Raw genomic sequence first — 144179 nt, forward strand, 5'->3', positions numbered from 1 at the left:
GACACCTTCACAAATGGAAATTTTCTTTCCTTATGTCAGTTTCTCTTACAGATGGGCAATTTTTGGTACTACTGTGTCTGCAGTCTCTCAGGAAAACCACTTCAAAATAATTAATGTACTACGGAGGCCGGGTAAGGGTGGCATGTTCTGGTATATTGCAGGGTGGCCAGCACCCTGCCAAGGTAGATTTCTGCTCAGAGGGTATGAGCTGCCAGAGAAATTGAAAGTCTGAAATTATTAATGAAGAATAAGAGTCAGAGCCAGAAATTAGACCAGGGAACTGAACAACCCAAAATGGCTCTGGTTCTTTATTTAAGGGGGAGTACATCAAAGACAAGGAAAAGGCTTCAGAGGAAGAGTTTAGGTGCCTGCTTCTCCTTGTGGCAGGGGTCTTGCAGCAAAGAGGTTGATTGGCATCTCAGCAAGCCACATCCATCTCCAAAAGGCTGTATGACTGTGGTTCCAGCGGGTCACCCATCTCGAGTGCAGTGCTGAACTTAGAGGGAACTGAGTAGGAAGTCACATGTATTAGGCATTCTCAAACCTGCAGGGCTGCCGCTGGGAGTTCCTGACATCAGACAGTCCTACCTAATGGCTTCCCGGATGATTTTAGTTCACACAGAGTTCATGGATGATTCCCGGCACTGTTGTGTCCTGTAGTCATACTTTGGGGTGATATGTTGAGTCCTATCATAGCATCCAATTCTTTATTCATTATGGAACTCATCATATTAGGTCACAAATGTTTTGAATTTGCTACTAGATTTTGAGGATCTCAAGAACAGATACAATGGCTTATTCAACTTTTTGTTTCTCAGGAATGTTAACCTAAGTGTTAAGGTGCTAAGTATTCAAACATCAGCAACATTATCTTTCACCGCTAATGTTTGCTTATTTCATTTTTTTTCTTCTGAACTTAAAGTGGCAATATACTGGAATAATGAAGCTGATGTAGGCTATAATCTAAGTTTTGTTAATGGTCCTGCTGCTCAGAAAACCATACTTCAAAGGCTATTGCTTTGGCATTCCAAGATCTTTGAGCTAAACCAGAACTAAGGTCTTCTTGACCGGCCCCTACCCTCAGTTCTCTCACCCCTCTTTCCCCCAAAGTACAGGGAGTTTTCTTTAAATGTTCCTCGTCTGACTAAATACCACTCATCTCTTCTCTTCACCCTCCCATAACCAGTCACCACCTGCTTCTTCCAGAAACCTCAAACCCTTATTCTTTTCTATAGCTTATGATACTGAATGAACCTAACCATCTGGATTTTCTTTGAATCTTCTATTTTGTCAGACTCCCACATATATGCATATAATAAACTTGTATGTCTTTTCTCCAATTAATCTGTCTACTGTTTGTTCCAGAGATTAAAATGATCCAAATTTCAGAGAATAGTTTTAACTGCTCTACAGCTCCTTTTCCAATGCTGCTGATATGGAACTGAAAAATCCTATAGGAGACCAGAAAGTATATCTTCATTTTTGAAATAAATTATCTTTTGATATCATTTTCACATTTTTCCACCCCAAAATATGAGATTAAGAGACCAGAGTAGGTCACCCCAAAATAGGCCCCTTTGGCATAAAGATTATTTTGAGAAATTGCAAATAGGGAGAAACTCTGAAAATAGAGGAGAACCTGTCATTTTGTACAGAAGATTTACCTCTATAGGGGACATCTCCAGTTGTAAGAGTATTTCTCTCTTTGTGCCAGGACAGAAGGAGGAGTGTGAATCATGTGAAGACACTGATTGAAATCTGCAAAACCAACCTTACTCTTGTTTACTGTGATTTCTCTGTTCACCTCTCTATTACTGGTCCCTCAAACCCTTCTTGTTTTGTTTCAATGAGGTGGCTCAGAATGTCCCTGGGCATCTCCCAGGTCTACTTGAGCAATCCCTGCCAATGAACTTCTTGCTTTCCTCTGACTAACTTATCTTTTGTTATATCTTGACAAAGAACTCAGAAAAAGTAGAGAGAAAAAAATGTATTTTCCTCCTATGTAACAAGCAGAAATTATTTAGCAGATTGGTTTTTATTTGAAGTACAATTTCTTAAATGTCAACAAGAAAAGACTGTGTGTCCTCGTGTGTGTCTTCAGAAGCGTGGAGTCCTCATAGAGGCAAGCTCACAGGACCCTTTAAGGATCTAAGTTTCTTTTTTAATCTACAAAATAAATAAGTGCCAGAGCAAAGCCTCCTAGAACACACTGAAGATTTTGTGTCAAGATCACTAGTACGTGAAAGCTATTTAGAAATAATAGCTTTGGAGTAAATCAATGGAAAATTGGAGGAAATAAGTACTCCTGCCCTTCAAAAATCCAACAACGGTCAGCATTACTTCTGTGTTTTCTTTTTAACATTTCATGCATACAAAGTTTAGGATAATGTTCAATAAGGGAAAAAAATGTAAGACTTCAGTTTTCTAGAACATCGGCCACTTACTCTCTTGCTGCTGTTTCTCAAGTGTTTCTGGTTTTGAGGGAAAACACAGTCACTCCTCAGCTAGTCTTTAAAGCAAAGGCTGATCTATACCTGGCCAGCAGAGTGACTAGGAAGGGGTGGAATTCCACATTTTGTGTTCATCTGGAATTTTCTCTTTGGTTCAATCTTGACAAGAAGCCAAGATGGCTTCTGGCTTTGGTTTTGAGATCTCTGAGGGCATGCAATTGCATAGGAGCATAAGAGCAATTTGCCATGACTCACCTCCTTTTTTTGTTGTCACTGATGATTGCACAAAAAGTAAACAGTTTTCCTACAGTGCTCAATAGCCTCAAATGTGCCAGGGCAAGGACCGCTTTTCAAGAAAATGAAATAAAACATATGGAAGAAAACTAAGAACTCTTGTCAGAATTATTCCACTGTGAAATTAGTTACATTCCACAAGAAAATATAACCATGCCAGGGGTTCCTTTCTTCAGTGATTCTCACATAAACTGCAGTAGGGAAAAAAACCTGGTGTTCAGCATCATAAGCTGTCAGTGCCATTGGCTACCTAAACCCATTCATATTTGATTATTTTCAGTCCACTGCAATTTCTATACAGCCCTGGTGTATATTTCCTTGGTTCATTGAATAAAACATTCGCATCCGTCTGTGATCGTATTGCCGTTGTCCCTGTTATAATTAACACAGCAACAGATTAAAAAAATACAACTTAAAATAAGTGGTGTAAAATTCACTTCCAAACAGAATACACATAAAAAAAGATTATCCAACAGAGAGCTGCCAAATGTACTGTAAACTGGAAGAGTTTCAACATCCTTTAAACACTCGGCTAGAAGCTAACTGAACCACATCTCTGCTGTCAACAGAGCATGAAACTCCAAGACTTCTGCAGTTTCCATCTAGTCTCTGCCAGATAAAACTAAAGACTTCCATGGGGTGAATACATATTTTTAATTTTAATGGCATTGTCCATTTCTTTTTGGTAATGAGTGTGTGTCCTTCTTGAGAATGTCCACATCGTTTAGGAATGTGACATTCTGAAAACTGCTATAGTCTGCCCCAACTTGAGTCATCATTCTCTTCTCCACAAAGCCCTTCTTGGATGCATAAAGTTGTGACTCTTATGCTATAAAGGACACTTAGTAGGTCTCATCATTTTTCCTAGAATGTGTGATAGAAAACACAAACACATGCATATGTGTGTGTGCGCGCGCGCGCACATACACACACACACACACACACACACACACACAGTAGCTAAAGAGGAAGCTGAATGTCACAGTAAATCCTGCTCAAAATTCTCCATTGAAATCTATTCCTTATCAACTCAAATTTTCAGGATCTGGTGGTAAAAGGCCTGTACAGTGTAAGCCTAGATTATCTTTCCAGTCTGTTTTTACCAATCTCCTAAATGTGTCTCATATTCCTAGCAAACCAGACTATATGGTCCTTGTGTCACCTGGGCTTTCCTACTGTCTGATCCTGCCCTCTGGATAGTAGAGCATCAGGGCTCTGGACACCACTAGTCTGGAGTATGGGGTGTTAGATGCCTGGCTCAGGGGGAAGGCAGGCAGGGAGGTGGAGGACAGGTGCCCCTTGAAGTCAGTGGACAGCAGGTTGGGGCTGAGGGGGGTGATCTGTATCAGAGCATCTTTCAGATTGCTGATGAGAAAAGTGGTGCACCCCATAGGAAGAATCTGACCATTTGAATACTGAAGAAACAAAATTTCTGTGACAAAACCAGGAAAACAGGTAGGACAGGAGACATGTTTCACAAGGTAAGGTCTGAGGTGTGGTCTGAGGTTGTGTGAATGAGATAAATGACTTTTCCTAGAGGGACTGCTTCTCTGGTGACTGAAAACAAGTTCTCAAGGATGTGAAAGGAAATGAATGCCATCCGGGTGCTTATAATCATGACCTTCTTCATGCATTGACTACCTTCCTCTTCCCTGCCAAATTCTTCCATGTCAAATGTCAACTCTTCCATGAAGCCTTTTTCTATCCCTTCAAAAAAGGCCATCCTAATCTTCTGCATACCATCACTGTTGGAACTTCTGGAGGCCTTCCTTACTGTATGTATTACAGTCTGGTTTATTTGTCTCATGATCTTGCTACATTATATGCACTGTAAATTATAGATTTGCTCTGAATCATTGTAGCAACTATGAGCCATGTCACATAACTGTTACTCAACAAATATTGTTAACATCATTGAAACTAATGTCTGCAGGGAAATCAAATATTTACATGATCTATGGAATAATAAAATGGTATCAAGGTCCAAATATATCCATGGACCCTCTCACAGTTGGCCAATATTGTTGGCATTCCTTCAATACGGTTTATAGAGATAAGAAGATTTGTTCAGCTTATATTGAATATTGACTTACAATTTTCCATGGACCTAAATTTTTTCAGTTGTTTGGCATAACTAGGAGACCATCTCATTCCACCTAAAAGTCTGATACCAAAAATAATTTGGCTTATGCAAGGATTAAAATGTAGTTTGTTTCTATATTTAATTTAGCTATTTTTTCATTTTGTTAAGTACATCATTTTGGAAGCATACACTGGAAATACGTATTTCTTATAAGATTACTATTGGATACACAGAAAATACTTCATTCAGTATCAGGAATAAAATTCTTGAATGTTCTCCATGTTAGCTGCTAGGAAAATTGAGGTTAAATTTTCAGCCAAGACTATTGGACATTATGAAATACATTGTATGATTAAATATTGCCCCTTAATTTTTTTTTCATTTTTTCTACTTATTTTCTCTTTCTCCAATTTCTTACTTTAAATATGTTCAACAATATCCAGTATAAGTAACACAGAAAATTAAAATGGTCCATATTGACTTATCCTCCATTATCTTAAAGTCAAATATGTTATATGTGTGTGATATTATTAAAGGACAAAGAAATGACCATTTGTGAGACATTTTCTTGAAAGCAAAATGATTTTGAAACTAGCCTCAGAAAAGATTTATCAACCCCGTATTTTTTCTTAGCACTCAGACAAGACATTTATTCACTTTTGGCCCTTACTTTCTCCTCTGAAAGGTAAGATAAATAAAACTCTCACCTGCCCATCTGCCTCATTTTTATAATTCCACATAAAACATAAAGATAAGAAAGCTTGGCTTTCAAAATATCTTTTATTATTTACAGAGCTGGAAGATTATTAAAAATGCAGAGTGCTCATATTCATTAAGGATGTCGCTCTCCAAGGCTGCAGAAATGCATCAAGAAAATAAACCATAAATGGGACCCAGTGTTGACCATTTATCTCTCCAAAGAACCTCCTTGAGCACTGTACTTTAAAATATATATAGTATTTTTCACTCACATAAAATAAAAGTTTAGAATTTGAAGCTGAATAACACCAAAATCATCGTAAAGGGGATGCCTATCTGTCCTCATGTTCCTTTATGTTTCCATATCTTTCATATTCTTGGTGTGTTATGAGGTACATGCACACACCCCTGTATATATACACACAGATGTATATATTTGTTTTTTAATTTGCATATTTTTATTTCTAATGAGAACATACCAAAAATTAATATTCTAATTAAATAGAAGCATTAAAAGGCTTATGTGAAATGAGAAATCTGACAAACACAAGGTCTCTCTCCTTTCTAGCATCTATAGGCCTGACCATGCGGCTTTTTAAGAGCTGGTTATTTAAGGGTGGATGTGAGCCAATGTTCTGCTGACTCGGAAGAAGGCGCTTGCTGTGTGGGCAGAGTACATGGAAGCTATTTGTGGAGGGAAGAGTATGTCACCTAAATTAATGTTGGAGACTCGCCTCGTAAGTCATCCCCACCATTCTGCTCCGCCACCCCGCTGCAAAGTGTAGGGGTCAATATTCTACTCATTTAGAACATTCAGGGCCTATTCATCTACGATGGGGTCGGTCTCCCTTCATGGGGCCAGGATACAATATGACTCAGGATAAAAACTTATTTAAGAAACCAGTATTCAAGACAGCCATTAAACTTGCACACATATTTCAAAGTCCTGTGTATCATCCTCTGCTGTTGAATGCCATGAACTGGCCTAGTACACAGACCAGGGAGTCAGCCACAGACTCGGATTTGACACTGTTAAAAAGGCCTCTTATCCCAACACAATATGTGTGCATTGAAGTTCTGATTTTTTTTTCCCCAAAACTCCTTCCAAAAGATGATATATGTCTTCTCAATTAGATTTAAGAAGAAAGTGAGGGCACCGGCAGAGAATGTAAGGGAGATAAGGAGATACTGGACATGGCAAAGTGGTCAACATTTCATTTCTGATTCTCTTTAATAACATTGCATGTACCTCGAGTAAGGAGTAAAGAACTATTTCAGAATATTTTCATCGGTAACTAATTCATAGGAATTATGACTGGTCATAAAAAGAAAATGAATGAACAAATGAACTTTTCCTGTCCCTGTAGGTTAATTTCCAACTGTAAAAGTAAGCATATTCTGGATATTACTGTTTCTATAGTAACACAGTGTTGTACTTCAGTTTTCTTGCCCAAGAAATCAGCTCATCCAGTGGTTCCATCTGGTGCTCTGGATCCCACTGAAAAGCCAGTGAGCCATGTGAGGAACAGTGGACCACTCTTGATACCTTCTTTTTTTTTTTTTTTTTTCACTCTCTGGGTTTTCAATTTTCTTACTTGAGTTCATTTGGATCTTGCTAAATATTAAATTTAAATATCAACTAAATAGTTACTGCATAACAAACAACCTTTCAGTCAAGGCTGGACTGCATCCATAACAGTGGTCCCATAAGATTATAAGGGAGCTGAAAAATTCCCATTACCTGGTGACATATCCATTGTAATGTTGAAACCCATGACTCGTGTTTGCGGAGATGCCAGCATAAACAAACCCAGGATGCTACCAGTCATAAAAACAATAGCATTTACAATTACGCACAGCACATAATACTTGATACTGGTTTGCGTGTTTACTATACTATTTATTGTTATTATACAGTGAACTCCTTCTACTTATTAATAAAGAAATAAGCAATGAAATGGTGACAAGTCCTTCAGGAGGGATTCCAAAAGAGGTGGCAACCTTATGCACCTACTGCCCTTAAGACCTTCCAGCAGGCAAGGCATGCATGGAGGTACAAGATGGTGACACTAATGATCCTGACCCTGTGTAGGCATGGGCTACCATGTGTTTGTGTCTTAGTTTTTAACAACAACAACAACAAAAATGTCTGAAAAGTAAAACATTTTGGAAAATTAAAGATTCACAAAATAGAAAAACTAAAGAATAAAGATATAAAGAAAATATCTTGTATCACTGTACAATTTGTTTTAAGTTAAATTTTATAAGAGTCAGAGAATTAAAAAGAAAGTCTAAAAGTTTTATAAACTAAAAGTTACCATAATCTAAGTTTCATTTATCATTGAAAAAAAATGGCTTTTGGTCAATTTAGTGTCACCTAAGTGTTTATAAGTTCCATAGTAGTTTACAGTCATGTCCTCGGACTTCACATTCACATACCACTCACTCAACTTCCACTCTTGCAACCTACATTCATGGTAAGTGTCCTACACAGGAGTACCATTTTTTACCTTTTATGTAGTACTTTTGGTGTACCCATTCTGTTTAGATATGTTCAGATGCACACATTCTAAGCACTGTGTTACAATTGCTTACATTATTCAGCATGGCAACCTGCTATACAGGTTTGCAGCCTAGATGCAATGGGCTTTCTGTACAGAAGAGGTGTGGAGGAGGCTGCAGCATGGAGCTTGGGATAAGTACACTCTATGATGCTTACACAGCCATGTACTCACCTAATGATACATCACATAGAACATGTCTCCATCCTTAAGCAACGTGACTATCTTTTGTTGGTTAAAATTGTTGATAAAATCTGGGAAGATGGCAGAAAAAGACAAGAAGCTGGAGTAATATTCCCAACTGGAGCAATAAAGCTATATCAACTGGGTTTCCTCATGCTCCACAGAGGTCCATGCACATTCAACCTCTTCTGCTAAAGGCTTTGTTTCAAAGAGAGAGAGAGAGAGAGAGAGAGAGAGAGAGAGAGAAACTATGTACTTCTCTAATAACCTTCTTTCAGTTTATTTTTAAATACTTATTGAACTCTAATTATGCATGAAGCACTGTGACAGATTTTTTATTACCAAATTATTAAAAGAACCTAAGTCATGTTTTTAAGGAGGTTAGATCTGCTATGAAATTAACTCACCATGAAAGCAATACAGTTGAATGAAAACTGCTATAACTGATAGCAGATTATAAGTGCAACAGAAGAGACACATGTGTCTAGAAAGGTGTGAGATGGAAGGGTTAAGTAGCGGGAGAAATAGGGAAGCCTGCACGAAGGAGGTGGCACTGGAGAGAAATCTTAAAAATTATGATGGGACCCACTTCTGAGTATATCACCAAAGGAGCTGAAACGGATACGTCAAAGAGTCATCTGTATTTCCATGTTTATTGTTCACAATAGCCACGGTATGTAAGCAACCTAAGTTTCCATCAATAGATGGATAGATAAAGAAAATGTGGTGTATATACTCAACAGAATTCTGTTCAGTCTTCCAACTCAGTTGTCAGTTGGAGATTCAGTCACTTGCAACAATAGAGATGGACATGGAGAACGCTATGCAATGTGAAATAAGACAGGCACAAAAAGATAAATGTTATGTGATCTCATTTTACATATATGGTGTCTAAAGACGTCAGTCTTGTAGAAACAGAGGGTAGAAAGGAGGCTCCCAGAGACTGGGGTGTGGAGAGCAATGGGAAAGGAGAGATTTGACCAAGTTAGATGATAAAATACATTTAAGTGATCTCTTCTACTGCATGTTGACCACAGTTAGTAAATAATGTGTAGTATATTTTGAAACTGCGAAAAGAATAGACTTCTAATGTTCTCACTATAAAAAGTAAATGATAGGTTGGTGAGATGATGGGTATGGTATTTGATCTTTATGTTATTTAATCTTTCTATGGTATATACATGGATCAAAATATATGCATGTTGTAATCCATAAACATACGGAATAATTCTTTATCAATTTAAAAATAAACAGAATTTTTTAAATTATGATTGTGAAACACAATGTGAATTTGACATGTGAGATCAACGAATCGCTGTCTTTGCCTCACAACTAAGGGGATAATGATAAAATTGGGGGTTCATATTTCCATCCCATGCTCTTTTAGCTGACTTGTGTTTTCATTCCACGCACTGGGAGCTGGTTGGCTAGAATCTCTGTCACCGGACATTCATCATGCCCGCTCTTCTTTCATTTCTTTATGACAAATGACTCAATTTCCGTGAACATTTTTTCTCACAAGTTCATATGTCCCCATCATTTCATCACCTTTTACTCTCTTCCATGACCATTACTAAGTTCTCTAAGTTCAGTGAAATGGGTGCTCAGACCTGAGGGAAATCAGAGTTGTTCTCTCTTCTCCTCTACGACATCTAGCTGAAAGGAACATTAAGAAAATTTATGAGACAAGTAAGCACAGTGACCTCACAAGGCCACCTGAAAAGACCAAGAGTAACCCTGTTTCTTCATCTTGTTGAGAAAATGCTGCCATTGATGAAGGAGTTGGGACTCTGGCCACAAGGATCTCTCCTACATTCTGTCCCTGGTGGCTGGTACAAATGATCCAGTTTCTCCCAGAAATTCTGAGAATGTATCATATGCTGTGTAAGATATTAGGCAATTTGAAGAAGGGAAGTCACCTGGATTCAGGTTTTACTCACGAGCTTGTCAATCTTCTCCTTTCAGATAGAACAGAGGGACTGATGTAATTGCCGAGTGGAAACAAGGATGTGTAGAAGTGGAGGTGCACAGTAAAGAGAAGAGGTGTGTGGAGGTTTTCAGCAACAGGAGAGAGAAGAAATCAAGCAGAGCACAAAGGTGGCCATCTGAAGCAGAAATGCCTCTATGTGTTCAACATACACTCATTACCCCCTCCCTCTCAGCTCACTCCTTCTTCACTAACCACCCTCTAGGAATTGACAGGGTTGCACTTATTCCCGTTTTATTTAAATTTGCCCAAATGCACTTTTGCTCTCACCCTTGCTTGACCTGATATACAAGATGGTAGAATGGCTACTACCCTCCTGGAGAGTGGACTGCATCTTCAGAAGCTCATGGAAAGCAAGTCACTTCCACCAATCTCTTCCAGAAAGTCAGGGAAGGCACAGCCCACCGTTCAGAAGAAGGAAAGGCAATTTTCCTGGGATTTCAAGAGTATGAAAGGAAAAACTCCTTATTGCAGCACTGGCAGTAACTGTACAAACAACAAGTTGTTCTGAAGATTGATTACACTCCCAACTGTTGCTATGACCATGAGTCAATGACATCAGCAACTTAATATTTTGCATGTCATAACAAAGTACTAGTAAAAAATGAACAGGACTAACCAATTGGACAAAATTCGGTTGTAATGAGTTCAGGTGATCTTAGAAATCCCACGGAAATGGAAGGCAGAGCAGGTATTGGGTGGTGTAAAAACCTCAGCATTCGGATTTTTATTATGACTGCACCAGCAGAGTTTGATTTTAAATTGTAAAATTTTACAATAGACTTTGGTTTGTAATGTATTGCAGTTTAGAGTTTTGTTATATGGAAAGCTTAGTCTGCAATTGCTATAATTTTTTCCCCTATCTGTATGTAGTTTTGAGGAAAAAAAAAATTTATTCCATCCCTTTCACACTCTTTATTTTTCTGCCTACTGGAATAAATTTGAGCTGAATGTTTAATCTGTCCTTTAGTAAGCATTTTCAATCATTACAAAGCTGATGTGAAGATAGCTGAATGTGACATGAGAAAACAGACTGGATCAGTAAAATTACCTAAGTCTTACATCATGCTAAAACAGAGAGGTGCCTTTCTTCATACATGATGCCCAATGTCATATATGGCATATAATACATTCTTGGGGTTTCTGGGGAAAATTGGGTAAAGATGAACATTCTTATATTGGAAGGATGTGGTAAATCATATTTGTCACCTTCCTCTTACAGCATGTTCTCTAGGGGAGCAAGAAGCCATCCAGTCACTCGGGACTAAGCTTTGGAAAGTAAATGTCAATAAGGCCAGTTGCAGGATCAAAGCATTTTAAAGGGAGACTCGTGCAGAGGTTTAAGTCAAAAATGTTTCTTCAAGGAGGAATAAAGTAGAACAGGAAAACACTGAGAGTGAGACGGAATAGAATGTTCTTATGTCACATTGTGTCACATAATTGTGTGTACACTGGATGAAACTTGCAAACTTTCTAGGTCTCAATTTACTCATCCATAGAATGAAATGGGTTGAACCCAAAAACTTTCTGTGTGTGTCAGCCTGAATTTCATTGACTAGTCCATTGCCTTTAATCTAGTAAACCCATAAATGTGAGAAACCTTTAAAAATAACCTTTAATAATTATTTAATGATAATAATTGAAATAAAATTATGATGAAAATGGTGCATCTTCTTTGTCCCCTTGACCAGGGTCTTGTCATCATATGTTCCCTATGCTTTTTTTTAACATTTTTTTTTTAGTTTTAGGTGGGCACAATATCTTTATATTTATCTTTATATTTAATATCTTTTATATTTATATGGTACTGAGGATCAAACCCAGTGCCTCATGCATGCTAGGCGAGCACTCAACCAGTGAGCCACAATCCCAGCCCCTGTTCCCAATGCCTTTTTTGTGCTGTTAGAGCACGTGTACAACTGTGGTACAGGTGCATGTGAGTACATGCCCTGCTTCAGCTGCCAGGCATCTTACCAAGGTATTTATAGTGACTCTGTTCTCTTAACTTGAAACTGGTGGATACGTGGCATTAGGTAACATATTGACCATCAACTACAGACTCTAACTTTTCTGCATTATGCATAGTCTCTACCTCCAATCTCTTTGTCCTCACTTTAATTGAACCTCCCTGAAACAATAAATAAATGCAGAATTACTGCAGACCTACATATCTATTCTTTACCAGGAAGAACTTAGGGTTTTGTATACTGCTTCCTACTAAAAAGAGTTCTTTGTTTTATGAAATAAGAAAATGGAATTGAGGGAAAAGGAGTTCTCATTCTAAGGCCACTTCTGAAACTGCCCAAGGAAAAGAAGATGATTATCAGTTGGAACTCCAGGAATTGTCTTTGAGATCTCTATACACTTTAAAATCCATTCTTTTTCTCTTCTAGGAAAAATTAGCATGAAATGCAGAAAATAATAGGAAACTGAACAAATAGATATGAAGGAAGCACCTTGCTAATGAACATCAGTGTAAGTATACAAGCAATATGTTGAAAAAAACAAAGCTAAAGCTACATTTTGATTGTCAGGTTTCAAATCATCACATAACACAGGCACATGATCACTATTGGAAGTGAGGGAAGAGATGACCATTAAGTACTTTGAAAGACACTCTGTGACCCCTGGTCCTCTTTTTTTCCTAGCCCATTTTGAAGTGGTAATGTCTTATCAGATGTTGAAATTCAAACACTTGAGTTCATATAATTGTCAGCACTCATCTGGATTCATTTTCATTCTCTCTTATGTTTTAAAATCACACTTATTTCATAATGTTAAACTCAAGCCAGATGAAATCCCTTGACAAAAGAATCGAACAAGTCCAAATTGATCTCTTAAGTGGATCAATAGAAACTTAACTGAAATGGATTGGGGATTTTATCAAACTTGATGTAGTAGAACACTAATAAGATCACTTCCAATTCACACATATACAACTAAATTTTCAGCACAAATTGATCTGATTACTAAGGATGAATGGTCACCTTTAATAATGGATTAAGGCAGTAAAGAATTCTTTTCTATACATAAATTCTTTTAAAAAAACTCTTGTAGATTGCTTTCATTTTTCTTCTTAAACTAAATTTTATTTGCTTTTTATATGTTCAGGTTTGACTTTAGAATTGTTTTAATTTGTATAAGTTGACTTCACTTCTATTTTTTAAATCAGAATACCTTCTTAAGGGTTTTTCAAAACTAAATTTTTTGACAGTCAGGGAATCCACAATGATAAAAATATATTGCTCCAGTAAACCATATCTCTAAAATCCATTTGTAAAATAATGCAAATCATAATAAAGCTGTTGATATGGAAAGGATTGCTTTTGAAGTGTTCACTTTGTCCATTTTATGAATATTAATTTAATAATTCACATACATGTTTCTTACAAATTCTGTGATATTAGAATTTAACATTATTAATAATATTTATGGATGAAAATTTGACACTGGGTAGGGGTAAAGACTTAACACAGTGATGGCAAAAGACCAAGAATTGAATCTCTCCAAGAAGCAAAATGCCTAATCTGCCTTGAATCGATTTGAAATATTGCTCTACTCTCATTCATGCCAATGTCCATTTCTTCATTTCAACATGGCATGACTAGCCTTAGCAATTGAATCAAGTGTTGGCTACAGAGTATTCTGAACAAGTTTAACTTCTCCGATGAAGAGAAAGAGTGTTAAAATGAGATGAAAGGTTCTGGGTTATATTATCAACCTTTTGCTTGTGAATACATGTAAGTACACAACTATTCAAGACCTTTCTTCTTAAGATCATGATCATGCTGGTTCATATTCATTCATTCTCTCTCTCTCTCTCTCTCTCTCTCTCTCTCTCTCTCTCTCTCTCCCCATTCTCTCCCCCATCCCATGTCTCTGACTCTAATGATTCTATGTCTCACCATCTAATTTTTTTTTTACATAAATAGGCCACTATTGGAAGTGAGGAAAGAGATGACCATTAACTACTTTGAAAGGCATTCTGTGACCCCTGGTCAGAAAGCTCTGTGCCTCAGAGAATACTCAAAACAAACAACCAAGGCTTGGAGAAAATATGTCTGATTCCGACACTCTTTTGTGCTTATTGATGAGTGTGCTCTGAATTAGAAATCTTTAATCCTAGTTGTGTTTCAGTAAGGGAATAACAAGATAGGACATACAGACACCTTTGATTCTGGTTTCTTAGATGTACTTAGTCCGGAAATATGTGTTGTAAGATGTTCTTTATCCTATTAGCTCAGATAACTCACAGGAGTTCTAAGTGGAGCATGGGTCCAAGGTTCTAGAAACTTCTGTAGTGTCTTTCCTTTGTGTTACCTTCTCTGTTCATCTTTACCCAGATTTGCAGAAAGGGATGATTTTCCTAGGACAGATTTGGGAAATTTGTGAATCATTCGAACTAACACCATCAGAAAGTCACATTAACATCCTTTATCATGAGAGTTAGGACAAGTAGAAATGTAGACAAGTCACATATCTCAAGTGCCTTGGAATTGTACCCAAATTTCCTAAAGACAGTCTCCCCGACTCAGATTCCTTATGCTTTATGTTTTCTTATGTTGGTTTTTGAAAATAATTTGTATGACTGCAGAAGTAATAACACTTTCAGTGTGAAGTGAATATTTCAGAAATCCGGGAAAACATAGAAGTAAAAGAAATTGGAACTCACATATGATGCCACAGATCATATACAAACCCACACAAACCACCATTTATGATTTAGAAAGGAACTACTTATGTTTAAGGCCAGAAGTTTGGGAATTGAAGGATTAAAAAGAAAATCTTTTTTAACTTGTAACTCAAAGACCAAATAATGGTCAAATGTTTGGCCTATTCAATTCAAGAAAAGCCATTGCAGAAAAAAAGCAGAAGGGGGAATATTTCAGAGATTTAAAGGATGGTTACCTCAATTTTTATAAAGCAATTACTGGTCTTATTCTCACTTCACTCACCCATCTGACCTGGTTCTGTGGGAAAGGATCCAAAAGGGAGAGAGGATGTAAATACCTATGGCCTTGTACTTATGACAAGGAGAATGTTTCAGACCACCAAAGGTAGCAGACCACTCTAGCTCAGACACAGGAAAGCCAGTTACAAGTGGAAGATAATGCACCTTTGACATTGAGCAATACTTCTCCTGGAGTCTCATTCAAGTAAAGTGCTTCTGACAAGAAATTTTAAAGATAGGCAGAAAGGAGACAAAAGAAGGAGAAGTAAACTACAACTTCAATTTTAAAAACTTGCACCAAAAGAGTCCCACACCTCTCCTTCCCAAGCCAGTTCTCTCTCTCAGGCCTGTTACTCCCCAAATATTTTTTCTCACAGGCCTATCACTTCCAAATTTCTGGAAAATCTGTAAATTTCAGAGTTGCCATGTAATTTAAAAAATTACCTTGTGTGATATTAACCTACACAATAAAAAAATTGTACAGAGATATGATTTTTAAGAAGTTTATAATCTAGTTTATAAAGTTTATTTCCAACTTTATCTACTAATTAAATAATGAAGACCACATCAGCATAGACCACCATAAACCACCAGACTGATATCATCCCCATACATCTTCCAACACCCATCCCTTACCCAAGTTTCCTTTAAAAGAAGAGCCTGATGGGAAAACTGGAAATCCATATGCAGCAAATTGAAATTAAACCACTATCTGTCATCTTGCACAAAACTCAACTCAAGGTGGATCAAGGACCTAGGAATTAGACCAGAGACCCTGTTTCTAAAAGAAGAAAAAGTAGGCCCAAATCGTCATCATGTCAGATTAGGTCTTGACTTCCTTAACAAGACTCCTATAGTGCAAGAAATAAAATCATTCCCTTGTCCTTTCAACCTTTATAAACACTACAAAATCAACCAAACTGTTTTTCTAATATAAAACTGAAATTTAAATCTTAATGATAAATATTTAAAATTTGTTGGCACATCATACCTTTAAAGTATTTGTATTATTTCAAAATTTAATTTCCAAATATACCATATGAGTTTATATTATATGTAATATCTTAATTGTAATGCTCTAATATAAACTACCAACATTAAAAAATAGAAAAACAGAAATAAAATCAAGAATTAATAAATGGGATACATTCAAACTAAAAAGTTTCTTTGCAGCAAAGAAAACAATCAACAAAGTGAAGAGCGAGCCCACAGAATGGGAGAACATCTTTACTACATGCACAGATAGAGCACTAATTTCCAAGAAATATAAAGAACTCAAAAAACTCACCACCAAAAGAATAAATAACCAAATCAATAAACGGGCTAAGGAAATGAACAGACACTTCACAGAAGAAGATATACAATTGATCAACAAATATATGATAAAATGTTCAACTTCACTAGTAATTAGAGAAATGCAAATCAAAACTACTCTAAGATTCCATCTCACTCCAGTCAGGAGGGCAATTATCAGGAATACAAGCAACAATACATGATAGCGAGGATGTGGGGGAAAAGGTACACTCATACATCGCTGGTGGCACCGTAAATTGGTGCAACCACTTTGCAAAGCAGTATGGCGATTCCTTGGAAAACTTGGAATGGAACCACCATTTGACCCAGCTATCCCACTCCTAGGGCTATACCCAAAGGACTTAAAATCAGTATACTATAGTGACACAGACACATCAGTGTTTATATCAGCTCAATTCACAATAGCTAAACTGTGGAACCAACCTAGATGCCCTTTAATATTTGAATGGATAAAGAAACTGTGGTATATATGCACAATAGAGTATTACTCATCCTTAAAAGAGAATAAAATTATGGCATTTGCAGGTAAATGAATGGAGTTTGAGAGTGTCATGCTAAGTGAAGTAAGCCAATCCCCCCCAAAACAAAGGCCAAATGTTATCCCTGATAATTGGAAGCTGATCCATAAGGCAGGGGAGCATGGGAAGAATGGAGGAACTTTGATTGGGCAAAGAAGAGGAAGGGGAGGGCAGGAGACATGGAGGTAGTATGGATGGTGGAATGAGACGGATATCATTACCCTAGGTACATGTATGACTGCACATATGCTGCAACTCTACATTGTATACAACCAGATAAATGAATAGCTGTGCTCCATTTGTGTACAATGAACTAATATGCACTCTGCTGTCATGTGTAATTAACTAGAACAAATAAAAAAGAAGAAGAAAAGAACACCTATCACTCTCAAGAGGACCTGCATTCTCTCTTGAATGGGTATTTCTTGCTTTCCTGAGTAAATCTCTATGCCTCTTACACATCCATTTCTGTGACATTTGTCAAGAACCCCACTTGTCCTGAGTTGAGGTCCCCTTCTCCAGGAGCTCCTTGGGCCTCCTCCAGTGACAATTCTATATCTTCCCAATTAAGGAGTCAAAAGGTTTTGCAGGAACCTCTTTAAGAAGTTAAAATCCTAGTATAGGTTATGTCATGGGTACGGATGGGTATGCATGGTTAAAGTGGAGCAGTTGTAGAAAATGTGAGGTGGTGGATGAATTAAGAGATGATGGTGGTTTCGTGCAAAGTCACATATTACTATTTCACTTTCTTCAGTGTCCCTCTTGGAAGGATGTTTCCTCATGTCCATTGGAAGCTGATGTGTGACTTGGCTTTGACCAATGAAATGTGCATGGAATAATGTGAGCTGATGAGTGGCAGAAGATTTAAGAGTCTCTGTGTGCTCTGCCATGTTTCTTTTCTCCCTGCAGTGACAAAGTTCCAAAGACAGATGCTACATCACCCTGAGCACTACAGGGAATACAACAAAGGGTAGAGTCAGAGCTAACAACTGAGGACATTAGCATGAGGAAGAGATACACATTTATCATTATAAGTCAATACGATGTTTGAGTCATTCATTATTGCATTGTGATATATCCTGTTCTGACAGATACAAGCCAGGTACCAATGCTTTCATAAACTGATGGAAGGTATAGTAGATGACACCAACATGGAGCGTTAAGACATAACAGAACTGTGAGACCTTAGCTGCAAGAGATCTGGTGTTTTACATAAGGCTGGAAAATAAATATCTGGAAGCTGCATTGCTTTGATTTTTTTCACCATGTATATGATGTTGACTCTTACATTATTTATTTTTATTAATTGTAATTCTATGAGCACATTCATAGTTTAAATATTGTGGAAAGTATTCTAATGGCTATATTCTGTCCCACTTATATTCACTTATTTTTCCATTGATGTTGTTTGTCTCCTATTAGCATTGTCAATGAAACTGTAAAGATCATTTCATCCTGATATTCAAAGTTTGAGTACATTTTACAAGCTTACCTTTTTTTATGAATTCTACTTTTTACAAATATCCTTTGTATTGTCCCTGACATTGGCTTGTAGCTTCTTATATGTACATATCATGTTTATTATATTCTTGTAATAGGCTTTGATATTTATTCTAGAAAATTACACAAAGCTAGTAAATGGTGATTATAACTTGCCAACTAACCAAAGTGTGTTATGGACATACTCTGACCCTGACAGAGAGAGCTGACAGGATGGTGGAATGATTTCTGAACAGCTGTTCTATGGGTGACCTAATTGCATAAACATTTACATTGTGTTTATGGGAAGGCTAATTCTAGCACCTAAACTGAGTTCTATCCAACATTTTAAATAAATTGAATAAATTGCCAGGCTTTTTTCAGAGTTCTGTAGAAGACAATTTAAGGAAAATGGCAAGAGATGATTTTAATATATCCATATCTCTTTCCTTTTTATTGAAGAACTCAAAGCTATTAAACACAACAAAATTTTAGCAAGTCAAGATTATGACTGACCCAAATGTGAAATATAAAAATACTTGGAATGAAAGAAAAACTAAAGCATATATAATTAGTTATCTGTGGATAATGCACATTAACCCAATATAGGTAATTTTATAAGGTGGAGGGGGAGAGATTAACTTCCCTCAAATTATCTTGTATGCTATAATTAGATTCTAAAGTCACCAAATGTAATGTTTGCATGAGGCAGAGATTTTTAAGAACAATAGCCAAATTTCTTGCTCAAGCAAAAAGATAAATATTAATACAATTTTCTAAGATAGAGAAAACCATGCAGAGGGACTGAATGGAAGAAGGTGAATCTCTGACAGACGTAGACATGTAAAAAAAAATGTCAGGCCAGAGTATTTGAGATATATATTTATATATATTTCCATTTGTTTAGTGTAATTTCCTACACCTATCAACCTGGTTGTTGCAGTATCTAATCTTGTTTATTAGCTAGTTACAGCCTGTGATTTAAACCTACAAGAGAACAGGAAGGCAGTGGAGAAGTGGGAAAATGTTTTACCAAGGCAGTAAAGTAGTGGAAATAAATGCTTACACAATAATATGCTTTAACTCATTTAGAGTAACTGCTGGCCATTAAATATAGTCAAAACAGATACCATGCTGTGAATTACAGGGTCTTAAACAGCGCTTTAACTGATATTTGACTTGTTAGAGTGTAATGGTGGGTGGAGAGAGGAATATCACAATAAATAATAGAAGACAAATTCTGGGCCTGTCAGCAATGATTTCTTATGTGTTATTTTCACTTAAACATCAAAGGAAATGACAAAGGTATAAATAGAAGGAAAGCCAACTTAATGAAGTCTCTTTTTATACAGTTCAGCCACACAGAATCTAAACCAGTTCCTGGACGAGACAATTTGGTACTTAAATCAGACCTCAGGACTGCTTTTCTGGAATCAAAACTGAGATGTACTTCTAGAATTATCTTGGCTAGGTGAATTAAAAGGGTCAATGTCTTCATCTCATCTATTTTTTTGCATTTTCTTCAATTTAATCATATCTGAAAAATCTTTTTGAACTTTTACGGTTTATTCTACAGTTGGAGAAGAAATGCTGTAGAATTATGCCTTCTTAGCCATTTTGGAGTTTTTGAGTATAGCAATAAATCTAAAATAAAGAAATACTATGAACTTCCAAAGGTTAAAAGATATCCATACAAGCTAATCTAACTTTTAGCTCCATAGGGTACCTCTATCTGGACTGTGATTGATCTAGATTCACACTGTCATTACAAAATCAAACTCATCAAAGATTATGTTACATTAAACCCCTACACACAAATGATTGTTTATGAACAGAAATTGCTTCAAGAAAGTTAACTTGTATAGAATTAATTCATTCATTTGACCATTTTATTGAGGATCTATTTTATGTCAGACACTATATTATATACTAATATAATGAAAATATCTTATATATCTTCCCTTTTTTTTTTTTTTTTTTTGGTGTTCAGGGATACCAGGGAATTCAGGGCCACATTGAGCCACATCTCCAGCCCTATTTTGTATTTTATTTAGAGACAGGATCTCACTGAGTTGTTTAGCACTTTGCTTTTGCTGAGGTTGGCTTTGAACTCACAAACCTCCTGCTTCAGCCTCCCAAGCCACTGGGATTACAGGAGTGTGCCACTGAGCTTCCTGGTCTTTCTTAAAGACCTACCTGTATGGCTTAAACCACAAATTCTAAAGTAATTAGAAAAGACGAAGCCATTTCCACAATTGCTGTGATTCCAGAACCTCACTTTGTCTTAGTGCCATCTCTATACAGAGTCATACATAAAGAAAACTTACCTCCCTTAACAGTAGACACATGTAAACACAAACACACACATACACCACTTACCTATTCACAAGCTCAGTAATGCTATTTAAAATGTTGCAGTCACAAGTATGTAGTTATACTGCAGAAGGTACAGCCTTCCATTCCTCTATTTCCCTGCGTCTCTCTCCATTAAACCTTTCTTCATTTTTCCACTCTCCCTCATCTCTCAAGACCAAAACAAATTGTTTTCTACTTTCATACCTGACATCTGTGCAATATTTCATTGGAATGTTTTAACTGAAAATAAAGTCCTCTTTCTAGTTCATGGCACCCAATAATATCTCCATTCTCTAGCAAAGTATTATGTCAGAGAACTTTCTGTAATAATGGAAAGGTTCATATTTATCTTATCCAAAGTGTACCCACTAACCACATGTGCTTATGAAACCTCTGAAATGTGGGCCAGTTTGATTGAGGAACTGCATTTTTAACTTTAAAAAATTTAAGCAACCTTGGGCTGGGAGTGTGGCTCAATGGTAGAGCACTTGCCTTGCATGCATGAGGCACTGGGTTCCATCTTTAGCACCACATAAAAATAAATGAGTAAAATAAAGATATTGTGTCCATCTACAACTAAAAAAAATTTTTTTTAAGAAAAAAATTTTAAGCAACCTAAATAGCTGCATGTGGTGACTAGTGACCCTTTTAGGACAGCACCACTGTCAATGAAGTCACCTAATTAGGTACCAAGTACTTGTTTAATAGTCATGGCTTATTTCAATCAAGTAACCAAGCATATCTCATAGACTTCATTTTCCTCATACTAAATATTCCAATCTCTTAATGGAAAAAAATGAATTATCAAACCAAACTCACATGAATCAGATTTACCCCATATCAAGCTTTCCTAATAATTTTGAGTTTTAAAATAATCCATAACACAGGCAAAGCAAGATATCCAGGACCCCTAGTGTATATCTTTGGAGTCTTTTTGCCACGTCACATAGCTCCTGGCCCAATTAACTTAAAGGATCTCTGATTACATATGCAGCAATGCTACTTACACAGGGGGAGGAACTCTTCATCATGAAATTTCCCCCATTTATACCAAAATAGCTTTCATAAATCCATGAATTCCATTTCCAACAATCCACAGTTTGCATAAGCAATCATGGACTGGGTGTATGTGTTCCAAGTATCCCATAGATTAAAAACTCTCCCGCTTCTAAATACTATTACTGAGGTTCTCAATAGGTCTGTAATTTGAATATTTATGTAAGAGGACTTGACTGGGTCACCCTTGCTGTTTTGGGGGGAGGGCTTTTCTAGATAAAAAGAGTTAATACCTAATGTTTAACTATTCTCTCTCTCTCTCTCTCTCTCTCTCTCTCTCTCTCTCTCTCTCTCTCTCTCTTCCGTGTGTGTGTGTGTGTGTGTGTGTGTGTGTGTGTTGCTGGGGAACCAAACCAGGATCTCGTGCACTCTACGCACCAAGCTACATTCCCAGCTCATAACTAAGTTCCTCCTAGTCAAGAAGCTGCCTTTGCTGATGCAAAGTTGACATATCCAGAGGTAGCTATGGTAAGAATGTGTTACTGGCCTAGTATCATTCAAGATGAAGCTTCTTATTTGATCCTAGTTAATGAATTCCAGAGAAGCACTTAAAAATGAAATCTTAAAATTGAACAGAAGTTACCTATACTATGAAAATCTAAACTTCTGATGTTGTAGGACAGGTCCCTAAATGGCTTTGGCAAACCCAGTTTGTTCTCTCCCCACTTCTTGCTTGTAGTTCTCAGAAGAATGGTGGAATGTGCTGGAAATACTGTATCCGAAGATAAGGAGGGACTGACTGGAACAGACCAGTTCTGTTCCAACCTGCCTAGAACAGGTCATCTGCAAGACTTTTGCTCACTGATTTTAGTAACCCCCAGATATAAAGCCTAAGAGTGCCTTTCAGCATCCCTCAACTGTGGTGTGACATGCGGTATACACAGATGAGATTCCCTCCACCCTGGGCACTTTCCTGAATCCTGGGAGACTGACTGATTCCTGGGCTTCTAATGTCCCTTGGTGCCTATCTGTGAGTAACACAGTTCCTTTGCTTAACTAGTTGTGTCAGTGTGCTGTCTCACTGGACTCCTGCAGATAGACTGATATCGGTTCATGTCTTGGCGAGGTGTGGAACAGATCAATACCAGTCCAAAGTGAACCCACTAAACAGGTGTTCCAAATGGTAGCCACTGGCCATCTGTGGCTATTAAACGCCTGTAATGTAATTAGTCCAAATTAAGATGTGCTGCAAGTATAAAGTGCACACAGAATCAAAGAACTTAATACCAAAAAAAAGAAAGAATGCAAAACATTTTCATTAACAATTTCTGAACTGTGTACAAAAATAATAATATTTGGACATATTGTATTAAATTCAGAAGGTTATTAAAATAAATTTCACCATTTACTTTTACTTTTGTAACATGACTACTAAGAACATTGGAAATCACACATGTGTTTTGTGGCTCACATTACATTTTTACTGGATAGCCCTGGTCTAGAATGTCCTATTTGAAATATTTTTTGTCTAGGAGAGTTGAAAGCCTCTGGTGAGCTCTTCAGATTCCCAGATATTACATTTTCATGGCACTTTCTTCAAACACCTGCTCTGTAAATACTGTCTCCGTTTTGTTTAGCGCAGGTGACAAATGTAGAGCCAGTCTGGTTATTACTTCAAAGGAAAGAATCTCTGTGTGTGGAAACGTCAGTGAAAATCCAAGGATCGTGGAACCTCATCTGAGTCCTGCCTTCTCTTCTGCCACCTTTCTTTCACCCTTGACTCCTAGTCCACTCTTCCTTTTCCTCTCTGGGGAGCAAAACGGCTCACCCCCTTTCCCCCTGCGTGGTACTTTGGTGAACATCTTCTTGTACTTGAGCCCGCTACTGAGGTCTGGCGCTCTCTTCTGAAGTCAGGCCATTTTCTCCTTCAGAGGAGAAATGCTGTAGCAAAACACAAACGAAAGTCACTGTGTGTGTGTGTGCTCCCAGTCTGGAGAGGAATACGGTAAGGCCAAAACAGCAAATGAAAATGAGCCGAGTCTGAGCAGCACCCGGAAGAGCAACCTAGAGATGCTGAGGATACCCCAGAGCAGCTGCCCAGGTGCTCACCATTGGCTTCAGAGATTGATTGACACAATCAGCGCTGCCTCCCTCCCAGGGCAACCTGTGTCAGAACGAATGTGCTGCTCCCTTGGCTCCCAGGATGTTCTTCTCTCCCAATTTATTAAAAAAAATATATATATATATATAATGTATTCAAATAATATTTAATATAACAGGAAAGACTCATCACCAATCTCCAACTGATGGAAAATATGTAGATGGACACATGCCTTTATTTATATTTATTTGTATGTGGTGCTGCCTGTGGAACCCAGGCCCTGGCACATGCTAGGCAAGCCCTCTACCACTGAGCCCCAGCCCCAGTCCCAGCCCCAGCCCAATGCCTTGGTCAATGCTCAGGGCATCTCACCTTTCAAACCCCTAAATGCTGACTTCCTGTTGCTGTTCTCACTTTCAGTCTTCTCTGTGTGATTTCACCCTACGTTGCTTTAAACTCTGGTCCAAATTCAAACCTCCAACAGCATTCTCATGCAGACTTCAGGTTCAGATATACTAAAATCTCCTTTGACTTGAAGTTCCACAGGCACCTCCATATCTACATGGCCCCATGTTCCAGTCCTCATCCCTGAATGGTTCTATGTCCTGTAGGCTGCATTTCAGCTGATGGTATCTCTGTTCTTAAAATCAACTAAATTAAACACCTGAGGGTTTTTTTTTTTCCTCACTTTTCTCTCACTCATTCCACACTATGCTCATAAGTTGCCAAATCCTCCTAAATACTTTTTCAATTTATGTTCTGTAATAGAAATAATAATGGCCCACCAAAGATGTTCACATCTTGATCTCCCAAACCAGTGAATGTGTCACCTTATGTAACAAAAGGGACTCTGCAGATGGGATCAAGTGAAAGCTCTCAAGATAAGGAGATTATCCTGGATCATCTGAGTGAGATGAGCCCAAGGCAATCACAAAGGTCTTTGTGAGAGAGAGGCAGAAAGATCACAGAGATGAGGTGTGACAATGTAAACAGAGGCCCAAATGATCCAGAGCAGAGGCCAGGACCACGAACCAAGGAACAGGAGAGCTGGAGACATTCTTCCTGAGGCACTGAAAAGAAACATAACTTGCTGACACTTTGATCTTCCATCCACAGACCATTTCAGACTTCTGAACTCCAGAGCTGACAAATAATGATCTTGCATTGTTTAAATAATGATCTTGCATTGTTTGGGCCCATTAAATATGTGAGAACTCATTGTAGTAGCATCAGGAAATAAATGCATCCTTTATCTGAGTCTCTATGTCCACGGCCCAGGGAGCGTTCTTATTACGTCTTGCCTAGAACTGCTTCAATCTCTTTATTGTATTCTGTTCTCTGCTCCATAGAGGGTCTTCTGAGTACTTTCCCTTGCTTACCACCCAAAGCAATCATCTAGAGATTCCTCCCCCAGGCCTATGTGGTCCCTTAGGATCTGGCCTTTGCCTACATCATCAAGTTACATTTTTCTTTCCTACCTCAGACACTGCTTGCAGTCTGGGACTTCTTTCACTGTATAGACATTTTATCCTCTAGCTAGAATGCGTTCCACAGTCCCAACTCTTCCCCTAGCAGATGAGTGTTTAATACCTTGTTGATAAATCATCTCTCCAGAATCTCATCTCTGCTTTCCGTAGATGAGATGAGATGGTACTATCAACTGCTTCCATAATGCCCCATTCAAGATCTCTTATATCTGTGTATGTGTCTCTTTTTCATCAGACTGTTAGTTACTCAAGAAAAAACTTATCTTTGAATGCACAACACTCAACTTGGCACGTAGTAGTCTGTTGAATGCCTTAAATTTTTGGAATTATACTAAAAAATATTGTACATCTATGAAAATATGAAGTTTCTAGCAAAGGGAAGGAAATTATTTAACAGTGAATTAAAATAAAATATTGATAAACTGACAGACACATATGTCTCCAGTGAAAGAAATGCTAGCACATGTTATAAAACATCACAACTCATTTGGTTATTTATAACCTGGGAAATTTATCTATAATTGGAAATGTTGAATAAAGCAAATTGAGGTTGCAATGGTAGACTTTCAGTTTAAAAGTATAAATTACCATTGCATTCATGTGATGCAGATAAAATTCATATTTGGTAAATGAAGGGAAGAGATTCTATAGGATAATGCAGCGATTTAAAATCGATATTCATACTGGAATCCAGCAAAAAGCCTCTGTAATGATCTTCCATGGCCACATCCGTTTTACTCCATGGCTGAAAGGTTAATAGGCCCATCTCAAGGCTTCTTTTGTTGCTTCATTTACTGTTGAGTTAAAGGTAAATTGTGGAGAATATCTTACTTGAAAATTATACTACCTGGACACTGCAGATTATTAGGTCATAGATTCTACCAGAGAAACTGAGAAGTGTGAATGTCTGCTCTATTCTTGCTTTTTCTCTGAAACCCAGAAAACAGCAGTAAATTCCCCAGTGAAGCAGGGGATTGCAGCAGGTACCCGGGAGGTGGACTTTTCTTGCTAAAATAGCAAACTAACCAACCTACTTCTTTTGCCTTATTTTTTTCCTCTCTCTCTCTCTCTCTCTTTTTTTAGACCTTTGATGCATAAATAAATGAAAAGGTTGAGGCATTTTACAACATCCATGGACAATTCTTTTCATTAGTATAGGCATTTCTAACACCCTCCGTATCATTCTCATTTGCTTTTAAATAATAACACCCTTTCATTTCTAAAGACTGACTTTAATGGAATACATTATAATTGCACTTAATTCATTCAAAGCTATTTTCTCTTTAAAATGTTGCTGAGCAGTTCCTCATTTCAGTCTCTGCTGGCTTGCCCTTGTGGATTTCCCCGTAGCCCCATCTCTATTCCCTCTGCCCAGCAAGTTTCCCTCCATGGACTGCTTTAGCTGTTACCCGAGTAGACTGTCTTCTTCAATATCATCTACTTCTAAGCATGTTATAATTATTTTACCATGAGTTTCTTCACACTTGTTTATAAGATCACAGATGGACAGAATTTTAAACTATCCTTTTGCATTTGACTTCTGATTTTGCTATGCTGTTGCCAGAACCTCTGTGATATTAAAACCTTAGAATTTAATTTGTTTTCATTGAATCCTTAGAAATTTGGGGGAATGGTCCATAGATGCTCATAAACTATATTTGTTTATTAGATACTAATTATATGTACTATGTATTGATAACTTTAATTTTATGTATATAAATACACACATATATATAATATGGTTTTAGTATATATATATATACTAAAACCATTATGAATCTTCATATTTGGTCAGTTTGATCTAAACAATTTCTGAAGTGTTAAAATTGCCACAGAAAGTTGGTGATCCATATAAATTTCTCTATCGCTCTGCCCACTTCTTACCTATTCCTACCAACGCAGAAACTTCTGAAACCAAGAAACCATGCAGGAGATGGGACAGCTAATTAAAAGTAAAATCATTTTCCTCATTCTCCTGGCAGGATTATAGAAACTAAGCCTGTAATTTGACTTGAATTGCTTTACTATCTGTTGGATTGTTCAGTGGTGAGAAAACTTTCCAAGTCACAGTTCCCTCTTTCTCATCGCCCATAGCTAGGAGAGGCATTGTCTTAGTAAACACCGCTCTAACAGGAAAATCTCATCACCAATCTCCAATTGATGGAAAGTTTTTCTGTTTTTGTCTAGTCAGCTAAAATTCCAATATTTATAAATAGACTAAAAATAAAACATTTGGCAGTCAGAAAACAGAAATAATTTGAGATGCTTTTATTTAAAGTCATCTAAAATGTTCCAGACACTTCCTATGTGCTTTTGGATAAACTACTGAACTGCATCCTGCTCTGGTTTCTGTATTATTTATTTATTTATTTATCTGTTTATTTTTTACACAAATGGAGCACCACTTTTCTTTGCTCTGGTTGTACATGATGTAGACTCACACCATTTATACCATCATACTCTGGTTTCTGTATAAAAGGGCGAACCTTACACACTGACGTAGGATTGAATGAGTTTTTAATATTTAATTTATATATTAGATGAGCATATAGTTAGTGCTTAGAATAGTGCTAAAAGCACAATATGTGTTTCATAAATATTAACCATCTATGTATTATTGCTGCTGGCATTCCATTTCTCATATTGTTTCCAATTTCCTGATTTCTTCACATTTTATGTACATGGGTAACTGTACGTAGTGTGTTTGTGTGTAGAGAAAACCTTTTATAGGTATTACATTCTGTGAGAATTTCATCTCTTCCAAACCATTCACCAATGGCAGCCTGCGCTTCACCCTCCACAGAATCCTATTGTTTTTCTCTCCAAAAATTTTTATTTATCTGACCTTTCATTTTCAATCCCAGTTTAAACTTCTTCATGCCTATATTTGTGCAAAAGCTCATCAGCAAGGTTTTGCTGACCCTACGATTTCCTTGTAAGTTCTCCAGCAGTATGACAATATGACCTTGCTCAGTGGCCACTACGACCACATTATTATCTTCAGAAGTGTCCATCTTCAGATCAAGTTCTTTTTCCTGATATAAAGTGGACATGACACAACCAACTTCTCTGTATGTGTTCACCTCTCTTCTATTCAGATGGAAGTCTTTCATGAACCAAAATCACAGTGCACGTTAACTGTGTGGTTTTATTCAAATTGTAAACACACACGGCCTCATAATTCAAAATCAACTTTTATCCTCCTGTCCTTAAGGTGTTTACAGCTAAAACACATGGTTTCAAGATTAAATTGTATGTTGTACTGGTTTATCATGGATTCATTTTTACCCATGCTTAATTACTCTTGTATTCCTATAGCTGAAGACTGGTAGCACATTTCCCACATTATAAAGATCCACTGCTAATCACAGAGTAGATATAAAAAAAATTAACCATGGATTGACTCATAAATAAAACCAAGTAATTGTCTTCACATAAGAGATGCTTTGATTCCACAGTCTGAAATTTAAGAGTGATTTGATAATTAGAATTTCTGCTCTGACCTCTTTGACTTTCTGTGTTGCTCTAGGCAAGCCATTTTAGTTATTTTGGACTCATTTTCTTAATCCAAAAAAGGAAGTTGGGCTTGTCATCTGTCTTATTCATGGAGAGTGGTGAGGAGTATCCTAGTCAACGCAAAGCACGTGGCTAATACAAAGTTTCATAAAAGTGATAAATAACATCCATTAAAGAATTGAACCGTCGCTCAATTTCTTCTGCCCTTTTAGTCTTTTGATTCAATATTCTCTCACTGAAATTTGAGAACTCTAATTTGAGAAAGTATTTTACTAATAATCATAGACTTTCTAGATTAACCTTTTCTTATCATAGGCACACCTGGATGATATCAAATTATTCCTTTAAGGAAATCAATAACTGTATAGGAAAAAAGCAACCAATAACAGGACTTCAGTAAGGGAAATTTGAGTGAGAAAGACTGATTCAGAGGGTCACCTGCTTTCTGTGGAATAGCTCTTTAATCTCAGACAATATTTTCTTTTTTTCCTCTAATTCCTTACACAAAATTGTTGTTTTCTTGCTAGAATCATTAATTTTCTTTCATTGAGAATTACGGAGTGGAAAAACTAAAATCATCCTCTGTATATCTAAGGAACCAGAGAAAATACTTAAAACAATTATATTTTCACAGTAAACCATCAGAGAAGTGATATCTTTACTTGCAATAACATGTCCTGTGAGGCAGATTTTGCTTAGTGGTATCATGTGAGCAAAAAAAATAAATAAATAAATCTTGGAAGTTAAGATTAGGTTAAACAGTTAAAGTACCAATAGAACATTTCTGATAAATTTATTAAATGTTCCTAAGAATATTTCTAAAGGAAGAAAATAAAAGAAATCAGAAACTATTCAGAGATAACAGCTGGGAAGGGTTCAACAACGTAGATCAAATATCATCCAACAGTATAGAAGGTGGGGGGGGGCTGCTAAGGAGACACAACTGTAACTTTGCTGGTAACACAATCTGTGGCTGTGTAATTCTTCCAATGCTTTCTCTTTCAAAATGTACATCGTAAAGCCTATCACAGTTTACAAACACTTGGGGCCATGTGAATTAAATAGGTGAAATACAGGAATTAAATAGGATAAATATAGGAATAGTAAAAAAGAAGTGTAACTCAAGTCATTTTTTTTCCTACCATTTGAAAGAATGCTATCTGGAGGTGCGAGGAAAGGGAAAGATTTGGAATTTTGTTGAAGTTCAGTGTTTATAGTGTGTGTGCATTGTGTTCATCCACACTGTTGTACTGAGTTTAGACAAAATCTAGAACACTGCCTGGTGAGTCCTCTGGGATTCTGCTCTCTAGAGGTGGAAAGGACACTTTGTCCTGGTGCTGCCACTGCACTGGGCTCTTCTTTATTTAGACAAGCTTTGCTTCTGGTTTGGGGCCTTTGTCACTATTTACTTTGCTTCTAATGTTCCTCATCCCTCCTCCTCTTCGTCTTCAACATCCACCCATACTACATCCTCAGGAAAGCCATCCCAAATTCCCAGACCCGATCACGTTCACCTGGTTGTACTGTTGCTTAGCACCTGAGATTGACCCTAATTTGCAACCATACATTTGAATGATTAAGAAAAAAATATATCCCCAACTAGTTCCTCAGTTCTCAAAGCAGAGGCAACATCCAAGCTATCAACCATGTATTCCCAGCACCCACTATTGTATTGATTGGCATAGGGAGGTGCTTAGTGATTTTTGTTGAATCAATAAATGAATAACTCTAAACTTTGACTCTAGCTCATTGAATAACACATTATGAAATATGGGAATATGAAGTGGAGATAAATAAGTTTAGGCAGAATTCAGAACATGAAAGAAATCTTTATATTGCCTTTAGATTTTAGGACATGAAATACCTGATAACAATGGCATGATATAATAATTAAAATGTTAATTACTATGACAAAAGTAAGATTAGTATCTTTTATTTTTAAGAAAAATTTAAGAAGAAAAACAACTGGTTTTCTAGACATTTCTTTGGGTTATAGCCATTTATGCTTAAGTGATTTGATTGTAGCTGGAGGGTATTTCTATTTTTGTAGTGTTTAGGCTGCATTAATGAATCCTGTTTCATGTCTTTCAGAGATTAATAAATCTTAGAAGCTAAAAAATCTTAAAGGACATTGAATCCTAATTATTTTTTATTTCTGAATACTTTCAAACATCAAACATTTCTTAGATCATGGTTTCAGCCATTGCTCACTGGTGACCAGGTGTTCTTGAGCTTTTAAGATCATAAAAACAATAAGAGGGCTATGAAGCCCTGACCTTCAAACACAGACCTCTAGGAAGTCTGCAAACATAATTTTTAGGGCATGTAGAGGCAAAAGAGAAAGTACCCCTATGTCTTGCCCACCCCCTTCCAGATGTCTAATCATCTCAATATGAATTAGACATGGCCCAAAAATTCAAATAGAAAATCATTAGATATATCCCAGTCAGAAAAGTCTTTGTGAACCCCAACCAGCATGTTTAAAAACTTAATGACAGTTCCAAAACAAATGACTAGACCTTATATATTTTATAAAATGCATGTCAGCCATGTTCATTAATTTTAAAATAAGCATAGCTGCATATCACATGTTTTCTATTTCCTTTCAAATTGTATAAATTTTACTAGTGCCTAAGTTATTAGGTTCCTTTTTCATTATTCTCCCAAGACATGCACAGGAAAAAGTGCTGCCTAATCTCCCATGTCTATTTCAAAGTGAAGTTGGGTCATGAAAAATTTAGCTTTTCTTCTGCTCTACATTTCAGATCATAACTTTTTTTCCAAGATATTATTATTAAAAATATTTCTTGTCAGGAATGCAGGAGCCTAACTGTCTTTTCACTGAAAGTCTTTGCAATAGGTTGTTGGACTAAGGGTTTCCTTTAAAAATAAATAAATACATAAATGTGAAACCATTGAGAATTTTGACCTCATTTGTGTTTCAGGAAGATCACTGTAGGGAAACATGTGAAAGCTAGAGAGAGAGGAGAGAGCAAATTCTTGCTACAGACAAGAAATGAAAAGATTCTGAACCAGCCCAGGTACAGCCCAAGGACAGATTCATGTGGCCATGAGGAAGAAGAGTGCTTACAGGAGACTGCATCTGCCACCACTTTCAGTTTTCAGTATAGAAATATGGTGTTAAGAAAGATGCTTCACCAGGCCTGGGGATGTAGATCAGTGGGTAGAGTGCTTGCCTTGCATGCACAAGGCCCTGGGTTCAATCCCAACTACCACAAAAAAAAGCTTCAACAAATTCACAGAATCAGTGATAGATAAATAATCCTAATCGTTAAAGGCCAAGGCCTTCAATTTAAAGGAATATGCACCATTAAATAAGAAAGAAAGCAAGCTTGGCTGGGGATGTGGCTCAGTGGAACAGAACTTGCCTATCATGCACAAGGCCCTGGGTTCAATCCCTAATATTGAAGAAAAAGAAAAAAAGAAAGGAAGTGAAGCACAACAATTATTATTAAACTATCAAATTTTATTAAATGTTCACTTAAAATATTTTCAAGTAAAAATATGTACAAAAACAGATATAAAAGTTTGGAGCAGCTAGAAATGTAATAGCTATACATACACATAAATACAAATTAAATTCGATGCAAATTGAGTGACATCATATTGCACTAAAATTTATTCCATATGAAAGTACATGCATCAAGAGTTTCCATCAGATGAAAGCACACTTACTTCATAGCGTCTTACCACTTACACAAATAGCCCATAAACACCATCTGGCAGCGTGATTGCTGTACCAGAACCTTCCCCAGAGGGAAGTCATTTAGCAGTAGAAAAATCTATTTTATTTCACATATCACATGTTGGAACAGGCACCAGGGCCAAGGAACCCTAAGAAAGAAACAATGCAATCCATAAGTCAAACTCCCTTTGCACCATTTATATTTTCATATTTAATATTTTAGTCCTCCAAATATGATTGGACTGTAGATGCAGAAAAGCAATTTTGCTCTTTAAGAATTTATCAATCAACACAAGACATTGTGAAAAATTTGTACAAAATATATACCATCACCTTTACCAGTTTCCATTATCAGAAGCAGAGTGAAGAAACTCAGCCAGAGATGAGGACCACTAAAAATATTGAAGATCATTCTTCAATATTTTGGATCTTTCTGATCCTGTAGTTCAGATCACTAGGCCATCATGCTCCCCCAATTTGGGACTGATACAAAGTCATACAAAAGCATTCCAGCTAGGCAGGAGGATCACAAGTTCAAAGCCAATCTCAGCAACTTGATATGAAACCCCATCTCAAAAGTTTTAAAAATTTTAAAAATGGGCTGGGGATGTGGCTCAGTGGTTAAGTCATCCTGGATATAATGCCTAGTATGAAAAAAAAAAAAAAAAAAAGCATTCCAAGCAATCCAGATCCAATTTAGGGATTTACTGGTCTGTAAAGTATAACTTAAGCACAGCAAAAAAAGAGATGGTTTTCAACATAATCCTCAAGAGTAGATTCAATTGATGCAAATCATTGATGCTTGCCATAAAATATAAATGGTGTTTAAATGCATTTACATACAATACCTAATAATAATTCTAATCATTAAAGACATAATAATACATTAGCATAGACATACCAGCACACATATGATTTTTTCTACCCTGTAATAAATGAAAAAAGTTACTGTGTACTAGATCAAATTTTTAGACAAAGCTCTACAAAAGAACCCAATTTAAGTAAATACAGATATATGTACAATAAGACCTGAAAGACTTATCATGAGATAAATTCAGAATTAGTAACTAAAAACCATCTCTACCAGTGCATCCCTACCATGTAATCCACAATATGACAAGTAAGAATCAAGTTCTATGACATGTAGTCAAATCCTTGACAGAAAAGTAAGACAATTAAGTTCACCAAGCATTCAGTGCAAGAGGTCGTTTGTCTCGGCTTTTCTGGCATGTGCTTATGAAACCACAGGTAGCCAACACTTAGCATCAGTAAAACACAACAAGGTGTCCGTCCATCTGCTTTGCACAGGGCGAACACACATCTGATCCTGACATTTGCAAAGTTCCCAAATATTGAGAAGTACTACTGAAAACTCCTCACTATTGTGCTACAATCCATCCACAGAGACAGATTTGCCGCCAATGTCTGTGTTCAAAATGAACATGTTGCTAAAGCAAAGTACATCCTGATATTGTTACCGATTTAGAGTAACAAAGTAAGAGAGTGAAGTATTATTCTACTCTTGGAATGTGGACACCTTTTTTTTAAAAGAAGAACATAAGTATTAAAAGCTTAATTCCAAACTAGGAGCGGCAATGCATGCCTGTAATCCCAGTGGCTTGGGAGACTGAGGCAAGAAGATCTGGAGTTCAAAGCCAGCCTCAGCAAGGTGAGATGCTAAGCAACTCAGTGAGACCTGTCTCAAAATAAAATATAAAATAGGGCTGGGGATGTGGCTCAGTGGTTGAGTGCCCCTGAGTATGATCCCTGGTACCCACACACTAAAAAAAAGTTTAGTTCCAGATTGATAGCAGTAGTAATAACATCACAAGGAAAAACTACTAGATAAAAAGTTTCTCTAAGGAGAAGATCAGATTGTTTAAAATTGTTGGAGGTTTCTGGTAGCTTGTGCAATAACCATAACTATGTGTGTGTGTGTGTGTGTGTGTGTGTGTGTGTGTGTATATGCATACATGTATGTATATATATATGTATACACACACACACACACATATATATATATATAATGCTTTTTTGCTTTCAGATTAATAAAAAGTGCTATGGGGTAGTGTTTGCAATAATTTATATACACATAGCTGTTTATGTAGACCATTTCTAGTAAATTATAAGCATACATTCATTTGAAACCATGTAGTTATTTTTCCAAAGTATTTTTCTACTTTAATATTATATTTTCATATTATATTAGTCAGCAACTAGAAATTTAGAATGGAGAAGTTCCATGAAAAAAAAATTAATTCAGAAATCTTTGAAATAAGACATCTGGATTCTAGGAACAGAGAACCACAGTGCATCGTCCTCTGACTAGCTCTACTTGAACATGCCCTAATCAGGTTCATTAGTAGGAATGTGTGGTCTAACTTCACAATGCGTGTTAAAGTAAAGCCACTCACTACCCAATTATACAGCTGCAACATTCAAAGACCTCACACACTTTTCCACAAGATGCTGTGCAAAATTCCCTGTTGCAAAAGGTGCTCAAAATAGAGTCGTTACTGCAAAGGAGATAACTGTGCATTGGTCTTTGTTTTCTTTTCCCCTCTGGCTTTCAGTGTGGCCTTTAGAGGCCTCAATAAGAGGTAACCAGGACTTAGCAAGTAGGTCTTCTAACCAATAAATTATTTCACTTGAAAATCATACTTTAAAAAAACTCAGTAGTGTATAGGTTGAGGGGAAAAACAGTATGCTCACTTTCAAATCACTGCAGCCATCTGTATGGCTCTCAGATGCCTAATGCTCCAGTTTCTGGAGAGAATCGTTATCTATAAAACTGTATAGGCAGTTATTGATGCTATAAATGTACCCTTGATCCACACAGGCTGAAATACGCAGCTATTTGGAGCTATTTGGAGACTGCAACCATCCTCACTGTTTTAAGTCAGTGGTTAACTAAGAAGAGGGGAAAATACTCCCAGGAAAGTCAATGTAAGTGGCAAATTCACTAATTATCTAGATTCACTAAGAAAATCTAGATAATTGTGTGAATACAAATTAAGACTCACTTCCTATTTTGAGGGCTTAATGTTAAAAAAAATCCAACAAAAGAATCATTAATTTATTCAAATAAGATGGAGAAGTGGTTCTCAAAGGTCAAGTTAATGTTGCTATGAGCTTGTAAGGAAGGACGATATCTCACAACATAAAGAAAATGGGTGAACTTTCTGAGACCAAGATGTACCCTTTTGTGAATCTGTATTTGATCTAAAAATACATAAACACTTATTTTCAGACACCAATTAATTTGAAAATGCAATAAAAGGGAGAAAGGATTATCTTCAAAAACTGACTGCTGGATTACATTTTTTAAATACAGTAATAATAAACTACAGCCTACTTAGAGGTCACACTTTTAGACACTCCAGATATTAAAATAGATTTTTAAAATACTGTTTATGGGGAAATTAAGCTAAAAATACATATATAGGCAATAATTCTTTTACATATAAATAATGTAAATGGAAGCTATGGAAATAATTCATTATCTACTCTAATTAATATGCACAATGAGCTTCTTGCCAGCTACATAATGTCATGATTTAATTCCTGACTTGGAATGGTTAGAAAAATAAAATGCATCTCTGTAAACATTATCAGCACCAAAATACTGCATATCATGTAGAGTAAAAATGAAGCAAGATTATATTCAAGTAAACTCAAATTTCTTGAGTCATTTGTATTCAAATCTCAAATTTATCTATTCCTTTTCAAATGAAGAAAAAGACCTATGATTAAAACCACATTTGCTGTTTTTCTGTCATTTACCACTGACACATAAAATACAATAAAGGTGAAGCTATTTCCTTAAATAGTGCATATCTTGTGAGAAAGCTACACACTTCAATTAATGTATAAGTTGAATATTTAAAAATATATCCTATTAATGTCCCATGCTTATTTCTATGGGGAAAATAAAGGACATTCTTTTACATTACTCACAGAAATAGATGCAGATTTTGTGTGGGGCTAGAAGCAAATGTACTTTTGCTGGTCTTCTTTAAGAAAGTTTATACAAGATTCCTAATGCAAAATTAGGTCCAGGATCTTGGAAGGGGCCTGTCTACATGAAAGGTGCTGCAACTTATGTTTCATTAGCTTCTCAGGATATTGGTTTATGCATAGCAATTCATTTTTAACATTCTCCAATTATGTTACATAATATGTTGCATAACATCAAAATAGTTACCTCTAATCAGAAACTACTCTTCATTTCCTGATACGCTGACCTTCAATTCTCTATCTTTTCTTAACTTATACCTGAATTGTAAGAGATAACATTAACAAAGGTCAGAATTAATATCTTTCATCACCTTACATTCATCTGCCAATTGAGATAAAATTTCTTGAAGACTCATCACAGTTCATGAAGTATTCTGTTATATAATTATACTCCTGTTAACCATCTGTTGATGTATCAAACAGAAATTGGGGAAACAATTCCACCAGATAAATGAGACAATCTGGAAGTGTTTCAATGTACATATTTTAGTGTTAGAGAAAGTGCCCTCCATTGCTAATATAACCTAACATCTGACTTCAGCAGGGCTGAAGGAGCATCAGTGTAAGTGCACGGAGTGGATGCACATTCCTAAGTTTTATGTTTGGAAATGGAGCCAGCCATCTTTTCTAGGACAGATCAGTAAGCTCCTAAAGAAAGACAAGAACACAGTCTACTTCCCGTCAACCACATCACGATCTGTAATAGTCTAGTTTTCTTCATTTGATCAAAGTAAAAAAATCAATCTAACACTTTAAAATAATAGGGTCAAAATAGCTCTATGAGAAAAATATTTACTGCTAATATTCTTAATCATGAAAAGAAAATCATTCCTAATTTTAGTTATGTTTTAGCTTTGGAAGTCTTAACTATATTTCTTAAATCATAATTAAATATTTGAGAATTTATGTGCTAAAAAAGAATATTTGAAAATAGCACATTGGTTATTTTAAACTGTATTGGGTACTGGCCACTTTCTGTAATAATAAACTCATGGTGTTATAGAAATGTTTGAGTATGCACAAGTATAACATATGAGTAGCCCATACACACGTACGTATCTAAAGATATGAGAAACATTTTTACTTTGCATAAAAATATGCACATACAAGTGTGCAGAGTTTTTGAACTAGAATATGTTTTACATGATACTGTTCTGAATACAAATTATAAATGCTCATTCCTTGATTAAAGAAACCCTGTTTTTCCTGATATTTCCTAAAAATAAAGTAAAATATGACCTAATCACCATCGCTTTTTAAAAAAGTGGCAGACTTTTTGTCTAGTTAAAATTGGTACTCTAATGGCTTAGAAACTAGGCAACAGACAAAACATTGTGGAAAGTAAGGGAAAGAATTATGAATATGTATACTAATCAGACCCTACAATGATACATTTAAAGAGATATTAGAATCAGAATAAACGAATAAATAAAAACATGAGACAAATCAGCTACTGGAGAGATAAGCACATTAACTTCAGGAACAACCAAATCCTACCCAAAACTCTCCAAGAGATGTTGCTATATTTTTCAATGGGCTAGAAAAATCTCAAGAAGAATCTGCTATTTAGATCTTATGGTCTAGACAGTGTAAAAATTAGTATATAAAAGAATTTTTTACCTTTAATAATATATAGTTGGCAGAGATATGGGCAAATGAACAATTTATATTGGAAAAAGGGACTACAAATCAAAATTTGAAAACCCTATGCAAAGAATAAATAAAAGAAACTGATAGGAATTTTCTTAGTAACCTACATTCATCATAAACATCAATCTTGGGTATATATTAACTGTGATAAGAGTAAAAATTAAAATTAATGAATTGGAATTACTCCACATTTTATAAATCATCATTTCTACTTTGAATAATTATCTATGAACTCTGTCTGGTCTTAATGATTTTAATCAGTATAATTCTTTGAAAATTTCTTATTTTCAAACAGACAAAAATTAAGGGATGAAACATACTCTGGCCATGACTGGCCATTTAATCTTAGATGTGTATACATTAATAGCTTAAATTTTTCATAATTACATTACTCTCATTTGAAAATTCCACAATACTTTCTAATTCTGACATAACGCCACCTGTCTGAAGACACACACTCATGCAGTTTCTCTTTCTTTCAATAAACTTATTATCAGTTATCTCATTTGCAGATAGAATGATGATTAAGGTAAGGAAACTACGGACAAATCCTAGATCCAGAAGTGAACTTTTTTTAGAAACATCGGTTGTGAATCTTATTTAGCGGTGACATTTCTTCCTATATTTTTATGTAAATACATTCCTTTTCCTAATTGATCTGGACAGTTTTACCCACAGAAATAGTTTAATAAAGGATAAAATACATAAAGGAAATGCACAAACTGTCAAAATTCATCACCATGTTAAAATAGCCATGAACTAAAAAAATTGTTCAAAATTACTAACATTGCATCAAGATGCAATTACAGAGATGGGCCTAATGTTTTGAATATTTTCTTTATTGGTGATTTCTCTCATGCTGATATTCTAATTTGAAGACTTAAGAATGTATATATTTAGGTTTGTTCACCAATGGGTAAATTATTAGAAAAACAGGAATCTACTCTTAATTTGTTACCAAAATGGACACAACATCTTGATCAAATGAACTGACATGAAAACCGAATGGCACATTAACTGTGGACCTTCCTCACAATGAGTGAAAAGATATCTAACATAATAAATTCTCAAGGATTTTTATTCAAACACAATTCTTGGATTTGCCTCAGAAACAACAGCTCTTAGAAGCTGTTCTTTAATATGTTCAAGAAAATTCGTACATTCCCCTCATCTTTTGTTCAAGTGCTCTGGGTATATAATCCAAGAAAGGATGAGTGATATCCAAGTTGATATCTAAGGGAAGCAATGCAATGCCAATATACAATTTCTGTCCTCTTTGCCACAACAATAACATATATTCTTTTTTCTCAGAACAATAGAAAACATTTTCACAGTATAGTCATCTACAGTATGTAAAACCATGTTTACAAAACCCCTATGTACAGAAAACATCTCAGTCATCAATGTAAAAGTTCTCAGTCATGATACATACGTTGTAGAGAATGACCACTATATTAACTGTCTATTCCTTTAGTCTTTTTCCCTAGTCCCTACAAGTAGCTAGCTTTCAGAGACTCAAGAATTATGTGAACTCATGATGCAATTTGCATATTAGTTTTCTACAACTACATAGAGTTTTGACTAAATTTCTCAGAAATCAGTTTTAATACATGAGCTATGAATAAAAACAAATGATTCCTTTAGTCCATCACCAAAGTTGCAATACTCCAGGTTTTCAGGAAATGAATTAAAGATCCATATTGCATCTCTCCCTTGGGAAGAGTGTCAGGATTTCAATGCATTAGTTCATAATTTGCGACAATCTTCTTCTGGTACAACTTCCAGTATTATCTGTAATGTTCTGGTTATTCTATCTGCAAATAAATGAAAAAGAAAAATTAAAAATGCATAGAAACCAGAAATGCATAAAAAGAGCAAAACATGAGTTATTTGGGGATGAATACTGAAAACACACAACCACCTATTTCATACAGTACTTTCAAGAATTATTTACTTCATTAGAATCCTATCATGCTCAATTAATTTACTTGTCACTTCTGTAACTCCCCATGATGGCTTCTCCGCAAGAATACATTAATATTTTGTATTCAAATAAGGACTTTTATTCATGAACTAGGCAACTGCAAATATTTTGAGACAACAGGACCAAGATAGAAATGAATGTTCAAGAATATACTGCATATTCAGTTTAAAATTGGTTTGTTTTTTCTGTACCTATGAGATCACAGCCAGAAGAATCCGGAGTAGAATCAGAATACAATTTCCATTCTCTAACTTGTATGTATTACTGAACAAATCACCTTATCTCCCAGGGCCTCATTTATCTCATAAGCCTAGGGAGAGACTTGGACTAAGTCAATGATTCTCAAGGTGTGGTCCCCAGATCAGCAGCATGAGCATCACCAGAGACAGAAGAAATACATTTTTTGGAGCTCAATTGTACACCTACTGAATTGGAAACTGAAGGAGGGGCTCATTAGTAATTCTGTAGACACTACATTGTAAGAGCCTCTGGGATAGAAGATTTCTAAGGTCATTTCATCTCGACAGTCCTAGAACTCTGTGACTCCAGCTTCAGGGACATTCTTGTTTGCCTCTTTATCATTGATCCCTATGGAACCTCTTCAAGTTTCTACTAATCCTGGACCAGGCTAGAGTTTATCCTCTTGATGGTTTCAGACCCAGATCATCTCTCATCCAGACACACTCAGAAACACAGTCTTTCTCTTCATTTACGACTTGTCAGCTATAAGAACCCATGCAAGCAATAATTAACACTACAAATGGCATTTTTGCATCCTTTGTTTTATAAGCATGTTCCCCAATGTTGTGTTCCTCAGCACACTGAAATGTAGTCTACATTAACTACAAAGGGTTTGGCACAGTGCTGGCAAATGTTAAACTCTATGCCAAAGTTTCTCAGAATATATTTTGTCACAGCCCACCCTTCAGTTGAGAGCATAAGGGAACACTCCAGAACAATTAGACCCCATATTTACAGAAAAGGGAAATGGTACAATTATCCTATCAAAATAGACTTTTGTGGGGAAAGTAAATATGCAGCAATAGTGAGGGAGATCTGACTTTTGTAGGCAGATAGGGGACTAGAGCTATCTAATCAAAAACAAAAACAACAAATATAAGAGTCTCTATCATCTCTTCTTGGGATCTCAAGATTAGAATAATTTTCATCATTCAGCAGATGATTGATCTTGGCCTTGACTGAAGATGGCCACCAACTTTGCTCTTCTAGGTGACTTACAGTAGGGCCAGACAAGGGTGTTCAAGGGAGCCAAGTAAGCCTCTTGAGAAACTTCCCCAGAAAGGTGGGAACACATGGCTTCCTACAGCCATGTCTACATCCACACTCAAATGAGGTTGGTGGCTTTAGGTGAATCAACCCACGTTACTACTTGCATCCTGAGTTTTCAGTAATTGCAACAGACAAGGTCTAATAGCAACTATAGTATTTCTAGCTTTACCTTTCTGGTTCAGCTGTTATAAATAAACTGTAACAACTGACCTTGCAAAAATCAACCCTACCTGGCACAGGCATGGGAGCTGTCGCCAAAGGTGGGTAAGTTTGTAAAGTAATGTAAAGCCAACCTGCCCTGGAAGTTATGTTAACAATAATAGCATTAAAAAAAAAAAAAAAGCTTCCAAACCTTTTTCACATTCATGATCTCATTTTGTCTCTATGATGAAGATCTAAGAAATGTAGGCAAGCTTCATCAATTGAAAATGTTAGGCTGCAGTCTACCTGAAAAGTCTGCACATGCATTATCCAGCTTCAGGGGTGTTATAAAAGAAGCTGTCTTAACACACCATGGGCAGCATATGCTTTTAGGACTCCGGAGTCACAAAATCACAGTCCACAAAGATGGATTACAGTCCTTCTCCTAGTGTTGCCCAGAATGATTTTTTACAATCAAAGATTTTGTTTAAGTAATGCTGCCCTCCATATCTCTCCCTGAGCAAGAGGGACCAGCTTCCAATCACCCCATTTGCTCTCTCCTGTGACAGGGTTTGGCTGATAGATAGAGGTAGCCAAGTAAAACAGCTCCTGCAGGCCCTGGCCTTATTCACTGGGTCTTGCTACCTCTGTGCTTTTGCATATGTTAGTGGGGTATCTGCCCCTTTTTCCTTGCGTGAGAGGCTCAGATATCTATAAATAAGTAAATAACGTAAACAACCAACCAGGAGAATTAAGCACTCTGCTACAGATGGCAGGAGAAAAGCTTTCTGTCTCTATCCCCTTAAGAGCGTGTTTTCTTCTCACCCTGGAAATGTTATCATACAAAAAGTGGTTCAATACTGGCATCCTGTGGCCAGAAAAATTCATGAGATCTCTGGAAATCTCAGATTCTGGGGTTCTGGACATTCCCCAGCTATCAGTACCAAGCAGCTTTTCACTGGTTTCTGAAGGTTGTTTAGTTATCTCTCATTGTCAGGGGAAGAGTCCAGGAAAGATGTGCTTTGATAGACTTTCATTCTCCCAGGCTAATGGTCTCATGTATATGAGGACTAAAAAAAGATAGAATAAAAGCTGAAGAATTTTGCCAAAACAAAAGCACTAAACAAACTGGTCTAAACAAAGGCTCTATTGGCCTCCAAGTTCAAGTGGAGTTTCTAAGAAAAAGTCCACTTTGGGGGCAAGGATCGGCTGGCAGTTTAGGACTCTAGTGTGTCTCTATGCATTTTGTTTTGGCCAAAGGCTAAGAAAATACTTGCGATTGCAGCAATAAATATTATGAATTTTCTTTATTTTTTACTATAAGAATTCTGCCTATGAGAAAAATCAAACAAAATTACAGAGGATTGTTGCTTTTTGCTACTCTCTTTCAAGATAGCTATAAAGATAAAGAGTTACCATGATCACGATTTAAAGACAGAATGGCCACGCTCCCTGGTAAGACTTAATGGCATTTTTGAGAACCAAATAACCATTCTGGGACTACTCCATTGCTGCTAGTTTCACATACGGCTAACACTGAATTCAGCGGCCTTGGAGATGTTCAAAACATCATTAGAGACAGAAAAATAGGAGCGGGGAAAACCCTCCAAACTGCATGAACAGGGAAAGACAGCAAAGAATGAAACATAAAAATTGTTTTTGGTGTGAACTGATAAAGAAATAGTACAGGACACACATGTTAGTTAGCAAGAGGAAAGAGCTGTTAGAATTAGATACCAAATACCATTTGGAAACTAATAAAAAAAAAAAAAAAAAAAAAAAAAGGAGGGATTCAATGCCCAGTAAGTGGGACAAGACATTTGCTTTCATGAGCTCTTTCTCATTGTAGCTCCACTCCAGGGCCGGGGGTCGTTCTTCCTAAAGGTTCCTGGCTCTCTGTGGAGATCAGGCATTTTAACTGTGTGTAGACACAGAGCTCACAGTGATGGGCACCAATCTGTCCTACATGTTACTAACTAGTCAAATGATCCCAGTGGTGAATAGTGTTTAACAAGATGTTTTCCCCTTCCAAATAGGTTCTATAGTTAGTGTCTACAACAGAGAAAAGTCTAACTAAAATGCTTCTACAGAGAAGGAGAATGACTTAATAAAAAATAAAGATTAAATATGTGGGTAAAGAAAGTGGTGTACCTGCCCGGTGCAGTGGTGAATGCCTATAACCCCAGCAGCTCAGGAAGCTGAGACAAGAGGATTTTGAGTTCAAAGCCAGCCTCAGCAAAAGCAAGACACTAAGCAACTCAGTGAGACCCTGTCTCTAAATAAAATACAAAATGGGGCTGGGGATGTGGCTCAGCAGCCAAGGGCCCCTGAGTTCAAACCCTGGTACCCCTGCCCCCAAAAACAATGTACATGAGTTAGACTTAAAAAAAATGAACTTGCATTGTAACACCTCTTTAGGAACAGTGTTGCCATCTAGAAGCTAAAATACAAGTAGAAATAGTGGTATAGGGTCTAAAGATACCAAATACCAATTTGAAACTAATCAAAAGTTGTAGTAAAACTCTGCTCCTAATGACTGGCTTCTAAATGAGTTTGTTGAACACAATGGAAATTCAACATAGACATTAAGGGTTTTTTTTTTCTTTCTGTTTTGTTTTCTAGTGGACACATTATCAATTAACAATTTTAATGGAAATCTCCCTGTACTTTTAAGTGGGATTTTAAAAAACTGATTATGATAAACTTAGCAAATTAAAACAAAGAACTACAAAATAAAGGGGATGATGTACTCTAAATTCACCAAATTCACCACCAAGGATATAAGTGCCCCTCTGTCTGTATTTTATACCTCCAGATGCCATCTTTCTCTTCTACCGGGTATCTAATTTATAAAGAGCAAGAGTATGGAACCTGGAAGTCCAGCAGATGTGGATTCAAATACTAGCTCTGTGCTTAAAATCTGTACCCTTAAAATAAACTTTCCATCTCCCTGAGCCCTGGTTTCCTGGTCAAGGAGAGAATAACACCACCCAGGTTCTGAGGACTTTGTTGGGGACTGATGGAGATGCTCAAGTAGGGGAAAGAGTGTTCAGTGCTCCTGCCACGGGGGCTTGCCACAGAGCACTGAGCTCTTTGGCACCCATCTCCCCTCTGGTCTACTATATTTTCTTCACCCCAACCATAGCAGGTCACCAGGTTCTCCTGGGTTTTCCTCCATAATATCCTTCCCTGTCTCCCCAGCTGATACAGCCTGTGATTCAAGTCTCCTTGATTCTCATCTTTATTATCGCAGAAACCACCAACCGTGATTCTCTATCTTTAGCTTCAACTCTTTCTCATGCATCCTGGCAGCACCCCCTGATGATTTTTCTAAAGTCCAGAACTCCCTCGGTTTGAATCCCAGCTCTCCTCCTTTGTATCTGTGGGACTTGGAATGAGTGGTGTGAATTCTTCCATGCTGTAACTCACATCTATAAAATGGGGATGATCATTTTTCCCACCTCATAAGACAGGTATTGGATTAAATGTCATACATGTGCAGACTCATGGCAACCACAGAATAAATGTGACTGTTATTCTGCCCTTTGTTTTTGCTGTCATTAGGATCCTCCGTGACTCACATTCCCACCAAGGTAGAGCCATGATCACGATATTGAATGCACTCCCAGGCTTCCACCTAACTCCCCAGCAACCCTCATGTCACTGGTCGAGTTATATGTTATGATATAGAAATACTAAGCTGCATTCAATCCAGAAGAAAAATAAAGAGGTTATTAAGGGATTCAAAAGAGCAATTAGGTCGTTTACAGAACTGATGATAAAATTTTATCTGAAAAAGCCAATCTTCTAAGAAATGATAAGAGCGGCCCAAACTAAATACCCTGAAAGGATGCTATGGCTGTGCCCTAAATGTCCTTCCTGCTTTTTTTTCTCTTGGTCCCAATTAAAGTACATTAACTCAGTCCAACTAGCAATCCTGGAACTTATTTTTTTTAATATTTTTAAGACGTGCATGGTTGTCTGCATAACCTATGTGGGTTTCCTGCAACATAGTCACACGAGGTCCAGGAATTGCTGGAAACTCTTACCTGACATTCTTCTAAACCACCTGGGTTTGTTATCCCATATGATAAAGAGATAATACGCAGGCACCCCAGTCAGAGTGATGAGGAAGCCGATTCCAGTACTGAATGGGTCCGAATAGAGGGAAAGGGCAACCATGAAGAGGCACGTGAAGGAGAAGAGGGCCGGGATGAAGAGCGGCACCTGGAACACAGCACAGAAAAGGTCACTTTAGACATGGAGCAAGAGTCAGGAGGTGGGGTCAGAATGCACAGGTCTGTCATGTGATCAGCTTCCATCAGGTGACCAGGGGTCTGGCACCAGCCTACTTGGAAGCAAGATCTTTCATGCAGTGCAGCAAATGTGCTACACAGACCCCCTGAAATCCAAATGAACGGGTTCTTAAACCCTTAGATGAGACAAAAATCTAAGAATAAAAAAGGGTGTTTCACTAGAGACGACCTATTTGAATTATTTCATGAATTAAGCACCATTATGACTTATGTTTGATTTTGAAAGATTGGTTCTTTGATGAGTATAATTAGAATCCACTCTAATGTGGCACTGAGAGGGCTGGCAGCTAGTTCCATGTTAAAGCCTTTCAGTGCATATTGATTTTCTGTTGAGATGCACAACAAGAACGAATGGGAATAAAACAGGCCAACTCCTATTCAACCGCTAATAAAGATGCTGCCAGAGTTAGGCCGTGAATATAATTAGAAGCAAACTCTGACACCATGACTGACAACATTATCTGTGCTACTTCTTAAAAGCAAATAGTGAGGTTGGATCAACTCATGAAGGCTCAAGGATGGAAATGACGAGCCTATTCTTCTGCCTTCCTAAAAAGCAATCAGTCGTTCTATTGGGTGATGATAAATGCACAGATCTTCTCTTTCTCTGTGTATTTTATGTTTCTTTTCCTTTTTATTCTGAGCAACGTAACACGTTATGACATATAAATGCTAAAAATGCCTATTGTATGAAGCTGCCTCCTGAGAGTTTTCGTTGATAAGGTTATAAGCCCCACGCCTTTGCGGCAAAGCTATCTACAACTAACTAGCATGAAGTCAGAAGTATCCACGCTTTGAACACATCAGGTCACCGGACCCATTCATGAGAAATCAACTTAACAAAAATCCAGGAATGTTCTCTCTTTTCAAAACCAAGACGTACAAAGTTCAGAAAGTCACATAGAAAAAAAATTGACACATTACTTTTTTTTCCCATATAAAATAAATCCATTCTGAAGGTGCTCCCTGCAAGAGTTAAACATTTTATTCCACAGGACACTGCCCCTGCCCAACCTCCCCATCATCCAGTGATGGCAAAGGGAGGACTAGGTATTAGGAGAAAGATTTATGTAAACCCATCAAGATTGCTGAGGTTACCTTGAAAGGACGGTGCATATCTGGGCGTTTGTATCGAAGATAAATCAGTCCAGCAACTGCCAGCCCGATAAAAAGCCACCTGGCAAAACTGAGGAAATTCAAAAGACTGTAGAGGTCTCCAGAGAAGAGCATTATCATTGTCAAAGGGTGCTGGGGGGACAAAGGAGAAAAGCCAAGCTTGGTGAATTAAATGAGAACATCAATGATAACAAACAATGTCATTGCTTATTATTATTATCATTATTATTATTATTATCATCATCATCATCATCATCTTTGGCAAATCATTATCTATACTGATAAACTATCATCATGATCAAAAGAACCTCTTTTCTATATTCTACTCTTATCATCCCCTTTATACCAGGAACATTAAGAAGAGAGTGCCATTATCACTGCCCCTACTTCAAGTGGAATTTTATACAGATGCTTTGTTTTGATCTTAGTTCCCTTTACATTTGAGAGAAATGAATGTGTTTTCAAAGAGTAGGAGACAGGCTATGATGTCATCCAAAATTTAAAAACTAAGAAATTGAGATGATTAGCAAATAGCCAATATTAAATATGAAATTTGGGCCCCATTGGAAAATTCAAAGAAAAGCTTTCTGCAAATCCTCTCTGATGAGCCCTTGGAAACACAGCCGCTGCTAGGTGGATCTGCTGTCTCCTGAATGCAAAATGTTGACCTTTTCTTCCTCCACGTTTACTGTCCCCGTGTGCTTGCCATGTGTGACCCTTAAGACCGCGGGAAAAAATGGAGCGCACAGAACAGCATAGCAAGTCTCTGTGGCTGCACCCGCCAAGGACAACATGACTGATAGCAGAGGCTTAAACCCAAAGCCCTCTTCACAGAATAATACATTCCGTTCCCACAAGTGACATTAACTTCCAGACTGCGCACAGAGAGTGTGCGTACTTTAAAGGGAAATTTCAAGGAAACATTCTGAAACAAATTAAATGCATGGGGGAAAATATGTTCAATGCATTCTATGGTACTCCTGACAGCAGATTCCAGTTGAGAAAAATGTTACAAAATCATAGGTAAAAACGACTATAACATTGCCAATGGGTGTTTGAGGACGTTTACACCTTTTACAGTCTTTTGTATCACACATTTCACAAACACTTTTCTCTGCATAGAGAATTCTACATCTTAAATTTAAGTTTGGGGGCTCTTCTTTCTTGCAGGATTGCTCTCAAATTTCTTACTTTTAATCAGAGAATCATTGCACAACAGGATTTCATCAATGCTTTGAATAATTTTGTGTACATTTCATACCATGATGAGACATCTGTTTATTTTTGGACAGTGGTTTTTAGCCATTCTTTTAGTAAGTGTTTGGAACTTTATATCCCTTTCTTTGAGGTTCTCTGTCAATGAGAGGAGACAGACTAATTGTTTTCCTTAGACCATACAAATTTCTACAGAAGTGAAATAGAAGCCATGTGGCTAATGCTAATGCATCAAATACACATAGGAAACACTGAGTAAAGAGAAGGTTTGGAAAATCTCTTGCCTTCCAGACTCCGCCTGATACACAATACGGCCAATTTAGCACTAGCTAAAGTCTGTTTGAATTCAGACGCTAACCTGTTTTTCGACGTTCTAGCTAGATATACATGTTAATATGCATTACCAAAACAATAACAGCTGGCAGAGGAGTGTGCTTGCGGACATGAATCATGGAGAGGATTTCTGGAAGGTGACCCTCTCGAGACGCAACATAGAATAACCTGATGGGAGAAAAATGCAGGTGGATTTGACTGTACAATTGATCAGTTCAAATGGAAAATCCAGAAATCCCAGAAAAAAGTCTATCTTTCTCCTACACAAGGGCTTGACACTCCTTGGCCAGTTACGTAGGTCTCACTTGACAGATAAGAATTTGAGAACATCCTAGGAAATGTGCATTCAATTTTGACCAAATCTGCCAACATGGTATATTGTTTTTGGAGGAGAAACCTAGCAGTGCCTGACTTGGCACAGCTCTCCCTACAGGTAAACCATGGAAGGTGAATGTAGTTCCAGATTCCAACCCAACACACACTCTCCAGCGCGCGTGCACACGCACACATACACCATCCAATATTTACCTGATCGGGTTTTAATCTTATCACAAGGAAACAAAAGGGGATTTCACGTCAAACAAACGAAAGGGATACAATGGTGGGGTGGTGATATTTCTGGTGTCTCTTACTTTACTTTTATTCCAGGCACAAGATTTTATCACCAGAAATAAAATGCAGTTGTTAGGCTCTGCAGACAGACTATAAAAAAATGCCACCTGTCCGTCTTCAGAGCAGGCTGTGCGTGGTCAACCAGCGCCCTCTAATGGGCAGAATAAAACGTGCTGTGCAGATTGGCACCAACTGCAAACTTCGCCTGTCCCTTTAAAAACAACTGGTTTGGAGGCAGGGTTGCTTTTCTTTTCAAAGTTATCCTTATCACATCCAATCTCAAAAACAGAAATGTGTTTCTGGAAATATGTGAACTCGCTCACCTGGAGACAGCAAACACACCCCCATTCATAGAGCCGAAGCAGGAGAGGGCAACGAAGATGGGAACTGCTAATGAGAAATTTCCCAGGAGCCGCTCAGAAAAGGTCTGGTGAAAAGAGAGAACGGAGGCAAATTAATGCTTTTTCAGAAAGTGGAATAAAATGAAACAATTTAGGCCAAACTTGCTCTCTGACTTTCTATTAGCCTGGCGATACGTGTGTGTTTTATAATCCTTCTTTTTGGGTGAGGGTCAGACTCAGCCCGTAGACAATAATCAGAAGCAGGTCCCCTGGTGTCGCGTGTTGCAAAACCATGAGCAAAGGTCCAAACAAGCACCCTCTCTCTACCTTCCAGGAGCAGTGATCCATTGACTGACTCTTTATCAACCATGATGTATATCAGCTGTGATGCTGATAAGTGGAAAAAGCTCAATTCAGAAGCTCTCTACTTTGAGGGACAGAAATCCTTTTGCACGGTTCCTTCTCTCTAGCCTGGAAAGCCACATTTTTACAGTGAAGGGCAGATACACATTGAGAAATTTTATGGATTGTCTGTTTCACATACAAATCCCACGGCTAGGGGATAAGTAAAACAATCAATGGCTTGGCCATTTACTTTAAGTATATGAGCCGGTCTGAACAATCTTTTTCCTAGAAAATTCATAGTAGCTGAACCTGTTTATAGAGCCACTTCCTCCCCTTCAGGTAGGTATCTGCCACTTCCTTCTGTGGTTTCCTCTAAAAAGCTGAGAACAAAAATACTAGTCTGACAAGCCACAGAAAATATACAAGATAAAATACTCAAGTTTCCTTGTATGAAGCACTGCAAATTTTCATGAAAGATGCATTCCTGCCCCCCCTCCCCCTCCCGCGCAAAAAAATAAAAAATAAAAAAGATATTGGATTATTTAGTTGTCCTTGATGCGGCCAGCGCTATGTAATTAATGGACCACATTATGTCCCCCAAATAAGTGCTGCCCTTGGTCTGGAAGGAGGAGATGACTGACCCAAGATCAATAAGCTTTATACATTTGATTGTCTGATAGGTGCAGCAGTGGAAAAAGTCTTTTGCACACCATGAACTCACACATAGGTTCACACAAAATGAGATAATTTATTCCCTGTGGATGTTGCTGATATGAGGTAATACTGACTATTTTAAAATGAACTGACATTCAGGGATGGAAAGTTAATTTTTCACCCTTCATTGTTAGGAGGTCATGAGTGGATGCTCTCTTACAAGCTAAATTGTTATGCAAAATTAAAGTATGTGTCACAGAATAAAAGTGCTATAACATGATCTTCGGGGCCAAAATCTGGTCCTGGTGTCAAATAAATTTCAGAAAACGTAAAATTATGTGTATCCACTTCTTAGGGAGTTAGAATGCACATTAGCATCTTTAATATTCGGAAGAGTACTATAGCAACAACATCTGTTTAACTTTTAATCACCTCATATTTCCCAAATTTATTAATATCCCAAGACTAGTATTCAAAGGATAGACCACAACAAACAAATATGCATATGCATGGTCCACCTGAACATTCTTAAGTGATACTTTGGGGAAAGGATTTTAAGTCAGCATTTGGGAAGTTTACAAACGGGAAAGAGTACAGAATGAATGCAATTTGCATACCAAAAATAAAAAGCATTCATTTAGATTCAGTAACTCTCCACTTATTCTTAAAGGATCATTGGAAGAATCATACCTTCCACTCAAAAAGCCCTGACAGGTTTTCAAGCAGGCATACGTGGAAATGTTTTATAAGAAATTAAAAATAAAAAAGAAATCATATAGGATTGTAGCCATATCAGTTAAATGGAATATGCTAAGATATGCTCTAAATTTTTTAAATATTCATTATCATTCAGGTCGAGAAAAGATTACCGAATTTCAAAACACTTCCTCCTGCAGGGAACTACTATAAAATTGCATCAACTCATTAACCTAAATTCCAATTGGCATTTTTTCAACTTGGACTTACCACTGCCACTGCATGGGAAAGCAACAGTTCATCAGCGCTAATGGTGGTAAAGTAGGCCACGTTGGTTAGCACGTAGCCAACAGTGACGATGACCATGGATATACATATAGCAAGGGGGATGGTTCTGAAATGCACAAAGGAATCGCTCATCAGTTATCTATTGTTAGTCATCTCTACCACCAAAGAAGGCAACAGACTCGTTCGGATGAAGAATATAATGGTAGCTGTGATAATTACAAGCTCTGTTGGGGTATTATAAACATTTCATCAGGATCAAGTACCGCATATTCCTTTGTAATTTAATAAGGTCCATGGGGGCAGATTTCTGTCTCATCTACTGCTATGCCCCTGGAACCTGTGGATCTGTCTTGTTCTTTCACTTCATAAAGGTGACAGCCGTGTTTCTTGAACTTGAGCATGCACCGGAATCACCTGGAAGGCTTGTTAAACCTGAGGCCCCCACCCCAGCGTTTCTAATTGGATAGGATTAGCATTTTTGCAAGTTGCTGGAAGAGTGCAGTGCTGCTGACCTGGGGAACACACCTTGAGGTCCACTGTGCTATATACCTTTCTAATACGGATGCACCGATAGCCTTTCTAAAACATCCTTAAAAACACATTTCACATGGAACAGTTTCCCTTTCAGTAGCTTCTCCTGTCAACAAATAAGTGCAGACTTTTGGAAACAGGAGAGTGGGATGTATCTACCTTTCTAAATGATGGCAATAATAATTTTGTATGTAACACAAGAAGCATAGAAGTGTTCGTGATAATGACTTTGCACTGCCCTGCTGTGAGTTCAAAGGAAGCTTGAGATCATGAGTATCTAATAAAGCCACAGTGCAGATAATCCCATGAAATTAGAGGTGACATGCTGTGAAGTACGGACGACTGGACAGTGCTGACACTGTATGGCATCAAGAAGTACCCAGCACAAATGTAATATTATGTCTTCATTTAATTCACTGGGAAAGCCAGGAAGTTACTGACCCTAATAATTTGATTCCATGTTACCGATACACATTACTTGCTTAACATAATCGCCTCTTCAGACTCTTTCCAGTTCAGGCAACTTGAACCTTCAACTCCTCACACAAAGCTGATCATTTTTTTAGCCATAGTGCTTATCAGCCCTCATAGAGTCTTCACCCTGCTGGGTGCCACTAATGAAGACCTCAATATAATTTCTTCCAAGATGAAAATGCAGTTCAGAACCAGGAGGAAGAATAGCACAGCCGGCCTCACTGTCCAAGCTGGGTGTGTTTAGCACACTAAGTCTCAGCTCATTATGTCGAATAGCAATATCCCCTGTTGAGAACAGGCAAACCTAGCCAGTCAGCAGCTACCATTCATTATGCTGCTTGGAGTCTGACACTTCCTCTGATCCCCAAAGCCTTAAGCCTTGATGGGGAAACACATTGACCTCCAAATCCTGGCATCCTAACTTTCGAGTAGCAGATGTTCCCATTCCCCCGTGCACCAAGGGTCCTGTGGAATTTTCTGTTAACACCACAACATGCTTTGTTAGTTGTGATTGATAAATGCTACATTTAAGCAAGAAAATCACCAAGCCAATGAAATACAAGGGGGTGAATGACATAAAAGCAAATTAAAGATGAATTCTGTTTTTTTGAAAGAAAGGCTGTATGTAAATGCAAAAGGGCAGGAAGGAGAACAGGAAGGTACATACACATCCTTTTAATCCCTCACTGTATTATTTTAAACTTGAATCCATTTAGCTTTTATCATTGTCCCAAATGGGGAGTAAATGCTTTCTATGTAGGAGAGAGACAGGAAGGAGAGCAGTAGAGAAACTAATTCTCTATTATTTGCAAGCATTCCATCAAGGTATGTAAAGTTTCCATTAATTAAAAAAGAAAAAAGGAGGTGATGTTGTTAAGAGCAGAGAAGTAACCTAACATGTCCAGGACAGGTAGTACTCTTGCATCATATGATGCTGCAAAATGACAGAAAGAAATAAGTCTGCAGTTTTATACTGTATCCTCCCACCCCACCATGCCCAGCATAGAACGGAGTCTCCCATCCCAGCTCATCCAAGTCAGTCTTCCTGCCTCTCTGCGTAGATGCTATGATCTCTTGGAAAATGATTTTCTAAATTGATCATAGCAGAAGGCATCCTAGAAATTCCTTCTAGGTTGACTTTCCTTTTTTCTCAATTTGTTTTTAACAAAAATAGTGGCAGCAGTTGCAGCCATTAGACAGGTCTGTGCCCAACATTTTGCATATTGGCCCCATTGCATCCTGGGAAAATCCTGTGAGTCAAGAGCATCAGCACCACCCTATATATGAGGAAATGGAGTCTTTGAGAGTTTAAATAACTATTCAAGAATACATAACAGGTAAGTGGAAACACAGAATTCACCTGTGTGTTTACCTTACCTTGAAATCAGAGCATTTTAACCACTACTGTGCATTTGTTGTTTCTCATGTATTTGTCCCTAAAGTTTATTAATTTTCAGGGAAATCATAGCTATTTAATATGAAGTTTATTAAAAGATTTTATCATGACTGTACTTTTCATGAATTCACTGACAGTGCAGTTTGATGTACTCTAAAGGAGGAAAAAACACAAGTTCTATGATTTTTACCATTTTTCTGTATCACATGAACTGTAATGTAAAAGTGAAATATTTCAAATAGTTTCACTGCTTAGCAAATAAGTCATTATTTATTATTTAAAAGGAAACAGTTCATTAATAAATTTCCCTAGACAAGTTTTTATATGAAAGGAAGAAAAGGAAGCATGCTTGTCAAATAAGCCAAAATAGATTATTAACAATTTTACTATCAGCCACATATACAAGATAGGTGTGGGGGGTGTAGGGAGAAATCACAAGAGCTTAAAATATGAGACCAGGGAGAGCAGCTGTGTAATCTTGTGGCAGTGAACGACATAACTAGTGATTCTCTCTAATGAGAAAATATGAAACCATAGGCATCGGAAAGAGGGGGGCTAAACAGCCACAGACTCTGTCCTTGGGTTCTGTCTCAATTGGAGAGGGAAGGGGTGGCACATTCTTGTGGCTGCCTTGGCACAAAACAGCAGTCATTTACGGAGGAGAGCGACTGGCACGCTCAGAAGGGCTCGGTGCCACGTGGTTAACTCCTGGGTTTGGAGCATCAAAGCGTAAGAGCCACTGGGTGAGCTGATAAAAGCTATTAGGCCATGCCAGAGAATCTTTCTGAAGGCTTTAGATGAGAGGGCAGATAAGCGTGGTTAGTAACCCAAGATTAAGGCAAATGGCACAGGATAATAAGAGGAATTAGAGGAAGGAAGCGGCAGGCCACTGATATTTCAAAGCTTCTGTGTTATTGAGCATCCACAGACCCGAAATGCAACAAAGGCCCTGCCTGGTGCTGAATAAAAATGACACACCTGTGAATTCCACTCTTTCTCAAGTGTTTGTTATGATTAACAAAAAGCAAATTCCCTGAGAAGTTACTTAATCCTTAAGAGCTATTGTCATTATAATGTTCTTTCCAATTAACACAGTAAGTGTGGGGATCTGATATTTCTGTTTGGTTGCAAACGGGTCCTCAATCAAAAAGTTCTGGAATACTGGGGTGGGGGGTGACTCCCTGGCACTCCCCCCTCGCCTAGCATGAGTGAGGACCTGGGTTTGATTCTCAGGGCCTCAAAAAAGGTCCTGAATGGTCTTGTCATCCAGGCATATTTTAAATTGGCACCTATAACTGGTCTATGTCACACATGGATACATGGTTTTTTTTGGTAAACAAAAGTGTCTGGAACATCTGCTTAGAAGCACTTTAACAGATAGACCTTCCCAGAAATGATTTCAATAGTGATGGTTGGTGGCTTAATATAAAATCTACAAAGCACTGGCAATTGCATTTTATTTTATCTTCATGCGTGTGTGTGTGTGTGTGTGTGTGTGTGTGTGTTTGTGTATTTATTTATTTATTTATTTTAATCCATTGTAGGATGAGATAGAGTAGAAACAAATAACAAACAAAATTCACGACAAGCCACCAGCATAGGAGGCAACATCCCCATTTTTTTCAAACAAGGAAACTAAGGTGGTGAAGGATACAAACAAGGTCACAGAAGTAGTGGAGGAGAGGGCTGGACTGTGAGCCCAGATCTTCCAGTGCTTGGCTCCACATAACTGATATATCCTGTCATGTAATGGTTGGTCGCTATTTTATGCCTACGTTCATCTTAGATACAAGATCCCTAAGATCCTTACTGGTTGGCAAATACATATTTCATTTTATATAAATGATCACATATCAGAAGGCCAGTTTGTACAGTGTGACACATTTTAAGCCAACTACATTTTTTCTATGCACCTAATAGTCACCACACCATAAATAAATTTTCAGCTAATGAAGACTATCATGCACCTTGTCAATATGCTGTGCAGCCCTAGGATAGAATATCGGAAATGACTCTTGTTTTCAGAGCTTCGTTTTGGCTAAAAGTGATAACTGCTGTGAAAATGGAATGAGTAAGCTTTGATTCTCTACATGGTCAAGAAAGCCTGAATGTTAGATTTCTGATAGACCACAAGAGTAATCTTCTAATCACATGAATTTAGAATTTTCCAGATTCACTGTATAACTGCAACAAAATTTTCTGAGATTGGCATAAACCAAAATGGTTCTTGTACAATCCCTGTTTGGGACACACATATCAGGGACCACAGAACTCACTGGTGCTGGGGCATCTGTACTCATCCTTGTGCTGTGAGCCTGGCATGATGGCAGTCAGTTCTGTTAAAACTTACTCTTGTGATGTTCTGAAACCTTCCAAATTGGTGGATGATGATTCTATTTAAAAGCCATTAATAATTTAAAACATGTATTTCATATTCAGAGAAAAAAAGATAATAAAAGAGAGGATCAAGAAGGTAGAAAAATGGCAAACCCCTTAACATCTGAGATGTCAAAAATAAAAAGAAGAACCAGGGAGTTTTTAGGGATTTAAAAATTTTGATGGTAAACTAGGGACTATTTGCTTCTATATAATTGAAATGGAACCATGATTTATCTCCACATCAAGTATTTACAATTAAGTTAAGTATGTCTTAATTCTAGGTATTTTAGAATCACACTTGTTTCACATTTTCTTCATAGTGACTAGCACTTTTCACATTTTCTAGCACTCTGACCCAGAAATGACTCAAACATCTTTTACTTCTTTTTGATCCACCGATTTACTTTTTGCAGAATTACTCTCTTTATTTCATTACCACTACTATTAATTTTATCCCACCCTTCAAACGTAGTCACATATTGCAGACAAATATGTACAGCATGACTGTTTGATATATATGTATATATACACATAAATGATATATAATAAATATGTGTATATCTACATATACACACATATTCCAAAGAAAAGCTACCCCTATTTTTCATTTGTGTGGTTTTCTTCCTCAAGTTGTTCACACCCTTCTGCTTACTCAGGTTCATACCAAATTCTCCAGACACCCCTGGACACAGACTATCCTACCTGCCTATGTGATTTCTGATGTATCCAGCAGGGACTGAGTTATAAGTATTATTGATAGTTTTCCAAACTTGAAAATATTAGACTATAGATGCCTGGACTCATAGGAATTTCTTTGTATGTTTTCAATGATTTTTTGCCTCATCGTCATTCAGTTCTATGGCTCTTACTTTCTAGTTTATCCACCCTGAGAGGGAACTGGGTTATCAAACAATTATAAAAGAAATGCATTCACAGAGACATAACAAGTAATTGAGGGAAAGGAAACATACAATAACCCTGTTTATGCACATTTTTTTAAAGGTCCATGGTTCATGTTGTTACTTAACAATAATTTGTGGTGAGCCAAGGTGGAACACAGTGATATGACAGGCACATTGTCACCTATGGGCACACAGAGAGTCCACTGACTTCTAGCATTCAACACCTGCTCTCTGCTCTTCACTGAACCTTGGCAAGGCAATGGGTGTTTTTACTGAGTCACTTTAAGTCTCAATAGCTCTGGGGTCTCATCTCAATCTCACCATTCTCCATTGTCCACAGATGAAGAATTCCATAAACAGAAAAGAGAAGACAGAGAGACCTGTAGGAAGATGCAAGAAACGAACAGACAGAGATTAAAAGACTGCAGGGCTAAAGGAGCTTGTTAAAAATGTACAGAGACACATAAAGGAGGGTGAAAGTGAAACAAACTACGCAGGGGGAAAAAATGGCTATAAGGATCATTTGAAGCTCAAGCCACACAGAGAAATGAACTAAAATGGAAACTCATGACTGAGAAATATAGGGTAATAAGCAATCAGAAACATAAATATAAGTGTTTTTAATCCCTTAAATATTTTTTTCACCCTACGAACCACTAGAATAAATTAATCACTAAATAAAATTATTCTGCAAAATGTAGCTTGAGTGTAAATTTTCATTTGCTTGCATTTCGTATAATCTCAAAAAATTTGCATTGTCTGCATCTCATTTTTTCTCATTTTCTGAAGATTTAGTGTGTGTCTTCCAGATATATTATAGCTATGCATATTTAGCATGGATAAACAGAAACATATTTGTAGGCAAGTTGTAGTGTACGAAGACAAAATTGGTTTCAAATAAAATGCTAGCAATTATACAAGATTAAATATTTTAATAGTTAAATAAGTTAAATTTCACCCAAATGTTTAGTTTTTATTTTTGTTTTTATTTTATTCTTAAAATGCTTCTCTTAAGATTTTATTATTTTCCTCAGGATTTGGTCTAAAGTACATTAAGACAATGCAACATCTCAGGGAACTTTAAAAAAAAAAAAAAACAATAGTGTTCCTGAGATTCCAAATTATGGCTCAGACCTACCAAATTTGTGTTCCTTTTTCCAAAGTACAAATTCCTGAGAAGAAGTTACCCAAATAGAAAGATCACTTCCCAGACTCCCTTGTATCTAGATGGGGAAATGTGGCTTATTCTTACCCACAGAATATAAGTAGAGATATCAACTGAAGGCCCAGGGATTGCCTTGTTAGCCCTTCTCTGACTGGAGTCAGTTGCAAAGCACCTGTGTTAGAAAGCTTTCCATCACTTTAACAAAAATACCTGGAAGAGTCAACTGATAAAGATAGAAGGTTCATTCTGGCTCCCAGTTTGGGAGGTTCTCATCCATGATCCATTGACCTGACAGCTTTGGGCCTGTGACAGGGAGCACATCCTGACCAGAGTGTGTAGCCAAGCAAACCACTCCCCTCATGGCCAGGAAGCAAGGAAGTAGAAAAGGAAGGAGTCTAAATCCCATAATCCCCTCCAGGACAGTTAAGTAAAGACTTCCCACTGGTCCTCACCTTCTGAATGTCCCACCACTTCCCAATAGACCCACGCTGGGGGGGCAACCTTTTAACACATGGACTTTGGGTGCATGATGAAACCACACTGTGGAAGGAATCTGGGTCGCAGGATCCACATGTGGAAAGGTGACTGGTCCCTGGCCCACCAATCACCAGGGACACCAAGATGGGACCCAAGGACACCAACTTTCTTACATGAAATAAGAAAGAAACTTTTGGTTGTTTAAAGCCATTCCACTTTTGTAGTTTGCTTGTTGTAGCAGCTAGCATTACCCTATACTTAATAAAAAGATGAAAGAAGGGCTCCCATTACATCAAGAGTTCTTTTTCTTCAAGTTCGATTTTACTGAATCAGTCTAAATAAAATAAGTGCTCATTGTTTTGTTCTATATTATTTGTTTTATGAGACAAAAAAAAACCATAAAATTCTTAAAATGATGTCCCAAATTATAATATCAAATAAAAATAGATTTTCACCTGAAAAATCTTACATAGAAGAAAATTATTATTCAGACTTCCCAGATACAGAGCAAAGATAGATCCCATGATTTACTATTTTAAAATGTAAAATCTCTTTACACTTCTGAAAATTAGCAACAAATAACAAAGCATAGTTGACCCTTTTCTCCCCATGCGGACACATACTAAAACATGGAATGTTAAGTAAACACTATTCTACTGAGAACATGCAACATAAACCAAATATACCCACTTTGGCATGGTATATGGGAATTACAGTCAAAATTTCCTCGAGCAGTAAACACACATCTTAGAAAGAACTGATAACATGCTATACACTAGGTCTAGTCCCATTTCTGACAGTTGCACAATAAGAAATCAAAGAGATGAACATGGACACCTTCAATCTCGAACTATTGCTTCTACTATTGAAAAAGGCCTCCAACATTTCTGGTCCAATTAATAGTGATCATTTTACTTTCATGTCTTTTTGTTGAGTGGACAACTGGTTTTCAAATTGTGTTCTCTGGAAATCAGAATAGTAGGTGGGAAAATGGGTAAGATTATAGACTACCTTGATCTCATTTACTTCAACCAGATAAGTTCTCTTTTATTTGTTTTAGATACATTAATCTATTTTAAATTATACCTCCATAGCTTTAAGATAATTTTAAAGTCACTACTCTAGTCCTGATTCATACTTCTAAGCTAACACAGGAAAAATAATTCTAGCAAATAAGGCTAATCTTAACAGGAAAAATATAAAGTTGATAGAGAAGCCAATACCGATGGCCTGGCTTCAGTCAGAGTGGTCAACCCCAAAGGCAGGGCCACAGAGGACAGGACACAGCAGCTTACTGGTGCAGAGGGAAAGGTGGGGAAGAGAAAAAATAGAGTTGATGGGCTAAGCACCCTGCCAGTTCACAGAGATGATATGTCCTTGTCAAGAGAGTGATGACGAGGATTCAGCTCCATGAAAGGTCACAAAAGTCCACAGAGCAGCAGAGCCCTGCAAGCCCTCTTCAGATTGTCCCTTCATGAGGATTCATATTCCCAGCAGAAATGGAAATGTTACGATCTTTTATCTTTCGGTTAAAAAAGTGAAACCTTTTAAAAAAAATAAGCCTTTGTGCATTCATTTTATATTTACTAATGTATTTTTCTTAGACTACAAAGATTCCTAGGCAGACTCCACTCCAGGAACATGCTTCTTAAGTCAATGCACTGTCCAGAGGCTCAGGAAACATGTGCTCAAGGGACACAGAAGCCTGCACACATTCAACCTTCCCTCATATCCCTCCTCCCCTGTATTTCCCCCCAGCTCCATTCTCCAAACTCCTATAAACAGAAAGTTTCCACATATTCCATCCGAAATACAAACTGTCTTTGAGTGGCATCTTTTCTCTGAGTTTTGCCTTTGATATTTGTGCTAAATTGATTTCATAGAACTAGGAAAAAGTCTCTGGACTCCAATCTAAAGGCTGAACCTAGTCAAGTCCCTGTCACAAGCACAAAACATAGGAGATCACTGGTTCCCTCTGGGATTAGACTTTCTCAGCAGCTGAAGAGGCTGTTGAATTAAGGGAAAGTTCATCTTCCCATAATCTTAGCAAATAAAGCTCATCCATATAGATTTAGTAAAAGAATTCTTTGAAAACTTGGTTAAGCTCTTGCTCATATACCAAAGCATCCTAAGGATATTTCTGCCTTTGCTTTGTTCTGTCTTTCAGGGGAGAGAAGGGTGTCAACTTTACACTCGCTTCTGTCCTCTAAAGATGTGATTCTGTCCTCAGCCAGGATTACAGCACATCAAAGCACCCTTCCATCATTACAACTTCAAAGTGTCAGCCTGGCTTAAAGAAAAAGATCATTACAGAGGATAATTTAAAGGATAAGTGATCTGTCCACTCTTCTGCATTCTAAAAAGGCTGTCTGCAATCAGGTCAGACCTCTGGAAGTCCACGTACATTGACCACGCTATCATAGGTACTCATGAAGCGACTTCATGGGTCATCATATTTGTACCTTTGGCTTTTATCAAAACTGCATTTGAAATATTTTTTTTTATCATCTGAATTTCAGGAGGGCATCTCTACTAATGTTATGAAGGTTATTGTCAATTTTATCTGTCAACATGACATAGAGTTCCTTCATTTAACCAATGTTTGCCAAATGTCTTCTATATGCTAGACATCATTATAAGTAAAGGGATAAAGACATTAAGCGTGCATAAAATTCATCCTCTCTAAAGTTTAAAATTGGGACAGGACAAGAAGTGGAGGGCCCCGTTCCTGGAACAGTACTTTCTCCATAGACCTTCCCCATTCTTGCAGGTCTCTGATCCAACATTCTGCCTCCCAGAAACCTCCCTCCTTATCTAAGGAGACCTCACACCCCTTTGCTCTCCTTCCCTGCCATTTTAACTATGTGGAAAGACACAATATCTTCTAACTTCAGTCTTTCTTAATATTTGCATTCATGTATTCACACTCACCAAATTCTCCGAAGGAATTAACACTGTCTGCTGAACATTCTAGAGTGCTCCCAAAATATTTCTTCCAAATCTCTAACACAAGCATTGCTGAGCATTGTCCGGATGGTCTATCCTCCTGAAGGGACACAGAAGCTTCTAACCACACATGAAAGGCTCCCAAGGCCTCTCTGCCTCTGTTAACCTTTTGCTTTTTATCAACTCTTTCTCTCCAGGACATTTCCTTAAAAGAAATGGCTCATCAGAACAGGAAGGGAAGGAAACTCCATTGGAAGACATCATTTGTGATTAAAGAAATCAGTCAATTAAATAAAGTAAAAGGGTGCTTCTAGTAGTGATGGAAAGACACAAAACTGGTCAAGTAGAAATCACTTCAACCAATGTATCTCTCTAAATGTCCCTTTCACGTTATTTTCACAGCCGTCAGATACATCTGCACAAATCTCCCAAAAGAAGACTTTGGGAAAAAAAAAAATGAATGGAAAGAGAAAGGGGGGGAGGGAGTTAAGATTTAACAGAGAAAGGAAATGTTTATTCCATCAAATCCTCATGTGCATTTTAAATTATTAAATCTCTAAGAGCACCTGATTTATGAACAGGATAACACTGCCCCTAGCCAAAATCATTTTTAATAAAAAGCAGGAAACCTCCTGAAGTTCATCTCAGATTTAATATCAAACACAGCAGCCACACATGAACATTTCTTCATAAAACACAAAAACAGCATGGTGCGAACGGCTGGAGCCACCAGTGGGGAGTCGGAGAAGGAAAACATGGGACGTCAGAGCCCTGGAAGGAATCTGGCCTGGGAACTCCAGAGGAGCCCGCTGAGAAGAACACACTCTGCACCCCGACCACCACTAGGCATGGAAGGGGTGCCCAGAAGACTCCCGTCCAGACTGTCCAGCAACAGACAGCACCGTCCTGCTCTTCCTCGGTGAGAACTGCAGGAGCAACACCCTGGGCTGCTGGCATTTTGAATTTTTATGCATAATTTAGAATGTACCAAGTGGGAAAACAAAGGCTGGTGAGGAGATCAGCTCACACTGCCACTCCCAGTTTTTAAGAAAAGTAGCAAATACCTAAGAGTCAAGAATATGATTACATATTATAGATACTCAATGCAAAGAGAAGAAAGACGTCAAAGAGGAAAATGGATCTTCTTTCTTTCTTGTGTATATTGGAATCCGTGTTTTTCATTGTTTATTATTATTTTATAACATGATAAAGGATTATTTCTCGTGATTATAGATCCAAGTAGTTGGGTAAATATTTAAGAGTTGAATTTTTTCATGGTTAATCCCTTGTGGGGCAACGTCAATGACTGCCAGGATCATAAAGAAATGGTTTGATGTTTCCATTGATACTTGGGTCAATACCTTGGCATTAATTATTTTGTCAAAAATAGTCTGAAAAATATAAAATTATTTTAAAAGGTATTTTGTTAAGGAGGGTAAAAGGCCAAATGGAAAAAAAAAAAGAGAAAAACTGATGTGATTGACAGGTATTTTGGAGGTTACTTTAACTAGTTAAATTTTTTTTTTAATGTTAAAGAAGAAAGAGAAGCTAAATTAATAATTAACCATAATATGCAGAAAAAAAGATACTTCTGAACTGTAAAGATATAGTCATATACATAGAATGTACCTTTATAGAGTGTAGGTTTTATTGTGAGAGGTAATACATTCAAGATAATTTTAAAAACCATGAGCTTTGACTTTGAAAGAGCTACCAGATTATCTCCATATGCATGTAAAGCTAAGAACAGAAATGCTTCCTCAAGCAGATAGTTTCCACTCAATGCTGATTTATTCAGAGAAAAGACCAATAAGTAAAGCTACCCTTCCCTTCAGCTAAGAAAAACAATGTTTTAAACTTATAATAATAAAATTGCATAGTAAGTGGAAGATATGTCAATAGAACAATAAACAGAAAAGATTACCTTGGAATACATCTTGGTATATAACATAAAACTTAACATAATATCATGACGAGTATCCTAAGTATAATGTAAGTATCATAAACTAAGACGTAATATGATCATTGAATAATGCTGGGTATTGGAAAATTTGGTGTAAAATCAGAAGTCTACATCATGTCATGTAGGAAAATGCATTACAGATAAATAATTGAATGTAAAAAAGAAACCAAGAAAAATAGACCAACAGAAAATATGGGTGGGGTTTAAATGAAGTAGAGATGGATGTAGGAAAATTTGTGGCCATAAAAATCAATCCACAGAAATAAAAGTATTTACTACAATTAACTACAAATTCAAAGGTTGATAAGCCAAAATCATAAAGAAAATAGAGTTCATGAAAAATTAGAACAAACTATTTGCAAACAATAAGAGATAATGTCTTAGGGCTGAGATTGTGGCTCAGTGGTGGAGCACTCGCCTACCACGTGCGAGGCCCTGGATTCAATCCTCGGCACCACGTAAAAATAAATAAATAAAATAAGGATATTGTGTCCAACTACAACTAAAACGTAAATTTAAAAAAGAGGGAGACAGAGATAACAACTTAATATCAACAATACCCAAAGAATTCTGTGAAATCACCAATATTTATCGCCACATGTAGCTACTAAACGTGAAACAATAGCACCTCACTGGTGATCAGATAAGTAAGTAAGACAAGTGAAATTTTTGCTTTTCAACTAGCAAAGACTTTTGGTTAAAAAGTAGACACTCAATGCTCCTAAGAATTCTCGGCTATTGCTATTGGGAAAAGAAATTAAAATACTCACTTTGGAAAGCAATTTGGCAACACAAAAAGAGACTTTTTAAAAACGCATTGCCTTTGACCCAGGAGTTCTCTGCTAGTAATCTATCCTAAGAAAATAATTGTTATGCATTTTCCTAGCATGATAAAGATTCAAACACAAGCTATGTGTGGTGGCACACACCTGTAATCCCAGAAGTTTGGGAGGCTGAGGCAGGAGGATCATGAGTTCAAAGCCAGCCTCAGCAAAAATGAGGTGTTAAACAACTCAGTGAGCCCCTGCCTCTAAATAAAATACAAAACAGGGCTGAGGATGTGGCTCAGTGGTCAAGCACCCCTGAGTTCAATCCAAAAAATAATAATAATAATAATAATAATAATAATAAAATACAAAATGTATAACCAGCATTATTAAGAAAAATTGGAAATGTTTTCAATGCCTGAGAGGTAAATGAGTATACACTAGTGTACAATTAAAATGGTGTTTAGTAAAATTTTAGTGATACAGGAAAATTTAATGAAATGCTAGGAAATGACAAAAGGCAGGACAGACCTAAGGTCACATGAATAATCAATCAGTTGACTTTGGGATGCAGCAAATCTAGACCCCAGGGCACACTTTGAGGTACTTTCCATACTGTGAATATGAAATCAAAAGCACATACACAACTGTGGCTCCTTCCATGGGTAAACAGACAATAAATAAACAAGTAAATACATAATATAATGTCAAAGTCATGAAGAGAATATATATGTGCATTGTCTTGAGCAATATAACACAATACATACACACACGTGCATACATACACACCACTGGAGAGAACAAAATGCATAATTACAAGTGAGTACTTTATTTGATATAATTAAGTGGCTACGGGTGATTTGAAACTTTGACATAATTTCTTTTGTCATTTTAAAATTTGCACATCTATTATTACTAAAAGAAAAGGGGAAAGCTGTTGTAGTGTTACATTGAACATCCTATGAAAATAATTTTCAATTCTACTGAAAATGTTACTCTAACTTCTAGTAAGATACAGGATACATAGACATTTTTCTTTCTGGCTCTTGACTAAATGGACGACTGCATTTAGTCTACTGTGAGGAGCCTTGAGTCACAGCCATTTAAAAGCGGAACACATAATAATGTCCCCTAGGAGAATACAGGAACAAGATAATGAGGAGCTCCTGTGCCTCTAGGTGTCCTTGGAGCAGAGGCGAGTGTGGAGTAGGCAGGCCAGGTTAAGGGGGAGGGAATTCTACTCAGCTATTGCAACAACAGGTGCACTAGGAACACTGTCTTTGGAGAACAGGAAACAACTCCTCTGCTAGTCACAGGCTTGCAAGGTTTAAAAAGCACCTACTCATCCAAATGGATGCTCTCTCCCTTGCCACAGTTTGCAATTCAGAGTGTGGGCTGCCCTGAAGACAAACAGTTCCCTGGCTCTGAGAGCAACATCACGGAGTTCAATTTGTAGTTGCTTTCTCCCAACATTTGCCACTTGGTCACCTCTCCTTGGCAGGAGCACACTGCATCTCAAAGATCAAATAGCTAAACACTTGCATACATTTAAAACACATTTAACCTTTCTTACCCAAGACCCCGAGCCGACTACAAAACAGGATCTTAGAATCCATTACCTCCACTTGCTATCTATCTCCCTTGTTTCTTCTGTCATTTGCTGGCTAAAAACAAAGTCAATCATGTTTTCTATATCAATTTCTCTCTTTCCTGCCTCAGGCCAGAATATAAGGAGTGGAAGTTTGACTGTTTGACAATACCAATAACAGAAAAATTAAATATTGCTCCCTAAAGAGATATCAAAGCTATTTTAAGAGCCAGCATATCTGTCTAGATATTAGAGACAATAAAAAGTAACTATTTCCTTTTAATATCCTAACATTTCAGTATTTCCTAATCATAAAGTTTCTGTTTTAATCTTGGAACCAAATGACCTTCATTAAATGACCTGGAATAGATTACTTACTTCTACTAGCCTTAAGACCCTCTTTCATTATCTGTTTGAATAACAGCTTTAGGAAGCTGAATGCAGACAAATGTTAATGCTTTTACACATTTTTAAAAAGCAGTTTTATTCTATTCTCAAATGACATACAGGTCACTTCTAATGATTGCTTTCCCCCCCAGCCCCCAGCTAATTTCAAGGCTAAAATCTTGCCACAACCATCTCTCTTGGATTTGTATTCACCAACACAAAGTGTTTTCAAAAGAGACCAGAAAGGATCAGGATGTTAGCTTGTAAATATAGACAAATTAATCCACCTCTATGGCTTTAATTTCTTCTTTGTCTTTATAAGAAAAGGAATGGGGAATTGGATGGCTACTTCCCCTTCTATCTCTAATATTGAAGGCCTTTGTGATTTATTCTTTCAAGGTCAAGCTTACTGTGGTTTTAACCATGACAATGAGTTCCTTTAATAAACTCAGCTATGTCGATGTGTAATGAAAGAAGGTAAATAGGTATGTGCAGGTATGATGTAAACTGAAATGATTTTGAAACGTAGGAACATTCCCACCTCCCCTGCTCTCTATCCCTGAGAGAGAGACCATGATTGTGGACTATGAGAGAGGAGGAATAATGGCTTATGAGAAGCCAGCAGAATTGTCCCTTTGAAGGAGAAGGGACTTGAGATGCCCAGAAAAAACACTGTGTGATTGGCTATCTCTGAATTCTAGAGGCAACTTTGCCCATAAAAATCATACATTCTAATCTTTGGTCTCTCATTTTGTGTTATATTACTACGTATTTCCAGTATCATGGCCTGTTTTAGTGCTATGCCATAAACTTCATTTTATAAGCAATTTTTCATATATTATTGCATAGCTCAATATATAAAACAGTGCTCCTTGTATTTGATTCAGAGATCACAACTAATATGCAGCAGTATTGATTGCTGCTAAGTTTTTTGTCATAGACCAGAAGTATCTGTTCTACTTCCATAATTTTAAGCAAGAGAAAGAAAGAAAGAATTTAATGAAAGGAAAGAAACAGAAAATAGCACAGTTGTAAATATTTAGCCAGGAAAAACATGTGATTTAAAAAAAAAAAAACATGCAGCTGTCTCCCTAGAAAGCTAATTACAGAAATATTATATGTTTTTGTAAAACAATCTCCAATGTCAAAAATGAGAAATGTTGGACTCTGGGAATGAGATAAATTCTGTTTCCCATGGCAAGGTATTTCAGACCTTGTGATCATGGATATCAAACCTAACACTCAACTGATGGAGAAGAAAAGAAAGAGTTTCCTCAATTTCACAAATGCTGCTCTGATTATCCTAGAAGGGTTGCAAATGAGCTAACCGCATGCTGCTTAATAACAAGAGTAAAATGCAAATGGTCTACTATTAATTGAGTGTCCACTCGAAGTAAAGCATTGTCAAACATATGAGTACAGTATTGCTCATTCTCACAACTCTACCCAGTTAGTAGTTGGCAAGAGGAATGAATGCATACTTTTGAAAAATATTCACAAAGATATCTCCCTCCCTCCTCTCGGTAGCCAGCATAAAATTATCAATAAATAAATGTAATCCCAGCTAGATTACTGGGAATGTCTAATAATTAAATGTAGCAGACCTGACAGAGAAGATCCATTTCTGCCTATGTCTATGCTCTCGAGAAATATATCACAGAGTAAACAACTGATATAAACCTTCTGGACCACAGTGGTATACAGACTGCTGTATACCTCCTATGGGCATAAATGATGAAAAGAGCAAACAGAATCAGGGACTCACCAACCAACAAGGGTAACAATCCCCTAACAAGCATTATTAACACGGATGCTCCTCCTGGTGTACTCTGGGATCACAAGAACCCATATTTAAGGTGAGTTCCCTGGATTGGATCCCATAACCAGGATCTGACCCTAGATCTTCAGATCTAATAACTTAAGTTCCTTCCTTGACGGACACCAATCTGAACTCATTTCCTCCATCCAAACTTCCTACCACTTCCTGAGATTAACTCAGGAACTTTGGTCCTGCTTAATCTCCCAAACATCAGAAGATCTAAACTGGACACAGAATCCCTTTCTCTTTTTCTGTTTCCTTGACACTTAAACTTCTCTGAGACAGCTTTGCTTACGTTTCCACCCCTTGGCTGTGCTCCCATGATGATGTCCTCTACTTCTTGAACTTGAAATTTGTGTCTCTCTGCAAGAATCATGGAACACGCAAGAGTTGAAAAGAAACGAAATTTGCTACTTATTGTACGACACCCTCCCTGTAGCCAGTAAGCCAGGGCTCGGCTTTTCACACATTATGGCATACCAAGTGCTATGCCACAGGTTCACAAGAATAAATAACTCCAGAACCAGAACCAGAATCGTAGCCTGTTGACTCCAAGCCTGGAGCAATTTCGACACCACCGGTGTGAACCTCCTCTCTGTGCTTATCTTGCCAGTTGTCCCAGGCTGGCTCCTGGCCTGAACTGGTAGTGTTATTGCCCTCTCCTCCTTAGACCTACACTTCATGTAGAATACTGAGTCATTCCAAGCCAAATCATAAGCATATTTTGCTTGAAATCTTTCCAAACTCTGACGTGGTATTCTATTTGATCTTCAAATCTAGCCTGGGGTTTCTTTATCTCACTAGTATGTGGCATTTCCCCATGCCCAATGACACAAGCCTGAACTACAGTACTTTCCTCACTATTGGTTCCTATATGTTCACTATATCAGAGCTAGAGGCAAACCTATGCAATAGTATGTCTCAACTTTTCAACCTGAATATCTCAAAAATTGCCACTAAACAATAATCCTTTTTATTTCTCTTTTGGGAATTCCAATGCTTAATCAAATTCTCATTTCAACATGGTTTTAAATATAAATAAAATATAAACTTATTTTAAAGTAAACTATCTTCACATTAGTTTATCCCATTCACTCTTCCCATTAGCATGGAAAATATATGATAGTATCTTTTAAATTTAAAATGAAGAAAAGACAACCCTATACTTTTGCAGAGGATGTGTAAACATATATTGACATCCTTTTTTCTCTGAGCAGTTTAACCTCCGTCTCTGGGATGGGAGTTTCTGGTTCTCTTTGACAGGATGTCTGTCACATCCTGTGTCGTTTTGTTTGACTTTAGCAACGGTTCAAGTGTAGGAGGCAATTAACTTCTCAAAGATATTTTCTTTTATTAAAAATAAGTACTCGAAAGAAGATTAAATATGTCATAATGAACTACAGTTGTCTTTAAACTTCGTATGTGTCCCAACCAAAACAGCCCTGAACCTGCCATCATAATCCCCTGCAAGCACTGATTCCCATGCACCAAACACTCACAACAGCACCCTTCCCATTGGCTCCTGGATAAGATCCAAAGTTCTCATGATGGAGGCTAAGGCTTACCATATACCAACATCCACATTCTACTGCCACCATTTCCACCCCTTGTTCACAGACCCTTGCTTTAGTAGAAGCGTCTACAGGATATTCCCTGAAACCAACAATTCCCCTGAGGCTTTGTGTAAATCCACGCCCTGCCTCAGACATAGCCATATCTCTGTTCTGCTTTTCTAGGTCCTATTCTTCCTGTAACTTCCTTTTCTATAACAAAGTCACTTCCTTAGCCAGGAAGCCACGGTGTGCACTCAAAGATCACTTCTGCTTTACCTCCCAACCAGACCAGCCAGTGTCCTGAAGACAGTACGAGCCCTGGGCCAGACAAACATGAAGTACAATCCTGATCTTCTCACTGGCTACCTACGCAGCCATAGAAGGACTTCACTTCTCTGAGCTTTAAGCTTTTCCACCGCAGGACAGAGATAACACACATCATGTTATTAAAAATAATCTGAAAGACTACCTTGATCCCGAACTCTATCCATGAATTAGATTTTTTTTTCAAAAAGCTGTTTTTATTTTTTAAAGAAAGCCTTTATATTTTAAAATTAGGCAAAAATTCCAAAAGCCATCTGGGAGCAAACCTGCATGCTCCTATTTTGTATCAACTCAATAGCTTCATTTCTGGAAAAAGTAAAAAACAAAATGTTAAAATATGTGATGCCAGCCACTCGGATCAGGACCTTGTTTGTCAGATTTCATAAAAGGGTTTCTTGGTAAGATAGTGAACTTAGAAATAGATGACTGCAGTGGAAATACAAACAGTCCATCTATTATATCAGCACTGTCAGCCAACTGTGTCACAATGACAATATGGGTGTGGGCATACAAATATTTGGTTCAGAAGAAAAACAAATAATCTGCCAAGACATTCATTCCGATCATGATGTGTGAGCATACTGTCACCTGAGGGAGGCTGCACACTAAAAAATTTTTAAAAAGCAATTCTCACCATTTCATGAAGCTTTTAACTACTAATAATTGGGCACTCTGCTGATGGTGCAGAACAACTTTTCAAGCTGATTAATAGGTCATGTGTGAAGAAAAGGCACCCCTCGTTCATAAAACAATTCTGTTAATCCTCTGTTTTTTCAAAGATTGCAAAATGTTCTAATCTTTGAAGAATATACATTTTGGTTACAGATGGTGCTTGTATATTATTTGTTGAGCTCATTAACAATTTTGAATTTCACATATTTTATCCTCACAACCCCAAGAGAACCATAATATAGGGATTATTATCTTCCATTTAAAAGTGGCAAACAAAGGATTCGGAAGTAATTTAGAGGTCTGTCCAAGGTCAAACAGCTTGTTAGGAAGAGGCAGGATTAGAATTTTGAATTTTCCTGAACCAGTGCTGTTTTCAAAGACTCAGTCAGCAAATATGTTTGGAGTTCATAAAAATGAAAGCCATCTTTTGGTTCACTTTAGGAGGTTATATTGGTAATACAGTTTTGACATGTGCCCATACAAATTCAAGAATTGCTGATTTTCCTAAGTATACTGTTAAACTGAGTCAACATTAGAATAACTAGAACAAAATTATCAAAATTATTTCTAGGAATGGCATGTGTGAATATAAGACCCGACTGCATCTTGTCTCTGTTCTAAAGAACAACTTATAACATTATTCTGTCTCTGTGAGAATCTTAAACAACACTGAAATTGAATGAATGTCCAAGCAGCCAGTGGTCTACAGACTAGATTTTGGTGGTCTAAGTACTTTTTCACCAAGTATGAGCCAGAATGTAAAAATTTACTTCTGAGCCACATTTTTGGGCACAATCACCTGACTTTGAAATAAATACACACCTAAAGAAGAGTGAAGGTAGCTCATTTGCATAAATAAGAATATGGATGAAGGGAGCTACAAATGTGTGAATGGAAAAGCAGGAGTCAATCTAATGACTGACAATCCTTGTTAGGGAGCTACTTCCTTTCAGATAAGAGCAGATCAAAAAGCAGAGTCAATGTTTGAATACACACAATAGGTTAGACTCCAGAGATTCTACCTCTGGAATCTCTGATATGCTTATTAATTCCTCACTTGGGTTACACCTATTGCAGTCAAAGACATTTGATGCACATTACTTATGCCCTGTAACCAAAAATTTAATTGAGGTGAAACTGGTGATAGCAGCTGGAAGGTTACTGGTCAATCCAGCCAAGAGGAGAATATGGGCAGCCCAGTTCAAAGAAGCTATAGCCAGTTTTTCATCTTTTATTAGAATTAAGTGTTTAAAGACATTACAAAGGAAATTGTACATCTGGTTGAAACTAGACTGATGATCTCCAAGACCCCCTCTAATTCTGAAATTCTGATTCTTTCTACTCATCTCACCTATTGGGGTTTGTTATTTTTGGCTAAAGGGAATAGAAACACAGGGTAAAATTAAATTAGCCATTGTTTTTGCTCCTAAAACAAGTTTATTATTTTGGACTCAAAATATAAACTTCAGTAAGCCTAAAATTATGAAAGGAAGTAAAACATTCAAAAACAGTGCCCTTCAAATTTTGCCTCACAATGGTATCGAAATCCCCGGGGGGAAAAAAAGGTAAATGGCTTCCACAAAGCACTTGAAGGATTAATATCTGTCTTCTCGGATTACCCCATGATAAAATATTCTAATATAATCCTATAATTTCTGCACCACTTATTTGACCCTTCAGCCTTACATGAACAAACTGTCTTGGAGCCAAATGTATTTTTTATGCATATGTGAAGCTGAGAAATGCAAGAATTTTGATCCCAAGGTACATCAACCACGCGTTTCATTAGGGAAAAATTTTTAGACTGAACAAAAGCAAGAAAAGCCACTTGATGACCTTCTCTCTGAACTAGAATCATTTCACCTCTGTAACATCTGGCCAAACACTGGCCTTTTGTCTGTCACAGTGCCCACCCTTGTATAATTATACTCCTATTATGGAACACATTTAAAAGAGGATTTAATAAACTTTTTGCCTGTTTTCAGGAGAAAAGTACAAAATAGAAGAGTTTTAATTTAGGTGTCAAATTTTTCAACAATTGGTGAGAAACAGTGTCATGTTTTAAGATGATCCTGGTGATGCCTGTCTTCCTTAATAAAAGGAGGGCTCATTTTGCCAAAGGGAAAATCTTTGTAAACTTGGCTGCAAATTCAGTTTTACAAATTATGTTACTTGTTGAGCTCATTAATATTTTTGAATTTCACATATTTTATCCTCACAAGCTCAGGAGAACTGTAATATAGGAATATCACTGTCTATTTAAAATTGTTAAGCCGTTCAGAAGAAATTTGCCTCATAATGGGCTTGGAATCCTTAAGCTCTTGTACTAGGAGACCTCAGTTTTAAAGAATTTCATTTGGCAAATACATCTACAAATTAAATCTGTTTAATAATCCAGATCTTTCTATATGCATGTATTCACAGTGATGTAACTTTTTTGAAAATTAGTTTACATAACTTTAGAACATGTATCAGCTGAGGATTTGTAGTAGAAACTTTGGAAATATTCTAAGAATGCAGACCACATTACCTTGTAACAACATTAACAACAACAACAAAAAAAAAATCACACAATTTTACTATAAGCCACACACAAGTTGTCAAAACATTATAGATTATTTTCTAGCAAGTTTAAACCTATTAAGATTTGTCTCTTATAGAAAACTGCAGCTTTAAAAATAGCAAAATACAAGACAGAAGGACTTGAAATCAAACATTAGCCTTCTGTCATGCATCTTGTCTATAACACATTTAGGCAGATTTTTGTTTTGTTTTGTTTTGCTGTGTTTTAATCAGGCAGTTTTATATGGCCTACAAGTAACAGTTTTATATTGCCTGTTATTTATAAGCCATATAAAGCAGTGTAATAAGGAATTAAAGAGTAATAAGGAATGAAAACAAATACACTAAAACTCTTAAACTGGGACGTCTGAACTGAATGCAAACTAGAAGATTGTTTTGGGACCACTGGGTTCAATCTGACCTCTCACACTGCCTTAAAGGTCTCCTAAGGGTTTTTCCCAACCAAGTTTCTCATTTTCTAAGTTATCACTGGTACAAGGTGTGATGACTTTGAGGCATCAATTAATATAAATTGGAAGCAGGCAAAGTATTAATTAAACATGACATTCTGATTATTTAAACCTTCTATTAAAGTTGATTATTCAGAGCATGTTGATAGCCTGCTCTTCAAAAATGACTGATGATATCAAGCTTTACTGACTTCCTCTAAGTCTACTATTTCCAAGTCTTCAGAAGAGAAGGAATAAATGAAGTGAGAAGAACACGGGGAACAAGTCTAATAGACAGACTGACTAATCTCAGACCCCCAAGGTCAAAGAAAAGCAATTCATTTCTTAGCTTTCATCAACACAAGACACAATTTATCAATCTAAGAACGGGACTATAAACGTACATCTTAATTATATGTTCTTTGCACTGTATAACTTTTCAAATAATGGGTTTTATATTCAAAAAAATGTCATAAGGCAAAACTCAATATATTTGCAAAAACACTGTTAATTTTTTAAAGTATATATTCAGTCATTATTACTATACATGCCATATGGAGAAACAATGGCATTTTTTTAAATTTAGATATTCCTTGGGATTCTATGACCTTCACGTTATAAACTTTAGACATTCATATCCTTCAAAATACTAATCTTATTCTAATACATTCAAATGTGGAGACAGTCACCATGCTATAGATAATTATTAAAGGCAATATCCTTATGTTATTATAAAAGTTCAATGGCGATTATTATACTTGAAAGATTGCTATTCCCATAAATCCAAAGCTACTTTTGGAGAAAAAAAAATATTTTAAGCAAGGCCTGGGAAAACGTCTCAATGTTATAAATGTAATCACATGAACAGAGATTCTTGTCCAAGTTCCTCTCTCTTTCCCTTGTTACAACACTGAGGGCAAGTTTTTAATAGCAACTCGGAAATTGTTTTATAGAGTAATGTTAGGTAATTTGAAAGATTTCTCAAAATGAAATTACATGTACAGGGTAGTCGATCAAGATTATGAAACTTGACTCTGCATTCTATGTATTTTAAATCACATTGCTATTTTCACCAACCTAAATTAATTACCACCTTTTCCATTAGGTCACGATTTGGGGGAGATTTTATGGCCTCCATGGAGGAGGATAGTGAAAGGTGTTGTATCGTTGGCTGATGATTCATTACACCAGCTGCCAGAAAGTTGCAAGTCGCAGCACACCTGGAAATGCAGGCTCGTGACTGATGGGGAAACACATTTATCTTGGCACGTCACAAAGGAGATGGGATTGTAATTATTCTCCCTCGTTACTAAAGGTATTTTGGAGCCATATCTACCTACAAAATAATACAAATCACGCATCTGGACTAGCTCCACATGATTGTACCATCTGTTCTTAACAGTCTACCCTAAATGTCTCCCCAAGTATTTTCTGTGTTTTAAAAATAAAATTCAGTTTTTAAAGACCTAAACTGATCATTAACATTGTCAGGAGATGTCATTTTCAAAATTAAGACTAATGCAAATGCTCAAACCCTGAGTTAGTTTGGTTGATAAATACATAACACAACATCAACCTTGACTGTATACTAAGGAGATTCTGTGCATTTCCTATATTTTAATTTTGAGAAAATAAATGTGTCAGCTAAGTTTTACACAAAATATTTCATGTAGGAACTAACTATTTGGGTTTTCAAATGTGAAAGAATGAAAAGTCGTCAAAGGCTTCTCTCTTCAAGCTGTTTCTCTGTTGCTCATTACATTGACCTCAAAACTGAGATTCTTCCCTCTCCCCCAAAAGTCCCTTAGCTTAAGACCTTAAGAAAGTATATAAATTTAAAAGGGTTCTAGATAAATTTCATGAAGTTTGTAAAAATGAAAATTTCCAGAAGTTGATAATATCTCATCTAATATAATCACAAGTAATAAACTCTGCTTTTACTGTTAGTTTTAAATTATTATAAAACTCATATAGCTCATGTTTTTCCTTTTAAATGGTAGGCTTGTTTTCTCTAAATATAAAATGCCAATGAAATCCGTACCCAAGAATCAGAGAGATCAGGAAATGCATAGTCAACTTCAGTACTGAAAATGTAGTGCATAGGTTTCAATATGATATGCTATAATTTTTTATATTTCTTTCAAAACCACTAAAGAAAAATGTTTTCTTAGAATACTGAAACTTGGATAATACTATTATCTGAATAACAGTTTACCTTTCTCTAAAATAAGAATATATCAGTAACAGTAGTAAAAAGAATAATGTAGAGAAAAAGTGACAATCACTAATCTAAGTACTTGATACATATTGACTTACCAACACAACCAGAGAGGTACGTGCTGTTGTTCTGTTTTTTGAGATATGAAAATTTCTTTGCAACAGAAAAACAAAACAAAACACTGAATCACATCACTATCACTATTCCTTAGTATTTGTATACATTGAATCATGGACATTATCAGTGTGAGAAACTAAGAAATGAAATTAAATTAAGGAAGAAAAGAACTAAAGAGAATTCTTGACTGGCAAGGCACTCTGATAGAATATATCCAAAATTCAGATAGTAACAATGGCAGAGAGAGTTTAAAAATATACTTGATGTACACATTAGTAATGTATACATGGCAAATAAAATTAAAGTAACACTAAAAAAGAATTTGAACTACATCTCTGAAGTACTATTGTAATACATGTTATGTTGTAGGTCTATAAACCTACAATTTGCCATGTTTTTCCATAATAAACATTCCCTTACATTAGATTTTAGAAGTGCGTCTCTTTAAAATGTTTTCAGATTCAAAAGTTACAGTCTTAATATAGTTATTTCTTTCACATATGGGAAATCCAATAAATATTTTATGTAAAATCTAGTTAAGAGCAGTCTTTTCTCTGTGTCTCCACTTATACACTAATAATTCTCAAGTACTTCACCTATTTTTTCTGTAAACATTAGATTTTACTGTCATAAGTTAGTTTATCATTTCCAGGTAATGTTAAAACTGGTTCCTGGTAAATAGTGTGTTCTCTGCCTTCAATTCCAGTTATAAATATGACAATACTATAATAAGTTGGTCACATGTCTGAATAAAGTAGCTTTCTCCACAATGATATTACATATTGGTTTGCACAACAGTTGAGTCAGTCATAGTGAAGCATCCTGTTAGCATTCATTGCTGGCTGTGTCTGACATCCTTCACCTGGCCAGATCTACCTCCTGACAGCCATCTCCCAACAGTTTACTACCTCCCAATACACCAGGTGCCAGAATTCCTTGGTCCATCTTATCTGCATTGACCCTTAGGCATCTTCTCTGATGTCCAGGTTATTTCATGCGGACCTGCCTTTGTACTTGCTCGTTTTCCTAGAAGTCAAGCAACCTCTACTCCCTTCTCTTTCTCATTAGTTACATGGGAAACTCTTACTAATTCATTCAAGACTCTGCATTAGCAGCATCCCTCCAGATAGGGTCAAGTACTTGCTCCTTTCTTCTCTGCCACACCGAAGAAGTACCCTACTATGGTATCAACCACACTGCTACCTTTACTTGTTTACAGCTTTGACTCATTGAATAGAAAATAAAATCTTCAGAGACAAACCTCATCTATCATGGAAGATGCTCCAACACGGTTGGAGCACAGCAGGTATTGAATAAAAGTAAGATGAAATTAAATAACTTTAGAGTTTATATTTTGCATTCTGCTTATTAAAATTTCCCTCTTTTCCCAATAAATTTGCACGTTGTTTTTCTGTACAAAGTCAAATGTTTATGCACAAAACATAATATTAATTCATATTTCTTAGCCTGTGTTAGAAACATTATGTAAATCACCATTCAATTATCCAATCATCACATTGTTATTTAGAAAGAAAAGGAAAAATAATGATTCAGGTCTCCAAATTCACAAGTTCCTATGATATGCTACATGTATTTTCATAACTCTTTTCCATTAATTACATTATTTTATTTAATCAAATAGTTATGAAAAAAAGAACATGTATTACTAGAAATAAGAACTTTTTGAGCTCAAGCTACACTTGTGTCTGAGAGTTAATATCAAGTTCATTGTATGTGTTTATGTAAGACAGGTTACTAAGATACAACTCTATTCTTTTTTAGGTTATAAGGAAATAGTATTGAATATACAATTTATAATTAAGTTATTTACACATAATTTATGATAAAATCAAATAAATTGTATGTGCCTAAGATAATGTCAATGACATTGGTGGTGAAGATGATGGTGGTAACTGGCCCCCACTAAACTCCCTCTTTGGCTCTGCTTTTTTAACTAGGTAATCTTACATTTTATTCCTCATAAAAATTTCAGAGTAAATATGGCTACTTACTTTTCAGGGTTGTCTACTTCTTCAGTAACAAAATTGAGGTAAAACCTAAAAGCATGCAAATTAGCAACTATTAATATATTTTACCACTGTAATCCAAAGTTTCACATTTTAAATATTTAAAATTGAACACAGATTATGAAAACTTCATTAAAAATACTTATAGTTCAATGAAAATATCTAGCAACAAAACCCCCATAGATTATTTTTCTATTAAGCCACACACGTGAAGTGCTTCTAACTTGAACAGTAGGGAACTGAGAGTGGAAAATCCAGTAGTTTCTCTGCAATGCAAGCACATGGGAGCCAGGGGTGGAGTTAAGCCCAGCCTGGGAGGTCAAGGGGAGATTTTTAGAGGACGCATCCCCCAACCTGAGTTTCAAGAACTCTTAACTTTTAGGCTGGGTGCAACGGTGCACACCTGTAATCCCAGTGACTCCAGAGGTGAGGCAGGAGGATCACAAGTGCAAAACCAGCCTCACCAATTTAGCAAGATGCTAAGCATCTTAGCAAGACTCTGTCTCAAAATTAAAAATAAAAAGGGTTGGGGGTGTGGCTCAGTGGTTAACACCCCTGGGTGGTAGCCCTGGTGAGGAGGCCTGAGGTCTTCCCGGCTGAGTACAGAAATGTGTCAAGGTGGTTATGCCCAATGACAGGAGCAACAGTCTAGTATTCTGCAGTTCTTGTGTGGCAGAGGAAATGGGAAGAGAACTTATAAGACGGCCTTTGCCCCCTCCAAATTCAGAAGTGGAGACACATAGCTATATAGACACAGTGCTATAAGACAGTAGCATTTCTAGATTTAGGGAACTGTTATTGACTTCCTAGACAGAAACACAGTGTACAAGTTGGAACCACAAATGGTAGAATAATATACATTTCAAAACTTCGGGGGGTGGGGCGTAAATTTCAAATGTTCTACCACAAAAATAATATTTGAGGTGATGAATATGTCAATATGCTCCATTTAATTATTCCACATAGTATTCATAAATAATAACATCACTTTATAGCCCATAAACATATACAACTCTAATTGTCGATTTGTAATTAAAAAATAAAAATGTGATAAATCCTCAATTCACACGTCTTCCTTTCAGGTTAATATGTTCCAAATAACCTCACGTCGCAGGACTGTTCTCATTTTTTTCCACATAGGCCTGTTAATTTCAGGCACATCCGTAGTCTTTGCACCATAAATCACCAACTAAAGAGCAGGAGATTTTGTACATTTTTAAATCCACAACACTTTCTGGGTCTTTTTCCGTGAGAAGAAATATTCTGGGCACACAGTAGGTTCCTTTCAAGCTCCACAGGATGGCAAGTATTACCCAAATTTCAGGGCCCTGGGGAAATTTCCTTCACTCTATGACTCTCTCAATCCCATACGGGATTGTCTAGCATTCGAATCCTGGAGTTTCTTTTGTAATCTGAACTGACTGCTAGCCAGCCTTTAAAGCCCTCATAGTTCTTTACTCGGTTTTCACAATGTAAGGCTGAGGCCGATTCCATCATGAAGTAAGCAGAGTAGACGACTAGACCATGGAAATGGCAAAACTAAGGGACCATTAAGAAAAGAAAAAGAACTAAACAAACAAAGAACTAGCTCTCTCTTCATTTAACTAGGAAATCATATTTTCAACCTACTCCTGATATCTTATTTTGCAGCAGATTAAAAATAACTTTTTACATGGGTACACAGGAGCACAGGTCTTGATGTACAAAGTCTCTACATTCTAAAATTGATGGCTGGAATATTAGCCCATAAGCTAATGTGCTTACCTCACAGCCTAAAAGAAAGAAGAGGAAACCTGTCTTGCTCCATCTTCATGGAAACCTTATCTAAATTCTCAAGTAGGAGTTGACGTTCAAGGTGAAGCTGCCAGCAACTGGAAGGACTATGCTTTAAGTAGTTCTGTTTGAAACACTGAGAGAAGAGTAGCGATAAAGGCGATATGAAAGGTCAGTAGCCAAGACATTTTTTTAATGACTAGAAAGTTAAATTTCTAAAAATAGAGGTTGTCATTATACTAGGAAAGTGAGCAACAGTCAGTGCATATATCTGGAATATGTTCTTTGAGAGAGATTTGATGTGCTTGTTATAAGCCTCAGGCAATAGGAAGTACAGGAAGAAAATGAAAAAAAAATCACACATGAAGAACTGTTTCTAGATTTCTTATGTCAAAGATGGCCAGTTTCTTCTTAAAGGTTGCTTTAGAGACGAGTCTTTTCCAACAATATTAAAGCAAGAAGGGGAAACAGTTATGAAGAAAGAATTTAACTTCAAGTGTTTTCCATGATTCCAGAGAACAGCAGAGAGGAGGAGAGGGAAGGAGAAGGGAAAGGAGGAAAGATCTGGGGCAGAGTGGAGGAAAAGAAGGAGAAAGCTTCTTATTTTAGTCCAAACATCACATCCTGTGGGAAATAGACCTTTATGCTCTGTGATCTCCAGCCCTGAGTCCACAGAATTCTTGGGCATTCCATCTCCTCAAGGCCTCCAGAGATGCTTACAGAATCTATTGTTCAGCTTTTCCATGATTGTGCATAAAAGGCTCTGTAATGCCAGCAGCACATTCCAATACCCAACCATGTGAATTATTTTTAAAAGAAGCTTATTCTGTAGATTAGATTTGACACAATGGTACAAAATAATCCCAGCAGGTGCTTTAGAAAGTCTAAGTCCATTGAGGATAAGCTTTAAAAGGGAGGAAAAAAAAGACAACTGAAAAACTACTTTCTGGCTCACGGTTTAGGAAAAAAAAAAAATCCCACCAAGCAATATTTAACTTTGGATCAAGATATGGGATGGAAATTGGTTTGGTTCCCCAGAGCCACAGGGGGACTGGCAGATGTGTTTCTCTGGAATGCAGATATTGGCAACCGTATTAAAGTTGTTCTGACCCAACTCTGCGACCTCGCCGGGTTAATGATTCCTTTTCCCCTAATCATGTTTCTGTGAAGAAGTTTTCAACATTCTGGAAAGGTTCTGTGCTCCTCAGAGCCCAAAGTTGATTCTATTCAGGTTCTCCAAGGTTCCGAGGTGTCTTTTTCCTATTCAACTGCTCAGAGCCGAGCAAGGTCCCCAGGACAACAGTGGTCTTGCTGCTTTTTCGGACAGGCTAAGAAGCTGGCCAGTAACCTTGGTGACAATAGATGCTTTGCTTCTGTCTGCCTCATCTGCAATGCCTCCTTTTTTTTTTTTTTTTTTTTTTTTTGGTTAAACATTGTCCCAGCAGCAATATAGGAAGTGGCTCATTTATGGTCCCCTATTTATGATTCTATGTCCGAGTCGTTTAAGACTCGCATGTAGAGTCACATCATGAAAGATGGAGCTGTCATATGGTCGGACTCACATTTAGAAAGTGAATCAATGCCTCTCTATTTGGGAATTTTTTTAGCCTCTGTCTTCTCCACTTGCATCTGATAGTTACTTTTCTTCTAGAATTCCAAACCAATAGACTATTTTCCTACACACAGCATCCTTTTTTCTCAGACTGATAGCTGTACATCAGCCATCAGAGCATTCCCACCCTCTCCAGAAAGCAGTGTTCCGATGGTGTAGCCACCCATCACAGAAGCACAGTCACTCTCTGTCTCCTACATTGAAATCCTGGACTTATCTTCCAACACTCTGATTGAACCCTCAAGAATAGGAGGAAATTGGGAGCTTCTTCCTCTTTCAAATAGGGAGTAGACACAAGGATTCTCTGATGAGAGTACAAAGCTTTTCAGAAAACACTTCCATCCTGTAAACAGAGTCATATTTGGGGTTCAGCATCAACAAAACTCAATATTAATCAGATAATTAGAAATGAAAAGACTCTTTATACATGGACAAATCTGTTGGCCCTCAAAAGACTCAGAAGTGGAGGGACCTGGCACCACATAAAGCAGGTGACCAGAATATTGAGCCGGGTGGTGGAGGAGTGAGGAGAGAAGTCTTTTAAGATTCCGTGGGAACCGATGCAGGGGACTCCCAGGCAAGAGAACTCCATTCAACAGAATTAATCAAATCTCTCTGGTGATGATCTCCACATTCCACATTCCTGACAGAGTACCACCAGGCTCCCGGCGCCTGGCTGTGGCTGAAAGCTTTTGCCACCTCCCCACTCCACGCTGAGGCTTCCAGAGACCCTCAGAGTAGCGTGGCGGCTGCCCCAGGCCACTAGCTCTCACTGAGGCTGAATGGACAGGGAAGAGTCCACTCAGCCTCTAACCCTGTGATCACACTCGGTTCTTTTCTCTGCCTAGCACCACATTGTGCTTTGGACAAAAGTAAAAGGACTTCAAAAACACTGAGCGATCAATGCTTACACACAATGACTGTAAAAATATTCTGGGAATATACAAATATTTTCACACCGGTCTCCGAGCTACAATCTTCAAACAACCTTCAATCATATTTTGCTTCAAAGCCATGCTAAAGTTTTAAGTCGCTATATGCTCTTCCTTTTCCTCTAATGCCATATTTTCATAATTCAGTGAGATTAGTAGGTACATTTATTTTGAAATATCTTTATATTTCCCTGCATTAGATGGAAGTTAGGAGCCTAAAAGCTTAAAGAAACAAAAGGAAGTTATATTTGTGTTTGAAAAGTGTTTACATAATTTTTGAGCTAGTGAAGTTTCCTGGTATTATTTTGTAGGTCCTAGAACGTTCGTATAGCTAAAGCTGTCTGTTAGTGTTATAAATAAGTAAACAAAATGGTGCCATGATTTACTCCAAAACAATGAAAGTTAATCTTACCACACTGCTTTGGATGTTTAAATGGTTTTTTTGGGGGGTGTGCCTACAGAGCTTTCTTAAAACTGTCATTTTAATTAAAGCTTACTAGATAAATAAAATTTAGTTAGGGAAAGTTCCATATTGATTCATGAGTATTGTTATCCAATGCCCCAATCAAAGGAATCATATCTGCTATCTGCGGCAACATGAATTTAATCATCTTTGTAGCATACTTTTATTTTCAGATGTTGGGGACATTCTGATGAATTTCTAAGGTCCACTAAAATGTTACACATGTTCTGGTACAGGTGATTTTATTGTCTTGGTTTCTCCCTTCCTGCCTTTAGGAAAGCATTTTATAACCTCCTGGGAATGCCTCATTTATTTCTGTATCAGAATTTTTTTCTTTCTCAGGAGAAAGTAGAAAAAAAGTTCATTAATCACTATTTGTAAATATCCTTGGAGCTTCAGCTGAAAGACCTTTTGACAAGCCAAGTTCTAATCTTCAGTACCTAATGGCACCGTTCTGTCCCCACGGATACATAATTATAAGTGATTTATGCTGGCTCTGAAGACCCAGTATTTGTTTGTTTCTTATGACACTGGGCTAAATCTGGTAGTGACCTTGATGGTGCTGGGGCTTAGAAAACAATACCCGAAACTCTGAGCCTTGGCAGGCTGAGTGCTCTCAACTGAAGGAAACAAACAGCCACAAAAGTAAGATCTCTCTGCCTCTTCCCACCCTTCTTTCTTGGGTTTCCTTTCCTTCCAAGGCCAGCCATAAACATTACAATTCTTTTCTCCAAGGGGGATCCCAGGCTCCTCTCCTCCCCCCAAACAAGCCAGACGACCTAGAAAATTACTCTAACTTCTGCCTTTCTGTTTAGGAGCTGGACATAAAGAAATGCCCTGATCAACTTTGTCTGAGAGTAGATCACAAGACTCTTGTTCCAAAGGGCTCCTTCTCTGAACCCCTGGGGAGGGCAGGGGCAGGGGATGCTATTTGGAGACTCCACGAAGAACCTGGATGGACAGGCAGGACTTCCTGGGTTCCACTCTCCATCTATTACCATTACCTCATGTACCAATAGCCAGGTTTCCCTGAGTTTGGGGGTCTTCATTTCTGAGCACTCCCATGTCGTCTTCAACTTTGGATAAGTCACTTGACATGCTTTTCTCTTAGCCTGTCTTCTGTCCTAGGTGTGTTGACCATGGTCCTCAGGCTCATTGAAGGAAAGCATCACACTTTTCCACTCCTCCAACACCAGCTTTGCATTAAGTCATGTGCAGGGTAACCGGCCTCGTGCAGGAGACCAACCAGACTTCTCATTTCAAGTACCATAAAACACTGGAGCACAGCCTCCCTCATTCGCCTGGCACCCTGCTTGACATTTAATCTAAGAACCTGAAGGAATCAATGGACCATACAAACCATTCAAATCCAGAGAGATCAACTTACCAGCCGGCATAGGCATACATTCCGTAATAAAAAGCCAGGGGCAACCCCATAATACTGGCATCTCTTCCTGAAAAGGCATCTTGAAAGTGTTGGGTTTGCCCTGAAATTAGAATAGAAAGACTTTAGAGCTTTACAAAGAATTGGTTTTTATTTCTTCTAACCATCGTCCCTGGGAAAAGAGACCTAATCACTCACTCTCCACTTGTTGCCAACTTTACCTGTTAATAGTGTACCCAAGCTAAAGAACAAGTCCCACAGGTACATTGATCACCACCCACACAATTTCATGTTTCTCTTCTAATCATGTCATAGCCAGGATGACATCTTAAAAACCAGCCCTTGTTTAAGAGAGCTCATACTTGGATCATGAAAGAAGACGGAAGGATTTTCTGTGAACTGTAGCTTTTAGGAGTGGGCTAGTTTGGTTTTTAGGATTCCAATGCTTGGGAAGAAATGCAAAGAAATATTCAAGGGTGTGCCTCCACTGAGGAGGCAGGGAGACACTCCAGAGTGGCTGTCCCATGTCTTTAACTTCCTGTTTGTCCCATGCAGACCATTAGACACCAGCCTCTGGAACAGGGGTTGAAAATTCTGCAGACCAAATCTGCCACACCAACCTACAAGCCTCTTTTTAAAATAAAGTTTTATTGGTGTACATCCATGCCCACTCATTTAAGTGTATCGTCTGTGGTTTATTTCACTCTCTGACAGCAGAATTGAGTAATCGCAACAGAGACTATGCTGCCCACAAAATTGAAAGCATATCCTAGCGGGTCCTTTTTTTTTATTACTATTGTAATTATTATTAATTAGAGGTACTGGGAGTTGAACTCAGGGGCATTTTACCACTGAATTAAGCTTTTTATGTTGAGACAAATTGTCCCTAAGTTACTGAGGCTGGCCTCAGCTTATGATCCTCCCGCCTCAACCTCTTGAGTAACTGGTATAGGTGTGCACTACCACACCTGCCTACCAGTTGCTTCTTTAAAGAGAAAGTTCATTAACATGGTCCCAACATCACAGTTTTCCTTTAGAAACACTGAATTCTAAACTATGTTTTAACAAATTTTGCATTAACAAGAAGATTTTTGTTCATCACTTTTTTTTTCTATTTTGAAAATTGCAGAGGATCCTTTTCTTGTTAATCTTTTATGTAGTTCAGAAATCAGAAATTCAGGGCTAGGGATATAGCTCAGTGGGTAGACTGCTTTGCTTTGCATGCACAAGGCCCTGGGTTCAATCCCCAGCATCACACACACAAAAAAAAAAAAATCATAAATTCAAACTAATTTTAGTGAGCTGATATTTAAACTTTAGCAGAAAAAAAAATAGCAAATGAGATAACCTAAATGGGAAATGACTTTGTTTCAAAGTCAGTCCTTATATAAACAAACAAAAGTAGGTTGGAAGATGGTTGATGTAGAAGACATTCTCTTTCAAGTCAAATCTCAGCTGTTGCTTGCACTGCCAGACAGGATGTTTATGATGACACACCGTGAGTGAGTTTGGGGACTCGAAACAGAGAATTCGGAGTTGTATGCTACGCTATTTTCCCCTCAAAGTAACCAGTTTCCAAATATAACTTTTTTTTTTTTTTTTAATGATAGAGTGAATCAGAAATGCCTGTTTAACTAAGACATCTCTGTGTCCTTACAGAAAGAAAATATAAATACTGGAATTCAGACAAAAGCATCTGCTGAGCATACTTCTGTCATGATGGGCCTGAAGGGACAGCAACACTCAAGAGCGCAGGACCAGATGAAAAGAAGAAACCTCTGCGAAGGCCGACACCCAAGCACAGGCCTTCAAAAGTGCCATTTTGTGAGTGCTACAAAAGAGAGGCATTTTATTTCTAAACTTCAGGAATATTTTGGCTGCATAACAGAGGTCTCGGGAAGATGAAAGTCATAATATTCAAAAGAAAGATCAACAAGTCCTCATAAGTGAATACACAACATTCAATTATTTTCAGCATCTGATTAGAGTAAAAGTGAATGTGCAGTATGTGTCAGGGAAGTCGTTCTCCCCCTGCAGCCTCAGATGAGTGAAAAAATATGTGATTAGTTTAGAAACAAAGAAAATCACGATTTTTTATAATTTTATAGTAATAGAGAAAATGTATCTGCTAAGAAGGCTCTCCAAGATATTCAAATTTGCTTCGTGATAATATTCACAGATGACTTCTCTGTTGGAGAACTAGGAAGAGTCCTGGTCATATGAAGCATTGATGCCATAAGTATTAATGAAAATATCACTCCATTGTAATTGCCAGAAACACCCCAAGAGCTATATTTTGACCCGTGGTTTCAAGGAACCTGCAATACATTTGGTCAGTCAAACCCCACTTTTCATACACGTATATAATTAAGTGTTTAAGACTGACTAAGGACTACAGTGCTACCTACGATGCCTGACATTTCACCAAAGAGAAAAAGAAAAAAAAAAAAAAATGAGTCCCATCTAGTAGACCATCTGACCTAGGAATCTAAACCAGAACTAAACCAGGATTGGTGAGCAGGGATTTCTGTACTTTCCAAACCATGAAGGAACTCATTACAGAAGAAGAAAGTGAGAACAGAACAGGCTATTTGGCCTACTATTCCCAAGGAACGAGACAGAATATGTGCAAGCCAGCTCTGTGGAGGCTGAGGTGAAATTAACAGAGCAAGCTCAACTGGTCTCCTCAGAAGATTCCGTCTGCGTGGTGTGTGGTTCTGAGCTGATTGAGGTTGCTGGAGAAGATGGAAGGATTTTGCCAGCAGGACTCTAAGATCTCCCACCAGGCTTATTCAGTGGACAGCAGCTGCTCCCTTTCCCAGCTGCAGAGCGACCAGTCTTTCGACATTTGTTGTTATTTGATGCCTCTACAGAGAGCAATGACTTGGCTGAATTTAGCATTTCCCTTTGCCTTACTGCGGTTCTTCTGCAACGTCATGGAACTTCTCTATGAATGCCCTTTCTTGGAACAAACAATATCAGTGTAAACACTAAATACTTAACATGCCCAAGGTATATGTCACCTCTTCACAATTTCTTCTCTCTCTCCCGTTATTTTCTACTATGTTGCCCATGGCCAATTAAATAACCTCTTTCCCTGCCAACCATTTCCAATGAATTCAAGCAATGGCATATGACTTCTCTCCCCAAACCACTAAAACTCCAAATGACATCCCCTCCTCAACTTCTGTTCTTATTAAATAATATCCAGAAAATATGATGTGTCTGTACTAAAGCAAGTTTTACATGAAAAATAACGTAACCATAGAAGTTAAATTTTTACAACTGTTTTGATCATCCCATCAATATTTGTTTTTTAGGAATATCATTCACATATCTGACTCCTCTTCTGAGGATATCACTCTGAAGATAGAAAAAAATAATAACCAGAAAATAATAAAATAAAAATAATAAAATTATTTTTCATATTCATTATTATATAAAATATTTTTCATTATTCTCCAAAAATCTTTCTCTTAACATCTTTATTACTGCTACTGAACAACTTTAAAATGAAAGTGAAAGAATGCGTTTATCTGTAGTTAAAGTTACTGGCAGATTTTTCCCTGCTTTGGATCTTCACTCCAGTTTTTATGAATAGAATTCACTGATGCCCTGTTTGAATGCTTGGCCCAAATCCTCTTGCTGCCATTCAACAGTAAATACCAACTCACCCCAATGTAGCAACCTTTCAAATCAATTAGATGACAGTCTAGAGTTTAAGTTCCATGAGCAAAGACTAATTAAGGATTCTGCTAGTACAAGCAAAAGTTAGTGTTAGAAGAGATCAAAAGCAGATACTATTTTAAAAAGCATTTACTTTTCAGTCCATACCTTTAATTAGCTGTATAACTCCAGGGACTATAATTATCAGAATTGCTGTGAGCTTGCAAAAGGTTAGGAAAATCTGGATCCGGGCACTCCAGCTGACACTCATGCTATTTAGAACCATCACCACAGCTGCAAACAAACAGTCAAAGTTACAAAAGGCAAACCCTCATGGGCACAAAGATATCTTAGGTTCTCATTACTCAAAGAGAGGTCTACAAACCAGCAGTGTTGACATTACCTGTAAGAGTTTTAGAAATGCTGAAATGCCGAATCTCGGGCCCACCCCAGACCTAATGAATGCAAATCTGCATTTCAACAAAATCTCCAGGTGATTTTATGCACACTAAACTTTAGAAGCTTGGATAAAACCTCTAAACAGAATTTCTCTCTGTTCTTTGCGTATGTCTCTAAGAATGGATGTATAGTGTAGGGCTCTGATGATCAAACCAAAATATCTTGTACTACCAAATCCTGCAGCCATCACAGTGCACAAATTGCTGAACTTCACTTTTTAGCTTCACCTGGCAACAGTGTCCTCTCTAGGTTATGGCACCAAAGTGGCTCCCATTCAAGAAGGAGTAAAAAGTAGAGAAGTTAGATCTTAGTCTTCACTCTCAGCCTTCTTCTTCTAGTTTTTCTCTAATTACAATTCTCACATGAAAGGTTGACTTCTAGCCTACCCAACAATCATTTTAGGACTTGAGTAAAATGTCATAAGAATTTTCAGATTAGGATGCACCCTGGGTCCTGAGCCAACATAATTTCCCATTCTTAATGATGTTGCCCACAGTTTCCCAAGCTGCAATCACCACCCCACCTTGTGGACCATGAAAACTTCAAAGAGAGAACATGGGTTATTCATCTCTATTTTTCCAAAATCTAGTTCCATGCCTGGTCCATGGAAGTAACTAACACATGTTTGCTGAATGAATGGATGAATTGTATTCTCAGGAAATCTAAGGCACATGGTGTATAGAGATGCTCTAAGACCTTCTTCCTCTAGCCAGCTGGAATGACAGGTTATACTAGACAGTGAATTTCAATGTTATGCTCTTTCCAAATTATTTTACATAGTGTTAACAAAAACAAACAAACAAAAACCAATCCCAAAACAACAACATCAACAAAGACATCAAAAATAAATCAAAATAGTTACTCTCCTCCTGACATTTATGGTTATTATCTATAAACATTATTTTTATAAAGATGCATGTCTAAACTATTTCTCAGGGGATGAAATAAAACAGTGACAGAATTTTTATAATTCAAATTGCAACTGGAAGTTTTCCTTATGTACATTAATAAGAGTTCTCTTCAGTTTTACTGCCTGATCATTAGCTCATTTCAGTGTTCATAAATTAGCGAAATGTTATCAACACATAATTTATAAAGGTAAAATTTTAAAACAACGTAGATCCTTAAAGGCAAATTTTAAAACAACCTAAACTTTTAAATGTGTATCCTTTTAATAAATCTATACTGCCATTTGAAATCATATTGCAATTATATAATTATTACAAAAAAAGGTTATTTACAACATGTTACTGATCAAGACAGTATGTTACAGAGAGATGGATAGATGAATGGATGGATGGACAGGTAGGTTAAGAAGATAGACATATAGATAAATATAGAAAAAAAAGTAAAGAAAAACATCTGAAAGAATATTTACCAAAACATTAATAGCAAAATCTATAGATGATAGAATACTAATAATCTGTATTTATTTTTCAATAATATTTCAGTACATTTTATAATAAATGTATAATTTTGGTGACTATAGCTAACAAAAGTGAAAATTTGCTTAAAGGTTCTCACCACAAAGCAAATTAAAAAAAAAAAAAAAAAAAGGAAGCAACTAGGCAAAGTGATAGAGTGATAAGTGAATTAACTAACTTGATGTGTTACTTGATGGTAAACACCGCATAAAACCTATATACAGACAGGAATGTAGCTCCCTGGTAAGCTTTTGCCTAATATGCATGAGGCCCTAGGTACAATCCCCAGCAACACCACCCAAAAGAAAAAAAAAAAAAAAAACTATACAAAATAATTTTGTGAATACCTCTGTAAAGATGGAATTTTTGTTAATAAATAGATCCATAAATAAATTTCATTTTTAAAATAATTCATACACTGGAAAAAAATAAAGGATCCAAAGACTCTATAGAAAGTAAAATAGGAAGTTAGTAATGAGGAAGTATTTTAAAGGAGTTACTGGGGAGCATGATTGGAATGACCAAAGCCTCAGGGAAGATACCTCCTCTACATTTGAAGCCCCAGACAGAAAAGATTAGATAGGTCCATTGTCAATGGCAAAAGGTGCTGCTGTTTTATTAGGAATGACAAAAAATAAATAATATTAGCTCTCTCTCTCTCCCTAATAAAAATCACTTCCATACTGAAAGTAATCTACTGCAATTCTACTGGCCTCTCCATCATCCAGCGATCTGTTTCTATGCAAATGTCCATGTGATAAATGAGCCATCACATGAAAATTACTATTATTTTTTTTAATTAAGGAGGCTCAACGTTGGCAAGAAAGTGAAAAAAAAAAATGATCTCCTGTTCCCACTAGCAACAAAAGAGTTCTGTTTTCTTTTAAACAGAGCTCCCCAAACCAAAGGCGCTCTCTGCCTCTGCAAGGACACCCCAGTAGAAAAGAGAAGGGTGGAGAAAGTGGAAAAGAGGTGATAGGAAGAAAAGAAAGAAGGAAAAAAGGGAAGGAAGGACGAAAGGCCATTCTGATTTTAGGAACATCTAGCCACTATATAGTTGAAAAGAGAAAAAAGGATCTGTTAATCTTCAAAAGAGTGTAAGTAGTTAGTAATGCCTACTGAAATAGAAAAACAAAATAAGTATTTGGGATTTTCTTTTCTATTTACAAAATAGAAATAGTTTTCTTAGGCAAAGGGAGGCCCAAATCAAGTCATTCTCATGAATTGATGATGATCACATCTTGCTCTTTTCTTAAACAACTGAAACAAAAATTCTGGTTAAGTCTGGTTTTTCTCAAAGCTTTCTCAAAATCCTGTTTTCACAGGATTTTGAGAAAGCTTACAGGCATTGCACTCCTTATTTGGTGCACCAAATTCCAGCTGAGGTGTACCTCTTTGGCCCTGAAGGTACAGCCTAACATGCAAAAGAGCCAGTGCAGAGCCCTAAAGTTTCTCAAGTGGCCAGAACTGCTGCTTTATCACAAGTCTGTACAGCAAATCTAAGACAGTGTATGTTGCTTATCAAACAATATTGAACAGGGATTTGGGATTCACAAAATGCAAGAGCTTTCTGAGTTTCTGAAATAAACAATATCTACTTTTTTTTTTAAATACATGCTATCTAAACATATTGTGATAATAAAAGAAATCTGAGCCAGTTCTCTGGCCCTAGCTTCCCTTCCTTTGAGTAATTGCTAATTTCACACATGAGGAAATAATTATATCCGTTTGGATTTTTTTTTTTTTTTTTTTGCTTGCCTCAAATTTCCAAAATAAAAATACAGGGACATGTACTTTTTATTTGCTTATTTATGATGCAGTTTTCTAAGAAGTGAAATGCAGCAACGAAAGCCACATCTATAAATCCTGGAGATAAGAAATACATATTTGAAGGGAGCTGTATTTGAAGAGGATGTTTAGGGGAATGTTAAGGATTGACACTGTGATTTAAGGACGGGAAAGTATTTCTTTCTGCATGCTCCATAATTCAAGTTGGGTTTGAAGAGAGAGATTAGAGAGTCTGGATATATTGGGTTTTCTCACCAGTTCAGATTCTTTTTGGCTTCTGACTGCTTCATGCTAAACTGATAAAATATATGAATGCTGTGTATATAGGTTACCTGGTGAGATAAAGTGGGTAGTTGTATTGCTTTTTTGTAGTGGCTGCTTGGGTTTCCTCTTGTTCTTTGTTAGTTAGCATGCACTTTCTGGATGCATTAATTTCAGAGAACCAGTCTGTATTTTAAGATCTCACAATCAGAAATAAAAATGGTGAACATCAAATAAATGTATACTATTATGGCCAATGTTGTACAAGAACTTTATACATAGATAATGTTATTTCATCCTTCTGTCTATGACATGGTTGCTTAATCTTGGCCTTATTTTTCTGATAAGCAGCTGAGACTCAAGATACTGTTTTACTTGCCTATGTGCACTTAGGCGGTAAGTGTAAAGATAAGATTGGAAACCAGGTGGGCTAACTCTGGAGCCCACACTTTTACCATTACTCACGGCTCAAAGAAGGAGATAATACTTCAAAGTTGTATGTGATCTCACCAGTACACACAGTTCTTTCAAACTCTCATGGTGGCTCTTCCTCTCTGCCTAGGTACATTTTTACCTTAGCTGGGACCTCAGGACACTTCCATGTCACATTTTACTTATCATCCTCCTGCAGGACATGGCTGTTGGTCCATAGCATTTGTATATTTTAGTACTGTGCACATCTTCCACCTAGGAATTGATTGTGTGGGTAATTCAGTTACAGTAGGGAAGGAGTAGGTCCACCCAGATTCCAGAAGATTCAAAGAGCCGTCCCACATGCTGTATTTGAAATGCTGACACACAACTAGTTCTGGAATCTTTTTGTCATGCAATTTAACCATGTCAGGAAAACACAGTTTTGAAAAGGAAAACAAGGCTATACATTTGCAGAACTGTCTGTTTTCCACAATGCAATATAAATGTTATTTTGTTTTCTCCTCCTAATTTCTCCCACAAGATCTGAGAAGGGGATGCAGTTCTTAACTCATCTATATAAAATAAACTAGCAAAGGAATTGAGACCCGGAGAGGGTTGTTAGGGATAGATCTGGGACTAGATCTCACATCTTAAGAAGTTTTTTTATGATAATGCTTTGCCATTCAAGTGTATACGTCCATGGGGCCTAGTTTTAGGAGACTCAATGATTTAGATATTGAACATACTTCAGTGCTCATTAGACCAACAAGAGCAGTGAAAAGAAATGGTGTTCTGTGGAAGGTAAATGGGGTAATGTCATATTGGGTTATCAGAGAGCCACTAAATGTGAACAAATGGGATTTTCCAGTGAAACTTACATGTGCCTGACATGTTTACCAGAAAGGACAGAATTTTAGATAAGCCAAAACTTTCCATCTTTATTGATCTGACAGAAGTGACATAGGATATTTTTTTTTAATGAGCTTAAATTAGCATTCAGTTAGCTCCCCACACGCAATCCACTATCATTTCTCCAATGGTTGGTTAATATTTCACAAAATTTGAAACTCTAACTATGATATAACAAGACCCTTCAGGATTGACCTTTTTCTATCTTTAACTAGAGATTTTAAACTCCTTCTTTCCCTCAAGGAACATAGGGTAGGGATTCATACAATCAAACTATTTTCTACATCTCAGTAACCTCCCACCCCTAACAGACAGAAAACCACCAATAGTTCACTTTGAAAAATAAAGGGTGCAGAGATTTGCCCCCAGGTAAATTTCTCTTTCTCTATTTCCATCTAACCCCCTGTTGCTCCATTAACAAATTCTTCTTAAAGGCAGTTTGACTTACCCAATTAGCCCATTGATTTAAATTACTTCCTGCTGAGTCCAGGAATATTCCTTCTGTTTTCCCTTTTTGTGCTCTGGTGTTGGAACACATGGCCTTGTCAGAAGCTCAAGCTTACAAAGGCTTATCTTACAAAATATTTCAAAAGCTAGTATTATAACAAGTGGCAAAAATAGAAGGATGTGTCTAAATTTATCCAAGAGTTACTCAGGTTTTTTGCTAACTACTCTATCACCAAACTCTTCTATAGATGTTTTCTAAAACCCACATGGTTATCCTTTTTCCTAATTGCTTTACTTAAAAAAAAACAGTTTCCATTTGATCTCCCAAAATACAAATTTCCCCTTTAAAAAGTTTAATGGAACTTAGATAAATAGAAGAGTTATCTAGGGGCTGGGGATATAGCTTAATGGGTAGAGTGTTTGTCTTGCATGCACAAGGCCCTGAGTTTGATCCCCAGCACCACAAAAAGAAAAAAGAAAGTCATCTAAGTTTACAAAACTAGAAATATATCATCACTAACCATCTAATTTCATGCCCAAAGCAGCCAAAGTTTGTAGATTTGTAAACAGACAAATAGGTTATGATTTAAGACTTCTGTTTGTAGCTTTTAATAACTTTGATTACTAATTTACATAGCTCTCAAAAATACTACTCTTTCTCTTCTCAATTTTCATATGTTAACTGTGATATGATTCTGTCTTAGACATTTAGGGGACAAGAATATTGTGGGCATAAAAATGGCTGTTAGTCTAATCTCTTAGTCGAATACCAGCTTTATCAAGAATCTCCTGTGGGCAAAGTACTCTGTTCAAAGTCTTAAAAATCTAACTTAATTTCATTTCCCTACAATCATTCAAGATTAATTATCTTTTCACAGGCCTTTCACCAACAAATAAAACTGAAGCTTAAAGAAGTTTAATAATTAGCCCAAGATCACATTACTAAGAAATGGTGACATTTAAGTTCCACTTCCAGGTTGTTTGTTCTGGTGAGCCACTGTTTAGATGGTTCGTCCCACAGAATCTCACGGTGCTAGATCTGAACATCTTATCAAGCAAACTATTTCATTTTACTAGCAATTCCCCTACTGCTTGAGGTAATTGAAGCTATGCAACCTTCCAGAGTTAACAAGTATACAGACTATAGACCTTTCTGCTAGAGAAGAGAAACAATTCTTGGACTTCGTCTTATAAAAATCAATCAGGAGCGGAGAATTATTGAGCACATGCTGGGAGTTGTGTGAGGGGCTGGAAATACAACCATGTTAAAGTCCCTAATCTCATGGAAGTTCCAATGACTTAAAAAAAAAAAAAAAAGCATAAATAGCTACCATTTGTATTGTGTTCTTAGTAAATTGCAAGCATTACCCAAACACTTCACATATATTGTCTCATTCATTGTCGCTTAATCTGCACAACACCTTATAAGACTGGCATGATTTACTGAGAATACTGAGTAAAGAATGGTACAGTGACGTGCCTTCGTGTCTGTAGAGTTTATTAAAGGCACAATGATTAAGTAGGTACACCACTACCACCCCAGAATGAGAAAAATGTCAACTTGGAGGAATTTTCTTTTCAGAGTTCTCACAGAAGAACAGAGCTGTGTACATGTTTGCAAGACAAATTAGGAAATGCACTATGAGCCTATTAAATTCAGAGACATATATATATCTAGCATCTGAGACATTTCTATATGAAATTCCTAATGCTCTCCTGCAAACTAACCACTTACCTGTCGTCAAAAATGCACTGTTCTTTTTATTGTTCTATCGAAGCACCTTAGAGAAACCACCTAAACATTTTTCCATGAGTATGAAATTCGGTTATTCATATATAGCTCTCTATTTCTGAGTTGTTAAAATTTAAATCAAATTGATTCTTAAAACAACAAAATGATTAAGAATTAAGTTATCCTCTCCCATGACATTCAAGGATTTGGTATTTGGGATCTGATAGGATGTTAGAGTCAGATTTGATTTCATTATCACCTAGCTAATTTTGTTCATGAGACTCTTGCTCTTTTTTTTCAGTTTCTAAAATCTATTCACACTGATAAAAAAAAATGAGTAACTTCCTAATTTGAAGCTTGTAAAGAAATCTCCTATTGTGCTAGTAATTATAAAATCTTTAAAGAAAATTCTTACCATGGCCAATAATAGGCATCAAAAACTATGACCCTGAGATGGCAGCCTCTAACACTGTAAATCGTCTGCAGCAGACACACCCAACATAGAAACAGAACTCCATGATCATGGATGAGTTAGGATTCAATATTTCATGGAGGTAGAATGATTTCCAACTCACAAAGATCTACAAAATAATTGGGTTTTCTTCCTTTAATCTCTTTTTAAGTACAACCTACTAAATATTTTACTGTCAAAGTGATTTTTGTTTGTCTATTTTGAAAGATTGGCCATCGTATATATCAACCCAATGCCAAACTGACATAGAAGGTAATAGCAGAGACCACTCCAAATCTGCCTTCTTTTTTCTGTTTTCCGGCACACATTTGGAACAGTAAGCAAAAAAAGAAGATAATTTGGGGAACAGTGCCACTAGACAAAACGTCTAAAGAGACTTTGTGCACAAGCCTTTTCTTCTCTCCCATGTTTATACCTGTGATACTCACTTATACCCACAGCTGTAACGAGCTTGATTGCCAGTTCAGGAATTTCACACTGAATAAAAAACGGTTCCAGGATGTAGCGTCCAAATGCCAGGGATATCACAGCTGTAGCTGCAGGGCTAAACAGATTTTTATATATTTAGGTTAACTATAGGGAAAAAAATGAACAGCATTTTCAGTTCAAGTTTTCTATCTGAAGGTGTTACTACTTAGAGAATGTGTTTAAAATGAAAGTCTATAATTTAAGAATTCCATATTTCATTAGGTTTACTTAGGCGTTCCAAATGTCACAGTGCCTGTAACATTGGTGGCTATTCTGAAACAGCCTTGAGAGCAAGGCTGGGAACTATCAACTTTGTCCCTGCTCTCCCAACATTTGATACTTTTCTTTAAAAATTTACATTAGGGCTGGGGCTGTAGCTCAGTGGCAGAGTGCTTGCCTAGCATGTGTGAGGCACTGGGTTCGATCCTTCGCAGCACACAAAAATAAACAAATAAAATAAAGGCATTCTGTCCATCTACAACTACCAAAAATAAATAAAAGTTTAAAAAAATCAAATACAAATAAAAATTTAAGTTATTATATGAGACCCTGACTGGGCCTTCCTTATAAGAACTGGTCTTCATTCTCTTTTAAGTCTGTAATAAAACTCAAGCTATGGTATGAATTTGTTAATGGCATAGATCTAATGGAGTGGAGTATAGTGAGAAGAAGGAATACGAAATTCAACCTAAAAAAAAAAAAATCAGCATTCATAAGTGTTCCTTGCAAATTAATGCAAATTCATGCCTAAATACTTAGCATTGTTTTTTTTCTTGTCTTTCTAGTACAAAACCTCAAAACAAACTGATTGTTCTTAATTCCACACAAAGAGAGAAAGGTCTCAAAGAAAAGAAGGAAATCATGAAATTTATGGTGCTATCCGGTTCCCAAGTCAAGGTTGGAAACACAGAATGGTATATAGCAACACAGGTAATAAACTATTCTAGTTTAATTCTTCAAATATTTGAAAGAGAAAATCACACACACTTTTCCATTGTACTCATATTTATACATGAATGCATATTCTTTCCATACACATGCATCATCTAATTTCCCCTTCAGCTTCTCTTTCTTCTGGTCACCTAATGCCCAGGCCGGATCCAGATTATCAGGAAACCCACCACCATTCTGTGTTTCCAACCTTGACTTGGGTGCCAGATAGCACCATAAATTTCATGATTTTCTTCTTTTCCTAGAGACCCTCTCCTCTTTCCTCCAAATGACACTATTTTTCCTGTTCTTCATCATTTATTAAAAATTTTAATGTGCAAATTAAAATCTGATCATGTCATTTTAACACTTTCAAAATGTGCTGTGGATACATGGAAATGCTTTGTATTGTATTCAAGGCCTCATTCAGCTCCCTCCCACTAGAGAGATCCAAATCTCTTTTCTTCTGCCTGGAGCCTCTTCAACTCACTGGCCATATTTTATACTTCAGATTTTGGTTTCTTTTTATCTGCAGTACTGGGAATCAAACCCTTGTACATGCTCGACAAGTACTCCATCACTGAGGGACGTCCCCAGCCCAGATCTTGGTTTACTTGTTCTTGGTTCGGAGAAGCTTCTCTAACCCTCTGTCTGAGTCAGGCCTCCCCAGAGTACACTCTTACTGAATCCTGATTTCTCTTCCATATCTTCTTATCATTCACTTATTTGATTACCTGATAGATAACCATTCCCCCACTTGACCCTGAATTCTATGGGCACAAAGTTATTCTACCTGAATAACCACTCTTCCCCTATTGTTTAATGCAATGTGTGCCATGGATTAGGAACAATACATATTGAATATATTGTGAAGGATTGAGTTCAGTTTAATGAGTCATGCTATGTACTGTTGGGTGATTTTTCTTTCCTTGAATGTGTTTTACAGATTATTTCTGGCAATGGTAACTTAATGTATAATTTTAATAAGAAATATATTGGTATCATGGGTATTAGTAAAAGAAAAGAACAACTAATTATTTAGGTATCTTGTGTCTCCTCAAGTCATTTGTTTTCTGCCTATTTGACAGATCACTCCATTGATAGGAGTCCTGTATGACTAACCTATATATATCTTGGTACACATACACACACACACACACACACACACATTGAAAAGCTTCTAGAATTTATCTAGGTCATTTTCTCTGTACACACACACACACACACTGTAAAGCAGTTTTTTCAAAATTAAAACAGCATCTATTTATCAGTTATTTGAGAGTAGAAATTGTGACTCATTCCAATTTAGATATCTTTATCTTGCCATTCACCATTCGGTAGCAGTTTGTGAAATGAATAAATTAATGAATGAGCACCATATCTGTGCAACTGCAAATGGAATGATCATGCTTATAAGAATACCAAGCAATTAGCCAAAGTTACACAGCAAATGCATGCTGAAGAGGGACAGGAATCTAAGGTATCAATTTATATCCAATATATACAGGGCACTCATATAAGTAGTATAAGAGTTACAAGAAGGGGGGAAAAAAAGAGCTACAAAAAGTGTTAAAACCTGGGTTTATATTTTTGAAACGTTTGCAATTTATACAGGGAAACAGAACACAGTCACCTGAAATACTGAGTCAAAAAATACCAGGTGCTGAGTTCATTGTTAGGTGAGAAGCAGAGACCACATCTTTCAGAAGATTTAAGAGATGAAAGAAACACTGTCCACTAGAATAAACATGCAATTATCTATGAAAAAGATAAGACATAAGTTGGCCCTGTAAGAGTGTATGCCTCAGATAATCAGAAAGGAACAGAAGGTACATCCCAGGTAAGGGGACCTGAGAAAAGAAATAAAATACTCCTTTATCATTATTTTATTATAAGAAGTTTTAAGTAATGCAGAAATGTTTGCAATGAGAATAGACTGACTTGCCATTGAAGTTTGTTCTACTCTGAAGCCCTTTGTTTGAAAAGAGACTCCTAACACCATAAAGATCATGATTAGTGTTAATGGGTATTCATTAGCTCTGCATTTGCCATTTACTGTAAATGACAGAATAAAAGCTCCCATTAGCTCTCAGCTATGTATGTTTGATAAGTATACAGTAAGAGCAAGTTTCCCTCCTTATTTCTATTAAGCTTTTTAATCAGAAAGTGCAAGTCACATCCTATGAGGCAGTAGCTTTAAGGGACTGTGACACTCTTATGACATCATAAGTCTCCCACAAAGCCGAAGGAAAGCTGCTATTCAGAGTGACTTAGCATTATTTGGTGCCAAGAAGATCAGGAAGGGGAACACATTCCTACAACAATAAAATCAAAAGATTTTCGCAACTACAGTTCACTGGTCTGTTTATGTGAGGAAGTGAGTCATTTATGGTATGTAAACTTAATTTTTTAAAGAATAAGATTTGCTGATACTGTTTTCAGGCACAGATGTTTCTTAGTCATAAAAATAGAGTAAAGTTAAATAACTTCATGTTATAATCTACAATTCCAATTCCTGTCCTATTTGATTGTGCCTGGTCAATCAAAAGGTAAGACTTATCAAGGTGGATTTTGATGCTTCATATCTTTTCAAATAAGCATCTATCCTAGAAAAGTAAAAGAGAATAATCAAAGATTAAAGGTAAGCAGTACTTTAAAAGTCTGGTGGTGTTGTTGAACCACTACCAATGATAGAACTACACTAACAATGTCAATCCAGAAAGGTAATGTATCACAGGTTCTCTGCTGAGTATACACATTTACAACATAGGCACATGAAATACATATTTCTGATGAGTTAAAAATAATCAAGTCACTCAGAAGAATAGGATGACTGAGGTTTATTTTTCCTTATTTTTTTCTTATGTTCTTACCGTATTATGAGCAGTTCCACCCAGACTCGCACAAAGGCTAGTAATGGGCCAAACACTTCCAGAATATATGTATAATGACCTCCAGATTTCTTTATGCTTGTTCCCAATTCAGCATAGGACAAGGCTCCTGTGAAACAGTTATAATAAAAAGGTAGAAATTTAATACATAATCAGGCCAACTAGTGGTAGAATTCTTACTGACGCTAATGTTGCGTGCAAAGTAACTACTTGAGTCTGAAATGACGTCATCTAATTGCTGAGACTTAGCAAGTTCCTCTTGGAACTTCCTCACATTGGAGACCTACTTCATTCTATTTGAACAATGTCATTTTACTTAAAATGGTAAACATGAACTTCTAAACAATATCATATGATTCAGAATTTGGAGTTGGAAAAACCTGGGAGCAAAAGGAAAAAGAGAAGATAGATGTCAGTAGTACTGACCTGTTTTTTTGAAAAGCATAACCACATACAAGACAAGTAATTATCCCAAACTGACCTCATTATGTGAAGAGCTCTTTTAACAAATGATGTTTCTGTAGCAAATTAATGTAAGTAAGAGTTATCTGTTCTTCATCAAAATGTGGACTATAACCCTTGCAAGACTTCATTTAATTTGCATGATATAGTTTGTCAATACAACAAATTCTGCAGTGTTCTGTTTGTGGGAAAGGTCATCCTGGGCATTTCTGAAGCGTACACTCTGGATGGTTGAAAGTATATATACTTTCTTAAAAAAGAGATGCTGTCATGTACATTAATATAGGTGAAAGTAAGTACAAACTAAATAGTAACATTTAGTAATACAACTCCCATGGAATTGGGCAAATTATGTAACTTCCCCAAGGCTCAGTTTCATTCCCTATGGAATGGAAATCTCCATTTTTACCTCCCAAGAATGCTGTGTGTTTGTGAAAATGGTTGCCAGAGAGAGCACTGGGCCTGAAACACAGCAAACCACACGTGAAATACCGCTATACTTATCAATTTCAGCAACTAATTATCAAGAGAATGAAAAATAGATCTTAATGTCAAGTGAAAAGTTCTATCTATACTGCTAAGTTTGCCTGAGCATCTTCAGAAGCTATTCATGCAGAAAGTTACCATTTATCAGGAGTACTTCACACAGACCTGTCCAACATAAATATAATTTGGATATTCAGTGAAATCTTAGTATCACTTATCTGATTCCTGAACCTCACATTACCAGAATCACCTAGGAAATTCTTTTTTTTTTTAATTTACAGTAAAGAGTATTATAAATTTTATTGTAGTCTGTAGATTGTGTGCTACACATCCTTAAACCAATGAAATTTATAATAAACTTTTCTTTGTTCAGAGGTAGTTATGAAACATGTGCCAATCACCCCTAATCTGATCCTTCTCTTTAATACAGTATTTCCATTCCAAACGATTTCTAATGCTCATCAGTCCAAAAACTCTTGTGGAAATTCTTTTTTTAATGCAAAAACAATCAAATGAAAAGCAGACTATAGGATGATACTCTAGATGTAGCCTCTAAGCAAGAGAGTCCAGACTCACCAAAAGAGGGATTCAAAAATTCCCATGGATCATTCTTACATAACTAGTCTGCAGATGAATATTCAGGGATCACTGATAGATGTTGTCTATTTGTAACTAATTATACCAGCTGCAATTCACCTTCTATTGGGAAAAGCTACCATGTTTGTCAGCGGTCTAGAAAAGCATCCAATATAAAATGTTATTGGAAACAGCCTTAAGTACCTCGGAATTTATTGTCAGAGAATCAATACCTGGACCTTGCTATGCTTTGCTGAAACTCCAGTATGGTTGCCCTAGGTTTAAATTGAATTCTGGGGAAATGAGATTTTCATTTAAAGGTCTCAAGTTCCATAACCATTTTGCCCAGATGAAAAAGGTTCAAAACAGGATTTAAAAAAAAAAAAAATCCATGTATTGACCCTGGCATTAAAAAAAAAAAAAAGTTGTAAATCAAATACAGATGCTTCTTCACTTGCAGAGGGGTTATATCCCCAAACCCATCTTAAGTTGAAAATACTGAACACCATAGCTTTGACTAGCTTACCTTAAAGGTGATCAGGATACTTAACATTTGCCTACAGTTGGGCAAAATCATCTAACAAAAAATTTATTATTATTATACACTATTGTAAGGTTAAAAATAATAAGTTGAACCATTGTAAGTAGGAGACCATCTATATACCTACGAATTATTTTTTTCTTTTTTTCGTTGTTGATATATCTTTATTTTATTTATATGTGGTGTTGAGCATCAAACCCAGTGCCTCACACGTGACAAGCAAGTGCACTACTGCTGAGCCCCAGCCCCAGCCTTACACCTACCAATTCTTGACTCTTAGTCCTAGTTTTGCTTTGCTTTTAGGGAGGCATTCCTGAGAGATACTAATAGTTTAAGTGGAAAATGCCATGCAAATATGAACAAGTTGATTAACACAAGAGCACATTTCCTGCAATTACTAATCAAAAATATCAGGTCCAGTGTAACCTTAGCTATGCTACACTCCCCTTAGAGGTTTTTTTTTTTTTTAACCTTCTGCACAAGATATTATGAGTCAGCATATTTTCACCATAAAAGTCAACATCCCTTTTACCCATTTAGTACTCAGTGTTTTTTTTTTTAAATTACATATGAGTAAACTTTTATTGCGTGCAAAAACTGAGTCATGTAGTGGGGACTGCAAGTGCATGAGTTTGCAAAGACCAGGAGAGGGTTGTCATTCTAATTACATATTGATTTATTCTAAATACCCCATGTGCTATAGAAAGAGCAAAGGCTTGGGGGTGCACAAAGTCATGTTAAAGATCATCCGCAGTTGGGTTTCTCTTTGTTTACCTATATACTGCATTTGCCAGAACCATTTAATATTAATAGTAGCTAAGGGTTCTATCAGGGTTTTTCATCATCATATGACTCCAAAGTATTTGGCAAGGATGAAAAGTAATAATGGGAAAATAATGATATACAACTGTGATGAAATAAATGGTTTAAGAAGTACAATTTATTCACATAAATAATACCACAAACTCTTAAAACCAACAAAAATAATTCCTCTAAGGATCTTTCTATACTAAGACTTTGCTTTAACAGACTTTATTTAAAACACCTTCTTCCTAAAAATGGAAACCTGAGTCTTCTAGATGACTGCCCCAGCCATCACAGGACCTGCGCAGAAGGAATGAATGGATTGGTACACAGAGGACCAACCAAGAGTTAAGCACTTGGTCTTAGTGTTAGAACAAAGAGTTAGTAACTATAAACTGTAGTATCTTTTGAAATCTAAGCACAGTATGTTCCAAAGAGAGCAAATATATCTTAGACATCTACCCCATAGCATAAGTCATTTTTTTTTTAACAATTCGCCAGCTTTTGTCGCCTTTGTAATTAATTCAGGTAGCTTTGTAGTAATTCGATCACCCGATGAGAAGGCATTTATTTTCTCTTTAATTTTAATTCTCAAATCAATATAAGAGAAATATATTTTGAAAAAAATAATAATAATTATACTTCTTGTACCAGTTCTCTTCAGATCAATTCAGTGAACAGGTGGAGACCAAGTGAAATAAATCAGATGAGAAAGACAGATCTTGGCAAGTACAGAAAACTAACATCCAACTGCAGTTTTTAAACTTATATTGCAAGTGTTTATAGATGTTATGAATTTTTTAAAAAAATGTCTTGAAATGTGTTGAGGCCATTGCAATATTCTCGATTTGTGATTGAATTGAGTTCTGTCCATCACACATCTTTCCATGTCCAGGTATTTGAAAGTTTGGAACTGACAAGCACATGGACCTAAAAAAATTCTGAAGGAAGAGACTGCCACGCATTTGTTCTGCTAATAAAAAGTCAGTAAGACTTCGGTGAAGACTGAGTCCTGCCTCTGAAAGGCCGTGCCAGGTGTCAGCCCACAGGTGTTTCTTGTAGCCACCCAGCTGCCAGAACGCCCCCAACAGACCCAGCCAAGCACCGCTGCCCGGCACAGAGAGTCCGCGTGTATTTTCTGGGTCATCAAAGTTAACTTTTTGCTTTCCTCAGCCCAGGGAAAGTCAGAAAAGAGTCTGTTTGGGTCAGAAAGAGAAGAGGATATAGCCTGCAGGAAGCAATCTGAGAGCATTCAGGATCACGCCAACCAGGAGCACTGTGTGTGCCTAGTTCACAAACCCAGACAAGAGGGGGGAAAAAGAAAAGAAAAATCCATGTAGCTCTTGCCATTCATTTACTCTTCGATAACTATCTTTCGCTTTCCCGGAGACCAAAACTTTCCAGCCCCACGTCCACACGCGTCCCAGAGAAGGAGGTGCACTCACCAAAGAGGGACAGGACCCCACAGGCGGTCCAGATGATGAGCGACAGTCCCACGCTGCCGGTGTTCTGCAGCACGCCCTTGGGGGAGATGAAGATCCCGGCTCCGATGATGGTGCCGGTGATGATGGAGATGCCCCTCAGCAGCGTGATCTTCTTCTTCAGCACCACTTTCTCCGGCCCCGGGGGCTCGCTGCCCCCCGCGGAGGGCAGCGCCCCCTTCCCATTTCCCTGCAGGTAGCCTCCTTTGGAGATAGTGGCCACCACGGGCTTTCTGACCATAGTAGTGACACTCGGGGCAAAAATCGAACAGGGGAAGAAAAAGCAAAACTTTTAGTGTCTCTGGGGGTGACTGATCGGTCTCCTCCTCTCTGCTTTCAGAGGGTCTCAGCGCTATTGTGTTCACAGGTGAAAAACTCAAAGGTGTTATTTTATCCTTCAAAGCGCTCGAATGACTCTCGGGCACCTGTGTGTTCCCGGGGCTCTTGGTCCCTGCTCCAGGTCCCAGCACCGTGGCTGCCGCCCGGGCTCCGCCGCCCTAGCCTAGCGAAGCAGCTCAGCTTCCTCATGGGCTTGTATTTAAGCTCCCGCCTGTCACACCAATTTACTCCAGCTACATGATGATGCAAATTCTCCAGGTTTGCATCAGCCACCGGAGAAGCCTCCAGCATTACTCAGCTTTTTTTTTTTTTTTTTTTTTTTCAAACAGTAGCAGCATGTTGCTTCACCGACCTAAGCTTTTCCGAGAACAAAGCACACACTTAAAAGAGATCTTAACCAATCCAGAAGAAGTCCACTCAGAACAGATCTTCTCACAGACTTTAAGTAACTCCTGTTGAGAGAGGAAAGCCTTGCGAGCCAAAAGAAAATGAAAAATGAAACAGGAAATGATGACTTAGTTTTAAAGAGTTTTTTTTTTCCCTCTAACTCACGTATAAAACATTTTTCACACACAACTTGTTAATCGAAAGCACCTAGAAGCTGCATTGTTTATAGAAACAAAATTTAGATTTCGTAATATATATCATACTGATTTTATTTTTTTTTATTTTGTGTATCCTAGCAACACAATTAATTCTATGTATTTACAGAGTTAGAAAGAGTCTACACTGTGTAAATTCTGCCTGTACATGCATTACAAGTGTAAATCTTAACCAACATTAAAAGACAAAATTATTTTATTTCTTACACCTCATACTAAAGCACTATTTAAAATTATCATCTGAGTGTCACAAATTTAAAAATCACAGCGACTTCAGAAAATAGTCATTTTCTGATTCTCATCAGCAGTAGGTGATATCCTAAAGTAAGTAGAAGATAACAGATTTTCATTTGCATGTTGTTCCTTCCATGACAGTGTCCATGCTTTGAATATAACCTCATTGTTCCCATCCTAGGCAGAGTTATGTCCTTGAGCACACACCCACCATAGGAACAAAGTAATCCAGACTTTGGGGATGGTATCAGAAGATCTCAGAAATTATTATTCCAAATTAACAAGTGAATTAAAACTCCAACAGACAATGCATGGAATGTAATCTTTGGATCACCTCTTTTATAGCCCCCAAGAAGCTGATGGGCTGAATCACAGCCTTGGGGACAGAAGTCCCCTGTGTTTCTCCTTTGCTAGCAAAGCAATAAAACTTCTTTTTCCTTTTTCTCAAAACCATGTCTCACAATTGGATTAGTATTGGGAACAAGCACTGAAGTTTCAGCCACATTTCAAGTTAACAAAAAATTTCTACTTTCAAAATTAACCAATAGTTATGATTACCTAAAAGCATTGCATAGAGCAAAACCCTGAAAAGCAAGATACAAATAATAGTCGATGAAGGTAATGATATCAATAGATGATGCAAGTAATGATATGGCATCTAATTTTTTTTTGGATGTGTGGATTGTTATGATTATTTTTTTATTTTTTTAGTTGGAGATGGACACACAATAGCTTTATTTATTTGTATGTATGTGGTGCTAAGATCAAACCCAATGCCTTACACATGCCAGGCAAGTGCACTACCGCTGAGCTACAACCCCAGCCTTGTTATGATTATAATTTTAAAATGTATTAAAATTAATGAGTGCAAAGTTACCTACAGTCAAACAGAAGCAAAGTCTGGTGTGCTACTGCAGAGCAGGATAACTATAAATAGCAATAAGGGACTGTACATTTTAAAAAGTTAAAATTTTGTAAGTTTTTACCATATAGAAATGATACATGTTTGAAAGGATAAATATGTTTAAACTAACTTAAACATTTCACAGTGTACAGGTGGACTGAAATATTATGTGGTACCCAATTAATACGTATAACTTTATGTATCAAAATGAATTGTTAAAAGATTATAGTAATAAAAATAAAGTGTATTAGACTTGTAAGCTAAGATTAAAATGCTTCTATTTAAAAAGTCCAAAAGGCAAACACTTTTAAACTTCTGACTTTCCCAAACAAGTGTCTACAAAAAACAAATACAAAAAGAAAAGGAATCCTAGTTCTTATTTTTGGCTAGGGTTGTATGTGGTTTTGAATTTAACAAGAAGCATTAGACGTCATTATCTTGGAGTTACATTTACACACGCCATTAAATGTTTCTGAACTTCTGAACCAAAACAATAAACAAAAAACCTGTGTGTGAGAGGAAGGTTGGGTGGGGTAGAAGTGGGAAGAGGGGTGCCAGGATAATACCAGGAAGACATAGCTGCTGGAAAAGTACTGTGGAATCCCAGAGTCCTGCTCTGTTAGGTAAGCACCTGAGAAAATTACCCCCACATCAGTGTTTCACCATGCAAATAATCGGGGCTACATAATCCTTTTTTTTAATCTATCTGAAGTCTACATAATTTGCTTTGGATATGCCAAGTCAGGGTAATAAAAGTCAAAATTAATACTTTTTCTCAGCTGTATGTCCTCCAAAAAATAAAAGTGGGAAGTTTCTCTTATTGAATCATGTCAACTCCTAAACACAGAAACTAAAGGAAGATACTCCTCTTTCCACTTCTCCTCCAGCTCCTTATTCTTCTTTCCACTTATACAATTCTCTTGATCAATGATCCGACGGTGGGGGGGGGGGATAAAAAAGGCTTTCATTTCCCCCAAAAAAGGGAACATATTAGCCCTGAAAAAATAGGAATTAAAATTGGAACACCAAGACCCTGGGGGAACCCTTCTGTCTCTAACACAGAGGCATACTTCAATTTGAAATTTTGTTATAAATGATGAGCCTAATAAATTGAGACTAAGGCTCCCTCAGACATGAAGTTAGATAAATTTGAATGGAGGAAAAATGTTCCTTCAGTATTAAATACCATTTTTTTTTGCATTATTTAAAAAACATTTGTGAAGAAAATTGTTTAAGGTAGACTAAGGGCAGAAAAGACTGTGTGATTATTCCAGAAAGTCACACTCAAAATTTCTTCAAACCTATTCATAGCTATCAAAGACACCATCCTGCCGTCCTGTCTCTTCTAACCAGCCAGAAATTTGGAAAAAAAAAAAATGCAAGTTACAAAGAAAATGTTGAATTATTGTTAATGTTAGCAAGCCCTTGTAATTATCAATTCTAAGCTTGTAAACTAAGAATTTGGATGTTTTTCAAATATCTACCATAAAAATGAATTCAAAGCAAGTAAATGTATGTTCTTACTCCTGCTTTTGGCTTTATTTAAACATTCCTGTCAAATTAAGAGACTATTCACCTATACTTATTTAGTGGTTAAGGAGTAGTTCCAGTTCCCTAAAAGCAACTCATGGATGAAATGGACAAGGAATACTGTGGTAGCTACCATTTTGTGGGAACAATTTCTGTTCCATGATTATAAATATGGGCATAGAATCCAGGCTTGGCCAAAAATATCCATCTCTCTGACTGCAGTATATTGGAATATGACCTGAGCTGGAATATTTCTAAAGAGAAGTACAACTATCCTCTCTCTCATCTGTTGGAAGTAGGAAAGATGTAACCCTAGAACAACTGGCAGACATGTCCCCAAATCCTCATGCAATAAAAGAGAATATACAGAAATGAGAGACATTTATAAAGTCTTAGTCTGATCAAGCTGTTTTCGTTCCTAAGAAAGCCAGATTGGCTCTGTGGTCTGAAAAATCTCCCTCAGATTTTACAAAGTACTTAGTTTCCTTGTTTACATATGCTGCCTCCTACCACACGGAAATCAATTACACATGATGGCAGAGTGGAATGTGAATGGCACATTATTAGTGCTTTTAGAAGTAGGTAAGTTCCATATGATAGCCATTAGTTGCATGTGGTTACTGGCACCTAGAATGTGGTTAGAATGTGAAACTCTATGAAATAACTTCTTTAAGAAAGGGATTATTTTTATAAAAAGTTAGTAAGTGTTATCAACAAAACAGATGGGATCAAGTTTTGTTTTCTTTGAGTCAATCAAGGGGATCCTTGATATCCCTTTCCTGGAGAATTTATTTCAAAGAATAAAGAAAAAAATTGTCCAATTTGTTTTTGTGAATCTAGTACCGAAGTTAGCAAACATTTTCTGTAAAAAGCCAGGCAGCAAATATTTTAGGCTTTATGGCCACACAGTTTCTCTCCAGTGTTCTGTGCGGGGTGTGTGTATGTGAGTGTGTGTGTGTGTGTGTGTGTGTGTGTGTGTGTTAGACCTTTTAAAAGTGTAAAAAGCATTCTGGACTCCTGTGTAGCTCGGCAGCCTCTATCTAGTAGTATTGTTGCTGAAGGCCTTGTCCTGGATGCCAATCCAATAGCAATGACAGGGTTTTGAGAAAAGGGAAAAAGACAGTTTACTGCTCTCCTAGCCAAGGAGAAACACCGGAGACTCCTGTCCCAGAGGCTGTGATTCTGCCCATCAGCAGGACCAGGGGCTTTTTTAGAGATGATTTAGAAAAAATGATATTAGGAAGGAGAGATCAGGAAGGAGAAGATCAGTGAAAAGAAGATCTGGGAAGAGAAGATCAGGAAGGAGAAGGTTAGGGAGAAGTTTGGGAAAAAGAAAAAAAAATGTGTAAGTTTCAAAGGGACAAGGGATACAGTCGAAGCATCAGGTGAGCCCCTGTTACAGTATCTCTGTTGCAGTTGGGTTAAAGCACTACAAAATCACTGCACTGGCTTGTAATAGTTTTTTTTTTCTTCTCTTTTTTTTTGTAAATAAAGTTTTATTAGTCATGTCCACTTATGGATTCACTGTGACTGCTTTCACACTACAGCAGCAGAGATGAATAGTGGCAAGAAAGACTGAATGGCTCACAAAGTGGAAAATATTTACTGTCTGCCTCTTCACAAAAAAAAAGTTGGCTTTCCCTGGCTTAAGCACAGGAACTGATGACCAATCTCCACTTTGACTGTCTCCCTTACTAATCACTCTTCTTGCCTGCTCATTGCTTGCCCTTCCTTCAAGATGGGAATGTCCCAGCATTTGGACATTTGAAATTATTATTCCCTCTGCCTATCCTCCTCAAAAACTGCATTCTTTTTTTTTTTTTTTTTTCATGGGGGCAGGAACTCAGGGGTACTCAAGACTGAGCCACATTCCCAGCCCTATTTGGTATTTTATTCAGAGACAGGACTCACTGAGTTGCTTAGTGCCTGAGGCTGGCTTTGAACTTGTGATCCTCCTATCTCAGCCTCTCAAGCCCGTGGGGATTAAAGGCGTGAGCCATCATGCCCAGCTACCTTCTTTATTCTCTAACTTCTTTTACTAATTTCATCACATTAACTATTACATGAAAGAGATGGTGTTTATCAATTTTCTGGGTCCCTCCTCATATTTTGAGCTCCTTGATCTAGGATTGCATTTTTACTTCTGTGTCCTGAACTGCTAACCTATTGTCTGTTACAGAGTAGTAAATACTGGATACATTTTATAATCATTAATTCTCAATAGTATAAACAACATTATTATGTAGCTCTAAGGGGAACGATGAAGGAGTGAATGAGGGTGGAGAGATGAGGACTAAGTCATCATCTTTCACAGTAGGAAGTTGATATTGAACATACAACGTTAGAATTATAAACCAACAAGAGGGGCAAATCATTCAGAGATCTGGGGACAAAGAACCAGAGCAAAACCAGGTTAAGAGGGGAAAGTATTGACAGTGGGGAGAATATAAGGGGGATCCTAGAGGAATAGAGAGGGATATTTAAAAGTAAGCACATCCATTTGTGTTATAAGCCTTGTAGAATAACTATGTTCTGATTTTTTGATTATGAAGTAAAACTAAAAATTAAAATTAAAATGTCTGAACTCTAGAAAAAAATAACGTAAAAATAAGAAGAGACCAAAGTAATATTTGTAAGTTCCTTTTATTTGGGGATTGGAGGGGAGGGACATAAATTCATTAGTTTATATAAAGTCATTCATTCATGTCAATAATTTAAGAGAAATCACAAAAGAGGTAGGAAGGAGGAGAATGAGAGAGGAAGGGAAGAAAAGTAGAAGAAAGAAGGAAGTAAAGAAAGAATAGGAGAAAGAGAAGAAAGAAGATGAGGAGGAAGGAAAGGAAGAGAAAACAAAAGAGAGAAAAAGTTAAAAAAGAAAAAAACTCTTAAACCAGAAGAAAAAATAAAATGAAAAAACTCAATAACTCCAAGTTATAATTAAGAAAGGAAGAAAAAAAAGGACAAAGCAAGGGAAAATTAAATGAAAATGCTTAAAATAAGAAAAAAATATATCAATAATATCCATAACTTTAAATGGATTAAAGTCACCAGTTAAAAGACATGATTTAGTTTGATTCATGCAATATCAACATCCAGTTAGTTTCTATTTATACAAAACACATGAAGTTAAAACAAAATAACTTGGAAGTCAAAAAAATACTAGTAATGAAAAGAATCATTGTACAGATAAAATGTTTTCATACATCTAAGAACATCACCTCAAAAGATGTGAAGCAAATACAAAGGAATGACAAGGGGAAATGACTCAAGGTTACTGTTGGAGAATTCGCACACTTTTCTCAATATTCGTTAAATTAATGAGAACAATATCACGGACCATCATTGTCTTCTGTTCTCTCTACATCTCTTCCTGTCACTTCTCTGGTTTTCTCCTGTGCCTCTCATTCTCTAGCTTCCGACTTTGCTTCTGAAGGCCAGCACCTGTGCTTCTCTGAGGACTAATGGTGCCACTTGCCCCCGGGGGCAAGAATGGGAATTCTCAGGAGTGTATACATTTATGGGATGTTAGCCAGTGATTCCTGGTCTCAGAATATATTCCCAAGGTCTTAGTCCTTGAGTTGAAACAAATTCTAAGGTATAGATTACCCTCCAGAAGTTTTCCTGCTGCGTCAGGTTGGGACTTCACTTGAACTATCCCTTTCCTTGTCTTCTGTTACCTCCCTGCCCTGCTTCCTGCACTCTTGTGACTAAGACTCAAGGAAGCAACTCCTAAGCAAATCACTTGCATAGGACTCCTCACCTCACGGTCTTGTCCTACAAAACCTAAATTAAAATAGAGTCTTTAGAATATTGGCCAGAGTGCAGAATCTAAGGATCTATAGTGCAGACTCTCAGGATCTATAGGTTTTCACTCGTCTTCTGTAAATGGCAGTTGGGCCCGGTCACTAGTGGTAAGTAGAGTATTGGTAGCTGCTGTCAGGCTGTTGTACTGCAGATTCTAAAACTTTCCCCTGGACTCAACCTGGATAGGACACAGGGAGAAAGGAATGCACTGTCTTGTGCAATCTCTGGTATTTGGGGATGCTTAGAAGTATCCCTTAATGTCAGGAATAAGACAAACCCATTGTTCTACTATCATTTAAACTTAAGTATGTATTAAATAGCTACTGCAAATAGGCAGGAAAAAGAACTTAAGCATGAAAAACAAAAAAGAAGAGACAAAAATTCTCATTTTGATTAATTTCCTGAAAAAGGAAATATTCAAATACAACTGCAACAAAAGATCCCTAATATGATAAATTGTAAGAGTTAAAAATAAGCAAATATAAAATTAATAGATTTTATACATATAAACAAGTTAAATAAAATACTGAAAAACATTATGCCAAACCCGAGAACACAATTAACAAGAAATGTATAGAACAAATAATTTATATCTTTAGAAATCAGCTTGATCAAATTAAAGGCATGCCATGCTTTTGGTTAGGAATATAATGTCATAAAAGAATTCTCTAAGTTAATTAATAAGTGAAAAAAGTTACAAATAAAAATGTTAGAAGTATTATTTATTTTTTAATTTTTATTGGTGCATTATAATTATACATTACAGTGACATAAGTATTTTTAACCAAGAAAAGCAATTCTACACTTTTATGAAAATATGAAATCTAAAAAACAAAGCATAATGGGAATGTAAGATTATCAAAATATACTACAACTCTTGAGTAACAACAGAATACAAAGCCCAGAAATTGTCTTAAATAAATTCAAGATTTTATCAAATGATAAAATTATCACTTCAAAATGGAGGAAAAAAATGTGAAGCATTTAATATCTGGGAAAACCTGAAAAATGACTTAAAAAAATAAAGTTGTTTCAATTACATCAAACAACAGGAATAAAATAATAATATATCAAAGGTATAAAGTAATTATGCAATCATATTATGAAACATGATAGAATTCCCTCAGAATCCACAGTTCAGAAAATTTATCTAACTGATAGAAACTCCAGATGCCATGAAAAAAAATAATAACTTTAACACATTTGAAAATCTATGGCAAAAAATAAAAAACAGAAAGTCAAAAAATAAAATAGGAATGATATATTTAACATCATAGCCAAAGTTCTAGTCTCTTCAACATTTCATTCAAGTCATTAGGAAGACAGTAAACAGCTCAACAGAAAATGAACAAAGGATATTAATAACTTCTTCACAGTAAAGGAAATGCAAATGGCTTTTATATACGTCAAAAATACTCTTCCTTACTCATATTGAGACAAATGCAGTTCCATAAATCTAAGATGTGCTCAATCACAAATGGAGTTAGTCAACAGAGATGCCTTCTAGAAACAGATTAAGTGGGCCAAAATTAGCATAACTTGAGCATCAGAAAAGATAATGAGTCTATGGGCTATCACTTTTTTTTTTTTTAACAAACAATGAACATAATTTGCTTATAAGGGGGAATGAAAGAAATGGAGGAGAAGAAAATGAAAGAAAGTTCTTTAAAAGATCACAGATAGTAGTTTAAAAGCAGTAAAAGTATTAGAAAAAGAGAAATTCTGTAATTCAATACAATCATCCATTCAGACAAGGATCAAAAAAAAAAAAAAAGGAGTATCAAAAACCACTGGATGAAATGTAGTTGAAAAAGAGAATACGAGCATACTTTGGAATTATCTACCTGAAGATTACTTAAAATTTCAAAACGGAAAAGATAGTTTTACAACAGGAAGATCTGCTTGGCCACGTCTTCAGTGACCAAAGTAAATATCATCAATAATGCCTGTTGACATAACCAATATTAATAGTCCAGTACCACTTATGTCAAGTAACTTTTGAACCTGAATCCAGAGATGGGAAAACAATCAGGAAAATCCAGAATATGAAAAAAAAAAAAAGTCTATTGAACAACTGGCCTGGAAAATGTAGAAAAATCAAAAAGGGAGGGGGAAGACTATGCTACATTAAAAGAAACTAAAGTGATGTAAACACCTCATGCAGTTTGTAAAGCTTGACCAATCCCCAGATGTTTAAAAAGAGATATTTGGGACAACTGAGAAAATGTGAATAAGAATTATATCTTGGATGATATTTGGGATGTTATTTGTGGTACTGGGGATGGAACCAGGGCCTTATACATACTATGCAACTGCTCTACCCAGAGCTATATCCCTGATCCTTGAAATTATTGTAAATTTTCTTGTGTGACAATAAAATTGTAATTGCATAGGAAAATATTATTATTCTTCAGAGATTGCATGTGAAATATATACACGTGTGGTATCATGGGGTATGCAATTTGTTGCCCCATGGTTTATCAAAAAAAAAAAAATGTGTGAAGAAAGAGAACAAACATTGTAAACTATTGTAATTACATCAAACTGTATAGCAGCAAAAATTTGGAAACATCAATGCCCGCTGAAAAAGAAATCATCAAATAATTATTCAAATATAGATTGGAATACTAACCAGCTTGTTAAAAATATTAAAAATGTCAATGTATTGATAACAGTAAGATTTTTTTTTTTTTTTTTTTGGTACCAGGGATTGAACTCAGAGGCCCTCCACCTGAGTTCAATCATTCTCAACCTTATTTTGTATTTTATTTAGAGATAGGGACTCACTGAGTTGGTTAGCCCCTTGCTTTTGCTGAGGCTGGCTTTGAACTCATGATCTTCCTATTTCAGCCTCCTGAGCTGCTGGGATTATATGTGTGCACAGTCAGTAGATTTTAATATCATATATATGTATATATATATATATATATATATATATACATATATATGATATTAAGCAAAGGAGAGCAATTATTGTGTATACACACACATGTGACCACATAAAATTCTGCATAGATATTGAATAGACAGGGGGGAGGGTGGGAGAGAGCTTCTCATTCTATACATGTTTTATGCTGTTTGATATTTTACCATCAGGTAAGTGAATAACAACAACAAAAAATCTAACAATGAATGGTGGAGGGGTTGGGGATGTGGCTCAGCGGTAGCGCGCTTGCCTGGCATGCGTGCGGCCAGGGTTCGATCCTCAGCACCACATACCAACAAAGATGTTGTGTTCGCCGAGAACTAAAAAATAAATATTAAAAATTCTCTCTCTCTCTCTCTCTCTCTCTCTCTCTTTCTTAAAAAAAAAAAGAATGGTGGAGAAGTCCACAGAATGCAGAGAAAGTGAGGAATAACAAGATAATAACAGAAACGGATATAAATACCATAAGGAGAAACGGCAAGAGCTACATCTGGCTTTCTGAAATGTGAGCAAATTAAAACTTTTGGCAGGAAGATCCCAGGTAAAAAGAAACAAGGCACAAGGAGATCTCCAGAGGAAAACAGAGGCAGCAACTACGACAGAATGCAGGAGAAACAGAAAATTTGGATGAATTTCTTTATAGTTAGAAATTAATCAACAGTTAAGAAATCAATTAACAAATGAACAAAAGCAAACCTTATAGGATAGATCCACAAACATTTAAAGGACACATGATTTTTTACTCATGCAAACTTTTACCCTATGTATTAAAAGAAAAAAAAACTACCAATTCTTTTTATTAAGCTATTGTTACTTTGATATTTAAAAAAAAAGTAGAAAAGAAGTAAAAACAAGGACAATGAGAATCTGATTTTACATAAAACTTAGATAAATGCATGCTAAAGTGTTAACAAAAGTCCTAAAAGCATTAGCAAATCATTCAATGTATTTAATGACCCATAATAATCTAATCAGGCATATCTCAGAATAAAAAGACAAATAAACAATAGCCATTCAGCATAACTTTTTAATTACGTATTGTTTGTAACTACATTATTTGAAATTTATACACTGAGTTTTACAAGATATGAGATTTACATTTTTAAAAATTCTTAAATTGTATAATTACATAACGAAGGGATGTTAAAATTATAAATATTTTCATGTAATTTACAACCATTTTATATTATTTTACATATGCATATGTAATAAAATATATACTCATATGCTAGTCAACATTTTATTAGAAATCCTAGCCAAGACAAAAGGACAAGGAAAAAGAAAAGCTAAGAATCACAAAAAAAAGATAAACAATTTTTGTTATTCACAGAAAACATTATTGTCTAAGTGGAAACTCCATGAAAATCCACTACAATTTATCAAAAACAATGAGGATATTCAATAGGTTGCTGAATATCAGATCCTTATACAAAAAAATAAATTTCTAAAAACAGAAAATCATGAAGTATAATTTTTAATAAAAGTATCTATGGTAATTGAAAGAAACATGGAGTACCTAAAAAATTTTAAAGAAAATTATCATCTTTACTGAAAGACTTATAAGAAGGCTTAAGTTAGTAGAGAGAGCTATACACCCTTTTCTTGGATGACAAGTCTCAGTATCTTACTTTAAGATGGCAGTTCTCACTAAATAAATTGATTCTTCAAACTAAAATAATAATTTAACATTTGATAAAACTAGACAAGGCCATCTTCAGATCTACATGTGAAGGTAAAAATTCAAGAACAGCCAGGACCAATTAGGAAACAAACAAACCTAGGAAGAGGAAGACTCCCTCCACCAACTGGAAATCAGGACTTATTGCAAAAACACAGTAGTTAAACCAGTGTGGTATTGGAACAGAACCAAACAGACCAATGGAACAGAATAGGAAGTTAACAACAACAACACCCATTCAATTAAAAATGGAATCAAGGGGCTGGGATTGTGGCTCAGTGGTAGAGCACTCACCTAGCATGTGTGAGGACCTGGGTTTGATCCTCTGCACCACATAAAGATAAATAAAGGTATTATGTCCATCTACAACTAAAAAATATTTTAAAAAATAAAATAAAAATGCAATCAATGGAGTATGACTGACCACATTTCAAAGAGTAGCGATAGGGTGGCTTATTTAATATGTGGCATTAGAATAACTGGCTGTCCAGGGAGAAAATGTGGAGAGTAGATCTTTAGCTTCTACTATGCACACAACGAATTTAGGAATATTAAAGGCCTAAGTATGAAAAGGTAATTTTAAAAAATATTTGTGTAGGAGTACATTTATATCATCAGAATAGTGAAAAAATATCTAAGATGGACATCTACACGGCCTGCTCCCTTGCTCTAATGCCCCCTCGTCACAAACGCTTTCTTTCGGCCACCAGATATGAAATACCAGCCTCCCCACTTACTGCTTATTACAATTTGCATCATCACACTGTTTTACTGTTCTTTATAGCAATAATTATCACTGCCCAGATGGGAGTCGTCTTTGTCTATTGTGTTTGTTGAAGCATCCCCAGGACCTAATACCTGGCATGATAATTCCTGAATTGCATTTGAAAAAAATTCACTCCTGCACTCCCCAGTAGTTAAACTCTAAAAAAAAAAAAAAAAAAAAAAAAAAAAAATCATTTATAAAATTAAACTAATTTTTTTTCTGTACACTGAAAATCACTACAAAGATAAGAATAAGCCATTTCTGAAAGATCATATCAGCTTTGCATATTAGGGAAAACAATAAAACAGTATTTATAAAGATATATATGCAAATGTAAAAAAAATAAGAAACAAATAATTTAAGTAAGAAAAGGCAGGAGGATTTAATCAGATTATTCACCAGAGAGAAAATAATGACCTTAGTAGATAAAATGACCCTAATAGATACATGATCACTATATTGGATTTTGTCAATAATAAACATTGGCTGAAGCAAACAGTATTGCTTATGAAAATCCAATGGGTTTACCTACCTAAACCATAGAGGAGGAGGCCAGTGCAGTTAGGATACCGCAGATCTCAGCTTGTCCCCAGTACAGAGGGCAGTTCAAGTTCACCCGTGGTGTGAGTGAGAGCAGAGAGCAGAGAGCAGAGAGCGCTGGGCTTTCTGCATCCCCTCTCCAGACCCAGCCTGTCATCATGATGTGAAACAATCATCAGGCAAACTAATCTGGGCACAGGCCAGAACCACCTCATCTGGGTCAGGTTTATCTCATCTATCTCAGAAGTGCGCAGTCCACAGTTTGATTACAAATGACACTCCATCACACCCAGATGTGAACAAAGATTCCCATCCATTCTCCTCAGCTTCTTCAGGCCAAGGTAACCCTGATCCAAGACAGAACTAGAAGGAAAACCACATTCTTCTCAGACACGCATGTAACAGCACAGAGGACCTCAGGAACCATCTCAAGGACTTCTGAGGAGAGAGAGGGACATCTTGATTTCCAACCACAGTACAATTTAGAAGCTGGAAATAATAGAATTGGAATACCCCATAAAAACTCCATGAATCTAAAAGTAAATGGTAAAAAATCTAAAATTCTTAGTGATGAATAAAATATAATGTTATATCTAAATTTGTGAATAATAATTAAGGCCACACTGAGAAGGATTTACAGCCTTAACGGCTCCATTAGACAACAAGAAAGACTAAACATTCAATGGAAGAATCAAAAACAGATAATAAGCTGAAAGTAAAAAGACGGTAATTAAGAAAATAAAATAGAAAATGAAATTGGAAGTTTGACAAACTCTAGTTCTTTGCAGAGTGACAAAATAAAAGCAAACCTCTAGTGAAGTTAACCAAAAAGAGATGTATCAGATTATGAATAATGAAAGGGGTAAAATAATAATGAGTCACTTGAAAGATAACAAGTCCATATCAAAAACTGGGTTCAAATTAGATCAAAAACCTAGGAGAATGATGAATGGACAAACTGTTGAACTTAACCAAACAAAACTGTGAGGACATTGAACACCCATACGGCACGGTAACTGTTAAAGAAACTGAAGAGTTGTTAAAATCTTCACACAAAATTGACAGAAGATCCAAGGGCTTTCATCCATGGATCTTATAAAAATTTTCAAAGATCAGTACAGTAGAAATTTGCATGCCTTAAACCTACCAATTCTACAAGTAGTGATTTAAGTAAGAGAAATCCTTATTCATATGCACCAGGAAATGTTGACAGAAACGATCAAAAAGAAAAAATTAGAAGCAATCCACATTCTCTTCAATTGGAGGTTAAGTGAACTGAGTTTTATTCACACAATGAAGTGGGATAATAAACTCCAGTTGCATGCAAAACCATGGGTGACTCTTAACACAATATCAGTAGAATAAGGTCCCAAAACCATTCTACACAAAACTCTTCATGAAATAAGCAAAAGCAATCCACACACACTCACACTCACAATCACACATACACACAATTCCCCAAAGGCACGGATATAATAAACACTTTGAAATTCAGGGTGGTGGGATGCAAAGGGAGAGGATTTGAGAGTTCAGGAGCGCCAAGCCATGATTTATAAACAAACCCAAATGTAAGAAAATATGGCCACACATAAGCTAACCATGATTCTGTGTCATGACCCTAAATATAAATTAACTTCCTTGTGCCAGAGGTCCTACAGGAAGTGAAAAGTACCTTCGGGTTTCCTAGTAACAAATCTTAAGCAGCTATTTTATCAGGGAGAAGAAGGAAAAGTTAACATTTTACTCTCTCAACATGAAACATGTTAAAGATGGCTACCTGTAAAGTAGAAAAGGATAACCTAAATGTTGAACCTGGAGTGTGAACTTATTAAAGGATTTTAGGGGTTAACCTAGAAACATCTAAAATTAATATTAGGAATTAGGAATTTCCTTTAAGGAAATTCCAAGTGCTCAGAAGACAAACAAAAGGATCTTTCACTGCAGTTCTGTTTCTAACAGGAAAAAAAAAAACTTGAAAACATCATGGGGGGTAGATAAGCTGTGGTTTATTCCTAAGGTAGTGTCTGAACTAAATTTGCATGTATTAACATCTCAAAAACATTAGGTTAGGTGAGAGAAGCCACTCGCAGTAGGATGTGCACAGTTTGATACCATTTACCTAAAGTTTAAAAGTACACCATCTTGCATCTTGTTTATGGAATTCTTTCTACAAGTAGTAAAAGGGGTGGGGGGCGGGAACACTCATGGAAAATTACCAAATCCTGAACAGGAGACAAGAGAGAAGAGAGTTACCTGGACAAAGTTTTGCTGAGCTCCTTAGTTTTATTTCTTTAAGATAAAAATAATTGGTAAGCTCAAGAAAATGTGGCAAAATAACATCTGCTAAATCCAAATTGGCATCCTGGATTTATTATATTATTTTATAATTTTTTTTCTATGGGGTGGAATTATTTCATCAATAAATGGAATGAAATTTAATTACTTGACAAATTAGTCTGATATCTCAAACTCTACTAGTCCTACTGAGCACCATTCCTTCCAGTAAGGCCTTGTCCCCTCCCTTACCGGGAGGGGTGAGAAGCACACACCAGCACACACCAGCAGGGAATCTTCGGAATTTGTGGAATCATTAGATGTGTCTGATCTTGCCTGTAATTATTTCACTCAACTAAGCCTAATTTCTATGTGAAAGAGGAAGAAGATTTGGGGATGAGTACTTAGTCTCCTGTGATATAAATTTTTATAAATCATCAGGGAATCCAGCAAGTGTTCTTTTGAAACAGATTGATGAGGTTGTATTAAACAGACTCCAATCACTGATAAATGGGCATTTTCAAAACATCTGGAATAAATACGGTAATTAAAATCTTGACTTTTTTCTACTCTGATTCTTTTAATAGATGTGTGAACTCCATTGAAAATATGTAGAAGCAACATAAACAATTTTTGAATGCAAGTATAAATATGGGTCCTACAGATATCTGAAGTACCATAGTTCCCTTGGTGTTTCCATTTCAAAAATGCAAATGATTAAAGAATTGTGGGCTTGATTTCAATCACAATATTGACTCATCACATATAATCACAAACAAGTCTCAACTTGGATTTGCATTCCTTGCTCTTTTGAGAAGCAGGAAACCTTATAATCTCTGAAAGGGACACTCCCTTCATTAATACTAACAGCATATGTGCAATATGACTAATGCCAACATTCACTGGAATAATTTCTTAGAGGCCCTGTACTTGATGCTTTGCACTGATAGAGCACTTATTGAAGATATTTACCAGAGGAAATAGTTACAAATAAAATAAAAGTATTACTGAAAGGGAAAGAGATGAAGATGTGTAGTTTCTGACATAAATAAAGACATTTTATATATTAAACAAAAAATAATAAACTATAAGTTATAAAAATAATTATAAAAATCACAATGAGGAATTCAGCATCAGAATCACTAAAATAATACCTATTAAAATAATTAAGGCACTATGGCAGATTTCTCTAGGAACTGGAAATAAATTCTAAAATCAAAAAACAATCAAATGCTAAGATTGAATCATTTTAAGAATCTGTTTATGTTAATAAGTATTTGACCAACTTTTACTAAGCCAATTCCACTTCCACTCCAACACCCTGTGAATTATGCAAGTACTATCCACTTGACTGACTGATGGGCATTCACTTTGGAACCGTCTGTAAAGTCCATTGGCCTCTTCAGTCTATGATTCTGCTCTTTGCATTAGTCCATTTATTCTTCTCTGGCAACCATTCAATGAGTATTCACCACGTACCAGGCATTGTATCAGGTGGGAACACACACCCGTGTATGACAACAGAGTGCGTGTTATGTGCCCAGCGTCACGTTAGAACTTACAGACCCTGCCTTCATGATTTACAATCTGGTAAGCAAGAAGCATTCATAAGCTGATTGTAATTGCAATAAATTCCAAAAAGGAGACCAATGGGAGTCCAAATAGTAGGGAGTTGATCTAAAAGACAGGGCTACTGTCCCTGAGAGAGCTCAAGAGTGTGGCCACTTTCCACCAATCTCCCTACCTCCCCCCAGTTGCCCAACACTTCTTTTCTCTGAAAACCAATGCTGTACCCTGAAGTACCTTAAGAATAAGGTACCTTTTCCTTCCTGTCCTCCCTTCTCTTCCACGTCCTGGCCTGATCTTAACTTAGGAACCCACACTTGTCCTCCATATTCAGGTAAATAAACTCTCTGAATGTGCAGAGACCCACTGGATGCTACCAGTACTCATGTCACGTTAAGTAAACCTGAGAAACTCACTTGTTTATAGTACAAATTTGGAGGAGAGGACAGCACTTACAATTCTGCCAGCCACCAATGGCACTGAGTTTTTTACTTTGACTAAATTTTAAATCCTACCCTGCCTTTGCTTGTTGCCCACACTCTAATTTTCCTCACCTCTGCATACCCACCTGGACGCTGACCTTATCACACGTATTCAAACAGCAACCAATCGAAGCTGTTTATTTGCATGTGTCTGGAAGACCAGGGTGGAGTTTTGGTGCCATAGGAGTTGAGAGGGGACTTTACATATCAGAGTCACACAGCAAACAACTTCAAAAATCAGGTATACGTGTTGACTTACTCCATAAAACACCCAGGGCTGGGTACCTTAGAAAGTAAAGAGATTTATTTGGCTCAGGATTCTGATGGCTGTGTTAGGGGACCGAGAGATGTGAATGGTAGGCACAAGAAGTTAAGAGAATAATTCTATTAAGTGGGCTCACTGTGCTGACCCCCTCATGCTTTCTAATTCCAAGAAGCAATTTATCTGCAACCCTGTCTGGCCACAGTGGACAGGATATGTCACATTCTTCAACAAACTACCTGTTAACTGCAAGAGAAATGCAGGCCCCAAATAATGTTGTGAAGAGGATAATTACCCTGAAGTAACCCTCAAGGAGGAGATTTTTGTGGCCAGATCCTGAAACTCTGGGAGATAAGGATAATTCCTTCTAACCCTTAAATCTGTAAGGATGCACGTTAAGAATCCAATTAGAACCAGTCAGCATGGGCCAAGGGACCTTGGCTTGACACCACCATGGGGACTTGAAAGTCTGATGTCACCTTTCTGTCAGTCAAAAGTCAAAAGGTGAACCTGGGTGGAACTCTCTGGAAACTTTTCTGGAATTCCCCAATAAGAGTGGAGTGCAGGAGAGGCACATGGTCCCTCACGTCTCTGAGAGGACCTGCTCTCTCCCTTGGGTGTCCCCTTCCCCTTTTCTCATTCCTTCAATGAAATCATTCCCATTGCTCTGAGCGACATGTCTGAAGTTTTTCTGACTCGGTCGCAAGATTCGAGGTTTGGAGAGGGAGTCTTCGCGGTGCTTCAGTCTCTCAGAAGGCCCCGGCTCTGTGACAGCTAGAGTTCCAAAGAGCATGGTACCCACATCCTGGAGGGGACCCAGACTGCATCAGAACACAGCAGAGAAGCAGAACAGAACCCGCTGCAGGAAGGGACACAAGGTCCAGAAAGAAAAAAAAGAGAGTAAGAAAGGGCTGGGCTGACTGTGTCACAAGCCGGCCCTCGTGGGACCTGGTCCATTCCTGCCAGATCTGCATTCTCCCTGGTGAGGGTGGAGCCCCCAGGACCCAATCACATCTAAACCTCATCTCCCACCACATCTCAACCTCAGCCTCTGTCTGTGAAAGCTCTGGCCTCTCAGAGCCCTTACTGTGCCGTGTGCAGTCCATGCAGAATGTCAACTGTTGCCTCAATTTCTAGTCTGACTTTCCTCACCTACTTTCATCTTCTCCCTCGTTCTGAGACTGCCCAGAGAAACCGAGAATTCTTCTAATTGACCACACAGAGCAATTTGCTGTTTTCGCCTCCCTCCTAGCCAGCCCAGCCCGACACTGAGGTGTCCTCCTGAAATCAAGCAGCCTGTCCTTGTCCCTTGACTCAAGAAACAGGTTTGTTTCACCCAGGTCTCAGGGTCTTTTCCCCTCTTTATGACAATTCCAAGAGCATAATTGTAAAATAAAAATAAAGCAAAAGCAAACACAAAAAAGTCCACAAGGAATAATGTTGAAAGGTAAAATATGCTATAATAAAGGGTTTAAAAGTCCTGATTAGAGCCTTGCAGTAATCATGCTTTATTGAAGTTATTATAATAGGATTCTATCCAATAAATAGTTTTTGTTCAGTGTTTTTGTTTTTTTATGTGTGCACCTATCAGTTTCTTTTAAAAAAAAAATCTAATAGAACATACGAACAAAGAAAAAGAATGTTAAGACTTTGGCTAACGGGCAAACGAGAGCAGAAACCTCAGAAATTCAGGACAGAGTTGTTCTTTGTCAGGTGTTTTGTTCACAGCCTCAGAAAGCTTCCTAGCACACCCAGCGTCTTCTCTTCTGACCTCTTTCTTCCTTTTGGAATGGGAACGTCTATCCCATGTCTGAACTTCCATTGAAGTAGCTGCCTTGTTTTAGTTATAGGCTCAGAATCCATGTCAACTTTCAAGTCATGAGTAACAAAACCTGATCCCCTTAGAAAAATTAGTCCTTTACCCCTTAGAGCATTCTCAATCTCTTTCTGCTTGAGTTTTCTTCAAAATACTTATTTCCTTTCTCTTATATGTTATAAATTATCCATTTATTGTATCAATTACCTGTCTTTCCTACCCATATGCAAACTCTAAGAAATCAGGACATTTTGCCTCTTTTATTCATTACCCTCTTCCCTCTGCCTGGAACAGTGTAACCGAAATACAAGATGTTCAACAAGTCCCCTTTTGAAATGGATGCTTTCATTTTATTTCTAATGCGGGGGATCCAGACCGTGGCCCATCGTTCATTGCACACCTTCCTGCCGTCCTTTGGATAGTATGTTTCTTGCTATTATTCTTTGTTGTCAGAAATAGTTAATGGGGCTTTCCCTCTAATTATTTTTACACACCCCAGACTCACTTTACTTCTCAATTTTCAAAGAGGAAGACCAAATATGACTAGAAAATATACTATTGTGGAATCAGCTCTGAAATCCTCATTACAATTCCACAAACTTTCTTCCCCATTAGGATAGTCATCTCTGCTATTGATGTTTTACTCTCCTGATAACATGTTATACCATTTAATGCTCATGATAACCCTATTGGGTATATAATATGATCCCTATTTTACAGATGAAGGAACAGAGTCTCAGAGAGTATAAGTCCCACAAAAAATGATTTAAACTTAGAGATACCTCTCTCCAAATTCTAGGACCCCAGTACTCTGCTGTATTATCGCCTCTTCAGCTGTAGAGAATCTGACATTGATTTCAAAGGGCTTTGATATCTAAAAACCACCTTCTTTCTTAGGTCCCTACAGAAAAATTAGAAGTTAAATTATATATAAAAATGCTTCTCCTGTACAAATTCCAATATCAGCAAATGCTTTATTTTTATGTGTCTTATATGTAAACTCTAAATACAGCATTGCAACAAAACGTCCTCTGTGTACTGTAAAAGTATATTGTCACCTCTGTGGTTAAGGGGAGGGCTGAAGAATCCCCAGGTTATACATGCAGGGTTTAAGTCAGACCCAAGAACTAAGAGCCACTAGAACAAAGAGCCACTTTCCACAGAACATAAGCCCTGGAAGACAAAATAAGGGGTGACAACAACATTTTCTGAGTCAAGTTCTCTGTGCTAAGAAAGAAATTAAAATAAAAATGGAGAAATAAGTAATGTTATTTGGGGAGTGTGTTTGGACTGTATGTTCTAAAAAACAGTGATTTTTGGCCTAAGTAAGCCAAACTAAATAAATAAGCAAATAAATAAATAAATGCAATCTTGTAGATCACATATAATGCTCTCCAAGTTAGAGTATCCTGGTGGGGCTCATTTTCCTGACATATCAATGTGCACATTGCACACTGCAGCTTCCTAAGGGGGGGAAAAAAAAAAAAACAACTTACCCAGAAAGAGTATCACTTGGAGCCTGGCCAAGGAGGTTTATCAGTGTATAGCAGCACAGCTATGTTATTTATGTTATTCCTGAATTTTTATTGAGATCATTATTTTAGCCTCATAAATATTTTTCAAAATCTATTTCAAATTCTTTTCTTTCTTTCTTCCTTTTTTTTCTTCTTTTTTTTTGGGGGGGGGAGAGGTAATATGAAAAATATCAGAGCTAGACTCCTCCACTTTTATGACACTTTTCAGTTTAACATATATCTTCAACAATTATCTGTAAAAGTGGCAGCCTAATCCTCACAGAAAAATACAGAACCATGTTGGGTCGAATGCCTTGCAAAAATAACTTTCAATGGTCTCTCAGAATTTTTTTGGCTAGAAACTAGTGTCATTCTCCTATTTTAAAAAAAATACACATAAAATACATCCCTATATTTGTCCAATTACAGATTTCTGGAGAATAGTAATCCTATGCTTATCTGGCAAATCGCTTCAGGCTACTCTTATTGATTAATAATTCTTTTAATGGACTAAATTGCAATATGTAAATACAGTATTTTAAAGCCCAGAAAAAATTGAAAATTTTAAGGTAACAATTATACTTTAATCAAAACCCATAGAATTTAATACAAATTATAATTCTATTCCTGATTGCCTAGGGTGAATATTCACAAGGACTTAATACTTGCCCTTTTCTTCAGTAGTTACGTCTGATACAGGCACCAAGTTACATACATGATATTAGTGTCAGTATAACAATTTTACTTTACTCTAATTGCTTTTTATCACAGACCAGGAGAATGTGAAAGCATGTTTCAGTTTTAACTAAAGTCATTAACTTGCAGTCTCTTAGAATCATCACCTGCTGCAACATATTGGAGAACCTTGGGTCTAGCTATTTCTGAAAATCTCTGTTTAGAAGAATGAAGTGCTTGCTGAAGTGTTTCAGCCTTTGGCAAAGTGAGAAACATTCAACATGACTGTGGACAAGGGGTGAAAATTCTTAAAAGAATCAACTAAATTCAACCAGAATCTGATAATATACTATATTCAATGGATTTTTATACTACATTTTATATTATATTTATTTTAAACAAAATCAGGTGGCCAAAACAACAAAAAAAATGTTCATTAAAAATCAATTCTCAAGACATGTTGTGTTAGTCAGCTTTCTATTACTGTTAACGAATGCCTGAAATAAACAAACTGAAAAAGACAAAAGCTTTATTTTGGTTTATAATTTAGAGATTTTAGTCTACAACTGGACCTGTTGCTCAGAACCTGTGACTGCACTGTGCATCATGGTGTGAGCATGTCACAGAGTAGGATGCCCATTCGTCTCACAGCCAGGATGAAAAAGAGAAAAGGAATTGCATCCTGTCATCTTTTTTGAGAGCACACCCACCATGACTTAAGGTCTTGCACTTGACCTCAATCGACCTTTAGGGAACACTCCAGACCCAAACTCCAGAGCATACATGTAGGTTCAGTAATAACAGGCACCTCATCAAAGACAATGAACAAATGAGAACGGACAACCCACACATACAAAACCTTACAATATTTATAAGATGACTGATTCTCATCTTCAGATACTAACATAAGGCTTGATTCACAAATAACTCCAGCTGTAACTACTCATGTACTCTTTCAGTGTGGTGACATCACTTCCAACAAAGATGTAATTAGATCTTGATTAAATTCACTTGCATTTTAATTTGCAGAGCATCTCATGACAATGTCGACCATTGCTAACACTTGGGAGGCCCTGCTATGTCCACTTCAGTGCTCAGCATTCCTTAGTCCATTTAGTCCTCCCAACAAGAGCATTGGAACTTACCGCAGTGAATTATCAGTGTGTTTACTGAGTTTGTGTGTGTACAGTGCTTGGTTTCTGGCATAGAATAAGAACTTAATAATGGCAAAACTTTCGATGACTAAAATAATCTGTACTTGACAGTTAGAATCTTTAAATTATGGAGATTCCATCATCATGTTCCTGTCCACAGTTTTGTATTTTGTTCAGAACTTATGAAATTAGGAACCATGCAGAAGAGATACAGAGTATGCATATTTAACGTTCTATCCTCTTCCCATAAAGTGCTATCCCCTGGCTCACTTCTCACCATCTCCATCTCATGCCCTTAGCCAGGATGCTTCTTTGCTTCCTAGGGACCATGAGTCTCAGTGAAACTATGTCTAAAACAATTTCCTGAAAGCATATTGAATCTGATGTCTAATTGTTTATTTCAAGATCTACCTGTTTTCTGAAGCTTCCTTGGGTCGATTCCATCTCTTTTCGATCTCTAACCTATCTATAAAATCCCTGACCTCTTGATATTTTTTCCCTGTTGTGTTGGGAAGTATGCTTCAGAACATCTGTTATTCCCTCTATTGGATTCTTGGTAAACAGCAAACTTATCTGAAGTCTCAGTTGTTCTGAACAGTGCCTCAACTTAGGTAAACGGCACGCTTTTAAGGTTGCTTGAAGGAGACCGCGTCTTTGCCATTGGAACTTACCCAGTGTATAAAGAAGGATTAATCTTTACCAGACAAAATTATGAAAACTACATGATTACAGACGCAAATTCCTAAGTACAATAATGATTGCCTAAGTGTGAAGCACATTTCTTTTCCTCCATATAAAAACTCTGAAGTGCAACAGTGAACATATGCCTTGTGTCCCTTAATAAACTGTACACTGTGTGCCTGAAAACCAAAAATAGAGTGTACAGTTACACAAGGAGTCCATGTTGTTTGAATAATCAATCACCTTGGGATTAATAAGTGTTGTGCTCTGAATGAATACATTTATGAGAACCATGAGATATTTTATTTATGTTACATCAGAGATTTTCAATAGGAAGTTATGTAAAATTTTCCTGACACTGGATTTTTTAAAAAAATAATTTTTGTTTTATTTTTTTTTTTTACACAAATGGAGTACGACTTTTCATTTCTCTGGTTGTACATGATGTAGAGTCACACCATTAGTGCATTCATACATAAGGTAATAACGTCCATATCATTCCACCATCTTCCCCTCGCACACTACCCCTCCCCTTCCCCCTCCTCTCTGCTCAATCCATAGATCCTCCCTTTTCCCTTGCCCTCTTCCCTTTATGAATCAGCATCCACTTATCAGAGCTGTCACTGGATTTTGATTGCATACATATTAATATATGAGTCTTATAGTCTAGAAAGATTCCTACCCAAGAGAGTGAATATGTTAAGAATAGCCCTTGTGCCCATTTGGTAATGAATTGTTAATGGGATATTAGGCAAATGATTCATCTTGTTTAGGTCACAATTTTCTCAGATGCAAAGTGCAGGGGTTGATATGTATTAACTTGGTTGAAATCTTTATCAAAAATTCCTAAATATTCCATGTTTTTTTAAAGATTGGGACAATATCATTTACAAGAAAATTATTGAATTTCATCACCACATTCTACATCAAAAACCTGTGGCATCCATTCTTTGTGATTGAAAATCAAACCTATAACACTATTTTTTTAAACAATAGAATGCATTTTGACATATTGTACACAAATGGGGCACAACTTCTAATTCTGGTTGTACAAGGTGCAGAGTCACTCAAGTAGTATAATCCTATATGTATAAAGGGTAATAATGTCTGTCTCATTCTACAGTCTTTCCCATCCCCCCAGTCCCGCCCCTTCCCTTCCTCTCCTCTACACAATCCAAAGTTTCTTCATTCTTCCCTATCCCCCTGCCACACTATGGATCAGCATCCACTTATTGAAGAAAACATTCAGCTTTGGGTTTTGGGGGATTATTTTATTTCACTTAGCATGATATTCTCTAGTTCCATCTATTTACCTGCAAATGCCATAATTTCATTCTTCTTTAAGGCTGAGTAACATTCCATTGTGTATATTTACCACAGTTTCTTTATCCATTCATCTACTGAAGGGAATCTAAGTTGGTTCCACAGTTTAGTTATTGTGAATTGAGTTGTAATAAACATTGATGTGACTGTGTCACTGTAGTATGCTGATTTTAAGTCCTTTGGGTATAAACCAAGGAGTGGGATAGCTGGGTCAAATGGTGGATCCATTCCAAGTTTTCTGAGGTATCTTCATACTGATTGCACCAATTTGCAGCTCCACCAGCAATGTATGAGTGTACCTTTTCCCCCACATCCTGCCAACACTTATTATTTCTTGTTTTCTTGATAATGGCCATTCTGACCAGGGTGAGACGAAATCTTAGAGTAGTTTTGATTCACATTTCTCTAATTACTAGAGATGATGAACATTTCTTCATATATTTGTTCATTAATTGTATTTCTTCTTCTGTGAAGTGTCTGTTCAGCTCCTTAGCCCGCTTACTGAGTGGGTTATTGTTTTGTTTTGGTGTTAAGTTTTTTGAGTTCTTTATATATCCTGGAGATTAGTGCTCTATCGCTTTTAAGACTTCAAGCTATACTACTCGGAGCAGTTTTAGAATTTATCCCTCTTAGAATGTTTCTATAATAAATATTTCCTTAATCTGTATATAAACATAATCTCTATTAAGAAAGAAAAAATTGATAATATAAAAATTTTGCACATAAATTTTCAATCAGGTGCCCTCAAAATTGAGCTAGTTCTTTAAAGTCATTTTGAAAAAGTAAGTATCTTCTCAGCGAGGCAGGACCAAGGATGGTGTCACTTGGGGTTGTTGGTCCCATCATTAGGATGTAAATACTTCTGCCAAATTTCCCCTCTCCTGTTTTCTTCCTGATCTTTGTCTATCGACTCCCAACTTGAAATGCTATGTTAGGGTTTCGTCCTTAAGGAGAAATGTTAGAAGACAAAAGCAAATATACCATCTTAGTAAATCACACTCATTTTCCAAGCTTGGATGCTGGCACACTTTTTATGAAGCGTGTTTCTTTACCGCGGCCTCCTCCCACATCAACTCTGATCATCAGTGGTGGTAGAAAATGAATTCAGACACGGGAGAGATTTAGCACTGAAGTCCAAGGTGCCAGGGACAAATAACGTACTTATTAAAGATCACTTATTTCAGCTAATACTAAAGATCGGTTCAAGTGGATGCCCCTGGGTCTGGTGCCTGATGGCTGTGTGGGATGCAGCGAGGAGATGGGCACTGTGTCTGCAGTCGCTGCCACAAACAAGAACTTTTAAATATACATATTTCTTCTTTCAGATGGATTTTTGTAATGGAAAGGAAAACGTCAGGGAGAGTGGAAATCAAATTATGTTTTGCTCCTCCCTCCTGAGCACTTCAGAACAGATGCAGAGGTCGTCCTGCTCAGGAATTTGCTAGCAATATGCAAATAATTCATTTCCTAAGTCAAGCGATCAAGGATGGTATGCCTGTAAACTTTCGGGAACTGTCCTGCTTGATCTCATCACTCAGTGCTTGGTTTGACATAAGTTTGATGATTCCTGTTAGGATATATGAAAGGAAAGCATCACTTGAAAGGAGAAGCCAAAGATCCGAGTAATGGAGTATAAGGAGAAAACCTCCGTGCTACTGTGTTGCTTTTCTTCTCAGGATATTGATCTGTATTGTTTACTTACACACTTTCAGAGCTGGAAAGGAAGTAACACAACTCTCCCACTTACCTCCAGATCTCAGAGTAAAGGGTTTGGGTTTCATTAACAAAATGCAAAAGTCATTGCTGCCCTACAAAAAAATACACTCTTTCCTTTTACAAATATGCCTGGATTCTGCCTCTAGTCTTACCATTTATTCCCCAAACAAAATTTTCAGCCAAGTCAACCTTAAAACTGCACAGCAATTGGATACTTTATTCTTAAGTATGTTTGCTAGTAACCGTGTCCAATTTTGAAACCCTAGACTTAGGGACACATGTACAAGCTTTTTAAACTTATCCTGTGACCTTAGGACAGGTCACACTTCATCAAACTGGTTATATGACGTGCTGTTCAATGTCAGGTCTGCTGAATCGATTAGAAAAGACGTAAACTGAAGTATGGGCTATGACTCGTTAGAATGGAAACTCAGATGTGATGTCTGTTTTTTAGTTTGATATGCACTCTTGATCTTCAGCTGTCAGAGAAATTTTGGGTGTTACTCTTTTTATGGTTTAAAAAGTATTTACAGGTTAAGGCCACAGTCCTTTTAAGCAAAAGGATTTTTTTTTCTTTACAATTCGAATAATCCAATAAAGTAAATATTTAGTCCATAATCTTATTATTACCACTTGGATATCACATCATAAAGTAGTAAGATGGAAATCTAATATTTTATGGTTCTATGGTAAAATAATGTCATGTTTATATACATACATAATGGTTATACTTAATTATATGTTTATATATATGCTATATTGGAGTGGATAATTAAAGTCACACAGCTAAAATTAATGTTGTGTGCAATTTTAAATTTTTATTCACGTCTGTAAACCAAACACAAATTTGGACATTTCATGGGGTTACAAATCACAAGCAAGTAAATACAATGACCAGAAAGAGAGATCTCTGACTCCTTTTTATTCCTGATATTAACTCTGTGGAATTCACTCAGAAAATCAGAGTGAACTTTGGAGAGAAAACGGAACCAGCAACTACTAACATCTGTGAGCTTTGTCAGCATTATCACACTCAGGCAGAAAAGAATACGGAGAAGACGGGAAACACAGGAGCCCTGCATTTGGGCAGATCCTCATCTTGCATTTTATTGCTGTGGATTTATTCAAGACTGCCAATGAATATATCTTTGTTTGCCTTTGTTTTTTCTCAATAAAAAATCTTCAAAGATATTATTTGCTGAAGTCTGCAAGAAGACTACTTTTAGAAAACTGTATTCTACTCAATGAGCATAATTAGAATGATAAGGCTCCCGAACTTTTTTTTTAGAAAATTCCCTCAGATCTCTGTGAATGTTTAAAGTAGGAACTCTTCCTACCCTCCGGAGATCATTGAGTCACTCAATTTAAATACGGAGAAGCAAAATTGTAAAACACAACAAAAGTATGCATGGACGCCGTAGTTTCCATTCTCCAAGGTGTTTGAATGAACTCCACTTCATTTGGACTTACCTATATCATAGGTAACTTAGCTCTTATAAACCCTAAGCACTTCCTGCATCCCGGTTTCTCTCCTAGCATTCAACTGAGTGCTGTGTTTTGTACTTTTCCTATAATAGCAAAAAATCACCTGAGCTTAACCTGGTAGGCAGATCATAAAGAGTTCATTTTATATGTATCTGTCCCAAAACATAGTTGAAGTATTAGCAATCTAACTTCAATCCCTATCATAAATATTTGAACACACTAATATGTCTGGTTCCAGGGAAAGACCACTCACTTCTGGCAGAGATGTGATATTGTTTTTGTTAAAACATCTAAAAAAATAGAAGACTTCACATGCATTTCACATAGGCAGCACACAGCTCATAGGTATGTATGTGATCTTTATTTAAAATGCCAACCAACCAAAACAGGCAGGTGGACCAATGGTACAGAATAGAGGACACAGAAACCAATCCACAAAAGTACAACTTTCTTATATTTGATAAAGGGGCTAAGGGCATGCAATGGAGGAAGGATAGCATCTTCAACAAATGGTGCTGGGAAAATTGGAAATCCATATGCAACAAAATGAAACTGAATCCCTTTCTCTCGCCATGCACAAAAGTTAACTCAAAATGGATCAAGGAGCTAGATATCAAATCAGAAACACTGCGTCTGATAGAACAAAAAGTTGGCTACGACCTACATACTGTGGGGTCGTGCTCCAAATTCCTTAATAGGACGCCCATAGCCCAAGAGTTAATAACAAGAATAAACAAATGGGACTTACTTAAACTAAAAAGTTTTTTTTTTTTCTCAGCAAGAGAAACAATAAGAGAGGTAAATAGAGAGCCTACATCCTGGGAACAAATTTTTACCCCTCACACTTCAGATAGAGTCCTAATATCCAGAATATACAAAGAACTCAAAAAAATAAACAATTAAGATAACAAATAACCCAATCAACAAATGGGCCAAGGACCTGAACAGACACTTCACAGAGGAGGACATACAATCAATCAACAAGTACATGAAAAAATGCTCACCATCGCTAGCAGTCAGAGAAATGCAAATCAAAACCACCCTAAGATACCATCTCACTCCAGTAAGACTGGCAGCCATTAGGAAGTCAAACAACAATAAGTGCTGGAGAGGATGCGGGGAAAAGGGCACTCTTGTTCATTGCTGGTGGGACTGCAAATTGGTGAGGCCAATTTGGAAAGCAGTATGGAGATTCCTGGGAATGGATCCACCATTTGACCCAGCTATTGCCCTTCTCGGACTATTCCCTGAGGAACTTAAAAGAGCATACTATAGGGATACTGCCACATCAATGATCATAGCTGCACAATTCACAATAGCTAGACTGTGGAACCAACCTAGATGCCCTTCAATAGATGAATGGATAAAAAAAAAAAATGTGGCATCTATACACAATGGAGTATTACGCAGCATTAAAAAATGACAAAATCATAGACTTTGCAGGGAAATGGATGACATTAGAACAGATTATGCTGAGCGAAGCTAGCCCATCCTTAAAAAACAAATGCCAAATGTCTTCTTTGATATAAAGAGAGCAACTAAGAACAGGGAGGAAGAGCAGGAGGAAAAGATTAACATTAAACAGAGACGAGTGGGGGGAGAGGAAGGGAGAGAGAAGGGAAAGCATATGGAAATGGAAGGAGACCCTCAGGGTTACACAAAATTACATAGAAGAGGTTGTGAGGGGAAGGGGGGGGAAACAAGGGAGAGAATTGAACAACAGCAGAGGAGGTAGAGAGGGAAGATGGGAGGGGAGGGGAGGGGGGATAGTAGGGGATAGGAAAGGCAGCAGAATACAACAGTCACTAATACGCCATTATGTAAAAATGTGAATGTGTAACCGATGTGATTCTGCAATTTGTATTTGGGGTAAAAATGGGAGTTCATAACCCACTTGAGTCAAATGTATGAAAGATGATATGTCATGAGCTTTGTAATGTTTTGAACAACCAATAAAAAAATAAAATAAAATAAAATGCCAACCAAAAGTACAAAATAAGCAGCAGCAGAATTCAATGTTATGAGGAATACTTTATTTTCTTACTCCAAAAAAGAGATCTTTTTGAGTTTGGTATTCTACCCATAATTTACCAGATTGAAAAAAACAGGAGTATTAATCTGAAGTTCATCCAATTCCGGCTTCATTTAAAATTACGAGCATGATCAGCTCATTCAAGTGCCTTCACAATAAAATCGTCAGTTGTTCAAAAGTAATTTCAAGACTTAATTCTTCATCTAGATGATTAAAAATGAAATGAATATTAACACGTGCCTGCAGAGTTTTCTGAACAATTTCTGCCAATATATTTCTGACATTCCTGAAGGTTTTCAAGTGAGCAGAGAGGCTGTCCCAGGCATCCCAATCCCAGTCATTCTGAAGTTTCTCTGGTTTGTTATGTGTCTTTTCTTTCTGATCAGCCGAAGGCTGGAGCTCCCATATTTGTAGTCTATCTCAATATCTGGTTGCACATGTTGATTTCCCTGGGGGATAAAGTTTCCTGGAGGGAAAGGGAAACTTACAATTTTGGGTTTCTAAATATTTCCTCAAGCTGGGGGAGAAGAAGCCAAAGGACTCCACAGTGACAGAGGTGGAGAGCCTGGGGGGTCCCCAGAAGACCTGAGCCTCCAAGACACTGCCCGTATCTGTTCTCAGGGCAAGCATTTGGTGTGTGTCAAGATAAACGGTGTTGGGAAGCAGAGATGTGTTTCTCATGAAGCAAATGAAGCTTGAGCTTCAGGGACACTCATTGTGCTAAGAGGGTCTAAAGAAGCGTTTCCGGGAATTTTTGAAAATTTAGCAAAGATGATATTTTAACCACAACCACTAGAGACCATCAACTCTCTCCAACCCCATCTCTGCTTTGGTGTGGAAGTAGTAAGTGGGCAGTTAAGGATCTAGCAAAGTGGAAACTGAAGAGGAGATATACTTATATTGGGCTTAGTAAAATATATTTCTTTGGTTTTTCAACATTTCTCTGTGCAATTACATTACGGCCACCTGGACCAAGCCTCTGAGGATAGACGACCACGTGGATGCACCAGCATCATGGACACCATCAGATGGGTCCAAGGGTCAGATCACAGTGTGAACAAATTCTGTAGAAGCATTGATGGGTAGCAAGGAAACCAAATGTGAACTGCCCGGAGGCAAAAATAGTCAGAGAATTCGATTCAAATGGATACCTAGTCAAAAGGAACTGAGTATATTTGACAAATAAGTATGTATACAGTAATGTAGTGTAGAGATTTTTGTAAATTTTATAGCAATGCTAAAAATTGATAGGATTAATAAGTAGTGAAACTCTATATTTAGATGGGATGGAGGGAGAACACCAATGTTATTTTATAGAAAACATTATATAATCTTGCTCATAGAAAGAGGTGTTCAGAGAATATGAAGAGAAAAGACGTATCTTTGTATTAAAGAGATTTTGTGATTTTTTTTTTTTAATTAGCAATGCTTTACAATTGGTAAAGTGGTTTTCTATTTCCTTATCATGGTCTCTTTCATATGTAAATTTGTGTTCATACTTCTGCATCATTTTCCTCAAAGAGGTTTTACAAAACTGTATAAGCTTCAGGCTCCACAAAACCTCTATCACCTCTTGATAGATCACTAATAATTTTCTGTCACTGATACCTGAATCAAGGTGCTGAATGGGACTGTTCCAATACTTTTGATATTGCTACAAGGCTTCCAAAGTTGCCTGTGATAGATGCTAAACATCACTCACATTCCAGCGAATGCCAACAAACACATCCACACAAGACCCTAAACATGGTACTCCTTACCCCAGCTTCTCAGCCTCATGTAAAAACAGACTTTAAAAATTCAGGGAGAATGCCTAAGAACGCAGAGTCGTGATAGAGGAGGGAGCGTTATGTGCTCTTCTCCCCAGAAGCTGGCCTGTCTCAACGGCATTGGTGGATTCTCTTGCCTTCTGACTCCTTTTGGGTGCCACTTGTGGGGTAAACCGGCAGTGGATGGAGGCAGGAGAGAGTTCCAGTGTCACCAAGAGAGAGCAGTACCTGTAAGGTTGAGGGCACAGCTTCTGCTGGGTGGCCCTTCCCACACAGCTGTCCATCTCCAGCTCTAGTGACCACTGCCCCCTACCATTTCCGTCTTAGTGATAATCACTGCACTCTGCTGTTAAGAGTTCTGGGGAGCGTGCGGCCCGGGTTCGATCCTCAGCACCACATACCAACAAAGATGTTGTGTCCGCCGAGAACTAAAAAATAAATATTAAAAATTCTCTCTCTCTCTCTCTCTCTCTCTCTCTCTCTCTCTCTCTCTCTCTCTTCCTCCTCTCTCACTCTCTCTTTAAAAAAAAAAAAAAGAGTTCTGGGGAATTACATTCTTTCTATATCCTTCCCACACCTTTTTAGATAATCTTCTTTTAAAAGTTTTTAAACCTTCCCTCCTATTGACTCATTTTTAAATCTAATATCTGTTTTCACCCAAACTGATATATCCACCCAAACCAGGTGGGTGTTAAGGGACGTCATCAACAAAACTATTCAAAGAGATAGTGGTGGCTGTCAACCCAAAGTGGAGACAAGGTTCACAAATGCACTTGAACTTCTGCTGATTCTTATGCAGTAGACTTGCTGAACTGCCCTCTATGCTCTTCTGGAGAAGAAGCTGAGAGGACTCCATAGAAGTCACACACTCCCTGGGAAAGAAACTGGGCACTGGCAAGCCTCTGCAGAGCTCCCAAGACTTTCTATGCACCCCCAGGAGAAAGCCCCCATCTGAGCTTCTGTAACTTAGGGCAACAAAGCGGGACTCAGAGAAGCAAGCAAGAGGAAACTGTTTGTACTCATTTGCTCAGTTATGCAAGACATTTATTTCTTCTTTTTTTCCTTTTTCCTAGCTCTGACACCCAGGGGGATCCAGAGGCTGTTAAGAACAGGGTGTCAGATAAAATACAAGATGCCCACTTACATTTGAATTCCAAATAAACAAAAAGAAAATTTAGTCTAAACATGTCATGTGCAATATTTGGAATTCACTTACATTTAAAATATTTGCTGTTTATCTGAAATTCAAATTTTGTTGGGCAACTTTTGCTGTTTTGAATGGTTTTTTTTTTGTTTGTTTTGGGTTTTTTTTTTTTTTTGGTCTTTTTACTAAATCTGAGAGAAAGGAGATACTATCTCAGGATTAGAGTTTTCCCTACTTAAGGCTTAGTGAGGGGAGAGGAAAATAATTTTAAATCAGAAAGAAAACCGAAATTCTAAACTAGTCTAGATCAGACTGAACTTTTTTTTCCCCCATAAAAAAGTGACAGGAAATTCTAGATCTGTTAAAATCTCATTAAAAAGTAACAGGGAAGAAAAGTAAAAAAAAAATTGCAAGATTTTGTTTTTCACCAGTTTCAGGTTTTCTCAATAAGACAGTGAAAAGTTCAAAGATTGATAACTGAATTCAACTACAGACTGTCATTAATTCTAATCTGTCATTAATTGCATCTACAAATAGATGCAATGTGTGTTTTGTAATAATAACCATGGCATTTTTGAGGACGGATGTGAGAGTTTTTACTTAGGTTATCGAAGATCAGTGCAGGTTGGGGAAATGCCAGAGTCTGAGAAAATGCTAGAAGTGAGGATTCTCCAGCTGCTTCTTCAAAGCTTCTACTTAGACATAAAGTGCTTGGCTAGAAGTTCAAGTGGGAATCTTACCACAGCAGCTTTGACACAGTATGTGTCAGAGAATGCTGATTCCTTTGCAGTCTCTAGGGAGTTCCTGTTGAAGAAGAATGTCTAGAGAGTAATTCTCAAACACTGACTCTGGCATTGATTTTTTTTTTAAAATTCAACCTCAATCTTAAAGAAAGAAGGAGACCCTATATAAGAGTGGCCCAAGTCTTACAAATTGCCATTCCTCCCTAAAACATGGTATCTGAGAAACAGACCTAACGTTTAATGGGATGGACAGAATAGTCTATATTGTCTGACCTTTCATGGAAACCTGGAGGTCATTCAAGTGCAGGGACGTATGCAAGAGGAAGAAGCTCTTGAGCCCTGGTTCGAATAAGCCATTGAGATATTTGGAGATTGACACCTGATATATAAAAAAGCAAGTATCTTTTTTTCCTCTTTGCCCTAGAGAATGCCAGGTATTAAAAATATCTCTATATGGAAAGTTATAAGAACATTCATGGGAAAGCTGTAGGAAGAAAATGTTTAGAGAGACCTCAGAAATTGAGGAAAATAAATTTTCTACATATGCATTATGGTTAGATACCGTGCTTCCAAAGAATGTTCAAAAAGTGATCAAGGTCACAGAAAGGGCAACCAAGTTCAAAAGGCAAAAGTCATTGCTCTGGCCATAGTTGATGGTTTTGAAGGTGGGCACAGGCTGGAAGATAAGGAGCCTACAGTTGTGGATGGAACATGTGGGCTGTATTTGGATGTATCTACCCCAAAGCATGTGTTGGAAAATACATTCTCCAGGCAACAGTGTTGGGAACTGGGCCTACTGCAAGGCTACGAGGGCTCTGTCACAATGGATGGTTTCTGTCATTATAGTGGGTGTGGGCTCATTACAAAATAGCAAGCTTGGTCCCCAAACCCTTTCTCTCTGTCCTTCTCTAACCATCTCGCCTTCTGCCATGTGTTGACACAGCAAGAAAGTCCTCAGCAGAGGTGTCTCCTTCATTTTAGACTTGCCGGGCTCCAGAAGCCTGAGCTAAGGCATTTGTTTACTTTATACATTATCCAGTCTCTGGTACTCTGTTATAGCAGCCCAGAGCAGGCTCTGAGAGTTTATGTCTCCTCAAAATTCCTGTGTTGAAATGCTCACACCCAATGTGGTGGTACCAGGAGATGGGGCTTTGGGTAACCTGGTTTAGGTGGGACCATGAGGGAGCAGCCCCAGGAAGGGGGTAAACCTTCCTAAGAAGAGGAGGAGAAACCAGGACTTCCTGACTTCACCACGTGACACAGCAAGAAGGCTCCCAGCCTTCTGCAAGCCAGGAAGAGGGCTCTCACCAACAACGGAATCTGCCAACACCTTGATCTTGGATTTCCAGCCTCCAGAGTTGTGAGAAAGACTGTCCTTGAAACCCGTCTGCGGTATTTTGTTGTGCAAACTCAAACAAACTAACACATCTACTGTTCTCCTGAAGTTATTGAAGTTAATTTGGGAACAGGAGGAGAGGGAGTTCAAAGTCTCTGAAGAAAGAAGAAAAGACCCAGCTATTTATAGTCACAAAGACCCTTGGCAGAGCTTTGAAACAACCAATCACTGCTCCTTTGAACATTTTTCATGTGATGATTTCAAAGACTTGGGACAAGCAAATGACCAATTCTGCTTCCATGAATGAGCACTTTAGTGTCAGATACCAACTAGGCAGGTTTTCTGTTCACAAACTGATAGGATTCTACCAAAAGGCAAACAGTAATATAGAAGACCTAAGTTGTTGTAGGAATAAAGTTAAACTGGCCTGCTTAAGGTGGCCAGGGAGGCCCTCTCTGAGCATGCAGCCCTCAAGTTGTGAAGGAGCAAACCTTGTGAACTGCAGACGGGTGGAACCACTGGGATGGCTTCAGGCACAGAGGAGCTCAGCATATTTGAGGTACTTAGTAGAAGCCATTTAGCAGGAGCACTGTGAGAAAGCTAGTTGCTCCCTCAAAGAAGTATGCTAGGAGTTGAGTAAGAAAAGGAATAAGTTGGTTTGGGGTTGTGGCTCAGTGGTAGAGCACTCACCTAGCACGTACAAGGCCCTGGGTTCGATCCTCAGCACCACATAAAAATAAATAAAATAAAGGTTTTGTGTCAACTAAGCTAAAAAATAAATATTTAAAAAAGAAAAGGAATAAGTGACTGAATAAATGTGTGGTTACCATGAAGAATGGTTGCAATCTGTAACAGTCAAATTTTTGAAGGAGAGTTCCTTTAGGTTACACAGTGAGTACTGACAGTTTTACAGAGTAACAAAAATGAAATGGAATTCCTAAGTAGTCTACAGAAAGAATAAAGTTTTTGAAATCTCAAGAAAGAACAACATGTGTGTGGGAAGTAGACACGGAGCTCCTTGCTCCAAAATCCCAAGAGCTTACCCATGATACTAGAGGAACACTTCTGTCCGTGCCCCAAGAAAGTTGATGGAGCAGAGATACTTCTCATGACCTTGTGTGTAGAAGAGCTCCTTTGATTCCTTCCTGGAAACTAGTAGAAGACTGTCTTTGAAGACAGGTGTTATGGGATATCCCGTGGGCCTAGGATTTTCTTACTGGCAAAGAACGACTCCTACAGCACTTGTTTTTGAGAAGATGGTTGTCAATTCCAGGCTAATTAGTAAATATGGAATAGTCAGTTGTGAGAAGAATCATTTAAATAACTGAAAATGTCAAGTTCTTGAGCTTAAGTAGGATTCAGTCTTCAAGAAAGCAGATCTTTATAAAATTTTGGAGCTGAAACATAACTTGAAGTCCCACTCATTCATCACTCCATTTTGAAAATTAGCAAAGTGAACTAAAGATAAAGTAAGTGATATAAGGGACACTGTCCCATGTTCATTGACTGCTAGTTTACTGCTATTTATTTCTCTCTTGTTCTTCCTTTTGCCTCCAAGTTTGGCATAAGTAAGCTTCCTAAGACTTCCGATGATTACAGATGGTGTCTAAGCACAACCTTTCCATTCACGGAAAAGAATACACTTAATAAAATGAAGGTGGACATCTCTTTATTTCTTGCCAAAGAGAAGTACAAGTAACATGGTAATCTAAAAACATCCAGGCTTGTGAACAATATTAAATAAACTGGAGCTAAGAAAAAATATTGAATTTGGGAATTAACTATTCAACAATTTCATGCTACGTTTTCCAGAAATAAATCAACAAATAAATCCAGTTTCTAAAAGAGCACAAGTGAAGTGTTAAGTATCCACAGAATATGAATGTATTCAGTGTTATTTTACCTTAACCTCATCTTTTACTCTTCAGAACAATTATTTCTTTTTCTTCTTTCTAAGGACTGATATTAAAATTGTACTTATTTATTTATTTTAACATCATTCTTTATTGGTACCTTATAATTAGACATAATAGTGAACTTTGTTCATGCATGCACATAATTTTATTCTTTTACACTTCCATGGTAACTACTACATTTTTTAAAAATTAATCTCAACCATTTTAGTTGTTCAAATATTATGATCTCTCAATATTGGTTGAGTTCTCTCTGCCCATTTGCCCTAATAGTACTCATTACTAAATATGAACTGGTTATTATTTTTAGACCTAAAAGATTATTACAATAAAAATAAAAATTGTATGATTAAATCAGATGGAGTACTTCAAAAAGCTTTTAATAAATAGTCATGTGAAAATTAATAAAACGTTTTTATTCAAGTCTTTAAGGAATGGAGTTAAGAATAGTATGACATGTTTGCAAGTCTTAAGACTCAAAATACAAAGACAATTCTTTTCAGCATGTAATATAGTACCTTTATATATATGTAAAAGTATATATATTATATATAATAAATATATAATATGAAATTTTCTTTTATAAGGATAAGATTATTTAAATTGTGAGCCATATTAACTCCTTAATCACATCTGACACACACTGTTATATAGTACAAATTTTGATCAACTATTTATTTTATATATAAAAATATTTACATATATGAATTTATGTATATAATTTTATATTTATATTATAAATATATAAATATATTATAAATATATTATAAATATATTAAATATACATATATTTATATATTATAAATATATAATATATAATATGTTTACATATTTATATATTATAAATATATATTATATATAAATATACATATGTTTATATATTATAAATATATAATATATAATATGCTTACATATTTATATATTATAAATATATATTATATATAAATATACATATATTTATATATTATAGATATATGATACATATAATATGTATTATATGTATTATAAATATATATTATATATGAATATACATATATTTTAATATATTATAAATATATATGATATATAATATATGTATATATTTATATATATAAATATAAATTTATATATGTAAATATATATATATATAAAATAGTTGATCAAAATTTTTAGTATAAAACAGTGTTTTTCAGTCATAATTAATGAATTAATATGGCTCACAATTTAAATAATCTTATCCTTACAAAAGAAAATTATCCTTCCTTATTACACGTTGCAAAATCCTTGATTAGTTGAAAATTTTTGCTTTTAAATTTGTTGTGTTTATTCCTAGTATGATTTACAAGAATTTACTTTCAAATTAAAAAAAAAAAAGCCCACATGCCCATTTTAACATAGAAAACAACATAACTATGTAAAGGAAAAAAAGTGACAGATCTTGCCTTCTCTTAGCCTTCTCTGCATTTAGTTTGCCATACGTTCCTCTTAATACAGACAAAAAAATGTTTTCCTAGATATCAGAATGTGTTGTGGTTATTGTTATTTTTACAAAACTATGATGTTTTGTTTTAAAAATTATTCTTTGTCTTGCTCTTATCGCCTTTTAGTAATAGCTCATGGATGCTGGTGTTGTTACCATTTACACAGTATACTACGATCTGGATAATAACAATACCATAATTTCTTAAATTTTTTCCCTTTAATGGGTCAACATTTTAATTCATTTGCAAGTTTTCTACTAGAATACAATGTTGAGTTACATATCCTTTTCTTTTTACTCATATATATTTGTGGTTAATATCCTTAAGACAGAGACCCAAAAATGTACTGCTATGTCCAAGGGAATGTATACAGTTAATGTTTATAGATAATGTCAGGTTACACTACAAAAATTGTGGTAATTTGAGTTCTAAGAACAATGTATAAAAGTCATTTTTTTATTCTCTAAATAATGGGTTGTTTTCAGTCTAAATTTTTTACTAGAAATGAAATATCATTGATTTTTTATTTTAATTTCTTTCAAATAAGCCATTTTTTCATACATTTATTTTTCAGTTTTCTTTCTATTTCTATGGCTGACAATTTTTATCTTTTCAAAGTTTTGTATCAAGTACTTTTTTATTTTCCCTTTTGTTTCCTACTTGTAGGAATTTGTTTTGGGGTTTTCTTTTGTTGTTGTTGCTTTTGCTTTAGAGATAATTAAACTTATCCTATCATATACCT

The 144179-nt window shown here is 36.8% G+C and overlaps 1 protein-coding gene across 1 annotated transcript; it reads right to left on the bottom strand.

The window, feature by feature from the left end:
- Nucleotides 1–40093: 40093 nt before the first annotated feature.
- Nucleotides 40094–105010, bottom strand: Slc7a11 (solute carrier family 7 member 11). Its single transcript, XM_026386192.2, has 12 exons — nt 104734–105010; nt 100402–100528; nt 96559–96674; nt 88393–88518; nt 84562–84661; nt 78380–78424; nt 51661–51784; nt 49678–49781; nt 48814–48910; nt 47177–47326; nt 45812–45989; nt 40094–40161 (listed from the first exon to the last, which is right to left on the bottom strand). The coding sequence occupies exons 1-12, from the start codon at nt 105008–105010 to the stop codon at nt 40094–40096; spliced, it is 1512 nt and encodes a 503-aa protein (XP_026241977.2).
- Between the last annotated feature and the right edge of the window lie 39169 nt (nt 105011–144179).

This window comes from Urocitellus parryii, chromosome 10 (assembly GCF_045843805.1).
Source record: "Urocitellus parryii isolate mUroPar1 chromosome 10, mUroPar1.hap1, whole genome shotgun sequence".
NCBI classification, from domain to species: domain Eukaryota; kingdom Metazoa; phylum Chordata; class Mammalia; order Rodentia; family Sciuridae; genus Urocitellus; species Urocitellus parryii.

Bases quoted from the DNA above. Each gene is read 5' to 3' on its own strand.
- Slc7a11 (XM_026386192.2), bottom strand. From the start codon at position 105,010: ATGGTCAGAAAGCCCGTGGTGGCCACTATCTCCAAAGGAGGCTACCTG. The intron at 78,425-84,561 runs GTAAGTTGATCT...GCATGCTTTTAG, and splicing joins ATGTATGCCTATGCCGGCTG to GTTTTACCTCAATTTTGTTA. The intron at 47,327-48,813 runs GTAATGCATATT...TTGTCCCCCCAG, and splicing joins TGCCAGCTGTTATTGTTTTG to CACCCTTTGACAATGATAAT.